At 28.4% G+C, this 144,179-nt stretch overlaps 12 protein-coding genes across 19 annotated transcripts in view; 7 read left to right on the forward strand and 5 right to left on the reverse strand.

The window, feature by feature from the left end:
* The first annotated feature begins 22,477 nt into the window (after window positions 1-22,477).
* LOC119662730 (protein NCBP2AS2 homolog) lies at window positions 22,478-24,273 on the forward strand. The gene is made up of 2 exons (XM_038072464.1): window positions 22,478-22,805; window positions 24,139-24,273. Exons 1-2 carry the CDS (start codon window positions 22,633-22,635, stop codon window positions 24,209-24,211), a joined length of 246 nt encoding a protein of 81 aa, XP_037928392.1. The 5' UTR covers window positions 22,478-22,632; the 3' UTR covers window positions 24,212-24,273.
* Window positions 24,274-31,493: 7,220 nt separating this feature from the next.
* LOC119689046 (cytoplasmic protein NCK1) lies at window positions 31,494-61,308 on the reverse strand. Of its 4 annotated transcripts, none has more exons than XM_038103787.1 (6): window positions 61,001-61,308; window positions 38,427-38,835; window positions 38,134-38,338; window positions 33,692-34,037; window positions 33,198-33,623; window positions 31,494-31,785 (listed from the first exon to the last, which is right to left on the reverse strand). In XM_038103787.1, the coding sequence occupies exons 2-6, from the start codon at window positions 38,821-38,823 to the stop codon at window positions 31,576-31,578; spliced, it is 1,584 nt and encodes a 527-aa protein (XP_037959715.1). In that variant the 5' UTR covers window positions 38,824-38,835; window positions 61,001-61,308; the 3' UTR covers window positions 31,494-31,575. The 4 variants fall into 4 exon arrangements, with proteins under 4 accessions (XP_037959715.1, XP_037959712.1, XP_037959714.1 ...); XM_038103784.1 differs by having other exon boundaries at window positions 38,427-39,046; XM_038103786.1 differs by having other exon boundaries at window positions 38,427-39,046; window positions 61,235-61,278.
* A 9,032-nt stretch (window positions 61,309-70,340) lies between these two features.
* Window positions 70,341-72,323, forward strand: LOC119689971 (RCC1-like G exchanging factor-like protein). Its single transcript, XM_038104935.1, has 2 exons — window positions 70,341-70,506; window positions 70,572-72,323. The coding sequence occupies exons 1-2, from the start codon at window positions 70,407-70,409 to the stop codon at window positions 71,837-71,839; spliced, it is 1,368 nt and encodes a 455-aa protein (XP_037960863.1). The 5' UTR covers window positions 70,341-70,406; the 3' UTR covers window positions 71,840-72,323.
* A 2,193-nt stretch (window positions 72,324-74,516) lies between these two features.
* Window positions 74,517-83,600, reverse strand: LOC119689054. The gene is made up of 3 exons (XM_038103795.1): window positions 83,135-83,600; window positions 76,505-77,210; window positions 74,517-74,813 (listed from the first exon to the last, which is right to left on the reverse strand). Exons 1-3 carry the CDS (start codon window positions 83,264-83,266, stop codon window positions 74,677-74,679), a joined length of 975 nt encoding a protein of 324 aa, XP_037959723.1. The 5' UTR covers window positions 83,267-83,600; the 3' UTR covers window positions 74,517-74,676.
* A 1,710-nt stretch (window positions 83,601-85,310) lies between these two features.
* Window positions 85,311-87,563, forward strand: LOC119689144 (post-GPI attachment to proteins factor 2-like). Of its 2 annotated transcripts, XM_038103903.1 has the most exons (3): window positions 85,311-86,078; window positions 86,172-86,190; window positions 87,357-87,466. In XM_038103903.1, the coding sequence occupies exons 1-3, from the start codon at window positions 85,451-85,453 to the stop codon at window positions 87,379-87,381; spliced, it is 672 nt and encodes a 223-aa protein (XP_037959831.1). In that variant the 5' UTR covers window positions 85,311-85,450; the 3' UTR covers window positions 87,382-87,466. The 2 variants fall into 2 exon arrangements, with proteins under 2 accessions (XP_037959831.1, XP_037959830.1); XM_038103902.1 differs by lacking the exon at window positions 86,172-86,190 and having other exon boundaries at window positions 87,357-87,563.
* A 1,063-nt stretch (window positions 87,564-88,626) lies between these two features.
* On the forward strand, window positions 88,627-92,606 carry LOC119689145. The gene is made up of 4 exons (XM_038103904.1): window positions 88,627-88,873; window positions 89,076-89,174; window positions 90,368-91,582; window positions 92,506-92,606. Exons 1-4 carry the CDS (start codon window positions 88,743-88,745, stop codon window positions 92,516-92,518), a joined length of 1,458 nt encoding a protein of 485 aa, XP_037959832.1. The 5' UTR covers window positions 88,627-88,742; the 3' UTR covers window positions 92,519-92,606.
* Window positions 92,607-95,831: 3,225 nt separating this feature from the next.
* On the forward strand, window positions 95,832-98,505 carry LOC119662779 (post-GPI attachment to proteins factor 2-like). The gene is made up of 2 exons (XM_038072531.1): window positions 95,832-96,705; window positions 98,323-98,505. The coding sequence occupies exons 1-2, from the start codon at window positions 96,078-96,080 to the stop codon at window positions 98,460-98,462; spliced, it is 768 nt and encodes a 255-aa protein (XP_037928459.1). The 5' UTR covers window positions 95,832-96,077; the 3' UTR covers window positions 98,463-98,505.
* Window positions 98,506-98,518: 13 nt separating this feature from the next.
* Window positions 98,519-100,069, reverse strand: LOC119662778 (peroxisome assembly protein 12). The gene has a single exon (XM_038072530.1). It carries the CDS (start codon window positions 99,887-99,889, stop codon window positions 99,005-99,007), a length of 885 nt encoding a protein of 294 aa, XP_037928458.1. The 5' UTR covers window positions 99,890-100,069; the 3' UTR covers window positions 98,519-99,004.
* Window positions 99,593-107,619, forward strand: LOC119662776. 2 transcript variants are annotated; one of them, XM_038072526.1, is made up of 8 exons: window positions 99,593-99,672; window positions 100,500-100,643; window positions 100,721-100,873; window positions 100,926-101,067; window positions 105,205-105,915; window positions 106,708-106,838; window positions 106,896-107,001; window positions 107,065-107,619. In XM_038072526.1, the coding sequence occupies exons 2-8, from the start codon at window positions 100,578-100,580 to the stop codon at window positions 107,568-107,570; spliced, it is 1,815 nt and encodes a 604-aa protein (XP_037928454.1). In that variant the 5' UTR covers window positions 99,593-99,672; window positions 100,500-100,577; the 3' UTR covers window positions 107,571-107,619. The 2 variants fall into 2 exon arrangements, with proteins under 2 accessions (XP_037928454.1, XP_037928453.1); XM_038072525.1 differs by lacking the exon at window positions 99,593-99,672 and adding an exon at window positions 100,118-100,445.
* On the reverse strand, window positions 107,607-109,515 carry LOC119662777 (probable ATP-dependent RNA helicase DDX28). The gene is made up of 2 exons (XM_038072527.1): window positions 108,435-109,515; window positions 107,607-108,369 (listed from the first exon to the last, which is right to left on the reverse strand). Exons 1-2 carry the CDS (start codon window positions 109,266-109,268, stop codon window positions 107,653-107,655), a joined length of 1,551 nt encoding a protein of 516 aa, XP_037928455.1. The 5' UTR covers window positions 109,269-109,515; the 3' UTR covers window positions 107,607-107,652.
* A 1,945-nt stretch (window positions 109,516-111,460) lies between these two features.
* LOC119689759 lies at window positions 111,461-114,025 on the forward strand. Its single transcript, XM_038104661.1, has 2 exons — window positions 111,461-112,000; window positions 113,048-114,025. Exons 1-2 carry the CDS (start codon window positions 111,626-111,628, stop codon window positions 113,570-113,572), a joined length of 900 nt encoding a protein of 299 aa, XP_037960589.1. The 5' UTR covers window positions 111,461-111,625; the 3' UTR covers window positions 113,573-114,025.
* A 7,242-nt stretch (window positions 114,026-121,267) lies between these two features.
* The window catches only part of LOC119688150 (uncharacterized protein DDB_G0283357), an 83,174-nt gene continuing 60,262 nt past the window's right edge, over window positions 121,268-144,179 (reverse strand). For all 3 annotated transcript variants that reach the window (XM_038102813.1, XM_038102812.1, XM_038102811.1), the window contains 5 exons: window positions 134,632-135,509; window positions 128,390-129,895; window positions 123,457-123,669; window positions 122,997-123,400; window positions 121,268-121,568 (listed from right to left, as the gene is read on the reverse strand). In XM_038102813.1, coding sequence (XP_037958741.1) covers window positions 121,530-121,568; window positions 122,997-123,400; window positions 123,457-123,669; window positions 128,390-129,895; window positions 134,632-135,509 — 3,040 coding nt within the window. In that variant the 3' untranslated portion in view covers window positions 121,268-121,529. The remainder of the gene's footprint in view (window positions 121,569-122,996; window positions 123,401-123,456; window positions 123,670-128,389; window positions 129,896-134,631; window positions 135,510-144,179) is intronic.

Consider the following 144,179-nt stretch of genomic DNA (forward strand, 5'->3'; position numbering starts at 1 on the left):
CACAGTATAACACTTGAACCCACTAAAGCAACCTCTTTGGAACAAGTTAAGAAGACTTTAGCCATTAGACTCTGAAAGACAGCTGGCTGAGGTCACATTCCAGTAATCAAGGTGTAAAGATGTTAGAAGCTTAGTATATAAGTTTTCAAATTTATCTAAGCTCGATGATGATGGGTATTTACAACGGGCTGGGACTTCCTTGCTCTGTGAAGCGAGTTATGGTATCCACGATAGTACAACAAAATTGTGTGGGGAAGCAATCAAATTCATTGAAGTCTAAAGCAAGGAAAAGGAAGCCTGGAAAGGGTGGCCTGTGTTTGGAGAAGATCAATGGGAAGTTCTTCGGTCTGCACTATATCGGAGGGGAGGACATGTTGACATTTTCTTTCCACTTTAACGTTGGAGTAAAGAACTCGACAGTGGTGATGATGACCATTACGTTTGCGTCTATAGGATCTTCCTGTCTAGAACGCACAAGCATTTCATTTGTGCCGAGTTTACACCAAAACGAATTGAAAACGCGTAAGTATCTGTATATCGTATAATTTCAGAAGCAACATATACATATCACGCATTCCACGTATGCGTTCTTAGCGAAGAGTTATTTCACTCAACACTGAACAAACCTTATACTGAACAAACCTATAATATAATAACCTATAATATATTGTTTGCATCCAAACAGATAGACATAAATAAGAAAATTTATTTCATTACCTTTTATTTGAATTTAACGACACGGCATATAAAAAGGATTGAAACCAAATTTTCATCCTTTTTATGTATTTTGATATGGCTCTTCTATTAAAGTAAATAATATCTGTTATTGAACAAAAAATATATATTTTTTTTTATTTACAGTTTCCCGTTTAAAAAATCACTTCATATTACCCTGACAAATCAAGGATTGCATTTCTAATCAATTCTATGAATCCAATTATTTTCTGTTTGTAATTAATTTGAAAAAGAAACATAAACCTTAAATATTTACTTATCATGGATTCCTTTTTCTTCAGCATAATATACAAATGTTCACCTTATATATGTAGTTATATATTATATAAATTTAAATACATCGTCCTTATTCACTTTTTGAAGTAGTTAAGTAACGCCGCAGCCCTTGCTTTCCTTTCTTAATGATGTTTAACGAACTGAAAAGCACATGTTAAATAGCAGTTGCCTCGAGGAATGTCTGATTCAATTGTCCAATTTCCGCAGTCTAAGAAGTAATCCCATGAATGTCTCAAAGCAGATTTTTTTCCGTAATTTTCATATTTTTATACATTGCATAAATTTATTTTACTTTGAATTAAAGAAAATCTTTCCTGAAAAAACTAAATTTATTCAATTCAACTAAGACTAAACTCACAATATTTATTGCGCTATTGATTAGCTTTTATCTGTCTAATATTACTATTTAACTTCAGCAGATTTTGGTGAAAATTAGTGAAAGCTATAATTTATATTATTTATATAATATTTTTATTTAAAAGTATTGATTTATTAGAAGTTAATTTATTTTGATGATAATTATTATTATTATATTTTCTCATGTCAAATATCTTTTTGGATCAGCCATAACTTCATCGTATTCATTTTCTTACTTGAATTGTAACCACTTACAAAAGGTTTTATTCAGAATTAAACAGATTTAAAAAAAATAGTCCAAGAAATATAAATAGTGCCAAATAATTCAATCCATAAGCGTTGGTGGTTGCTATAACTGACAACTCTCCATAAGTCCAATCAACATTTTCGCACTATTTTACTGCCAAACCCTAAATACCAACTGATTGTTCCGTCAAAAAAAAAAAGATTAGATCCAGTTTGTGCGATTCCAGAACCCAAGATTATTCAAGAATAGCTTAACTTAAGTTGTTGTTCTTTACCTTCAGAAAGCAGTGCATAAATAGAGGAAATGAAAAATATTATTTAACGATAGCTCCACAAAATTATAAAACTTACAAAAAGCAGCTATTTATTACATCTAAAAAATGGGCCATTAATAGAGAAAATTAAAAATATGGCTGACACGACAGTAAATATTGAGAAGGGTTACCATTCTGGCCGACTAAGTTTCTAGCCCATTCCAATGGCTAAATTCAATAATTACTACTGCTATCAGTCCATACCCATGCGGATAAGAAGTTAAAATATTCCCACATTAAGGCATAACTGTCATAAGTGGTGACTAAAATCCACGTACTATTCCGACAATATTAGCAGTATGAATAATAATAAGTGGAATTCACTTGCGATACCCTACCGAAGGTGTAAATCTGTTACTACTAGGGTCAGTGCCCGCAGCTTCGGCTGTGCTGACTAATAGATGTTAGCAGTTTCGTTGTAGCTGTGGTTAATACCCAAACTTACGCGGGAAGAATGATTATAATTTACTTTTATTCGACGTGAAGTTGTGTAGTCACACCGGGTGCTGTGACCCAAATATCACCAGAAATTGGATGGGCCTCACTCTTTATTGAAGGCGAAGTATGCAAAACACATAACTTCAATCGGTGACAGCGGAAACGCCTTGGAATTTGCAATGAGATGTTTATCGGCATATTATCTTAATACGTGTGTTTTTTAAAAAACCGTGGTCTTAAACCTTAAATAGCAGGTAACTACGCTAAAAAACATTAAATTCTGCAATCAGTCTAAAGAGATTACTTTTATTCCTGTAAATTAATGATAATGTGCATTTGAGATTTTAAACCGGCTATAGTGTTCTACTAGTCTTACATATTTTTTTCTATAGACATTCCGCTATATGGAGATATATATTTTGATAACACATTAAACCATATTAAATGTTCTTTATTGCATTGCAGTTCGTTTCTATCGCAAGTTCATAGACTATTTTGTTTCTATCAATGTTGCGATGAATCGGGATCCAGATCAAAAAAACATTATGCCCTTTGTTGAATGTGATTAAGCTTCCCTTGCTTTGATCCACTAAGTAAGTGGTTGTGAGTGCTGAAATACAGCTGGGCTATGCGATAATACACCAATTTCATTAATGTTGGGTTATTAGCAAAAAAGAAATTTTATTGTAAATTGTGTATATACAATTTTATTTGTTTATATAAAAGGTTATAAAACAATAATTAAGCATTGCTAAAAGACTAGACTTAGTGTTTAGTAATACTTATCTTCAGTTTTATTATCACGTCTGCACTTTTTTAGTAGCATCAGTCGACTTTAAGGGATCATGTCTGCTTATAACTTTTTATGCTGTGAAAAATACAAATATATATCTCTACACTCAGTTAAAAAATCGATTTTTTTTAAAGCTAATAGAATAAGCCATCCATTAAACTCATCCCAGTATGAATTCTAAATCTGAATGTGAACTATAAGATAACATCTTCATGATTTTATAATTTAAAGACCTAATAATTCACAACAGGAAATTCCATAAGGATCTAATAATTCACAACAGGAAATTCCATAAGATCAATATAAGTTCTTTGTAGAAATAAGATATTGTAGAAATAATTAATAATTAAATTACTTTAAAATGCCTTTATTATAAAAAAGTTATTTTTAAATTTTTTATTAATTCTGTTAAATAGAATAACGGACCTATTCTGTGCACTTGACAGATTTGTCAAATTCTTTAATAAAATTTTTGATTTTTATAAAACAGAAAGCTTTTTGGTATTCTGGACACATCTTGACAAATTTCAAAGCTCAAGTATCTAATGTTTTTCACCACACTATGGTGTAAAGTGTTTTGTATAGAAAACTGTTCGTAATTGTTCGTAACTGTTCGTAAAAAATGCTTGTAAAGAGCACATATTTTAAGTTGCCAAAAGCATTTTTCATGTATTCAATTAACAATAAAAAATATGCTTGTAAAGAGCGTATATTTTAGGTAAGAATATTTGTCATGCATGCAAAAAATAAAAAATGCTTAAAAAGAGCATATTTTTATAGTTGTCAACAGCATTTGTAATATTGACAACTAACAAGGAAAAGAGCTTTTTATTAATGTCACAGAATACCAAAACCTTTACAGCAGTCAATTTTGACAAGTGTCAATGTTTGACAAGTTTATAAAGTGCACAGAATAGGTCCATAAGTTTATATAGATAAAAATTAATTTTATTGTAAGTTAAAATAGCAGAACTATGGAGTACTTAAATAATTAAGGTTGTTCATCTTTTTTTTTTTTTTGGTTGAAAGAAATTGATTGCTAAAATTGATTACTAAATTACAAAAATTCTATAAAAAAGTTTGACTTATAAATAGTATCTGATCAAATAGCTTAACACTGTTCTGCCAACATTTTCTTTTACAAATAAGTTACAGAAGTAAAACAGTGTAAAAGTCACAATTTGTCAAGTAATTAGTTTGGATTTCACGTAAACCTATAAAAACAAGTAGTTTCAACTAAAAAGTCTAGAGAGAAAATAATGGAAAAGTTGAAAAGAAGATAGAAGGAAAAAGGACGGCGGACTGAGGACCACGGACGAAGGAAAGTAGTGCAACTTTATGAAGCACATTTTTTAGAACCCAGTATTGGTCTTAAGCTTTAATATATACATAAGTGTATGTTCACAGGGATGCATAGTTATCCATGTAACAGTTTCATAAAATATAGCATACTATTTGCCACGCCTGCAACTTAAACCACAATAATTTCTCTTCTCACAAGATACAAACACGATGATTTAATCCCACCCGAAACGAAGTGGAAAGGTGTAGCTAAAAGTATAAAACCACATAGTTGTATACCCTTGTGCCATTCTTTCACTATCATCCTTTCTCGGTGCTTTTTTAACCGCCACTGGTATACATTATTCAAAATTACTTTCGGTGGATTTGCAACGTCATTTTATTTTAGTATTTTTGATTTTTTTTTGTACTGCAAAATGGTGAAAAATGGTTTGGAAGCAATAAAAATAAAAAAATATTTGTATAATCTTTTAGAATGCGGCATTTAAACAGATTTATCGCGATGCAAACTTTTTTAACAATATTTCGTATGTTCGCTCAGACAGCAATTATAACGATGACAGCGTTGCAAAATTTGCAGATACTAAAGATAGAAGAATCCTCATGAACTTTATGTTAGTGTGTCATGTAGCTTCCATTTTGATAATGCCACTGCAAGAGAAAAATTAAATACCATATCAGGGAACGGAAGCTATGTCCAAATCATAAGCATCTCTTTAAAAGATAGATATGGATTTATATATTAATTTAAATATTTCAAGAAATTATCGAAAACCTGTGCACAGCATCAATACTAGAAATACAATGAGTGAATCATTATTTTATAAATACTTCCAACAGTTTTCGAAATGAAACTCCGAAAAATTTGGGTATTTTTACACTTCTCTTCGTTAGTACAAAAATAATTCCACAAATGATTACTGTTAATGGTTTCGCACCGACCATTGCTTTACCATTAGTTGTCCCACTAGTAAATACCAATTCCGATAAGTTATAATTTTAATTGTATTTATTAGAATTAGAATAGTAATAGCAAATGCATTCTATAATATACAAATAAAAATAATAATATTAGCCGTAAATTTTTCTTTCAGAGTAGCAAAAAAATACACGCAACTTACGAAAGAAAACATGTGAAGCAACAACAATGCTCTAAAAATCTTCAGAGTTAGGTTTTACTCGCAAAAATCTTTGCGTCTTAAGTTTTAGTGCAGCCAAATTCAAAAATCAGTCTATTAAAAATCAGTCATCCGTTAAAATCATATAAGCATTTCATTTACTAATAAATTTAAACACATAAATAAATAAATTAATTTTAATATGTGAGATAAAAATGCTTACCATAACCCTTCTAATATTAATTTTGCTTAATTTAATTAATTTTTTCTTTAAACTAATTAATTTTCAGTGTTCACAATTTTTATATTTCATATTATACACAACAAATTAAAAAAAATTATGTCTAAAAAGTATTTAACATATTTTAAAAGTGATGCCAAAAAAATTACGACTATTGAAAAGAATAACCCATTTTATGGCTCCGAAACTGAACATATGATGTTCCGGGTAACATTTCATCTGCAGTGCGACCAACTAAATGGATAACTATTGTATAACAAAAACGATACATTTATAATTGCCGAATATAAACTATTGGAAAAAGCTACAACCAATTTAAAACATCGATGGCAATCCAAAAAGCTAATTAAAATCAAAAACAAAAGTTCAGATATGTATCTTAGTTCAAATAGATTTGAACTCAAATTAAACACTGGTTTCTTAACTCGATACATTCCTAGTAACTGCCACCTCTCTAATTTGAGATCGAAGAACATCGATACCCACTTCATCTGCATATGCTTTGCTATTGCACGGAGACAAGTTCAGTACATCTATTATACTTTTATTTGATTGAATAAGGACTGGGATCTGGAACCAAGAACTATTGTTAAATTTGTTTATTAGCTCAACTTATATACTTATGACACTCTATCCAGGGATAACAGAATATATATTATAATTTGATATCGAAGAACATCAATACCCACTTCCTCTGCACATGTTTTACTATTGCATGGAGACAAGTTCAGTACATCTATTAGACTTTTATTTGATTGAATAAGGACTGGGATCTGGAACCAAGAACTATTGTTAAATTTGTTTATTAGCTCAACTTATATACTTATGAAACTCTATCCAGGGATAACAGATTATATAATATAATTTGAGATTGAAGAACATTGATACCCACTTCATCTGCACATGTTTTGCTATTGCATGGAGACAAGTTCTGTACATATATTAGAATTTTATTCGATTGAATAGGGACTGGGATCTGGAACCAAGAACTATTGTTAAATTTGTTTATTAGCTCAACTTATATACTTATGAAACTCTATCCAGGAATAACAGAATATATCTCATAGGCAACATTTTCCTATCAAATAAAAGTCATAAACATTTAATTTAATTCAAAATTTATTGGGCTAATTCCGTTACGGTCAATCTTAGGATAACATTGAATTCTGAATATCAAACTTTTATGTTTGAAAACAAAGATAAAATTAATATTTCGTGCTTAAGGGTTTTACGTATTTGCAGATATATTACCGGAATTGTCTAATAACAAAAATAGAATTGAATGGATCTGTAGAAAAGCAACATGCAATACAAAACAATTGCATTAAAATATGAATACAACATTCTTGGATAATCTACTTTACTTCTATTATCATAAGCACACGAATAACCTATAATAAGTGCTTTTACGAAGCACAAGAGAATTTTAACATTATAATAAAGATTTTTGATAAAAATATTCAACTAATTTAACTGCTGTCATATAAAGCAATGACTTTAATTATCAATTCACTAATCTGAAAATATAGAAATTACAATACTAAGGAATTTAAATATAAAAATGAACGAAAAATTAATGCCGTTCACCCAAAAGCATTTGACTGGTATAATATTTTAAACGCGATTCTGATCCATAAGTATAGAAAATGTTTCGAATAAGAGTTCCCAATAACAGATGGAAAGCACTTACATCATATGCAACTTCCAGGTTAACGTAGCCCAACTATAACAAAAATAGATCTTCAGAACTCGAGGATTGAGGTACATGGAAGTTATCTAATGGTCTGCCACTGCAAGCAACCCACCGAGACTTGAGATATGGGTCAAACTGTGTACACTCTTGTATTGGTTGAGATGTTGATTGTTTAATAGTAGAAATCAACTTTTAGTAACACATGTTGATTAAAGACATTGGAAAATTAGGTTAACTGGATTTTATCTGATAATTTTAGAAAATATTCATTCTTTCTTCTTTTTCAAATTTTATAACAAAGTTAAGTTATGGCCAATCGAATGATAACATATTGTCTTGAGTATATTTAAGCTTGCGGCTGATTCACGAATATTAATCATCACAACCGCACTATTGATAACAGTGATGATTAAAGAGAAAAGATAAATCCATATATATTTGTTAATCACAACTTTTATATGGTTGATTAAATATTACTGGAACTGTCTATAAATTTGAACGTCATAAAATCTTTAAAAAATCCACTGAATGTAGGAATTAACAATATTAATATAAATTTCACTCTCAATAAATAATTTAATTTGCTTTTATAGTTACAAACCAGTGAACACACATATACCGTCTATAAACAGTGCTTGTAAAAATCACAATAGAGAATTTTCAATTTCCATTTTTGATGGAGTGATTAAAATAATTTCAGTGCTATTCTGTAAGGGAATGACTTCAATAATCAATTAACTACTCCTGAAATAAGGAATATAGAGCTAAGATGTTATAACAGCTCAACAAAAACGAATCTACAGACAAAAACTTAAGGATCTACAGCAATGTGTCGGACCTAATAACTAACGACTAATATAAAACCGACAGTACATATCAACTATGAATTTCATCCAGCACTTTGTGAATGAAAATCCTTTCGATGCTAAATCGGTCATTCAATATACTTCGACTACAATACTAAAATGAATTCCCGACGATCACTATAAAAGAATGTTTTAAATTTTTGATTCGGAAGGAGACAATCTTAAATTAACAAGATTTTCATGCTTTTTATTGGTTTTGAGACTAGTCTCTTTGAAGCTAGAAGAGACTGGTGCTGTTCACGAATGATTATCACTTTTTAATCAGTTTTGGTATAAATAAAATATAAATTAATTACAATGAATGAACTCCAAAGGCAATTCAAACAATTTATTCGATGGAATAACAAAAATTAAAGGTTTTTCGTTTAAAAACATCTGAACTGAGATTAATCACTAGTTTGTTCATCAGACTGACTCTTCTACTCCTGCTATTTATTACTTCTTAAATAACTAAAGGACACCGACACCCTATCTCATCTACTTGTACCCTGCTATTACAAGAACTCAAGTGTAGCACTTCCATTTGACTTTTATTAAACCGCTTAGGATCTGGAAAGTTATTGTATGGTTTATCAAACTATTTACAGAGAGCCATTATTAAATGATAGAAATAGTAATATTGCAACCATAAAAAGCACTTTTTGTGGTCAGTACAACTATTGTAATATATACAACTATTAAGCTGTAATTTTCAAGATTTCACAAAAACGTGCTCACAAATCAATAAATATCATATTAAGAACTAGAATAGAGTCCAACATTTTATACTGTAGCAAAATCATAATCCAAATCAGATCTGTCCAAAAGACAGCCGCTATTGGTATGCCTGTTTTATAGAAAAGTATAAACCTATGTTAGGTTAGGTTATACCGGCGATACCTACAGGAAGCACTTAGGCCTATTGGCCTATCGTTATTGTTTTACTGTATATGAAGATAACTCAGGATTTAAATTTACCTAGAATCTTTGACGAAACTGTTTAGTGGGAGGTCTTGTAATTATTCAAGATCCTCAAGAAAGGGGGGCTCCTAAAGTGTTGAGTCGCCGCCGTGCTTGAACTGGGCAAAGACATAGATGATAGATGATGGGCGCTTTCATCGTCTTCGAAACAGCTGCGACAGGTATGATTAAAAGAGGTTTTCAATATTCCAACATGTTTCAAGTATAAAATTAAATAATTCTAGATTAATTTTGCACAGATATAAATATTATCTGTATATATATGTATGAAGGGTATATCTGTACCGCATATTTTGTATATATGAACCCACTGGCTTTATCTGTATATAATTTGCAAAAATAAATGCATATTTGCCTAATCACTATTTTTTATAAGCTGAAATTTAATTTTAATCACTTCAATAAGTATTGGAAAAATTTGATGAAATTATTAAGAAATAGAAGTAGAGAAATGAGAAAGTTTTGTAGAGATTAAGAAGGAAGTTTAAGGTGCGGTAAAATCGAGGCAAAGTTCTTCTCGTTTTTGCTGTTAAACTGGTACAGCGGTTGACAGTTTCGTTATTGTTAAAGTTGCAATGCAGCAGTTGTGTTTGATGCACATATTTAAGTTGGCTTCCATCCAACGCAAAAATTATGTTTGTGCAAATGTCGAGAGATTAATTCGACTTAGTAAAGAAAAATGGCGAAATAAATCATACAAAAGTTGGAAACAAACATCACTTTTTCCACTAGCCGCCCAATAACGAATCAAAAAAAGCAGACAGTCAAGGAGCTGCAAAGCCGATTCTGTTTCAACTTTTTGTGTTCAAATATTAAAAGCATTTCAATTTAACTGGAAATTTAATTTAAGTTTAATTTGTTTGTCGATGGTTCAACCCACAATACCCACTTAAGCAGTATACAATAAATGTCTAGTTAACTTTCAGGTCATCAGTTATTCAGATATCTTGATGACGAGATTAATAATCATACAAAACTAGCTTTTGTGAAATATATTTTATCTATAGGAAAAGAGATTTGCATCAAATAACGAAGTGTAATGAGAAACTAATGTATATTTTGGAGGACTTGAGAAATCGTGTTATTTAAAAAGTTTCCAAATGTTGAAAGATCGTAGGACTCGGTGTGTCGAGCTAAAAGGGGACTATATTGAGGCATAAAATTTAATTTTCCAAAAAAAATGCGTTTTTATAACTTAGGCCGGGTTCTTATCAATCCACCTTGTATGTGTTCTAACTTAAAGAAAAGTAAATTTATACATTAGATACTAGCCTATCTTAAGTTATATTGTAATTAAAAAAACATAAATAAAATTATATACAAACATTCTCGATCCTAAATAAATGTATTAGCCTTTCAACCAGTATATACCATAGTTCAACTGAATAAGACACAGATATAAATCTATTTGCGCTACACAAATCCACACAATTACACAGGAAAATACCGGGAACGGATTGTTATAGTTGTTTAAGTAAGACACGAACCGAAGAATGGAAATATTCAATAGAAAACTAAATGATTTTCTTCCAGTAGTTTTAAATATTTTCATCTATTCAAAATAACAACAAAGTTGGATTAAATTAGTTCAATAAACTTATTTGAAGCGACAATTGAAGAAGGAAGGCGTTGTGGACTGGACCGAACTTTCCATACGAGACAGCAGAAGACGCACACGCAATAGAGGCGCCTGGAAAGACATGTTGTGTCAGGCCGAAACCCGGTAAAAAGGCTATTTATGGCTATTTAACTAAGACACGGAAAATATGATGAAAATATTCAATAAAAAACTCTATGATTTTATTTCAGAAATTTTAACAAACTGCATATATACAAAATAACAACAGAGTTGGATTATAATAGTTCGAAAAAAGTATTTGAAGCAGTAGTTGAAGAAAGAAACCTTTGAGAGAGATAACTGGATTTGATGTACTACATTGGGAAGGTGCAAACGCAGCAGAGATACCTGAAGAGAAATACTGCATCAGGCCAAAACCCAATAACGAGTTGTTTAGGTTATTTAAGTAAATAAGTAAGATTATATTATAATTTTAATGATAAAGAATAGACGATAAAATGTATTTATATATTAAAATTATTATATAGGTTTCGAAGTAGCTTTAGATTAAAAAGTAATATGATCTGCATAAAAAAGTAACATCAGAATTTCTATATTCAATAAAGAACACGAAAAATATTTAGACATTTACAAAAGAAGTTCACTCTTGCAGTGTATACCCTAATTGTAGGAAACACCCTATCGAAAGAAGAATTATATTTATAATCGGAATATTTATCGATTCAATAAATGGGCCGTTCAGTTCGACAAATCGATATATCTTTGTTTGTATCTGACATAATGAAGTGAGACTTTTTGATAAATGTCGTTTTACTTAAAATTAGTAAAATAGAGCGGGACATAAAAAATGTTGTATAGCACATTAAAACAGACAATACGTTATCGATCGATCTAAAATATTAAGTCATTCATCTCAAAGCTTTAAGCAGTGTCATAAAATCAGGAAGATATTTTTCTAAATTTCATCCGTTAAACATCATAAAAAAATCAAGTCACTTAAGTACTTGCTTTAAATTGGAAATGTTATGCAGATCTAAACTTCTACAATGAAATAGACCTATAACGGTTAGTCTAATATATATCAGAGAAAGGTCCTGCAAACAATATAGAACATATAAATGAAATTGATTATTATTAATTAACTCTAACTATGCTTGTCAATTAATTTTGTTTGCTTTAGTTTTGTAAGATTTGAAAACTTATTGTAAATCTTCTAAAAAAAAGAGATACAATAAATAAATTGAAATAATAAAAACCAACTAACTAACCCATCTTCCAATGTTAAGTATATACCATACGATTTATTGTTATATACCTTCTGATCAAAAAAGAACGAGAGGCCTAACTAACCCCATCTTCCAATGTTGAGTATATACCATACAATTTATTGTTATATACCTTCTGATCAAAAAAGAACGTCAGGACTATTTTTGAATTCCCGCGCTTATCCAATCGGTAAATTTTTCGATTTCATTGTATAGACGCCAAACAAAAACTACTCATACGATATGCGTTAAACTTTGACAGAATGTGTATAACAGTGTTGCCAGCGTGAAAATAAAAAAATTTACCGATTGGATAAGCGCGGGAGTTCAAAAATTAAAAATTAAAGTTCTTTTTTGATCACAAGGTATACCCATTTCCTACAAATGTCAATAAAGTGAGAAAATAGACATACTATATAATATTGAGACACTATGTCGCAAACATAGTGACAGCGCACATAAGGACAACTAAACTACCAGATAATCCCCCGAAATGAATTGCATAAATGGCAGACTAAGTTCAGCTCTACTAAGTTAATTTAAATTTTTTCAATATAATGGTTTTAATTTTGAATTAGTATTATATTATATTCTTACATACATATACGCTTTTTTAGTATAATAAACCTATAGTTTTGACTGGATAGTCCTATATAAAAACAAAAAATTTGGACTCGATATATAAAATTATGGTCAGACCCTAATCACTAATTAATTTAGAGATAATTATCTAAGAAGAAATATTTAATCCGATTGGGGTAAGCTGTTACCTCAATATGTTTAAAAATTTTATGTTAAATTTCACATATATGTACACATATATTTCACCGTGAATAAATTGATTGAAATACCAGATAATCACTTCACATGAACAACTGCATGTTTTGTGGCGGTTGTCAGGGATTTAAAATAAAGGAGTTTACAATTCAAAAAGTATTGTAAGATACATTGTTAATTTGTTAGTTCTTATTTGTTGTATCGATGTCAAAGTAACCTAAATCTGATCAATAATTCCCTTCGGAAAATGAACACAAAGTAATTGTTAATACAAGCGCTTTTCAATAAGTTATATTATTGTATAAAAGAACCTTTAAGTCCTTCATTAAATGTACTTTTACTGCAACGAATCTGCAGTCGAATATGGAAAAAAATTTGCTTTCATCAAAAAGTCACCCCTGTCTTCCGGATTTGTTGTCCTTTATTAAAATGAAATGTCATGGCATTTTATTTCACAAACTAAGTTTTAGGGCAGTAAAGCCAAGAGGAAAAATACATATAAGTGCCTTCAGCAATGTTCTTAAATGTCCGTACGGACATTATAAAACTTATTTATAAAATGGACAACCACAAACACTGGACGTCAGACGAGCAATTTATGCTTTATTTCTCTATTCATATTATTATGGATTATTGAGTAAACACGTTTATCTATTCCGAAATTTATTGTTAGTATGAAATCGATTTCAGAATAAATTGGAACTTGACTAGCATCCAATCCTCTTCATTTTATTTTTAGGTAGTATTACTTAAAAATGGTTAATTTAGATTTAATAGAAGTTATAATATATATGTTTTTTATGATTATTCAGAGCTGTCTTTTTTTTTATTCTAAAAGTAAATGTAAAATAATAATGAAACGCTATTATGGTTGAAATATCGATCAAATTATTTCTTTGGTGCGGACGTACGACGTACTTGGACTACTGAACCAACGATTTAAGGGCGCTCAGTACTATAAACTGGCGACAGCAAGCAACTGTTCAGGCTACTCGACGCGGCCAGGTCGACTCACGTCTATTATGGCCAACTAATAAATGAATGATTGAATGGCCATTAAATTACCAAGTAATATGAATTAATAGATCTGAAAGGAAGTCGGTTATTGGTTTTCCAATTTATGCAAGAGAGGTGTGACTTTAGTCCATATTGATGAACAATCTAACGAGAACTGTCAAAAAATCACTTCTCTAAAAACCAATTCCTCCTAAAGGTTACTTAGAAAATTCTTAATTATTTATTTAACCTGTAAGTATATAGAAGAATAAAAATAAAAAAACTGATGGCTAACTGCACTAAAAACACAAAAAAAAAATATTTAAGAGTGTTTAAAATATTTAATATATTTATTAAAAAATGAGTTCTTGGAACAGTGTTTGCTGTTAGTTCGTTCTAACTCATAACCATATAACATATATTAAAACTCTTACGTATTTATATCCCAGCAGCAGTCCACAATAATCTGCTTAAGGTACATGGCATTTAGTTAATCATTTGATTTTAATTTTATATATACAAAATCAGTTGAGAAGTATAGATATAGTAGCAGTTGTAGAGTGACAAAAATGAACAAATCAATCTTATATGTAAATATATTAACTGAAGGGATGCAATGAATGATAAATGAATGAATGAAATAAAAAAAAAATTTATGTTAGTTTGTTTTAAATACAAAAATATTAAAATGTCACAAGTTATTTTCCGAAACACAGGGAAATTGCTGTGAAAATATTTTAAACAAACCCTTCTCAAAGTATGACAATCTTGACATTTGGTTTTCTGCTTTGTTTTCACAATGATAACATTTATTCACATCTATCAAAAAGATATTACGATAAAGATACCCGCCATCGTTACTTTAAGATGTGATTTCAAAACTTAAACACACAAAGGTCTAAAAAAAGCATATACTTAGATATTTTTTAAATCTTTCTAAAATTTTTATTTCTATTGTATATTAGGGACAAAAATAATTTGATTTATTTTTTCAATGGGCAATCATTGAACTGATAAGTTTTACCCGTAACACCCAGCAGGCAGATGAGTTTTGGATTTGCTCCTTTATTTGCATTTCACAATTAATATTAAAATAAAAATAAAAAATCGCATATATAATTTTTATTATTTGGAACAAATATAATAAATAAATAGACAAATATCTACAGTAGCTAACTTATTATATAGATTTTTAACATGATTGTTAACAAAAGAAACTAAATTCTTAATGTTAACTATTGATTTCAATACAGAGATTTAAATCGAACAGTAGTGAATTGCAACAACAAAAATTTTTATTATTTTTTAATAATTGAATCTATCTTATCTATCTTATCTAATTGTATATTATTTTGTTAATATTTTCTTTAGAGGGTTTTAGTTAATTTATTGAAATTTGGCTGACCATACAACGCTGTTTCGAATATTGTCAAGTACTCATCATCAGTAATCTTTCGAATTTCTTAATTCTTTGCTATTCGAAAATCCTCTAAATTTTAAAAATAGCTTTGTTGTCACTATAAGAAAGTGCAGCTTATTCGGCAGCACTAAAAAAACTTTAATTATTGCTTTCTTATTAGTTTAGTGACCACTACTAATAACTGACCAAGTTGCAACGATATTTTCTGCTTACTCATGTTTGGATATTTGTTTTCTATAGCCATTATAGGGAATATAACAAAGTCCTAGAATATAGAGTTTTCATCCTAAACATTTAAGAGTATTTTGAAAAACGAAACTTGGAATTTTAATCGCATATTAAATGGTATACACACATGTTTATGGTTTTTCTTTTTTAATGGTTCGGTATCTTTGATATCCATTGTCATAAAAGTTTCTATATAACTCGAATTAAGTTAAAATCTGTTTTTAAACAGACCATCCTTCAGCATTATATATAAATTTGTTTCTATTGTTATCTATTTTCTGCCCACCAAATATTTTTCGACTAAATTAGTAATGAAAATTGCTTACTCTTCGCAATCGATTGCGAACTTCTATTATTTAATAGAGAACTATATAAAAGATATTGTATATTTGCTCACATAACTGAATAATTTTGAATTTATTTACCACTACAAGATGGCAATAAAACCCAATTTCATTAAACATAATTAATTATAATTTAAAACGCCTTGCACTAAAAAGTTTTTACTTTAAAAGTGCTGGAACTCACCAGTTCTGAATTATATGTAAACCTTATAGGAAAATAATCCCTATATAATCATAAATGGTTTCAGCGTCATCATTGATTATATGACAATGTTTGAGACTCTTTAATGATGCTTCTGAGAAAGCATACCCGTATAAGGTTCACATAGACTTCGAAACTAGTTAATGTAATTTTAATAGTCGAGAGTAAAAACGTTCAGTGTCAAGAACGTTAATATGTTGCGATCCTTAGTATTATCGATATATGCTAAGGATCGATATATATCGATATATATGATCGATGAAATTGGTTTTGTCAACAACATTTTTTTACTGAATATTTTATCCATTATTTCAAGAATATCGACTTACTCAAGAAATAAGGCAAGAGAGTGTTTTGCAAATATTTTCAAATGTTTATTGTGATATATTTTTAAATTATTTGAATGATTTTCAGTTATCAGTATAATACGCTTGAGAATATAATTAACTTATATTCAATTAAAGCCTGACAAATGGTTATAAACCCGGAGCTAATTCCTGCAAAGATGAAAACGGTAATCTGGTGATAGATGTCCAAAGCATGCTTAATATTTGGAGGGATCACTTCTCGAAACTACTAAATGGCGGTAGTAGCAATGTGACTGAAAGCGAAGATGATCCCGAATTTTCAATCGTTGACGATGAAATAGTCGTCTCGCCTCCCGATCATAATGAAGTTAAAACAGCTATAACGCGGCTCAAAAGCAACAAAGCTGCAGGCGCCGATGGTTTACCGGCTGAGCTGTTTAACGCTGGTGGCGAAGAGCTATCTAAATGCATGGTACAGCTAATTCGCAACATTTGGTCGGATGAATGCATGCCCAACGATTGGAATTTAAGTGTGCTTTGCCCAATCCACAAAAAAGGTGATCCTGCAAACTGCGCCAACTACCGCGGGATCAGTCTTTTAAATATCGCATATAAGGTTCTATCAAACGTACTATGTGAAAGATTGAAGCCAATCGTCAACCAACTGATTGGACCTTATCAGTGTGGCTTCAGACCTGGCAAATCCACTCTAGACCACTCACAGTGCGTCAAATCCTGGAGAAGACTCAAGAAAAACAAATCGACACACACCACCTATTTGTCGACTTCAAAGCTGCTTTTGACACTACTACTAGAAGCACACTCTATGCCGCTATGTCTGAATTTGGTATCCCAGCAAAACTTATACGGCTATGTAAAATGACGTTGAGCAACACCACCAGCTCCGTTAGAATTGGAAAGAACATCTCTGAGCCGTTTGATACCAAACGAGGTTTCAGACAGGGTGACTCCTTGTCGTGTGACTACTTTAACCTAATGTTGGAAACGATAATTCGAGCAGCAGATTTAAACCGTACTGGCACAATATTCTAAAAAAGTGTAATGCTGCTTGCGTATTCCGACGATATTGATATCATTGGTCTGAACACCCGCGTCGTCAGTGCGGCATTTTCCAACTTAGAAAAACAAGCAAAGCAAATGGGTCTTGTGGTAAATTAGGACAAAATAAAGTACTTTCTGTCAACAAACAAATCTCCTGAGCGTCTTGGGACCTACGTCACTGTTGACAATTATAAGTTCGAAGTTGTGAAAGACTTCGTTTATTTAGGAACCAGCTTAAACACCAAAAATGACGTCAGCCTAGAGATTCAACGAAGAATTACTCTTGCCAACAAATGTTACTTCGGGCTAAGTAAGCAATTGAGAAATAAAGCCCTCTCTCGACAAACAAAAATCACGCTCTACAAATCCCTTATCATGCCTGTCCTGCTGTATGGTGCAGAAGCTTGGACAATTACCAACAGTAATGAGAAGGCGTTAGGAGCATTCGAGAGAAAAATTCTTCGGAAGATCTATGGTCCCTTACGCGTTGGCGACGAGTATCGAATAAAATGGAACGATGAGCTGTATGAGCTATACCGCGACATTAACATAGTTAAGCGCATAAAAATTCAGCGGCTACGCTGGCTTGGTCATGTCGTGCGAATGGAAGAAAGTGCTCCGGCTAGAAAGGTATTTGATTCGGTACCCGCAGGTGGAAAACGCGGTAGAGGACGTCCGCATCTTCGGTGGAAGGACCAGGTGACCAACGATTTGGGGGCGCTCGGTACTACCAACTGGCGTCAGAAGGCAACTAATCGGGCTGACTGGCGGAGGCTACTCGACGCGGCCAAGGACGACACACGTCTGTAATGGCCAACTAAGTAAGTAAGTATATTCAATTTTAACACAATATATTTTAGTTTTATGAATATTGATACTAGTCTATATGAGTTATTAAGAAATATATTTAGTAACGTGAAACATTCTATTAATATAACAACTTCTAATTACGAATAGAGTATGATGATTTATATAGTCGATCTTAAAATTTTTTTAATAAATGTTATCATTGAAGGACATCATTAAAAAGAGCAACGCTGCTAACTTACACTAACTGAACATACAGTATTTAAGTCTTCGAATAAAGTGCAAATTGTCACATGAAAAAAAATATTCTAATGTCTACAGAAACTTGCGACCTAGCGGTCTTATCTGTCAACTTGCATAGCCAACATTCCTTAGCTCCTTAGCTAGCTATGTGGTTATACAGTCCATGGTTAGACGTCAAATAATCTGTCAACAATCTCAGCGCTGTTCTAATAAATTGGACTTTCTTCGAATTCCTAAAGACAAAAAAACTTATCCTTACGATTACCAGAGAAATGAAAACAGTAAATAGTATCTTTCTAAAGTCTTTATCGAATTTTGTATCAAAAACCTACTTTGAAAGCCACTAATTTCACGATAAGACGATAGTTCCTTGTTGAACTGTTAGTGATCTATTTGACATTTAGTGCGGTGTAAGCAGCCTTCCAGCAAATCACTAGAAATAATATATATAAATGATATAAATAATATAAATGATATAAATAATAATATAACATATGTATATTAAAAAAAAATATATTTCGAAATCATTTTGAACTGAATTATTTTGCATTATTCATAATTTCGAAATTTTTCAATAACTTAATGAATCTTTATATCGATGCTATGTGCGAAGTATATTTTTCTCATAAGTCATTATAGCATAAAATAGCGCTATAAGCTTCAAATCTACATTTTATATATATTTTCGTATAAAGCAAATTCCTTTAAGTATATATAATAAATTTATATTCATATATTTTTTATTTTTAAGAATGTGTTCATTCATTCAGCTGTCCGTACGTAACTAAGAAGAGAACATTTTTTAATCAAAACTTTAAATTTATTTCAGTGCATATCCGTAAATGTCCATGTATTTCAATGGCATTATTTAAGAAAATATTGAAAAGTAATGTTTGTAAAAGAATGAATAAGTCATTTTTAAAATGACCTCCCATGAGAATAATAGTTTCAGTAAAACTTCGAGAGCTGAAATAGGCACAAGCATTTAGAACTTTCCAAGGAAAAAATCAAAAAGGACTATTGACATCTGATTGTGTAAATCTACAGAAGTGTTTTCTCGTAGTCCCTTTGCAACAAAAACCAATAAAAAAAAGTGAATTTGTTTTAATGTGTTTTCAATTTGCATGAAATTCCCATTTCTCTTCATGGTGAAGTCAACAAAAATGGAGGAAAATAATTTCAATGCAAAATATCGTTAAGTTTCACACCAACTCAGGTGAAACTTAGAATTTAATAGATTAAAGTGACAAAAAAAAATATGTTTCCGATTTTTATCACTTTTTAATAGAAAGGCAATATTGTTTAGAAACTCGTCAATCTTTTTATTAAATTCGAAAATGGTTTACTGTACTTTGGTCTACAGTTTATCCCACTTTCAGATAATCAAAATAAAAATAAATTTTTAAGACCGTACCATATAACTTTTATCGGATAAGTCCTTATATTAAATCCCGCAAGAGTTTAAAAGTAACACAATTTTTTTAGCTCGAAGCGAAAAAAAAAACACCTTTTAAGTTCTACACTTCCCTTCTCTAAAATTAAAGAACAAATATATTTAAAAAAAAATGAGGGCAGCAATTGCAAATGTCAGAAAACATTATTATTTACTTTAATGCATTTTCAGGAATATTTATGCAAATTATTCAAAAAGATACGAACTAAGGAATAGCAACATTATTTGCACAAATATAATATTTGTCCGTACGCACTCGCATTCAGCAATCTTTTCCAAGTTCAGACCCATGTACGTGACACTAAGAAGTCCCACTGACCATTTTGCAGGCACACAAAATTTTTCCATGCACTGGCAGTGGGAGCATAGCGCACACTAACAAATGATATGCAATAAAGTAGGTTACATTACCAGAGCATCACAAAATCACAACATCTCTAAATACGCTTCCAAAACGTGACTTAAAATACTAATTCCGAATGTAATGCAAAACGAATCCGACTAAGTGCGGCTTTAGGTACTTTAAGGGATTTTCGTACATCGCACACAACGCAAACTGCCAGAATCTTCCTCCACGTCCTATTAGTAGCCACGATACATTCACTGACTAAGGAAGTAATTCGGCTAATATTTCGTTTGCCAAATTAAAATAAATTGTGAATATTGATATAGCAATGGAGCAATAGAGCCTATTAAATTAATGTACGGGTAGTTCAGAAACGAACGGTGAATTTGTAGTATGGTTTAATATACCGAAAAAACAGTGAGATATTAGTGAGTTAGCATTTACGGTAAATACTATCTATCAAAAAGTATTCCTTAACACCAACGACTGAAATCTTTTTTCCTATTTTATTAAAAATGTAAATATTAAGTAAAATAGGATAATATTTTTCATTGAAACTAACTTCTTCGGGAACTGAAATTTAAATTAAGTTTAAAATTTGTTACAATGTCAACCCATTTGCAACTAAATTAAATTATTTTAAAACTTTAGTTAAAATTGAAATCTCTCATAAATACTTTAATTAAACAGATTAATAGAAAATAAAAATATCTTCACTATATAAATGAACTTTCTTTCTGTACAGGGATAAGCGATTGAAGTGTTACCAACTACAGTCAAACTGATATTGCCAACTACGAAAATACCTACGAATAACAGCTGTTTATATTGTTTACAAGCTACCGTAAGCATTTGTGTTTAATTTTAATAGAACAAAAACTATTCGAAATAGAATTCAAACGTAATATGTAGTGGGATTGCGTTATATTTAACTAAAAAACCAGCTATTTTTTGTAGGCTGAAATATCTCAAATTGAATAAAATATTTGTGTATCGTATCATAAATATTTATAATAGTATAGACAGCTTGGCTAAACGCTATGTTCTCTGATGAGAAAAATTTCTCAATTGCACGGTTGATAAATTCTCAAAATGATCGTATTTACTTAATTAAATGCACTGCCGAAAATTTTGAGACTACGAATGGCCACCCGAAGTAATTTTCCATCTCAAATAATTGTATGGGCAGCTTTAACCGACGATGGACGCTCTTCAATCGCTTTTAATAGTGCACGACGGACTTAAATATAACTCGTCTTAAAAATAATCTGAGTTATCATCATCAGATTGGTTTTCCTTTACCTAATGGGGGAGTCGTTACTTTTTACAGCGTTACCTGTATACTGATTTAAATCTATGTACGTACCAATGCTACTCCTGTGGTACCACAATGGACCATTATTTATGCTCAACATGCCTACCTACCTATCATCATCTCCATCATCGCAGTACATTTTTTCTTACTTATATGATATGATATGATATGACAAAGATCGTAAGCTTTTCGTCGAATCCATCGCAATGGATCCATTACAACAAATAAGTGCAATTTAGAAAACAATTAAATTTCAATGGATTGTAAAGAGATGTAAATAATAGATACTATGAGTACTGACACTAGTTAAACCGGTTATTAAGTACTAAAAACAGATCTTTAAATTTTCGACTTTTGAAAATATTTTTGTATGTTCTTCCTTAGAAAATGTATCGCAAAAGAGGTGTTTTAAAGCTAAGTTACCCGGATATCTTCCGATCTCTCGTACGAAATAATTTTCCACTATGAAGCAGGCATAAGAAATCTGAACTAAATTAAAAGAACAGAGACAAGTAAATGGAATATCATTTAAGCTAAATAATTTGCTAAAAATCTGTGAAAGGTACTATGTGAATCAATATTCTTATAAGGTACACATATATTTATATTAAATTCAAAATATGTATATATACTTTATTTATTTCATATTTTAATTAATTACATATTTTTAATTATAGTTATAAATAATTATTGTTAAACGTTAGCACTGACTTTTTGAATTAAATGACATTCCTACATTTGTAAGTAAAAGAAGTAGTATTGAAATTGTTGTGTAGTATAATCCAAAAGTAATTTTTATAAAAAATATATATTATATAGAAATACGAGACTTAATTTACCTGTTTCATACAATAGACCACAATTAAAGAAATTCAATTAGTTGAGAAGGGACTTATATTTGAAAAAAAGTCAATTTCTATATTTTAACACTAAAAACGACTTGTCATTATGGTTTTACGCGCGATCTTACGCTATTTGATCAATAACGAAAAGCTGATAGAGCGAATGGCAGAGAGCTATCCCATACGTCGTACGGCTCAATTGGTTGTAGCACTCACCTACCGGTTAAAAAGGATTGCAAAAGATCAAGATCGACAGGATAAAGGCGTCAACCGTTTTAAGTACGTTAAGAACATTTATAAACTTAGTTATAATCACATTCAAATATTTCTAAATTGGTTTGTATTTAGTTATATTTTAGATATTATAAATTAATACAAAAGAGACATCTTTTAGCTATCAAATTGAGATCCCATTAATTTCATTCTGATTGAACTTTATCGCAAACAATCTTAAAATTTTTTTTTAAATAATATAAGATTTATGATATCTATATTACATATGCAAGTAATATAGACAATATTCTCAACACATCTGTATTAGCGTTTATAGCGCTCTCTATAATTCAGTAAACGTCGAGCTCATTACTGTCAATCTCGACTTAGGCACAGTACGGATAAAGAAACAGTGGATACAATCAATGTTAATTCCGAGGATTACAAAACCGAGAAGCCTGTCGTAAAGATAATTATCATATTATTGTGGAATGCAGTGGTATAATTCATATCAATTATCATCCGCCGATGCAATCGAACAATTTCGATTACTATGCAGTCTTAGTGAATTTCTAGGGAGATACGTATAGTTCATGAATTTTTTACAAATTGCTATCTAGTATACTTAGCCATCTTCCGTTTATATTATTTTTCCAAACCCCAGGAAATTATTTGTAGAAAAGAATTCAATTATTAGACATCGAATTATAACATAGGGATTTCTTTTAAAGAGTTGAACAATTCATATCATTCGGACGGTTTGGAAAAGTTAAAAAGTCCTTGCCTTAAATCTGTCGACACGAAAAGAGGAAGGTTGACAGGGTACTGGATGTTTAATTATCATATCAATAAAACTAAAAAATCACTGTAATGAAAAATGTAGATTAGAGCTTAAACATATGCAGTGAGCTTTTCCAGTAGTTATACATAAGTAGAAAAAATATCTAAGTAGACATATTGTATCAGATAAAGAAATAAGACTTGGAGAAGTGAGATCATTACTCTAATATATCGAAAAGGTTTATCTTGAAAAACTCTTTTAAGAAGAAGAATGAAGAACGCACAATAGATCTCTAGCATATAGTTCTAAATCTCTCAACATAGAAATAATCAAAAAAAAAAATTATGTAGCAAGAGATGGATATACTATACTATATTTTAGTAATTACTTATTGACTTTCCCTCATATTTTGAAACTCTAGCAATCTTAATTCACATATCACATATTCACATTTATCATAATTCTATTTCTTATATTTTTTACAATCACTAATCAAATATTCATATTCTCCACTTAATATCAACCAAAGATCATTACACAAATACCTTTATATATTTCTTCTATTTAACTACTTATTTAGTTCAGTTATGTTCTTAAACCATTTTATAATTTTTTTAGATCCATTATTAAGTACTTTAAAGGCAGATTTCAAAATAAAATTAAGAATGACAAACAAAAGAAGAAGCAATAAACTCCGAAAAGTTTTGAAGAAATCCAATTTTTCATATCAACAAAATATATTTATATACTAAAAACTAGTCAAATAATTTTTAAAACTTAATAAATAAAATTAATAACAATATCAATTCATTACCCTTTATGTACAATATTTGTGTATTTTTAATAAATATTTTATAGAAAACTATATTAGGAGATACACCTAATCCTCTTATATCTCCAAATTTTTGGAGATTCTATTTTCCTAGCCGCTGTGGTTTTCTAAAATGCTTGAAACTTGTCGATCGAATCAATTTACGTAGCATGATTCTAAATTCTCACTACGTTATATGTCTATATAGCTCAGTTCTCCACGACTTGCATTTAAAAAATACGAGATTGGTTATTTACTGCGACGACAAATGACTTATAGACTGACCTTATGGCTTTGGTACAGTACCAAAGTAATTTTAGGTTTCAGCAAATCTGTAATTTGAACGCTTATCACAATGTCCCGTTAAATTGTACTGTTTGAATTGAACTGTGACACTGTACCGATAGTTCAATACATTAATACGTATTGTGAAAAGCGATCTGTATAGAAGTTACCAGGATGAGAAAGAGGTAGAGTTCAACAATCACATTCTATGACTTTGGCTATGGGTGGTGCGAAGATCGTTACTTCACTGACATAACATGAATAGCAAACTTATCGAATCTTCTTAACTTTGCCTTGAAAACCATATAGTTTATCAAGAAGTATTATTTTTTATTTAAATACGTGTTTGCTTTACTACGATATTGTAAAAAAGATAATGTAATGTGTCAACTCTCCTTGTCAAAAAAGTGATAAGTTTTTATAATTTTTGTGTCAAAAATAATGTTATATTCTAATAATATTCTAGCGTGATGCTTTGTAGAATTAGGAAAAAGATACTTTTCTATAATACTTATATACATAAAAATGTGATTCAAAAGCATTGTCTTTAAAAAAGAGTACTTTGCCTAAGACATACATTATCTAGTTCTGTTGTACGTTAATTTCGTTTTGGAAATCATACAGCAAATCTAGAAAATGTCGGAATAATGGATAAAGAAAAATCTTACAATATTAGATTAACACTGAAGAACGTCCACAACAACAGAGCTTTAAATTAAAAAGAGGACATCAGCACCAGTTATTATTCCTGCCCTTGTAAAGTAATCAGTATGTAACAATATATTTGGAGTTATTAATTAATAAATAATATGATATAAAATAAAATAAACGATTTTTAAATAGGTTTATATAAATATATTCATGGACTAAATGATTCTGAAAAAATCATCATTTTGCATTTCGAATTGTTTTTAGAAATGCCATTAAACATTATTTTCTCATGGAACCTAATGGACATCACTGAATAAGCAGGACTTATAAATGCATATGTTATTAAAAAAAAATGTAGGATATAGTGCTAACTAATCTCACAGCAGTCACTAGCCGTACGGGGCGGTATGCAGATCCTAGATTAGATCTTAAATTAGGCAAAGAGAAGGGATGGACTCTGTAGAAACCCCCCAGTTAAGACAGAGTAAAATTGCCCAGTAGCACCTAACTCGGAAAAACCTCAACATAAGACCATTTATTAAGCACTTTAAACAATTACAGAACATTAAAATTGTAGTCAGTTTTTTTATATGAATTTACCAGAACATAAAAGATATCCCCATATTGTATTTAAGAGTACTGAAACACATACCACAATTTGTTTCTTACAGATGCAGAATTAATTATTTTTTTGTATATAAATTTTGTAATTCTTATATCAATTGTAAATTATTTTAAAAATATTTTGGACCTTATGTTAATTTAACTATTTTTGATGATTTTTTTTTATTTATATTGGTTAAGGCTTATTCGAGCAATTTAAAAATATATATAAAAACCTTAGTATACATTCATTTTTATATATTCTTGACATCACTATTATTAATTACAGCAAAAGTAGAAAATTAAGCCATATGTGTATGATAAAGTATTCTGTGCAATAATAGGTAAAAATTCGACATTATGTTCAAATTAATGTTGGTAATATAAAACAGCAGTGAACCACCCAACCACCGAATTAGCCAATCCATTAAAGAGACTCGTATGTTGGATACAGATTATAGTCCGTAACGTATACCCAAAATCGCCTGCAACCAAGTTAAGCAATCACATTCAGTACGAATTTCTTTCGACATCAGTAATTAACCTCACCTTTTCACAGTCATTTGTCAACTAAATTGTTATTCATTAAATTCCGTCCATTAATTTCATTACAATCGATTTACATACAGCACATACTCGTACTCTTAATTATTTGGAAATTAGATAATTTAATCCTATTATAGAGCAATAAATGCAGACAAGGAACAGAAAATGAAACCCTGATGGCTTAACTAGTTAAAATAATAAAAATACCCGAAATCCTTTTTTTTTAATCCGTATTATGAACACTGAATGAATTAAATACGTAAATTAAATTAATTATATTCCTCAAATTCTAAAAACAATAAAATTTCAGAACTCGTGAAGCAATTAACTTTGACTTAACTTTACAATGTTGACTTAAATTATGCTTAAGTATTGTTTAAGTAAGCTTAAGCATCGTATTTGTCACAATAAAGTGTGTCCGCTTTTCCAATTTCGTAAGTAAAATATGGACTTATATCATGTTTTCACTGCAACTAAAACTACTTATTTGATGAAATCAAGATTTGGCGTTCCCATTAGCATAAGCTAATTTATGCATGTGAAATTGTTTGCTCGCTCATATTTTACATATAAAACAAATGACAAATATTTCAAGTTTTGGTTATTTTCCTTGTGGGATATTTATTTTGCACTCAAATTTTTCGCCCTAAATCAATTGATTTCTTTATAATGAGTTCATTTATATGAAAGCTCCTTATATGGTAAATCCTCATTCTCATTAGTGACCGTAACATGCAAAACTGCTTAAATGCGACAGTAGAAACATGGTATAACACAATAGTATAACGTAGGTTAGGTTAGGTTACTGGGGCCGTCCGAAGATTCACTTAGACCATAAGATCTATTGTGACACCCTAAAGAATTTGACACCTGTGCCTATAAACGGTTGGTACTGGCCGAAAAGCCATTAACACGAGCTATGGAAATGGAATCTAGCTCTATTAGTAAATTGAAAAAGTGTGACCCTAAGTAGGAGAGTCTGTCTTGCGAAAGCAGGACACTGTAGAAGAAGGTGTATTGGTGATTCCTCTTCATCATCCTCCATGGAATGTCTACAATGTAAGGAGGTCCTGATGTTGAGCCTCAAGGCATGTCCTCCCAACAAGCAGTGCCCCGTAATAATTTCTACTATCTTCGATAAATTTGCTCGGAATAGGTTAATTAATTCCCCCGATCTTTTCTTACTAATTTTTGGTCAAGATTCCTTGGTTTTTATGCAGTTGGTTACTGTTGACCATCTTCTTTCAAACATTTGGTATGTTCATAATTTTATTCAGTGCCGACAAGAAGCAATTGGTATAACCACACTCTCTTTTCCCAGAAGAATTTGTGCTGTCGTACCATGTCTTGCTAATTCATCTGCTATACAGTTGCCTTGGATATCCCTATGTCCAGGGACCAAATAATTCGTATCCGAAAATACTCATAACAGTTCTCATGATAGCCAAAAAATTGTATAAATATTGCAACCAACGATTAATTGATCGTGAATACATTGTATAAACTAAATTGATACATTGATAGATAATTTGAAAATATTTAGGTACATTATGCATATGATATGTTGTCTAATAATAGAGTGCTGTTTTCCTTATGAGTTTTTGTAGACTTATTTATATTTCTTTGAAGTATTTGTTGGAATGTATAAATGTTTGCTATATAAATCTTATGTATGGTATAGTGCTGATAATACCAGTATTACTGCTTATTCTCCTTGGTGATGGAATTTGTCACTTATTCTGACCCTGAACATTCTGTTTTCTCAAAAGGTTCAAGTGATCTTAAATAGTATTGTTAGCAACCTCTAATACTTCATTTTACGAAATTATTAAACCAACTTAGCAAACATCATCTGAAATTTTAAAGATATAAAATAACACTAAGTCAATTGATTATCGTTATTTTAGTACGTTTCCAATACTTTGACTAGTTGAAATTCAGTTAAATGAGTCTTTTTTTTTCTTTCATTATATTCTGTATTTTTTTAAAGTACATATTCGTTTTCCGATTAATATCCTGATAACTGAAATTACATCTATTAGCCCCCATATTGTGAGTATTTGAGGTTTTTCGGAGTACCATTGCTAGTATACAAAACTTTGAAAATCTTCTAAATTTCACCACCGCGGTTCATGTAAAAATTTTCAACTTTGAGGCCCAATAACTCAAAAACTAAACTATAAAGTTGCATGGAGTAATGGAATTCTAGAGATTACGCTTGACCAATTTTGTAAACAATTCAATAGTTATTAAATTTTATCAATACTTGCTTTACATACAAAAAACTCAAAATCTTCATAAATGAGCTCAATTAATATCACATCAAAGCTGTAAGAGCGGCCTGGTCTACATTCCAAAGCCACTCGTCGCTCAGAGTCCCCAATAAGGTATATAAAATCTCCTTGAGCTACAATCCTTGGGCCACAACAACAACAACAACACATCAAAGATATTGACTCTAAGAACAGCCAAGAGTCTACGTCCCGGAGCGACTCGTCGACAACTCCCAAAAGGACTTCACAAATAGGTCCCAGCGTGTTACAATAACAACAACAAAAAGGAGATTGACATTTCCATCATCTGAAAAACTGTTATATAAAATTTTACACAAATCAATTTTTAATTAATAAAAAAAATATGAAAACAAATTTTAATTTATTTTTAAATTTTATTTATAATTTATTTCCATTTCGGTATAATTTCTAGTTTGTTCAATTTACTTTTTATTACTAATAGCATTTTTTTAATGTATTTTAAAAAATTCTCGTATGAAATAAGTAGAAAAAAGATATAACTACATTTTTTATTTATTTTAATATTATAATATAAGAGATTTTATTTTAATGTATCTTATTCTTTCGACAAAATTCTAAACAAACTAAAAATAAATAAATAAAAATTTCAAATTTGATCTGTCGACTGGTATAGCGTATACCATATAATATATTCTGCTTATAGATTAAACCAATATTTTTACATTATAAATATTTTGTTTTGTTTAAATAATTTAAATATAATATGAAAAAAAAAAAATCATTAATAAAACTAATATTAACTAAAAACTGTACAAATTTATATATATATATATATATATGTACATATATATATAAGTAAATTGTTTTTAATATATTTTCAAATTAATAATTATCCATTAAATTATTATGAAATTATCATTATATAACAAATGACTATGTATGATTGGTTGTGAACACAGTAAATTATGAGAAAAGTTTTTAATTTTAATAACAAATTTTAAAAATAAAATAAATCTATATTTGAGTATTTTTGTCTTTGTTTTTGTTTTTGTTTTTGTTTTTTTTAGTTGTTAATTGATTATAAATTTATAAAGTTTTCTTGTTTAATCAGTTTTTAAACAAATTGAAACGAAATTAAAATACATTAAGCAGATTAAGACATCACCTCGGCTGCTCACTGCTCATTGTTCACAAATTTAAAACCGAACTGAACTGTACCGTATCTTATATCTTTTATTTAAATCCATTGAAATTATACAGATTTTAATTTTTGCATATGGAAGATAAGCTTCGTGCCGAGTAGTTTAGTCATAGGTAATGCTGAAATGCATGTACATTCACACATGACCACATACTAACGTGAACAGATATTCATAAATCATATAAGTATTACATATATAAAAACATTTATGTACAAGTACAATATATGTTTCTATATAGATTTGAACAGGAAAAAATCAGTGTTGATGTATTTCAGATGATTTCTTTATACCATAAATATCATTTATCATTTGATCATATACCACATCATTTACTTTCTGAATGAGAGAATATGAACTGTCACTATTATTGCGTTTTTTGCTAAGCATTTTTCTTTTATTGTAAAATGATATTATGTCTTTATGTCTTTATGTAATTTTTGTAATAGATAATCTTGTTATTAATTTAAAGATTAAATATACTTATCTTATAAACACACATTTATAATTTTATATTTCATATCATTTTGCAAGTGGATTATTAGAGTTAATAAAAAAGCATGTAAATCTTTAAATTTGCGATTTCATTTATCAATTCTACGTTACGTTACGTTACATTTTATAAAAATTACAAAATATGAAATTTTATTGTTACATGAAATGTTTATTTTATGAAAAAAAATTTGTTTTTTAATAAAAAATTGCCTTTGAAAACCATTAAAGCAGATATTTCAAAATAAAGTTAATTATATACAGTTGCAAAGTTTTACAAAAAAATAAAAATAAAAATAATTTTTAAAAAAATTTTCAAAATAATTAAATTAATTCATTTAATTTAATTGAGAGAAAAGAAAAAAATAAATAAATTGCTTGAAAGCAACACATCTATGAATTTTTTTCTATGAATTTAATTTCGAGTGATTTAATTTAATTATTATTATAATTTTTTTTTTTTGTTTTGTTAATATCAAAAAAACATCATTGTCGTTTAATGTTTAATATTTTAAATTAAATATAAAAAATATACATTTATAATATTTATGTTTTTAAATTAAGTATATATATAAATTTGTTTTCACAAATATTAAACTTTTGAACGATTATATGATTTCGAGGATTTGTATTATATGTAGTTAAAGCATTTTTATTTACTTTCGGTATTTAATTTGTTATTTAAAAACATTATTCATTTACTCATATTTACGAAGGAGAATTAAAAAGCTGTGATTGAAAAGCTAAACTATAATAAATATATATATATATATATATATATATATATATATATTTTAACAAAATACAATTAATATGTATTCAAGTAATTTTTTATTTAATTTCATACTTATTCACTAATATATTACTCACATTAAATATATATTTATATATAAATTAATTTAAATGCTTTAATTTTTAATGTGGTCATGTTTTTAAGCCTTTTGGATTTTTCATTTCACATCTTTTCCTAAGAATATCAATATTTCGCACTAATTTGTAATTTGACAAGATCGAACATATGTTCCAGTCAGCGTCTGTCCATCAGTTCGTTTACTCAACTGCCCTTATTATTTTATAATTTAATATATATATATATATATATATTGTTTTTATATTAATATCGTAGTTATGATAATATTAGCGTTTTTTTTTTATTTAATAATTTAATTTAATTTTTTATTTTACTTTATTTTTTAGTTAAGCATTTTGGTGCTTACGTGCCATTTGCCTTTGGTAACGATCGGACAAGATACAATTTTTCGCCCTGTTTATTTGTGTAAATGGGTGCTCTTTGGTAGTGATCCACTAGCTGATCCAACGTATGAAATTTACGTTGCCCGATACAATACATATTATTTTCGACATGGACGCGAAAATGTTTGTTTCGACCAGGTGCTTTAAGAGAAACCGAATAATCACCCATCTGCAAAAAAAAAAAAATAATATAAAAATATTAATTTAATTATAAATAAGTCAATAATAATAATGAGTCAAATTTGGCAAGACACGATTTTAACCCTGAGTACTTGCAGACTCAAAAAAATTTATTTACAAATAATAAAATCTAAGAAATGATTCTAAGACCATTAATCATGGGTAAAATCAAAAAAATATAAAAAGAATTTTCGTTGTTACAGTTTACTACTATTCGTAACCTCTGTAATGATCGATCAAACAAATAATGTCTAATTAATGAAACTAATGTGATTATAAAATATTCCATTCAGTTCGAGCTACAGAATACACTAAACAAAAACACATATCATAACCAAATCCTCGATAAACATACTCATTGAAGAACTTCTAAGGGGACAACGTTTTCCTAGCAGATAAGCTATGCTTAGCCCATAAGCAGTATATCAATTGTGATACTACAGAAAAGCCTTAACGAAGTGAATATTTAAATTAACTACACTCTAACCATTTGCAAACAATCTGAAACCTAATTGTATTTCTTGGACTCTGCTAAATTTGAACTCTACGAAATTTAGTAAGCAGCCAATGAAGTAATGCTTTTTCTATCACTAATGAAAGTATTACTTTCTCTGGCTCAGTCTAGTGATTTTAGATTAACCCTTTTAGACAAAACACACGACTACCATGCTAGATAGCAGCATAAAAGAATTATTCTCACTACAGCCGTATAAATACGACAGGTTATACAAGGATAAAGACCCTATTTGCGTCGCACAAATTTACAGCTATAGAAAACATATAGCTGTACAAACATATAACTACTAAACCCTTTTTAAATCAAATTAAAATCTTGGATATGTCCCAGACATTTGTAACAGCTTAAGTTGGATATTGTCTAATTTTTAGAGTGTAAAGAACAACATTATGAATTTATTAGTGTTAAATTATTTAGTTTTGTTTTTGACTAATCTGTAGCCTATAGTCTATACTTCATTGTAAAAGATATTTAAATGAATATTTAAATATTTAAATTCAATCATTCTTCAATTCAATATATTAACGACTAAAGATAGTGATTTGTATATCAAAACAGGGCGGGACTACGTCTCAAAAACACTGCACGAATTCGACAACCAAGTGCCGCTCAGCACTCCCAAAAGGTACTACACGAACAGATCCTTGTGGGTTACAACAACAATAACAGTGATACATTATCAGAATAAACTGTTATGAAAATTTCAATGCCAAGAGTGTGCTATTAACAAAAATTATAAAACGTATTTAAGAAAGAATTAAATAAAATAGAATTAAATCATTAACAACTACTTCAACTACTACTTTTAATTCTAATACTACAACAACTAATCCTAATACTATTATTACTTATAACTATTTTATATATTTTATTTTTTTACTTACATTAGTCTCGCTGTCTCGAATAAGAAAATCGCCATCGTGACCATGTTGATTCAGCACAGTATCACATTGGCTACGTGTTATAGCACCATAATACCAAGATTTTCCAGCTAAATTTGGTCGTTCCATTGGCGGCATAGGTGGTGATGATTGTGGTGCCATACCATCGTTGCGTCTATCGATTGAATCACCCCCACTACTTCCACCCCCACCATTGCCATTGCCACCACCATTATTACGATATGGAGTAGCTAAATAATCGTTTAACTCTTGTAAATAATTGCGTGGAACTAAACCGACTTGTCCTTGATTATTGCGTGCTTTATACCAATCTGGATCTGAGGCTGGACGATCAACGATTTCGAGGCGATCACCTTTTTCAAATGAAAGTTCCTGATCGTTATTTGATGAAAAACTATATAAAGCAACCTAAAATTATAAAACGATTTATACATTACATACAATTGTTTATTAAATCAGAACTAATCAGAACTTACCACAATATCAAGTACATTTTCTGCCATAGCATACGTATGTATCTCACCATCGTTATCACAATCCTCTGTTGTGTAATTACTTGGAAACCAACCGACTGCATTTCCACTTTGTCCACGCCACCAACCATCGTTCGATTTTTCCAGTATTAAAATTCGTGTACCTTTGGTGAGCGAAAGTTCATCAGCTTGTTGCGCTTGATAATTGTATTTGACGATTGCTGTGCCAATGGCTTCAGATGGATCAGGAGGAAGACGCCGCGACATTGTTGGGCTTTCAATTTGTCGTGATGGTGAGCAATTAGGCAAAGTCTTAGAACCAGAACCCTTTTTCACCTTTTTCTTTATGCTAAATAAATAGATTTACGAAGATATAAAAAAATATTATACTTTATTATTTGGTTTTATTCAAAATATATATATATATTTAACTAATACATTTGCCTAACTGCAATTTAATTATTCTCACTCAATCTTTGTTTTATATTTTAAACATAATCTTAAGATTTATATAATATTAATGATTTGTTATTCACTAAATAATAAGTTTAAGGGAGATTATAGAAATATTACAAATAATTTATGGACAAAATTATGCAAAATTGTAAAAATATTATGCATGACTGGGTAATATTAAAAATATAAGACATTGCGATATTAGAACTTGCATTTCTGGTAGACGATAAGACTATCTAATGGAAAAAGTAATTGTGGGTAATAATATAAAACTAAAAACTATATTCATATTTTTTTCTAAAATAAAAACATTAAATTAAAAGAATTTAATATGTACAGTGAAAGCTGTATTTAACAGACGCTTTCATAAACAAGTATGTCTCTTAATCGTGCAATGTTGCTTGCTCCCAATTTTTTTAAGAGGATAGGATAAAAGATAAAAAACTGTATTTCTGGGATCAAACTGTATTTCAGAATGATAAAATTTTTGTAAAAACTAAAAATGCCATAGATCGACATTTTCTGTTATAACATAAGTAATTTCAACTACATACATAATCTTAAACCGAAGTCATGATAAGAAAAGAGTTAAATAATATTTTTCTGAGCTTAAACTAGATAACTAGTAAAACCAATTTTTTTTAGATATTGATATCGTATAGATTTGTTTCACATCAAGAATTTATTAACATCGTTAATGACTATCATCTATCTATAGTATTCTTAATATCTACTGACAAACTTCTAGATCATCTAATTTAACTATATACATCAGTGCAATTCAATTTGAAAAATTCACCAAATCTGTTAATACCATTTTTGATTTTAAAATCTAAAATTTGCACTCCAACTGTCACTTTTTTTTTTTATTTTTGTTTTAATTTTTGAGTCGTTACTTCGAAAATGTTTAAATGCGGTTATTTTTGTTTTTTAAAATATACTAACTTTTATTTCGAAAGTTTTTTTTTTTTTTTTTTTTTTTTTTTTTGTGTATCTCTACACGTGTTTCGGCAAATTCGCTTTTGCCTTCATCAGAAGAGTTCCTAGTTCCTAATCACTTTTTGCTCTAATTTTATGACTCGTTCGATATTGGACACCAAAATAATTCATAATATATTTATATTAATACAAAATGTTATACGCGTATGGATAATGGATGATCATATATTATCTACATTCTTAAAGTATATGACTATTATGCTAAATAAGCAACTATTTATTTACAATAATTGATCAAATTGTTATAAAACTTCTTGTATTCATATAACATAAATCAGTTATTAATTTTAGAGCAATTTTGTTACTCTGACAAAATATCTAGAGTGTTTGAGGATCACTAGTGTTATTCATTTCACTCGAGATTTAACAATCAAAAATAAAAATGGCACTAAAAAATACTCTAAATTTACCATTTATGATTTACCAACATAAATCAGTTATTAATTTTAGAGCAATTTTGTTACTCTGACAAAATATCTAGAGTGTTTTAGGATCACTAGTGTTATCAATTTCACTCGAGATTTAACAATCAAAAATAAAAATAGCACTAAAAAATACTCTAAATTTACCACTTATGATTTATCAACATAAATCAGTTATTAATTTTAAAGCAATTTTGTTACTCTGACAAAATATCTAGAGTGTTTTAGGATCACTAGTGTTATTCATTTCACTCGAGATTTAACAATCAAAAATAAAAATGGCGCTAAAAAATACTCTAAATTTAACATTTAAAAAAGATTAGGGTTTTGAAATTCGGTGGTCATAAAAAAATATATTAAAAACAGAAATCTTTAATTTCTTTTTTATAAAGTCACCATGCATTTCTTATAGTTCAAAAAAAAAATGTACAAGTAGCCCAAAGGAGAAGGATTATAGTATGTATATTAAAAACTTCATAAGTATAATGTAATTAAAAAAATATTTTATATTTTCAAAAGCAAGTGGAAAGTTGGATATTGACTGCATACACGTTGACTCTTCTTATTTAAGGGAACTACATAAATAAAAATATGTATATTATTTTTGTCAATAGTAATGACACAATGACATTTGAATATAATACAACGTGAACACAAGGTATTATAAAGGCACAGTGTGGTATTTGAAAGTTTATCTACAACTATCAATGTTTTTAAATAAATAGTTTTAACTAGCAATATTAGCTCGTAAACATAAATAATATTCCCTCATGAATCAAAGCAATTAAATCGAAATTTATATACCAAATTCTATTACAAAATTAAAAACTATCAAAAACTTATCAAATGTAATGAATATTTTAGAAAGTATCTTAATCGAAATGGTTTAATGATAACCAAAACAATGTAGTTTAAATTCGCAATTCAATAGAAATTGAATATAGTGAAAAACTCCCAATGTACAATATGAATTGTGGGTTAAGTTATAATAGTGATCCTCAGGACCCACCCAAATCTTCTGGTCCTTTGCCACCTTTTTTCCTACCATAAAAAACTCGGTACTGTTAATAAAACCTAAGATGTCATCAAGTCCTTGCTATTTTTAATCTATGTGGCACATAATGTGAATAGTAATAAAGTTGATATGAAAAAAAATCCTTAACTCAAAATTAGTATACATGTATAAATAATAAAAAACAAATAACTTAATAAAATTTTAAGATTTAATTCTTAATGGATGGAATACAGTTCATGTTTTGGTTAATCATACTAAATATACTTAGCATATATTCACGCTTTATTTATTATAATAAGTTATTCATTCCATGGTCCTGATTTAGCAACACTTATTCAATGATTAATATTAAACAGATTTCTCATTCAAGGTTTAACATATTTAGGACACTTGACGATATGGATTTTCTTACGACCACTAAATATGTTGAAATTATGAGAATTTACTACAAAAATTATGGCAATCTTTCTCTTTGGGGGATGCACCTATTCATATTCTAAACCATACATTCATCTTGTAAATTCTTTTGTTATCTGTTTTCTAGATTCTAGCGGATTACAACAGCAACAACGTGAGATAAAGTTTATTTTTGTTTGAAAGACAGTGACAATGACAATCCACAAGTAATTGTCAAAAGAGTATTACATCTACAGCAAAAACTTCATGTATAGTGTGATATTTGAGCTGGAAGTATTATACACCCGCACTTTTTGGTGTGATACGAACCCTCAATTCTGATTATTATGACCATTATAGACACATGGTAACCAATTTTATTTGCGTAAATCAAACATAAGTTTGTGGAAGATATGGGAAGTCAGAAACACAATACCATTATATACACTATTTTGACTTTTGTTAGGCCAGAAATTTCCCGGACACGTTTTGGTGAACTGAATTGATTACAAAGATTAATGAACTTTTATTATGTGAAGCGATACAACGTATCGCCTTTATATGGACTATTATCTGCTACATGCCGACAAGTTATCAAAAACTATCTAGTACTATAGGATATAATCTGAAGAATCTGGAAATGATGCTGTATTTCATGCCTAATGGCAAAGTCCAAACAATAGATTAAATGTTTTAAATTATATTTGCTTTCCTAATCTAATCTTCAAAGAGAGAAATTTGTGGGAAAAATCAATTGTTCATTTGGAGAGGACATTTTTTTCAAATAGTCTTTAACAATCCATACAACTTTCTTATTAAAGTTTTTTGTATGGATTTTCTCTATACATATATAATTTAAAATTTAGTTACACTACATCATATACACATCAATCTTGATTCAATGATAAAATAATATCTGTTTAATATTTTGTTAAATATTAAATTTGCAACATAAAATTTAAAAAATTTAGCGAAAAGACTAATGAGCAAATTATACATTTTCGAGTAATTAAACTAATATATTAAAATAAAAGTAGCGTTCAAAAGCAAAACTTATATTAGATATAAAATATATTTATAAAAAAATTTGGCTTCCGCATTATGATGATATATATATATATATATATATGGTATTAATTTAAAAAAGTCAAACTCACCTATCGAATAACGAAGGTTTCTCTTTTTTAACGTAGTTACTGGGAACATAACCAGATTGATTTCGATTATTCTGTACTCGCCACCAATGTTTTGAGTCATCGAGTAATAAATATCTTTCATTTTTTCGCAAATCTAATTCTTGTGCGCCCTGGGCAGCATAATCATATTTGGCTACAACGTAGCAAACATCTTCTTGTGATTTTCCTAAAAAAAATAGTATGAATATTTGAAATGATTTCACATATAGAATTAATTAATTAATAATTATTAATTAAAATTATAGATAACAAACCGTGCTTCATGTTGCCCGCCATTGATTGTTGACCACAACTGGAATTACCACTACTGCTACCGCTATAATCACCACCAAAGCAATTCCCACCGCCGTTTGATGTTGTTACTTGACTAAAGGTCACACTTTTATGTTGGGCACTGCAACTGGATGCTGTTGACAAATTGCGATGATGTTGTTGTTGCTGATGCCGATGCTGGTGAGCTGGCGAACCTGGTACAATAGGATATTGATGAGAATAGTGTGATCCTACTACACCGCCACTATTAATGTGAACGTTATGCTGTTGCTGATGATGATGATGGCGTGGATGATGATGTTGCTGTGAAACTGGAACGTTACTCGTTGAAGAGGAATCGGGGATATTACGCGCAAATCGTTGGGGATATTCCAACATTCCAGAGCTCCTCTAAAAGCAAAAGAGGAGGCTTAGCGAGGTAGAGCAATGTACAACGATTTACTTTCAGTCAATGCAATATGTTCAAATTTTCTAATGTGTAAGTTGGATTTTACTGAGTTTTTACTGAGTTTTTACTGAGAACTCTGCAGCTCCTTCTGGTTAGTAGATATGAGAATTGATTTTAAGTAGCTTAACAGTAATTGCCAACGGAAAATCATTTCTATAAATAGATGCGTAATGCGAATATATGGAAAAGAAAAAGAAAATGATAATAAATCAAAATGGAAGCCATTAAGAAGCGCATAAAAAGCATATAGATTTTAAATTGAAATTTATTCAAATATTTAAATAAACATAAATATAATAAAAGGTGTTCGTTATTTCATACCAAGCAAAATTTTAAATTAATAATGTTAACATGAGCACTTTTGTAATAAAATATACATAATTTTATGCGATGTTAAAAAACGGTAAAAATATATTTAAAAAATAAACTAGAAATGTATTTCAAAATAAAGTTTCATTTTATTTGATTTTTTGTTTCTTTTTGTTTTTCAATTTTAATCAAGTTGTCATTTATGTCATTATTTAACAAACGACAATAGAGAAGCATCCTGCTAAACAAACATTTGTATCCATTTGATAGATAAACACATCAATTGCTAACCATTCACTGTCAGCTCAACGACCGAGTTCAATTTAGATGACCTGCCATTAAAGTTACTTAACCATCTCAACCATCTCTACCGTTTCAACCATCTCAACTATCTCAACTATAAACCACTCAGATTCAGTGTCCTACTTTTGGATTCTATGCAAATGACTTTTTCATTAAACTCGTAAAAGCAACAACTTTGATACCAGTAAGTTCTATTTACAATCAAGAAACTGCAATGACGAAACCAACGATTAATTAAAAGTCAAATTTAATAAAGCTTTAAGGATGGTTTTTTTATGTTACAAAATATATATACCATTTTAAAAAATATCTAACATACAACAATTTATAAAAGAAAATACTCGTATAAAACTATTCTTAATTCCAAATCCAATACCTAAATATAATTTCCGGGGTTGAAAATCGAAAATCTACAAACATATATAGACGTTGAGCAAAATTAGGACAGGTTAAACAAAACTCAACTTGAAATGAATTTGCTAAGGGTTGAAATCTGAAGCGATATCGTTATTTGTTGATAAAGATGACTAGCTTCTTCCCATATACAAAAAAAAGGGCTGTTTAATAAGTCCTTAATAAGTAAATTGAATATGTTTCAAAATATTTTTGTTTTAAATCTGGCAGTTTTTAATAAATTTAGCCAATGTTGGAGATATAAATCCAATACAGAAGCTTCTTTTAGCAAGTACTTCAATAAGAACTTCAATTTTTGGTGAATTTGCAAAAATGGAAAAAAAAGAATCCTGTGAGAATGTACAAAATTGTAAAACAAAATTATTTTTTAAATAGTAAAAATAGAACTTTACCAAGTAATATAAGGAAACTACATTATCATATAGAATAATTCGAAATTGTTTTAACGAGTTTTATCATGTTCCTCTTCAAAAGAATTACGTCCAGATTTGTTTTTAGGAGCTACAAAATATTGCCAATTTAATCTATGGCATGTTATTAGTCCCAGTTCAGTTACATCAATTCCAAGTATCAATAAGTACTGCCGTTCTTCGGGGAATAACTTTAAATGACTTTCACCAAGTATGGCATCTTACGGATTTTAAGTAATTTTAAGTAATACTTCCAAGTAGTATTTGGAAATATTGAAAAATAATACTAAATAATTTTGTATTTGATTTCAAAAATAAAAACACAAAAACAGAAGATTTTTCATCAAGAATATACTCCACAAAAAACACCAAAGACAAGTGCATCAACGGACAAGGTTGTAGATTATAGTTTTTGGGTGGATATGACAGAATTATGAGTGACTTCGACTAAACCGAAACAAGTAAAATGATTTGAGCGTCACTATTCATCGGTTTTGACGGTTTTGTTTCGTCTTGACAACGGACCAATTCATTTACAACTGCAATAGCAAAATAAGTCGATTTATACTATATGATAATACCACATTTATTATAAACACTAAATTTAATACCATCTGATTTTCATTTATTTTTAAATTTAATAAAATGACTTGGTGGGAAGAATTGTAAATAAAATCGCAAAGTAATCTATCTCAGCAGGTTATGAATATTTTGAGGCATTCAAAGTATTCTATTTTTCATCTATCTATATATCTATAGTAATCTATCTCTGTAGAGTATGAATATTTTGAGGCACTCGAAGTATTCTATTTTTTATCTATCTATATATCTATAGTAATCTATCTCTGTAGAGTATGAAATGTTGAGGCACTCGAAGTATTCTATTTTTTATCTATCTAACTATAGTAATCTATATGAAAGCAGATGATGATAGTTTAAAGCACACTAAGTATTCTATTTTTCAGAACATATAAAAAAATTGGTATACCTTTGTGGAAAATATTTAGCACTAAAAGACTATTATATCGAAAAATAAATTGAAAATTCAACAAAAATTCAACTCTTTTTTGTGACTGATTTATCAAACAGCCAACGTATATTATAAATATTTCATAGGATCAAAAAATTCAGAGCCATAATAAGAAATTTAATGAAATTAAAATAATAATGTATAAAGAAAGTGATTTTTAGAATTTAAGCTGGAAAGGAGATTGTAATTAATAAAGCTTTTGCATGAAAAATGAAGAGACCAAACGATGAAACTACGGCATGTAAACCAGATATAAGTATATAATAATAACAATGTTATTGGAATTTTTCAATCTTTGTCTTGACTTGCAAAAATTAGTCTGAACTTTATAAAAACATCTGTCTGCAATGAAAATTCATGAGAAAATGTACATTATTACTTTGTTATCAAATATATTGTACAATGCAATATTTTGTTGGGTATGAAAACATTCTATAATAGAAATAACGAAATTTTATACTATAGAATGTATTTAATTTCAAAATTTCATGTGAAGATCTTTTAAATACATAAGGTTTTTCATTGTAAACGTGAATAAAACAGATTTATCTATATAAATATGATCCTTTGCGCTACCTCACAAAAAAAAAAAACTCGATAGTCATAGATCGGTGGCCACAGTCTGACATGTCTGGGTGACAGTTCTATTTGATATATGAAACTGAAACAGTGCTGCCAAAACAGAATTACGAAAAGGATAACTCTTTGTAAACATTCACTTATCAACAACTTTCATCTGTACATCCTTTTGTCTGACTATGCTTTTATATTTAATTATTATTTATTTTTTAACAAATTATTCTTATGACTAGTGTCTTCTAGTTAGTTGAAGTGGAGGGAGAAAAGTCGTTTTGTATCCACAATTCCTTATAATAGTGGGTAGTGGGTAAAAGAAGGTTGAACTACAACCATCCAGAGGCATTTATAAAGGCGAGAGTCTAGCTAATGCTAATACTGAAGATATTGCTGAATTTGTTAAAGAAGAATCCTAAGCCTAGTTCTGATCAGGCCTGGACATAGGCACAACAGGTGTTCTGGTGTCCTTTCTTCGAGAGTTGATAGACAAGCATTGCATAAGATACCACAGAAAGACAGAAGACAGAAATTAAAATAGATACCTCTGATTTGCTTCTATGTAAAAAGTCAGAGAGAGGTACTGCATTTGGAATAGATTAGCCATGTACCCCTTGACCTAACTGCTAAGATAGTATGGACCCAGTAGTGTCTTCTATTTGTACAGAATATTTTTATAATCTAAACCAGAAGATACCAACTAATGGTGTGTGAGATGGTTAAAAATGGTTCGCGAATCAAATTTAACAGGTATGGACACTTAGCTTGTAGTTTGTCTATTGAGTAATTATATACTTATTTTATAGTTTATACAATGTACGTATGGACTTATACAATTCATTATGCATTATGCATAAAGCATATTAAAATAATTATAAAATAGTTATAAATAATTATAAAATTATTATTTTACAATTACTATTTTTAGTCTTTCTGGTCTTTATTAAAAACAAGAATACCTTAGTGTTCCTTGGTCAAAAAAAGGTTGGGAACCACTGAAAAGTAAAATTTTAGAGTTCTGTTTTTTAAAAATTATCTTAAGTAAATTTTACAAATCACTAATTATTATTAATTGCAAATTTACTTATGAAACCTTTTCCTAATTTGCCAAAATTGCTTTTAAATAAGTTAACCTAATTTCATTTTTAAAAAATATTACATTTTCTTTCTATTTCAATAATTAAATTATATATTTCTTAAGCAACAATAAATTTAAAATATATTTTTTTAAAAGAAAATTAAATAAATCTTACTTTCGATCATATAACATTTTAACAGAGAATGCTTAAAGCATAATAATATACATTTACATACAATATTAGCAGATATACATAAGTATACATAATACATGAGTTATGAATCCATGAATATACAATTACTGCACTGTAAGAAGACAGCCATAGGTTCACTTCGACCTAACATATCTCATCCGAATATGCTTCGAAATAGAAAATACCAAATAAGCTAATAAAACATGATTCATGACTTTTATTTTCTTTCAGTAAAAGTACATATGAAGCAAAACAATTCACGTATCTGAAGTAATGATGGGAGCAATGTAACTATTTCATAGTTCGGCAGTAAACAGCATAAACCAACATAAAGCAAGTAACGTAATTTAGACAAACTCTTGGCAACATTGAAGATCGCTTTCAATGAGTGAAACCAGTGAAAGCTGGCACTCTTGTTTGAGATTTGCAATTACTAGTTGCGGCAGAAAGAAAATAATTTTTTAGCAAAACAAATCTAAAACTTAATTATAAACAAAATAATGTAGTAAGAATGATATACCATATCAAAACAACACTAATAATAAGGTTGCTCATCCATAAATATATTATTATAGATACATTAAATATATATATATATGGTCACCTAAATTCAGAACTGTATTCCTTGGTCCGAAAAACTGTTTTTACAGTTTTTCTATTTTCAATTTCACGAAAAATAAAGAATATCAAAGAAAAGTCTACCCAAAAACAGTTGACCCGAATAACTTAAAATCATGTGCAATGAATGCTCTCTTAAACAGACCTTAATGGTACCAGCAATTTTAATCAGTCAAGAGAGCTACCCGTTTAATATAAGATAGATTGTATGAAAAATAAAAATTAGGGACTAAAAACATTGTATGAATAAAAGAGATGTTAGTTTATAAGAACATCCGTTGAACAGAGCTTTCACTGTACCAAATTTAAGCGTAATAAACATCCTTTATTAGAAACGAAAATTATAATACTTTAAAAGTAGGTTTTTGCAATTATTTTCAAAAAGCCTTTACTATCTTAAAATTATTGTTAAGAAATAACAAGAAAAAACTTTTATTCATAAAGATTTTTTTAAAAAATACCCTGTATATCAACTGACAGACAGTATCTCTTATTGAAAGGGTCAGTGCACTTTGATATTTATTTTCAATAAATATTTGTATTTGCATATAGTATTGCTTTTAAATTGACAAAATGTTGAGTGAAGAAAATTAATCAATAGCTATGGAAAATACACACTTCGCATTTTTAAAATGTAGGTTAAAATATAACTTTCTACTATAAGATACAGTGAAAACCCTCTTGAAGAAACATTATCACTATTAGTCGATTTGTTCGGTTTGAGAGTAGTGATCGAACAAAAGAAGGTAAACTTCACCAAATGTTAAAAGGAATGTTGGGTGAAAGAAAAATTCTCCATTTAAGAGACGTGTTCGTTCAGTAGTGTCACTCAGAATCATTCTGACTGTAATTTATTATTAAAAACGAATATCCAAAACTCGGATTGAGACCTTATTAACTATTAATTAACCAATATATATTAAAAAATAGCACATTCGAGCTCATACATAAATAAATGAAGTTGTGATGTGCAATTCTAACGAAGACCTTACTTGGAAGATATTTCATGTCTAACATCATTCAAGTGTCCTTCAAGTGTCCTTGAAGGACACTTGAATGATGTTGTATTTCACACTTAAAAGCAAGGACAAAACAATATATTGAAATAAATATTTAATTAAAATCTAAACCACAAATAGATTTAATTTCGGAAACACAAAATAGATAACCTTGTACAGTGAGATCAGGAGCAATGAAATATATGAATCAAAATAAATTATAGAATTATTACATTTGGAACTATATACATAGTTTCATTTCCAAATCATTACTAATTACATTTTAAGGGTCTTTTATGAAATTAAAAAATTAAAGTTAAATAGTACCTTCTTGGTAAATAAAGAGGAGCAAAACTATTACTATCTAGAATCAAAATAAGAGCATAGAATTCAATACTATATTTCTTTGGTCTACCGTAGCATTTCTGAGATTCAATCAAATCTATTGGCTTGAAATTGTTTAGAAAGAAATTTTAAGCAAGGATTTGATTTTATTGACAATCAACATGTTATTTAATTGTTAATAAAATATATTATAATTCTTGGTTAATATTTGAAAATAAGGTTTATATAAATTTTATCGGTAGGCAATGTTACTTGTCTATCTCAAATAATTAAGTACATACTTTTCATTAAGTTGTACATATTTCTATACAAATCTCTAAATACATTTTTTTTTTCCTTGTGTAGACAGAATATCGATTTAATATAATATTCTCATTTTCGTATATAATAGTATCTGCGTTTGTTTATTAAATATTTTTCTATATTTAATGAGTATTTAAACAGAAAACATTGTATATGTTAAGTTGTCTGAAAATAAGCGGATTATTTTTAAGTGTTTCCCTTTGTTTTTAACCCTTAAAATGCATGGCATGGCATTGCTTCATATAGCATTGCCATTAATCAACCTGAAGGAAAAATATTAGCTATAACATAAACCCCCCTATATATACATATAAACATACATATACATATTAATTTACTGTTCTCTGCTGTATCTGAAAACGTAAGATTTTTTTTTAATTATTGCAAAAAGTCTTAAAGCCTTCAATAGATTAAGAATGACAACGAAAATCATACCACGTTTAGGCTCTGTTCAATCAGAGTCTGAAAACAAAAACCAGAAAAATAAGTAACCAGAAAAATAAAATAAAAAAAAAAATAAAAAAATGAAAAATAAAAAATAAAAAATAAAAAAATAAAAAAAAAATAAAAATAAAAAAATAAAAAAAAATAAAAAAAAAAAAAATAAAAAGTATAAAAAAAAAAAATAAAAAAAAATAAAAAATAAAAAAAAATAAAAAATAAAAAAAAATAAAAAATAAAAAAAAATAAAAAATAAAAAAAAATAAAAAATAAAAATAAAAAAAATAGAAAAAAAATACAAAAATAAAAAAAGTGAAATTCAAAAAAAGAAAATATCAATGCTATTTATATATTTTTTATTGCAATAAAGACAATAGAATGAAGACTATGACCCTTAGATATAGATTTCATTAATATTAATTTATGTTAGATCCTTATCCTGATGATGACTCTCAAGGAGAGTCGAAATATAGAATATATTTCAAAAAATTAACAAACATTGAATTTTAATTTTAACAAACAGTGACCTATAGCCGAAAAAAATGTATATAAAAACCATTATTAAAGGAAACAACAAAGGAAAAACAAAAATAAAAATGCAAAACATATAAAAATAAACTAAAAACAAATAAATAAATCAATAAAAATATATAAACTATAGAAAAATAAAAAAAAATAGTGAAATAAAAAAAAAATAGTAAAACAAAATAAAAATAGTAAAATAAAATAAAAATAAAAAAAAATAAAATAAAATAAAAAAAAATAAAATAAAAAAAAATAAAATAAAAAAAAATAAAATAAAAATAAAAAATAAAATAAAAATAAAAAATAAAATAAAAAAATAAAATAAAAATAAAAAATAAAATAAAATAAAAATAATAAAATAAAAATAAAAAAAAAATAAAAATAATAAAAAATAAATAGAAAAATAAAAATAAAAAATAAATAAAACAAAAATAAATAAAACAAAAATAAATAATAAATAAAAATAAAGAGTAAATAAAAATAAAATTTAAATATTAGAAAGAAAAGAAAAACAAACAATAATGATGAATACAACAACTACAAAATTTTCAATAAATTAATCAAATTTTTGTAGGTGTTGTTTCTACACAACTGTGCGAACCCTTCTAGTTTTCTTTTCGTATTAAGACGCGGCAGATTCGCCAATAAAAATCCACCTTAAAAAAAATAATAATACTCTAATAACTCTTGAAAATTAGAACATTCAGAAATTAGTCCGGATTTTGTCACATTAAATGCAGTTAAATTAGAACTAAAACTAATACTGGAACTAAAGTGTTATTTATTTTAGTTCTTCCACGTACGTTGGTGATCCGCAAAATAAAACATAAAAAATTACAGGAAATAATCAGTCTCTTTTGTCTGAAACTATTAAACTGTTGAACCTCATTTTATTAAGTTAAGTTATTAATTAATTTAAAATAACTTAAAATTAATTTATTTAAAAATTAAATAATATTTAAAATTAATAAAATGGTGTAAAATAAATGAGTTGTTTTCCCCAAAGGTCGACACTACTCTTTTGTCCGAACATAATCCCATCGTCATTATAAAATTATTAATCTACAATGAAAACGTCACTGATTACTATATGCAGAGCAAAGATTTATTGTAATTATATAAATAAACATATAACTAAAAATAATATTTTTGTTCTAATTTTGCACTTTTGCACTTTTTAATTTTTGTGAAAAACCAACAGAAATAAGAGAATATTTCCAAAATTAGCACAACCCAAAAAATAAAATGGTCCGCATCTAGTGTAATTAGGAAATAAAAACTTATATATTACGAGTATAGATAAGACTGGCATAACAAATAGTATAAAGATTTAATCATAATCAGATATTTAGACATGAAGATTTAGTTTAGAATCATTTGACTTAGACACTTGTATGTATACTGAATACTGAAATAAGTGCCTGCATTAAATATTTCATTAAAAAATTTCTTCAGCAAACTCTTAAGATATAAGAGCTAAATAACTCTAAGATGAAAGTAGAAGATTGAAACTTTTTAAACCAGCTTATGACGTTATCATGCCAAATGAGATATGAAGAAAAGAAAATTCGTTAAGAATTCAAAGAAGAATATTCTAAAGAAACAACATGATAACCAAAAAAAAGATATTTTTTTTTGTATCTGTGAGTTGCGGTTAACAAATTAAATAAAATATTATAAAAAAAAAAAAATAAATTGAGCACTGCCAAGTAAAAGTGAAGGTGATATATAAGAGAAACGACTTTGTCAAAACTAAATCTTCAAATACATATATGTACATTAAGTATTTATAATAAATCAAGGTTGAGCCTACTTACAAAAAGCAGTTAGAGTAAAAGTTAAAAATAACATTTAAATTAAGATTATTTTTTTTTTTGTATTTTAAATGATTCAACTATAGAGTGAATCAACAGTTTAGTTGAAAAAAAAAATTATCTTTTGACCAAGATTTGGTCAAATGATTAATGAAACTTGTTTTCTTGTTAAAAAAAATAATTATTTAAACAAATCACTTGATCAAGTCCTATTTAATCGTAAACGAAGATGTAAGATCTTATTTAGCCTTATTCAATATAGTTCACAATACAATATTCTTGATGAGACGAATCAAACCTTACCGGCAGATTATTAAGATAATTTTAATCTTAGCAACATACAATAAATCTTTTTTTTTTCCTCATATAAGAATAAAATAGCACAATTAAATTATCAACAAAAACTCACAACTAAAGATTAACAGTCCAATTAACAATTCTACTTATCAAGTTTTTTTGATAAAAAAAAAGAAAGTCAGCCAACAAGGCATTACTGAAATTTTGGATTGAATCATAACTTATTATTGCTAAATATAATTTTTTTTTTATTAAAAAAAAAAAAGAAAATGTTGATGTAGTCAGTGTTAAAGAAAAAAATAATAATGACAAAGAAACTGTTTCAACTAAATTTACAGACAATTTCGACTGAATTCAGGCCAATAAGAAGATATTGAGTACAGCCCCAAAAATAAATACTGTCCCAAAAATAAATAATGTCCCAAAAATAAATAATGTCCCAAAAATAAATACTGCCCCAAAAATAAATACTGTCCCAAAAATAACAGATATAATAGTAAAAGAACGTCAAATAAATATAAACTACCTTAAACAAAAAATAAGTTGAAATTAGCGAGCCCTTCAATTCAATTTCGTAGGTAGTACTGTCAGTGACCTAAATCTATATCCGCAAATCTATATAGTTACGCAAATGGTTAGTGAACCACAAAAAAATAAATTTGGCAATTTCTACAATGTCTAATTTTGTAGATCGGAAAATTTGCATAGTGAAATATCTGGTGTAGAAACATTGAAAGACCTCCCTCGCCCAGACTATGTCACAAAAAAAAATTTTTATAAATGATTAAAATTATTATTTCAAAAGCATACAAAGCGTTATAGACAGAAATCTTTATAAACAATTATCAATATTAACTGACAAAAAAAAAGCCAAGAAAATTAAAAAATTGATGCTCAAGAATTAACAAATTAACAGTTAGAGACCTAGCTGTGATACTGTTACAATACATTTGATAGTATAATATATATATAACTGACCATCACGATAAGCTAAAATACGCTAACTGCTTATTTTGGGGATAAAACTTAGATTTATACATACTATTCGAAAACAACCGACCAATTAATCGAATATCGCACAAAAGATGAGTCAAAACCTTGCAGACCACAACAAAGTTGTTCAGAAAAGAAGCTGATGTTAACAGTTTTCTTTGATTATCATTGTATGGTGTATTATGAATTCCTTCTACCAGTCTAAACTAAAGACTAATACCAGTCTAAAGAGAATACTATTTAAGCGTTATCCAATGTTTACGTGACACTATTTGCAAAACAAAACCAGAATTATTGAGTAGACAATTCTTGGTTTTGGCACCATGCCATGGTTTATGTGGACTTCGTCAAAAAACTCAATTTCAATTCACAATTTCAAGTTTTATTTGATCACAATGTTATATATATATATATATATATATACTCGACATGTCTTTGTGGAATGTTATGTATTAAGTATATGAAGATATAAGTAGGTTAATAATCCTAATGACAAATGAAAATACCTTCGAAATAAAGAGTATCAATGGACTCTGATATAAGAACATTTAGCTGTTTGTAAAAAAAGATAAAATGATAAAAAGAACTAATTTTTATCAATATATTAAGTATTATAAATTCACATACAAACTGTTCTCATCAACTGTGAAAATATGCATTTCAAAATTAGTGAGCGTAATTTTAGCAATTCAAGAATAAAAACTTAGTCAATGGGTTTCAACCTTTACCTTTCTTAGTAAATATCATGAAATCATAAATGGAATTTCTTGAATGAATAATATTGAAAACTATTTGTATGTTTAATCACTAATCAAATATTCAGCAAGAAAAAAGCCAACAAAAAATTCGTAAAATAAAGCACAGAAATATATTTAAATGGTAACTGTTAAGAAATTTCGCTCGCGAACTAACACAGTACTATGCTACCGTAATGGTTACTTTTTAACTCAATATGAACTACATAATGGGTATTAATGAACATGATATCTGTATAGACGTAGGTTTTAGTTTCCTTAAATCAGGACTAATAATATGCAAATAGTATATATGGTAATAAGTATCGTAAAATATATAGTCATTTCTGTCTCCAAAAAAATATCTGAAACATGTTAAGAAAGGTTTCGAAAAAGTTAAGTAAAAGGTTAATAATTGATCGTGATTATTATAGAAAATTGAAAAATATTTTGTCTCTGAGTACCTCAATATGGCAAATGCATAGTAATAAGAAAATAAATAATAATTCTATAATAATTAAAAGCCATGGACTTGTTATCAGTAAGTTTGCATTTATAACTAAATGTCACTAATAATAAAATTTAATTAATTTTGTAGAAACAGCAGTTTTTTCTATTTATGCCGTATTAAATTAATTCGATACATTTTTTTCATCTATAGAACGCCATAACATTTAGTATAGATTTATAAAAAATATTTCACTGCCAATATCAAAATTCTATTAAGTAAAATAATTAAACATTTTTAAACAATAAAAAACCTTATCTCTCCACATACCCACATATTTTAGTATTATTTTCTCGATTTATATTGATTTTGAGGGAATTAGCCGATGAGTGAGTAAATATTTACTGTGTGACTAGATGTCTCCCATAAGTTTATCAATGCAATTGTTGTTTCTTCTAAGTACATAAATTAAAAAAGTTTATTATTTTATCAAAAGTTATAATTGTGGTGTAGAAAAGAGATAAAATAAATTTTTAAACCACATAACATTTTGAAATATTTTAAAACACTGACTAAATTAATTAAAAGCTCTGTCGAAATTTTAGTCAGCCAAAGAGAATACTGCAGTGGGTAAAACAATTTACCCACTTCCACTGCACTGCAGGATGAGGTGCAAAATTCATAGGAACTAAGAATGAAGACTGTCCTCAATTGGTAGTAAAGAACACATATACTAACTACTGGTTTCTCGAAATCATATGACTTGTTAATCGTATGATATGAACTGATTAAACAACGTTTTACACAATAAGAAAGGGAATGACTCAATGAAATTAGTCAGTAATGTGAGTGAGTATCCAGAAATTAAGAGGCAAACACAAGAACACTTAAATTTCACAGAGACAGAGGAAATAACATAGGTTTCATAAGAAAAATTAAAATATAATATAGCTAAAAGATATGAATTGTTTTAATAGGCATTATAAACGATATATTGTACAAAATAACATACACTTAAATTTTTTTTTGCCAAACATAATGGATAAATATTAGCGAAACGTATATGTAAAATATAATATTTATCGTTATATTTTAAAAACTATTTTTATTCTATGACGCAAAATCTATTGCGAATAGAAAAGCGAAATATATATATCATTATTTATTTTCTTAGTACCCTGGTATAGTCATGGCTTAAGTTCCAAAACTGAAATATGTTAAGTATAAATTAAGCTAATGAAGTAGATCATGCAAACATGACTTAGATCAGTATTGAGTAAAGTCGGTTCTAATTCACCTGAATAGTGAGATCCCAGGAAATGTTTAAACGAATACATTTAAAATTTCTTTCTTCGTTCCCAGATGAAAACGGATACGTCCCCAGATATTATCAAATACGTCTACAAATGATAAACACAACTGAAGATCGATCGATGCAAGTACACAGCGATCATTCAAAATGTTTTCAAACAAATAAATAAAATGTCATCCAAAAGATATGCCTAATAAACACATCTTTTTTAAAAAATCACAACCAAGCACAATTTGCGTAAATGAATTATCGATCTACGAAATTCAAATAATATGACCTTAAATAAGAATTCAAACACCAATATTATATTCAATAAACAACCCATTGCGTCAAGAACTTATATTATATTCGTTTAACTATACTGACTTCATCAGTATTGCCAGACGTCTCGTCAGATTTAATATTTTCTCTTAAGAAACAGTCACAAAATAAAAATATATACATAATATATATGATCAACTGATTAGTAAGAAATCGGCAATAGACTGTGACTGATTTTTAAATATTAGATTGACGTCACGTACAATCTAATGATCAAATTTAATATTTTCTCCTTAGAAACAGTCACCAAAAAATAAATATATACATAATATATACGACTAACTGATTAGTGAGATTCGTCAATAGACTGTGACTGAGTTTCAAATAGCGCAAGACTTCAGCAGAATAGATCGCAAGGGCCACAGTGTACCACTCTCACTTCTAATAATAATAATTATAGCCATAACAATAATATATAGGTGTAAGGTCATCCACTAAATAATTCCAATTAAATGACACTATTTCTCTAACATATGCCAAACAAAACCGTTATCCAAGGCATTCTATGTTTAGCTTTAGGTTTTACACTCAACAATATGGATCATTTAATAACTACTGAATGTAAAAATGAAGACGATTTTACCAATCAAATTTTCTTCAATAATGAGGCACATTTTGCGCTTGGTGGATTTGTTAACAAACAAAACTGTCGCATCTGGGGCAGTGAAAGGGTTATGGGTATAAGTAGTTGTCAAAAGACCATTATGTTCACAAAAAATCGCGATATGGTGCGACATTTGTCGTGAAAATGTGGTATTGAAATAACGAAGTTTTTTTCTTTTTTTCAAAATTAAAGTTATGGATGTGGTAGATGTGTGGTTTCTACAGGATATACAATACGAGTTGAGTTGAGTGAGAAATTTTATGAACATGTATTTTTACGTCTGATAATAGGACGTGTGACAATCTCTAAGCTATTGACGTTGTGAACATCGAACATCCATTAAATTATAGTCACGCTATTGTCAGTTATATGCCAACAAATCGTTGCAAATTGTATATATTGAACTATTGAAATTGTACTACATGAAAAGGATATAGTCTTGTAATATAATCTATATTTAAAAAATGTTGTATTTCACACTTAATGGCCAGATTGAACAACTAACTGATAAAATTTGATCAAAATCTCATTCCAAGTATGCTATATTCTGGTATACTTTTAGAACCATAAGATGTGTAACCCTATATATTGTAATGTATAGGCTGTATACTGTGCTTTTTTTAAGACATTTTAATTTATTTATCTTAAAAATTCTTAAGACATAATAAAACTAAATTTTGCCAAATAAACGAAAGTAAAAAAATTTGTAACCATACAGATGTCTGGTATATATACACATATATTACTGGAGAAGCACAATTTACCTTATCAAGATTAGGAAGTCTTTAAATAGCTAAATGAATTAAATGCCTCTTATTATATTTAAACATTTGTTTACTCGCTTTATATTTACAATCTAATAGCAGTTTACATTTAACATTTAGAGCCATTTAACATTTAAATATTAACAAATTAACATTTTGTGAGTTTATCAACTATATATGGTACATATGCATTTTAATCATATTAAATATATAAGTTTATGTAGGAAAGAACGAAAATATTTACAATATTCTTTTTATAAAATACTTTTCAAGAGTATTGGGTGTATTAGTAAGAAGTAATTTATTTTCATGATTCCCCAATAAGACTGTCTTCAATTTTTTTGAAAACTGACTTTACTATTAACTGAATAATAAACATTTTTAACTTTAGTGAGTTCAATAACTTCGCTCTAAACCAACTGACACTATAGTTAAATATTCACACCTTTTTTTTTATATATTTTATACTTGATACAATCAACATAGGGAACAGAACGAATCTCATTCTACTAGTAATTGTAAAATATAAATTAATTTGAGTTATATTTTCAAATTTTTTGGAACATTACTTGATATACAATAATATGTAAATAGCATTTTAATTTCGGATCATAATCCTGACGTGACCTATTAGTTAATTTGGACGGAGCTTTTGCAATCAAGTCAGTCTACACTGATTTAATAAAAGTAAAGGTTTAAAATTTACTTTGCTTATAAAAATCTTATATATTATTAAGTATTTGAAAAGTTTATAAGAGCAAAACTAAAATTCTAGCTTCAGTTAACTTTATATTTAATACTAATAAATTAAATGAAAATAAAATTAATTTATAAATTTTTTAGAACCTCAAAAAATAATAAAATATCAGAAATAATTCCAAGACCACTGATGATGGATATTTGGCAATACTCAAAACAGCTGTATGGTAAGGAAAAAATTCAATTAATTAGATCATTTAAAAAAGAATTTATTAATGTTAATTTTTTTTATTAAAAATGACGCATTTTATGATTAAAAAAAAAACTATTTAATAGTTGGAAGGATTCGAATAGAAATGAACAGACAACAACAGAAATTTAGGTTAATTTATTGAAATTAAGCTGACCATACAACGCTGTTTCGAGTATTGCTAAGTACTCATCATCAGTGGTCTTACGAAATATACGAATTTTTTAATTACTACATTATTTGTTTGAATTGCAATTACTAGGCTTAGAACTCAGGCTTGTCAAATTGGAAACGATGATTAATGCTCAACTTTTAATGCTCAAGTTCCAAGAGTAAATAAACAACTTTTCGAAAACTCTGTAATAATAATATATGTCATATAAGTAACTATTACATTATTGTTATTATTTATTATATAAATAAACAAATTAATAATAAAAATAACACTTATAAGAGTTTCAAAACTATTTATATGTTGATAAGCTCACTTTTTGACCAGTGTACTTTCCCTAATCTACTATCTGTATTTATAAATTAATTGAAAATAAATTGAATAACTATTTTTATCTTCAAAATAAATATTTTCTAACATTTTTAAAAAATGTACAACAATAAAAAAATATATAAACAAATAAGGGGCCGTCGACTTTGATAAAATAAATGTTACGAGACATGTGCCATACATATGTAATATGTAAAAATATGTAAAACAGAATTAATCTAATTCCATACTAAAATAGTTTCAGCTTCAACTGCACTTACATACGAAATACCCATATAGAAAGCAATAACAGATAAGCATTTTAATTTATTAGTGTTTGAAACGTTAACCCTAGATGTACCATGAAATCATAAAATTTAAAAACATTTAAAAATGTTGAGTACATTTATTAATTTAATCTTTACATCGATAAGGAAAGTTGGAAGACATCTGCATCTAATTACAAAAAACGAAAATTTCACCTTATGCACCAAAATGCATTTTTTCTGTCTACTAAGTGAGTCTACTAAGCAATACTAAGCAAACGAGTTGGCTCAGGTTTATTATAAACGGTTAGATTCCAAAACTCATATTTCACTCAAACTGAAAATTACGGCCATTCAGTACTGAGAGTATTATTTCAAATTAAATTAAAACATTTGATATTACGACAAAAATGTTATTTTATCTTTTTATCTGCTTCACACACATTATGTGACATGAGCACATTAAGTTGCTGAGATGTTTGGAAAGCAGTAAAGAAGACATCGGAGCTCCTATAAAACATGGGTATCTGTACACATTTTCCCCTCAACTGGGTAAAACGAATCGACTTAACGTTATTTATATGTATGTTACATGTCTGAAAACTAATCTCCCAGTTTTTAAGATAAACGACATTCTGCAGATAAACGTATGTACTTTAAACATTTGTTGGAGTGCTCAAAATCGTATGAGTATATAACATAGCAGCAATAAAAAGTGTACAATTGGAAAATATTGCGCAAAGATTTAGACATCACAACACGCTCCATGAATCGAGTGCCGCGTTTACTGACCTTGACCAAAACGCAAAAGCTTAAAGACCTAAACAATGCCATACGAACAAATAAAACAAACATAACATTAGAGTGCAAAAGCTGAAAAAGATCAGAAGACAAATACTACAATGACACCAGAGAGATAGGTAACACGTCATGGCTACTGTTTTTTAGGATGACAATTGTATGTTGATGATTGATTACATTGAAATATGCTAGACACTAACTAGAGAATACTAGATAACATTACAACATGACCCATCTGTCTTCTTACGCCAACGCACACACAAATTCGAGCCCCATTGATTTAAGTCTCTACTCTTTTACATGGACCCTGGTTCGAATTAACATTGCTAGCTTATATCTTTCAACTTATCCTTTTCCAGCTCCATTCTGCAATTTCCTGTCAAAATTTTCTGTGCTTGCTTTAAGATCCACGTTACTGAATAAATTCAACATCGCAATTTCCGAACTTTGCTGATCCACTCTACATCAATATAGCTTAATTTCTTCATATCGGATTCTGAATTTAAAAATGTTTACATGGATACTACCAACAACTAGAACATCTGGCGTGTCTAGTGAAAATGGAACACATATATATATATGAGTAAAAATTATCCAAAAATTATAGGAGTTATGTGATTGAAGAAGTATGTTATCATAATCACATGACTTTTTTTTGTCTCCAAAGTTTAAATCACCAATTGAAAAAAGACGTTTCGACCCTATAGTGATCATAAAAGAAAATTTAAGAGGAAATGATAGTTATCTCTAAATTTGACTATAAAAAATTGATTGAACGATCTGAATATTTTCGGTTACTTTGAACCCCGAATGTATTACGTTTGATATAATTTCTATGTGTATATTAGACCATTTAAAGTTTAATTTAATAACATTATAACTACTAAATCATCATAAACGAAATTTTTCTTTTTTTTTTTGGGTTAACTGTCATATAAATAATGGCAATATTTATAGTCTATTTTATTTTACTATGTCAAATTAACTTATCACATACTTTAGCTGAAATTGGTCTCCGTAATTTGTATGAGGAAAGCCACACAAATTGTTAATATTCATAATAGCGACAGGTTTTCCATTTTCAATTAAAAGTGTAATTTGACTCAAAAAACGACCGTCAAAACAGAAGATATATTCGCTCGACAAGAAGAAAAAGAAACTAACTAAAATAATAAATTAAATGAAAAATTTATGAGGCAGAAAAATTACAAAATATACAACAAAATATGAAAAAAAGAGTTATTTAACACACATTTAAAATAAGAAGAAAAACCAAAACATAATTTTTCTTTTCATTAAAAATGGCTTTGAAATAATAACTTTTATTTTAAAGTATATCACGTCTATGGACAACAAAAAAAAATATAATTCTTCTAGTTCAACTATCAGTGACTATCAGTTATAAAACGAAATTGGAAAAATATATGTATATATGTATGTACTTCATTGATAAGTACTACCTACACAGACTAAATCGAACTGCTACGATGAGATGCAAAACTTTTCGAGATATAGTAAATATGGTAAAGTAAATAGTATTTTTTCAAATATAAATAAATGCTGAGCCGGCGATTATCTTTAAACGTGATTAATGTCAATGGCACGTAACAAGCAGCACAGAAATATCAGAAACGCCAGAAATGCCGTCCAAAACTATTTCGTCTGAGTGGTTCACTTTTCTTTCTAGCCACATATCTAAAAACATTTCTGATAATGGTGCACGTCATACGCACAGTTTCTATTTACGTATCTAATAATGATAAAATCCTATAGCAGTTATTAATGTTGTGTTATCAATAAATGAATAACATGAATAAATGAATTTTTTTCAAATTCAGATAGTTGGTGACATAAGTAAGTAAATAAGAACTGATAAACAATAATCCCACCAAGACGTAGAGAGGGGTTATGTAGAAACCTTGCAGTTAATAGAGAGTAAAAGTGCTCAAGTGCACTGCCTCAACTAGTCTCAACATAATAATAATAGCTAAGAAATTAAAGTATCTGCACATTGAAACTTGACAAAAGTGTACCTTTATCATTAACAATTAATGATATTAAAATCATAAAAATAATTTTATATGCATAGATCTCGAAGTACCCTGAAGAGAATTGAAAATATGTACTACACTATTTTATCATATCAACAATAAAACGTTCCATCTTTGATAATCAATTTTTGATATTTTTTTAAATAAACATTAATATCAAAAGTATTAAAATAAATTTGTATATAGTCATACTGATAAGAATCATTTAAAAATTTACAACTCCACGTTCTAAAGAAGGTTATACTTGGTTTTAATTACATCCGTAAAAAGCTTCAAGAATTCATAACCACGTTTCGCCGAATAAAGTCATATTTTCCCGCTATATTAATACGGAAACTATTTGATTTAACTAAGGTCCTCTTAATTGAATATTCAATTTAACGAATGTCCAATTTAATTATTGCTCAACTTAACGAATGTTCGATTTAGCGAATATATAATATAATGAATATCCAATTTAACGATTACCCTGTGTGAACAATGAAAAACTATTCAGTTTAACAGCTGTCCAATTTAACGAATGTCCAATTTAACTGATGTCCAAAATAACTAATATCCAAAATAACTATTGTCCAAAATAACTAATGTTCAAAATAACGAATGTCCCAAATAATGAATGTCCAAAATAATAAATGTCCAAAATAATAAATGTCCAAAATAATGAATGTCCAAATTAACGAATATCCAAATAACAAATGACAAAATTCTATCCTAAACGATTCTAGATAAATCATAATTAGTTATATTAAAAATTTATTGACTTAACGAATACCGCTGATAATATCAATAATATCAAGAAACAAAAGATTTCAATTTTATTATTACATATTATATTTTTATATAGTATTTTTTTGTTTAATATAGTTATACGATATAATTAATTCAAATCATGTGGTCAATTGGATGTATACTCTTTTGTAAAAACATTTGAAAATATATAACTATAAACGTTATGCTATATAGTCAACCGAGACAGCAATTTCAATATAAACTACAATTTTTTATAATTAGAATATAATCAACAGATTTCAAGAATTTCAACATATGTTTCAAAAATATTGTTTAAAAGTCTATGTGTCAAATTGAAGTTGGTTAGCTCGAATATAAAATGAATGATTTCCATTTTGAAACAAGCAGACAACAGGCAAATCGAAAAAGAAAGAGAGTGACGGAGATCGGGTAAGATGACTTGGTCAATTCGTCATACTGATCTGTCCATTATTATGTTTACTACTTATGATCTTTGAAGTGGAGTTTTTTGCTCTATAAACATAACATATACACTTTTTTATATGCATTTTGAAGTCTGTAGTAGTCTATAGGCCATAAAACAAAGTAAATTGAAAAGGAACTTTAAGGATATTGATTAACTCAATAGAATAATGAAAATATATGTCATAGACCCAATCAAAAATCTAGTTTTTATATTTTTCAACTCCTATTGATTAATATTAAAATGAGCACATTATTTTAACTTTTAGCTAGTGCACAGTAGATCTATTTAAGTCGCACTACTTTCTGGTAGTTAATAATAGTAGCCTATTAAAAAAAATAATCTGCTACAAACAAAATGTTACAGCTTATCAAAGTTAATGTATTTACGAACGCCCTCAGCAGATCGTGGAATATATCTCAACACAGCTTATTTGAAATTTGATGGAGAAAGTTTCGGAAAAGTAGCCTAGTACCTTTAACATACATGTATGTATGTTATACATTATAGATTGTAAAGACTAGTAAATAGAACGACCCTTCCCCTCTTATAATTAGATCTTGCAATAAGAAATTTATTATTTATATATATAATCCGGTATATATTGCAAACGATTTAATGAGTAAACTAGATAAGTTTAGATAGGTTTTGATTTATATTAAGAGATAGATAATCACAATGTAAATTTAAAATTATTTTATTAAAAATTACAAATACCACTTAACGAACGTCTTCAAGAGTAAATATAAATTTTCTTTTTCAACTTTAGGCTCTGCTCTTCAATGAAATCCCGAAAACGTATCAATTTCAAAGCTTGTTAAAGCGTGGGCAGGTTAATATAAAAACTCAATGGTAATATTTTTTTGCGGATTTTAACAGAATACAAATGTATATTGTGAATATTATTTTATTTGTTAAATGTAACTTCCGAACTAAAGTTTTTAAATAACTATGACGACCAAAATATGGAACACAGTTTTACACGGATTTTTTTTACTTGCCTCTGCTAATTTATTTCCAGATTTAAATTTAAAAAGAAACTTGATTTGGATTATCGAAATAAACGATTTTAAATATAAATTTGTGCAATATTTAATATTCAATATGCTAAAATACGACTTATAGTGGTGTCGTTTTTAAAGAGTTAAAACCGCAGGACTAACACAAATTTTTTAAACGAAACGCAGGGATACATTAATGGTGAAAATGTTCTTTTTTGTTCTATAAAGTTCCTGCTTGAATAGGAAGAAGTTAGTAATATTTGTTGTTGTTTGCTATATGTAAATGCATGTATAGAAGTGTCTATATGCGGTGGTGGCAGTGTCCTTTCCTACAGGAATCGAACAGGAAGAGAATTTTATTGCATTGAGCAAGTGGTGAGAATAAATTTGTTATGGTGAAGAGAACTAAATTGCGAAATGCAACAAAATCCAAATGGAATAAATGACATGAAATGAAAAGAGGTGAAATACGTAAAAAAACAATGAGTACAGGAGTAGAATATTTTGTATGTACCTACCGGAGACAATATTGTACAAAACGCTTCAAACGGCCCCAGCCCTTAATGATGCATTAGGACGAAAAATTTGACAAGTTATATATTTAATTGAAATCCATTATATTTTGTTAATTTATTTATTTAAAATTATTGCCACAATTAATGCAATTATTATATACACAAATATATATTTTGTATGTTTAGCAGTTGCACTTTTTTAGTATTTTAGCAATTTCACTGCAATCGATTTCTTACCAGACGAAACTATAGGCAAGGATATATTTCTTAAATATTTAATAAATCGCTGGTTTTGTTTTTTCTTTTACACTTTTTCATAATTAAACAAACTATTAAGATTTAACATAATTCATTATTTATTGTTGAAATTTTTACATTAGTTATTGTTTCACTTTTATTTTATCGTTTTGTTTTAATGCATCCTCGATTTCATGGCTTCAATTTCTTAGTTTAATATACTTTTTATTAAAAATTATCAATTACTCAAAAGAAATACTATCAAAAAAAACACTAGTTATTTTATTTTAATAAAAATTTCACCCAATATCATCGTCTTTTCCAAATATTCGAAGGAGCAAAAAAAATTATGACGACTGACTGACTCTTTACTTAATTTCTTCGCCGACTTCGCCCGAAAACGAGCAAAAATTTACTTTTCGCCTTCAACAGACTTCGCTACGAATTAAACCGCAATTAGGGTTGCAACTGCAAAAAATAGTTTTTATTGTAAACGAATAGTACGTAATAAAAAATTTATGCACTTAATTTTACTAATGACTTATATTTTATGCAATTCAGCAATTTTTGAAAAAATTAAAATACATTAAGTTACAATAATAAATAATATATCAAATAATGTATTTTAATGCCGTGTGCGTGTTCTAGTAAATTGAGGTAAAGTAAATTGAAATTTCCTATAAATTTTTTGCACTGCACTTATGTAAATATTTATTTATTGCACTTATTTATTTTTTTTTTGATTAAAAGTTTTCAAATTAATTAATTTATTTATTAAACAACTTATTAAATTTTTACAATGGTAACACCTAATTTACTTAATTTTTGTCTAATTTACCCTACTCGAAATTCTGATATATACTAACATTCCGATATAATTTACTATTTTCATCAATTTACCTTCAATTTGCTCAAATTCGCACATGGCCTAAAATAACTTAACTTAACATTAAATGTTTTATATGTGTAGTTATTATCAGAAAAAATTTAATTTAATTTGCAATTACGAATTTAATTTGGCTTCTACTAGGACCAAAATAATAATACTATTTAAAAACCTCTCTTGTTTTTGAATAGTATTCTCACAGGCTAATTGGTCAATTTTTTATTATTGTTAAAATATTATTTTTAAAAATAATTGACCAATTACCTGTAAGAACATTATTTTAAAAAAAATTGTTTAATCATAAAATAATAAATACTTGAAAATATGATTTCTAATAAAATATTAGTTCCTTTCGTTAATTTAAATTAACCATCATATCAAAAAAAAATATTTTTGATCCACCGCTAAAATAAATAAATGTATTCTAAAATAATTTTTAATATAAATATGCTGTATAAAATAATAAAAATAATAAAATTTTATTGTTTTAGTTTATTACTGTTCGAAACACCTTTCTCTTGAAAATAATACTTTATATTAAGAATTTAGTTTCTTTCGTCAAAACGGACGTCAGAAATCAATTTAATAAATATAGCCGTAATTTTTTCTTTCAGAGTTGTAAAAAAACATTAAGTCTTGTTGAAACAAATTGGCATCACATATAAAATATGTTAAATTTATTTTTTACATATGTTTTTTATTGTGTTGTATACAATGTAAAATATAAAAATTATGAAAAAATTAATTAATTTAAATAAAAAAAAACAAAATGAATATTAGAAAGCAATTGTAAGCATTTTTGTCGTATGTATTTAAGTTAGTTTATTTATTTACGTATTTGAAATGAAATGCTTATATTTAGTAAATGAAATGCTCATATGATATTAACGGATGACTGGATTTTTGCAAAATATTTCCATTGAACATTCACAATAGCCTGATTTTTAATAGATTTAGGTCGTGTGCGAGTTAGGCTAAGTTGGGTTCTAAATGAGGGAAATTCTAAGTTGTGCCGATAATGTAGTGATGTGTCGATACGTGTTGATAAATGGCTAAATGTGTGCAGTGCAAAAAATCCTAAAAAATCTCCCATTTGGTTTAGCATCAACTTAGCCTAACTCGCACACGTCTTTAATTTAAGTTAAAATTTAAAGATTTTTCCGAGTGAAACCTAACTCTGAAAATTTTAGAAGCTTTATTGTTGCTTCACATGTTTTCTTTCGTAAATTGCGAATATTTTTTGCTACTCTGAAAGAAAAAATTACAGCTTATGTTAAAATATAATTTGCCGTAGGTTATGCCGATGTTGTTTTGGCTACTCTTCAGTAATCGTTATTCATACTTAATTTGCATATAAAATTTATAATTATAATTTGAATTAATATATAACAAAAATTATGAATTCTTAATCTAATCTAAATCTAAATCTTAATTTTGAATTACGTTTGTTTATCTTTTATATATGGTAATTATAGATGTAAATAAAAATACCGAAAGCGACATCGTTTTTTTTTTTTTTGTTTTATATTATGTGAACAAAATTATTTACAATAACGACATACCACTTTAATATTGTGTAAACAATTTTACAAATTATAATTCAATCATTACATTATTTGTTAGATATTTATATGACACCGTATAGCTGGAATTTGTAATAAAGTGAACGAACCGAACTAGCAAAATAATTAAATAAAACATTACATGTACTGTGTAAATAAGCTACTATATATAAACTTAGATAATAAAACAATGTATATTATTTTTTATTAAACTATATTAAGTTCGTGAGAAAAGAAATTACTGTATTACAAATGAAAAATTAATAAATAATTAAAATATATGAAACATATTACTTAAATGAATTTAATTTAAATTTACTTAAATTACAATAAGTAACTGTGTAGATGACTCGCTTGTATTATTAGAACATAAATTAGCTGTTTTGTAAACTCACAATTTTTTGTTTATTAACTACTAAACACATTTGAAATAAATAAACAAGCAAAATATGAATGTAACTTAACTTATTATTTTTATAATGATTTAAAAAAAAAATTGTGATTACAAACAGAACTACACATTAATTAACTATGTAAATAATTAATTTCTATATAAGAAAGTATATAAAAAAATGTATTATATCATAAGCACCATACATTTATTTGGAGCATCCATTCCTCATATCCATTGTCAATACGTTTTATTCTTTGACTGATAAAATTTTTTATACGAAATTATCGGTAATACATAGTCGCATTTAAAAATCAATACTTTTTAATAAATAATGTGATATGTATATATACATTATTTTTAAAATAACGTTGTATCATTTAATTATTTACAACTTATATTGTAAGGTAAAACTTTTATGCTTAGTTTGATTTAGATATATTAAAAAATTTATCAGTTATTTACTTTTTGACACTGTTTTGTTAAATAAAAATTTAATACATTAAAATTCTTATATATATTAATATAAATATTATTTATTAAAATTATATTTAGTCCATTGTATTTTGATTTTAGTTTTAATGCATGAACTGAATAATGTAAATATAACTGAAGCCAAAGCTGTCAAATCAAACAGCTGTAGCGCGACAAGTTTGACATTTCGTGTATGACGTAGACATAGTAGGAGATTTTGAAATATGTGTGGTTAATTTTATAAAAACATAAGTTAGTACTTAAACTTATAAAAATATATTTATATTTATATATTTTATATATAGACAATACAATAATTTAATAATAATAGTCAAAAAAAAATCTAACAAAATATGGAAATTAAAAGTAAGTTTTTTATGAAAGAAATTGTAAAAAATTGTCAAAACGAAAATATATTGCATCTGATGCAGTTTGTAATCAATAAACTCTCAATCAATTTGACATTAATGCTATAATTCTAAAATTAGCTTAAATAATCTAATAGCAAATTGTATTTCTGCTTCGATATTCATCAATGGGACAGCTTATAAAAGAAAAAAATTTAATTTTTCTTGGTACTATGGACGTACCTACCATCTTCGTTTTGAATAATCATATGAGCAAATAGTTTTACATTGTACGTATAAGTATATGACAAAGTATATGTCGGATACTGGTAGAAATATGCATCACTCGGAAGGAGCTTTCTCAAGGATTTTGTCTACTTTGTCACCGCCTTAACAAATAATACCGATGTCAGCCTGGAGTTCAGAAGAAGAATCACCATTGCCAATAGATGCTATTATAGACTCAGTAGGCAATTGGGTTGTAGATCTCTCTTTTGACAGACAAAAAATTTACTCTATAGGTCGTTCATCTTATCACACAATGATGAACCAGCTCTGAAAACTTTCAAGAAAAAAGTTTCTTGTAAGATCTTTAGTACTCTACGACTGCCGCATCCGAATGCACAACGAGTTCTATCATGACATTAACATAATCCAACAAATTGACATCCAACGGCTTCATGTCGTGAGATTTGGCTTATATATATTTGTTACTTAAATTCTAAGTCTTCTGTATTTTAACGTTTGCCTTTCCCTTTATAACTGGAGTGGGTTTTCAACTTTTGGCCCTAATGGTCCAATAGCTGAAATTAGTCCATCTTGCATTCTTAAGAGATGATTATAGTCGGTTATAGTCTCACACTGGCTTTCGATGCATTCCACCTACCTACTGCAGAAACCGTTTCTAACATATGTAGTATACCAGTTTTCATCAATTATGAAAGTGTACACTGACTTAGTTTGGTGCTCCAAGTCATGATGCTCGTTCAACGGCTGATCACCAGCAAATACAGTCCGCCTTGCTATGAAACTTTGTTGAATTTTTTCTGAAACTATATGCTTCAAGCTATAATATAGTAGCAAATACTGACAATTTAGTAATGTCTATCTTTGGTCGATATCTAAAGACGACTACAAAAAGAATCAATTTGTTCTTAACAATTCTTTCTAGGTGGAAGAAAATGAATTCTTAAACTATCTTAACAAGATTTATATCTTAGATTCTCAACTAAAAACCTGAATGTTACCATCGTTCTCTACAATTGTTATGAGTGTAAAATCATTGAGATATTCCTTTCTTAGAGAAGTCTAGATCGGAAGTCGCGATATTCTCTACATCAAAATGATAAAACTCACAAAAAGTGCACGTGGGTAAAACTGGAGGACCTCTATCATGTAAACTACAACACACTTTTAAGGTAGTCTTCTAAACAACTCTTTTGCATACGATGATGGCAATAGAACTGTAATTAAGACGAAAGTGCTAATACTAATTGTAGAGGATATTTAAGTTTAATCACGAATCTGAGACAGCGCATACACACATCTATGATTAAGACTAGTTGAAATATTTGCAGTTATAAATCTGTGCTGCTAAATATCCCAGCACTCTCACCAGACTGTACCAGAGGAATATCGATAATAGATTCGACATTCTTCAATCGCTCACGGTGATGTAGATCGGTGTCGTAGAGAATAGAGCAGGGTACAAATAAAAATGGAAGAGAACGATTTTCCATTTGAATATTTTTACTTTAGCATGTGATACTTTTGCGTCAAAATACATAAACGATCAATAATATGGTATGGACCTCTATCCGTACATGCCACTTGAGTAATCTGAAAAGATCACATAAATATAATAGGCTAAAAGGTGCCAGGCTCGAATAAAGGTCCTATCGTTGCATTCAAGGTTAGAATCTTCAAACAATTTAAAAGCGTGCAATAAAACACCTGCTCTTATAAGACAAGTTAGCTTCTCTAATATGAAAAGTAAAAATGGAGGTTTTAGATCGAAATCTTCGCTATTATACTTAAAAATATATTTGAAACTTTCTCATCTCGAGTTAGTATATGATTTCTAGACCAAATGATATTAAACGATAGATACTATAAACTTTTTGTTGACAAATATACAATATGTCTGATTGTTATCCGTAGAATAGATGCTAAATTCAACGTTATTACTAAGAAGAAAATGTGTACCGACCATAAACATGAGCTCACTAGACTTACTGAGTTACACACTTAATGGTAGTTAGTTTCCTCTTCTCAAACTCAATTTTTCATCAGAGGTGAGCAACTAGAAGCTCTGTATTTATTATGCTGACGCAACAGCAGTAAAATGGTTTAAAGCCAACTTCAGAAAGCTGCTCTAAAACTTGTACATGAGGAGTATTTTTTTTGATTAAAATTGTGAATGAGGGATTTTTCAAAGCAATGCTTTCAAAGTTTCCAGAGCTATTGATAGTCTTCTTGCATCTAAAAGAGTTACTAAAAACAACTTGGTGAAACAAAATATTAAATTCTGGAATAAATCAAGAACTACAATAGCTTCTTCAAATTCTTAATAAAAAACAGACCAGATGAACTTCCATCATACAGAGGCACAGCCTATACAGGAGATTTAGAGAAGAATCCTTTAACATTGCGTTCATTCAAAAAGTTTGTATTCACCTTGGGTCTACTGAAGGTATCAAAATCAAATATAAGTTATTATGATTAATAAATTATTACAAATAACCTATAATAAGTGAGGAATTAATGCGAACCAAAAACTGCAGGTATTGCAAAACAACTAAATCTTAGATATCTTTTTTTTTGGTAGTTCCGATTACAGGACCTGCAATAGCGATAAGGTCACACGCAAAAACTCTCATCTTTTAAATAAATTGGTTAAAGATATGCATATGTTTTGATAACATTATATTCATAAGACATGAGTCCAACAGCGACCCCTATAAAATCCAGGTATGACCACAATTCAAAAGTCAACAATCTATATCTTGGATTAGCCAAACGACCTTTACGCCCTTCATAGACCAATGAAATATAATAATAGTACATCTATTTTGAGGTTTTTTGTTTTATTTTAATATTGATTTTCCAGTTTTGCAGTTTTATGTTTTTATTAATAATTTTAAGTTTGCAATTTTATATTTTGTGTCTACTTCTGATTTATCACACATCGATAAAAGTTCCACATATGTATGTTATCCTTACAAACATAATGACAAGTATACCAGCCATGTGGGACACAGACGGAAATAAGGTGTCAAACGTTGTATAATTCTTAAAGGCTGAATGAGTTGACATAGACGTTTCATCTTTACGAGAAATACCAAAATTGGCACCAATAATCGAATGCACAGCTTCCCAAAAGTTAATTATATCCCCTGTAGACATGCCAGACTTCATTTTATAGAGAATTTTGTAAACAATGTTTGATATCGCATGCTTACGTATTTTCTATATTTTGAAAAAAAAAATAAAAACATTATTTATTAAATAATATAATTTTTTTTCTTTTGGATTTTTCATATACATATATACCAAGAGACAAATAATTTTGCTTAAACAAAGCATGTCATCAACATTGACTTCGACTAAGTCTGGACGCCATTTAATCACAAGAATGATAGAGTATTAAATTGTGCGGTCCGAACAAGTCTGCATGTAAAGATTAGGGACTCCAGGTACATTTATTTAGTGGTAGAATTGATATCATCGTAAAATAGATTCTTAAAAAATATTTGTGGTACTCTTTATGTATCCGTTATAACATTAAAATTTTTGTCTTTATAAATGGATGCTCTAGGCTTAAAGCCTTGTTTAACTTTTTAGTGAATCTTATGAGTATCAACTCTGTTTGTACACACTACAATTTTGTCCAGTTCGCGTCTTACATGATCTTGTTGCTTTCATATCAAGAGGCATCTCGAGACATTCCTCGAGGAAAACGTTGGATACCTGAACATCTTTTTTAGTTGCACACAGGGAGTGAGGGTTTTGTCATTATTATCTATCGTCTTTATCGGAAAGAAGAGTAGTTATTTAATCGATTAGAGAGTTGAATGTTGACGATGCTTAGCGTCTCCGTACCGTAGCTCCGAGAAGGTAATGATCCGAGTAGATGTTTGAAGCATAAAATGAACTTGCGTCTACAACACTTTAAATGTGACGGAAAATCACGAAGTAATCAGACTGATTTTATGTCAATCACAGAAACTTGGTACCACATTTTATCATGTATTTCACTACAGCAAAATCAATCGACTTCAAACCATCGCTGGAGGTGAATTAATAAGGTCTGAATGTTCCAACGGGTGAACTAAAAATTTCTTTCCTTCCGACCCTTGCTTTATAATTCTAGTAAATAACTTCTTCGTGCGCAAAACTACAGTCATACATTTCTTCGAGACTCAGATAGAAGGCATCGTGCCAAAACAAAGTTTCTTTTTTAACACGAAAATAACATTCAAATAATGCCTATATGTCTAGTAGCCGAAATACTTTGGTGTATTTAAAAACACTGTCCTGTCCATTGCACTTCCTATAAAGCTTTTGTCAATTCGATAAAGATGCCTTCTCTGTAAACATTTGGCACATCTTTTGCCCGCTTTACTGATCTAACCCCTTCTTGTCTGAGATTTTATATAAGCAGCATATAAACAGCAGACTTTTTTTGACGAAGAGTTCTGTTTCCTAACCTTTACCTTACATATTTTTAACAACCAGTAGAGAACAAACCTACCCTAAATCCGTTGACTCCCAAAGTATACCTATCTCTCATTCTTTATACTTAGAAACAGTCTATTTCCTCTCGGCGGCGGTGTACGCACTGCCCTGAACAAAGCCTCGGTACCAAAACCTCAATCTTAAAGTCATTGAAATAGGGCCAGCTTTATGCATTTCTAGTTTATGAACCAGTAAGTGGTAAATGAGTGATTGCGATCCAGGAGCGCAGTAGAAAACTATAATAAAATGGTTTTAAAACCGTTTTGTTCTTATGTGCAGTTGGGCATTACTGCAGTTACCGTCGATGTCAGTGTTTCATATAAATTGGCTGCAGTGATAGTCGTCAAGTACTATAAGACAAGTCTGTAGTTTAATCGTACATTTGGCATTAATACCCACGCGCAATTGTCTTCATTTCAGCGCAGAGTTGTGTCAGATTTTTGAGTGTGTCGGAACTCTGAAAGAAGATATACTGATCAACTAAAAAAAAACTATTTTTTGTTTTGGTTGATCCTAATTTTCAAAAGAAATTGAAATATATAAGAAATAAACGTATTCAGCTTAAATGCACTGAAACGCAATATTCTGTCAGATTTTTGGGCATTTGGGAGCTAGCACTAGCCTGACACAAATACAAATATCGATAACAACAAAAACTACTTATCGTTCAAAACTCCCATCTCTAAACAGCTGTTTACGCTGTGCACATTTAAAAAAAAAAGTCGTTTAGCTGTAATGTTATTAATTTAATTTGAATATTTCTATATATAAGAACATGTTAAGTAATATAAGTAGAGTACAATGTACTCTTACTAGAGGTTATACTGCAAAAGCAAAGCGAATTATTCTTTCGCAAGATAAAAGTAAAATAAAAGGTATTTTCTATTTTCAATGCATTTAATTTAATAAGTTAACTTAAATATATTTAAACAATTTACAGTGCATGAACCCAAAATAGAGAATCCAAACGCAAATCGTATTTATGCATGGGGATTTCAAGAAACCGGCGCCTTGGGCCTTCTAACAAATGTTAAAAAAGCTCAGGAACGATACACAGAAATTGTAAATCACCCAACGAGGATGCAGTTCTCTGTAAACTCTGAAGTGGTTGACGTTACAGCTGGGTACGGGTTCTCTACATTTGCCGTAAAACGTTCTGATGGCGAAACACTATTTGGTTGTGGTCTGAATACAGACTCCCAACTGGGATTTCAAATCAAAGGATCTACCAGTGACCCGAAACATTTAGACGTAATAATATATCCAACGGCTATAAATTTACCTCGGTTAGAAGGTGAAACTAATGATGATATGGAAATAAAGTGCATGGCTGCTGGACGAGCACATCTCGTAGTCGTAACAAAAAATGGCACAATTTTTACAATGGGTAACAACTCGTATGGTCAGTGTGGTCGTGAAATTATCGCAAAAGAAGACTATCGTGGAAGTGCACTAATACATAGAATACCACAAACGTATTTCTGCGAAACAAATGATGAAGTAGTCAATGTAATTTGTGGTCAAGATCACACAATGTTTTTAACAAAACTTGGACGTGTTTATACTTGTGGTTGGGGTGCTGATGGACAATTAGGACAAGGACATTTTGAGACTACTGGTCAAATTTCTATAGCTAAAGGCGATATTGAAAAAGAAAATATTGTAAAAATAAGTTGTGCATCGGATTGTGTTCTTGCGCTAAATGCGAATGGTGAAGTTTTTGGTTGGGGAAATTCCGAATATGGACAGCTGGATAATTTAGATAATGCCGAACCGCAAATTAACAAGCCACGCTTGTTAAATATTACTAAAGGTTTAGGTAAAATAAAGGATATTGCTGCTGGTGGTTCTTTCTGTATGTTATTGAATGAAGAGGGACTAGTCTATACCTGGGGATATGGTATACTTGGCTTTGGTCCGTATGTTGAACAAACTTCAAAGCCACAACATTTGCTTCCGCCACTCTTTGGACGAAATGATTTCAGTAATGAAACTCACGTTGTTTCAATAGGTTGTGGAGTATTTCATATGGGTGCAATTAACTCTGATGGTGATTTGTTTATGTGGGGTAAAAATCGTTTTGGTCATTTGGGTCTTGGTCATAAAAAAGATCAATTCTTTCCATTTAAAACGGCCATCAACGGTAAAGTGCAGAAAGTTGCATTTGGCGTTGACCATACAATAGCAATATGTAAACCATTTACTTAGTCTAAGGCATTGTATATAAAAAACAACCTCTGTAGTCTATAATTATGCATGTAGAATTATATCCTAAAGTAAGTAACTAATTGATTAGGATTTATAAATAAGAAAATTGTTTTATTTTTAATTTATTTATTATAACTTTACTTTGTTAACATACATATTTTCGATTAACTAAATGAGTTACTTAAATGTCAGTTATTGAAAACCAAAAACGATTTTTGTTTAATTTGTACTTTTGGTTTATGTATAATAAAGCAATTATCCTACAATATAAACATTTCTGTATTAGTCAATTGTGACGTAGGAAACTATTTTTAATTGAAAGATTTTTTTTGTCAGTAAGAAATAAGTGATGATAATGTCAGCTTGTATTACGAACACGTTCGACGACATCAATGGATTCATCAAAAACCTCTGGATTATTTAACTAACTTTAAAATTATTGTGTTTATAGTAATTTAAAGAAAATTGTAGTAGCATAACATATATAAATATATTGTTATCAATTAATATAGTAATAAAGCGATTATGTTTTATTATAATATATATATATAATGATAAAATGATATTTTTATTTATAACTTCGAATTTTTTCATTCATTCGATTATTTTTTTATTTCCTTAACATAATCGCAGATTCGTTAACCTTTAATTCTTCTGTAAAGCTCTCCCAGTTTTTAAATACACAAGAGACTTTTAAATATCAGAACTATACATTACTTTTGGTCGTTTTCCAAAAAGTTGATATTTCATTCCCAACTTTAAACTCTTTTAAAGCTATTTCTCACAAATGGCCGTTATTTCTACTCAAGTGATCTTTGACCCCAACTCCATTTTTAAACTTCCATTTCTATGATGAACGGTTCCTCTTATTACAACATTGTTTAGTATGGAATAGTTAATTGTTGTAGCCTGCAAGGATCTACTTACATAGTTCCTTTTGGATGTGGCGGACGACACTTAATTGTCGAACTCAACGACTGGCTTCTAAATGCGTCTCCGTCCGAAATAAACTTATTGTTATTGTAAAAATTTTGTTACACCAACGAGATTAATATCGATGATTATAAGTCACTCTTAATAGCAACTGCTTCGGGTACCTTGAACTACTGGTACGCGACTAATAGTGTTTTACAGGACCACAATAGCGACAATTGTCTGTAGTTTTTTAAATAGAAAGATTAGTTTGCTGCGATAGATAATTAATTGTTGGTCATAATCTGCTCAATGGAAAGTGAGGTCTCAGGTCTCAGTACTCTTCTTTTCAGTTTGAACAATGATTTATTCTCAATTATCAATTATTATTATGAAAAATGTATAGAAATAGTTATAATTACGAAAGATTTATTTAAAACTGATATATTTGTTATCGAGTTTATCTTCGAGGTTGTTGAGCTCTTTCGTTGAATGATAAGTAGGCATTCTCTGTCGTTTAATTTAAGCGCATAACTAGTTTCGTCTTCTTAACAAGTTCTCTTCCTTACATACATATTGAATAAACTCGTCTTCAAAACTTTTTCCTATATTTCATTTTATTTCGATCTTGTGATATAAGACTGGTAAGGACCTCTCAAGGCTCATACATTCCCTTTTATGGGCTACTACTTCAACAACAAATGTTAAACATATTTTAGAATTGAAAATTGTAATTTTATTTATTAACCATTAAATAGTTTTATTCTTATGATAAACCCCTCATATTGGATAGTCAACTTCTTAATATATATTTGTGGCTTTGACTCCAAAGTTTTTAGCTTATAAATATTTTTTCATATTAAGAGAAATAAATGTTACATTTGCGTACCTTTGCAAAGATTTAATTAATTTAGTTCCACAAATCACAAATTCTACAAACTTCCATTTCTCTTTTCAGGTTTAGTTGTAATATGGGATTGAATTTGCGCTGATACAAGCAAAATTGAACTCGAATACTTAAATTATTTAATGAATATAATTATTTTGTAAATGTTTAATACGATTATAACAAAATATATATATAAAAATATTTTAACAAACATAATACAGTATTTGTAGTACACAAAGAGAAACATAAATTTTCTTAAACTGATCACATACAAAATATATATACTTTTATATATATATATATATATATATATATACTGAGTAATTAACTTAATACACGATATATTGGAAGAAAAATTATACAAATAAATTTAAAAGAATTTTTTTATATGTTTGTAGCAAATAATATTTTAATAGATACGGAAGTTGAATTCTTTTTGTAAATAAATATGTATTTGTATATATAATCTTTTTCTTATATACTTTATGATTCTCAATTACAGCTATTTTATTAACATTATTATTCAAATATTTAGGTACCATCGATTGATTATGCATATATATTAAGTTTAATTCACAGACACTAAAATCTTTTATTGAAAATTCAATTCAATTTTTGTTTTTTACAAACATATTTTGTTTTTGTTTTTGTTTTTGTTTAAAAATATTTTTATGCTTTTTCAAATAAAAAACGCAATTATTTCAATAACATAAAGTTTTTAAATATATTTGTTATAAATAATATTTAATTTTATTGGAAACATTCTTTAAACATTTCAATCGGAAAAAAATTTCAATTTTAATACGAGACAATTTACATGTAAAATAAATAATAAATAATACATATATTGTTACCACAACATTGCATACAAAACTTATTGAAAATTTTACTACATAACACAATAATTTCCAATTTAAATTTAAATTACGATTGGTTAAAAAAAGTTACTTTCAATTAACCATAGATGTCTACAAACTACAAAGAAATGCTGTGAAGCACACATGTTTTTAATAACAGACAAAAGCTTTAGTAAAATTTACTTCAATTTTTGATGATCATTTTCGTACTCCTCAATGTCCTTTATGTTTAGAAGATCAAATTCGACAATACCCTTTCCAAAGAACTGGGCAAACTTTCCAGCATCAGTTATGGGTTTGATTTCCCGTTTGAAGACTGCAAATATAACAAAAAAAGCAATATTAATGGATTTCAAAGAAATTTAGTAATACAATAATTAATGAAAAAAAATTTAATCGGGATACTGAAGATGCTCGGACTTCGATTTTATAGACTTAAAGCGTCTTCTGGTGATAAGATATCTTAAATATATTTTCACACTGCATTTTTACTCTCAACGCTTCTACAATCACTAATTTCAGCGAAATAAACGAATAAGCATAATAAGGTTCCAAGAACGGCCGGGTCAACGTCCCAGTTCCCATACGTCAATCTCGATACATAAGTATCGATACACCATCCCCAAAGAGATTTTACAAGCAGATCCCTACGGGCTTCCAGAACAACAATTAAGAATAATTGTCTAATAACCAGAGTTCGTATTTGCTCACTCATGTGCAGCTCAGGCTCATGAGCAAGAGCCAATTCTTATGTGAGCCCAAAATTGGCTCATGAGCGTGAGCCCAAAATTGGCTCATATTGAAGAGCTGCTCACCAGCGTGAGCCTTCAAGTTGCTCATATTGAAGAGCTGCTCATGAGGTCTCACGAGCCGAGAGCTCACGAGCTCTGTAGTTGGGCTCGCTCATGAGCGTGAGCCATCGTATGAAAAGAGTTTTTTGCCGGATCATGAACCGTGAGCAGATTGAGCCAAAATGAGCCGCTAATGGGTACGCAAATACGAACTCTGCTAATAACTGAGACAATTACAGCAATAGTGCTGAAATAGTGCTGCTATAATGCAAGTAAGCATAAAATAGAGAAACAAAAAACTTTGAGTGAAAACATAATAGAGTGTCTTAAGACCTCTCGAAAACAAATGTTAAGACAATAGGCACACGCACAACAGCAATAATATAAAGAGTTGAACAGTTCATAAACAATAATTAGAACCATGTGATGTTTCTATTATATACTCTTCACATCACAAACTTAAGGATTCTAACAAAAAAGTCTAACGTGTGTATTTATATCCCATATTTATTCTCAGAGGACACACAATCAAATATAAGTAAAAAATAGAAAAAGCACAGTAATATAGAGAATTTGTTCTTGCCTTCTTACGCTAGAAAATTGTAAGAGGGTGTGAAACAAACATGGACTAACAACCCTCTACATAGATGCAATTTTCTCTTAGAGATCTAGGTTGCATAGCAACAAACTTCTCTATAGGTATCCGCCTAATATCTTCGGGAATGTGTGATGCCTTTCCTGTGGCTAAGCCATATGCTAAACAATTACTTGGCACGCATAAATACGTCAAATCTTAATGTGTGCCCCAACTACAACTCGATGCCCTACGAAATCGCCCAACTATTTTCAATTCCTAATCAGACAACAATTTCAGTCTAATGATCTTGGGATCCCTCCTATTAATTTGGCTAGATTTCTTCAGTTTAACCCGGATTATCTTCAATTAAAATCCCACTCATCTATAATCTTCTTTTGTTCCCAAACAATACTCTCCTCTTTCATACTTCATATACCCAGTCATATCATTGTATATATTATCTGCCATATAGATCTCTACGGGCTACCACAACAAATGAGTTTGAAAACAACAGATGTAAAAGGGTTGAACATTAACTCGTGCTGTGTGAAAAGCATATTATATAGGTTATAACATGAATTGAACATTAATTGAAATCCAAGATGTAGTACCTATGTATATATATTTTTTATGACTTACCTCCGGACACATAATTCTCCAACATATAAATTTTCATGTCGAAACATTCATTTGCAATGCGTTCTGATATCAGTGATAAATCTGTAATTGGTGGGGTAACCACGCGCATAGTTCGGCGTACGCGTTCAGTGTCGACATTGTAGTACCCAGTGCCCATCTTTTGCATCAAATCCAGGAAGCTTTTTGGAGGTAAAGTTGTGTTATGATCCAATGGCATTATAAAGCAACGATTAGCCGTAGTATCTATAATTGCTGATTGATTCTCTTTAAAATCATGCATAAAACGTCCACGGCGACCATCCTTGAAATCTGGCACATCGACTTTTGCAATGCTCTCGTCATCTGACATATCAAATTCTATGTTTTCACGGAAGAAGTGATTATCAGATATATCGCCCAATAGTTCTTCTGCAGTAATACGTGGGAACAAGCTACGCCAGTTCAGATCAAAATCATCGGACTGTGTATAGAAACGTGGGAATGTATTGTTATCATCTACAAAGTAAGGAACCTCACAGGATGCAAGTAAATGTTTGCTGGAGTGAGATGGAGCATATGCACGATACAAAGTGTAGCCACCCAAAATACCCATCATCATAACAATCATCGAAATAAGGAATAATAAAATTGTTTTCACGCAGGATAATTGCGGAGAACGATTGAAGACCATTGACTCATTATCAACATCGGAGCTGTAATTTTGTTGCTGTAAATAAACAAAGAAAGTTTAAATTAAAACGAAATAAAGCAGAAATAAAACAAAACAGATATGAACTTTGCAATTGCAAAATTGAGGCGTATACATATTTATATGCCTTGATACCCATGACTATGTATATACATTCTTTGTTGAGTAGTGTCATATAGCTACTAAATAATTATTCATACACGATAAACAATTCAATTATCTTATCGAAAAATACACTTTAATGTGGTTATAAATGGTTTACTCACATAGACTTGAATGAACGAAATGCAGATTGGAGCAAGAAATTACATACGAAAATTACTTTGAAGGTTTAAATTCTATAATTTTATCGAAACCTTTTTGAACTTTGCAGATGATTAATACAAAACGATTAGATTCTTCATATATTTTTAAGTTTTTTGGTACACTAATCGGATAAAAATTGCTAAGAATGCAGATGCATATTTTCTATAGGGTGCGCTATCTCTTACAACAAGTAATGTACATTATAATTCAGAAAGATTTGTTTAAATTATCCACAAATGGTATTTTTACTTTATTCGAGGTATATTTACTGAATTTTTGAATATACTCTGTCTGTCCTATTAGGACGAAGAAGAAACGCCGGCTCATCTGTTATCTCACTTTAAGGCTGAAGCTTATGGGCGTTTCTGTCTTTCAATTACTCAGTAACATGTCCAATACATAATTGTACAAGTATTTACATTCAAAGTGTTTTGGTGGTTCGGAAACGCCCACATTTTTTTCAAAATTACACGGATTTTGGAATCAAAATACTTTTTTAGCTAATAGAGAAGGAATATCAACTTCTTTCACATTATCTTCCATAAAAATGGGTTATGGGTTATGACAATACCAACATTCTCTTTCCACTTTGCTTAATTATTTAAAATGCTCACATCAATCTTTGTATCTTCGATTTTACCGCTAAACAAAAAAAATCACATTCCGCAAATCACATTCAAGTGAAACTTAGTGTTTTATTTACCAAAGCTATACTTTATATGAACGTTAATTCAACAAAAGACTAAACACACCTAAGATAGCAACAATCCAACAAGTATGGTTCCAGACAGTTCCTGTGCAGTCACAGTCTCCGTTCTGGAACCACTTGTCTACATAGAGCATAAATCACAACATGGCCATTCAAGTTGGGCTACTGCAACGTTAACATCCATTAAAAATGGATATGGAAATCTTTAACAGTGGAATCAGTTTGAATAAAGACCACTGATGAAGAGTACTTGGCAATACTCGAAACAGGTTGTATGGTCAGCCAAATTTCAATAAATAAAAAATAAAAAATTTTTGTTTTTGTCTTTCTTTGCTATTCGATCCGTCTAAAAAAATTTAAATATGTGTTGTAAGCATTAGTAAATTCCACATAATTTTTTTTCAAAATAGATGTAAATACTTCTTTCTTCTTTGGTCGATGAAAAGCGAGTTAGTGTCTAAAGCACTTTTACTCAATAGTGTCAGAGACCACTTGGGTGATCCACAAGATTTTAGTTGAATCATAATAATGAGTTATTCAGATGAATAACTACACAGTAGTATAGTTTCGAGCCCAGCATATCTTTCTAATAGAATTAATATTACATTTGTTTTAAAAAAAAGAGCACACTTTCGTCTCTTAAGGCTTTATGTATATCTTCATTTTTGATACACCAAGGAACTTTTAACATTTGAACACAATATTTTGATACATTTGATGACTTCTAATGGTGATGATGAAAATACTGTGTTCAGAAATTTAGTTTTTGTTTGGAAGATGGGAAGAATCTTATACTGCAGACAAGCACTTAACAGCTGAGTGGGAAATGGTGGGCTACTGTGTGGCAAAATAACTCTAATCTAAAGGCGTTTTATATACGTTAATATGTAAGGGATTGAGCGACAATACTGAATGGTTAAACGATTTCGCTTCATATCAGTTGTTGTTGTTGTTGTTGCAACCCGCTGGGACCTATAAACAGATAACATGAAAGGATATAGGATACGATTACAATGGTGATGAAGTGGATGTGTAATGGTTGGGAATGATGGTGGGGAAATTAGGATAAGAGGTGAATGAAATCAATTATTAAAATATTTAGCATCTTGACCGTCTAATACTTTTACGTTTTGTTCTCACCGTTTTTTTTTTCTTTTAATGATATTATTTTGAAGTACTAACTGTTGAGACACATAGTGACTGTTGAGTCTCATAGTGACTGTCGAGTCACTATGGAATTAAAACTTTGCTTTTAATAATAAAAATTTTATTTAAATAAAATTAAGATTGACATATATACTCGTATAATACCTAAAGTACTCAACACTTATCTCATGAAACTTAATGTCTTCAAGTAATCGTCCAAAATCATTGATCGAAATATTTGAAATGAAAAAAAATTAAAAACCAATTAAATTTCTATATAATTAATTTCATAAAAAAGTTACGAAATTATGTATAAGAATTTAAATTGCATGGTGGTGAGGAATAAATCAATAGTTGATTCATATACTCAATTTTTATGCACTATACAAATAGTTCTTAGATTTCAAGTGGTAGTTTTTTATGTTGTTTTTTTTCTGAAAACTTAATACATATCCAATCATTCTAACACGTAAAAGATATACTGATACGTTATCATGACTAAGAAAATTTTCCAAAACAAATACAGCTAATATATAATATACAATAAAGCATATTACAACAAAGCAAGAGCGCACGCAATTAGGGCACGACGCTATCATCTCTGCACTTAAATATATTATACTTTTAAATAAAGAGTATTAAAAAGTAAAAATTATAATAAAAAATTTAAAAAAAAAATACTATTAGATACTTATTTCATAATTCGATGTTCAGGCCGAAACTCCGTCATCGTCATGAGTCTATATCCATCTCAGTGGGTATATGCCCATGCCCTCAATACATTGCCTGCATTCTTTTTTCTTTTTGCTGAAATATACAGCTTCTGGAGCCTTGTCAATGTCATGGCCTCATACCCATATCATAGTTACAAGGCCATGACCTCAGTATACTCAGTATTGTTCAATGACAATACCTGGGCAATAGTTGTGGGTAACTACTGGAATTGAGCACTGTGAAAGTATAAAATACTTAACCCTCCCAATTTCTATATTGATAGTTTATCCTACGCACATATAATAAACTATTCCACTCAATGTTAATAAATAAATCCATTAAATATAATATAATACAAATAAAGTTAAATAAATAAATCAGTAAGTTCCTAGGAATAAGCATTTAAATAAATAAATAAATTTTTATTAACTTGCTTTAGCATTTATATAGTTATATGACGGTAAACACATCAATATTCTTCTCCTAATTTTTTCTTTTATAGTAGATATACTTTTAGACACTGAAGAGCTTTTTTTGTGGTAATACAAAAATTATGACAGTATATACGAAAAGTAAACTTATATGTCACACCAGTGCATTAATGTCCTTCTCTTATTTCACATCTAGATCAGCGCCCCCCTAATTTTTTTCTTTTATGCTACACCTTTATCTTTGAGACAATATAATAATTCCGAAACCCAGAATAAGTCTTTAGTAGTGCAATCTACAGTTAAATTTTTCTAACACTATAAATGTATCATTGGTATTGTATATTATCATTGGCTTTTCTGATACAATACTTGTTAAATAGACGTTTTTATACTAGAAATACAATTATAATAGTATCAATATATAGTATAATATATAGTATAATAGTATTAATGAACGATAACTCAATTTCTGTGATAAATTAACATTGAGAGTTAATTCTTCTGCTTTAAAGTAATTAATATTAACTAGAAAGAATTAGCTACGCCAAAATTCTTCATTACCTCCAATCGCTATTTAGAAATGAAAACCTCAATGCTAAGAACAGGAAACTGATATACCATATAACCAAATAATTTGTCCGTCACTTCTATATGGTTGTGTAGCGTTTAGCAAAGCTTCAAACACTACTATTCACCAGTTAGAAATTGCACAAAGCCAGGCTCTGAGAAGACTTTTCAAAGTTCCTTGGTACATTAGGACGAATGACATCCTCAGGGACCTCAAGATTGATCCCATTAAAAAATACATAAAGGATAGAGCCCTGAAATTATTTGCGAAATCTGACAGACTTACTAACATCGCGTTATCAAATCTCAGAATGGTTACAGGCTCCTAGGGGAGATATGCAGATCTGAGGTCAATTATTGCTTAGTCTAATGAAGTCATAAACAATAATCCAGTCAAGGCGCAAAGAGGGGTTTTGTAGAAACCTCGCAGTTAATAGAGAGTAAAAGTGCTCAGGTGCACTGACTCAACTCAACTATCCTCAACATATATAGAAAGAGTTTTTGTCTTATCATTATATTGAAATGGAGATTTTCATGATTTTGATAGATTTTTATATTGAAATGCAGATTTTGATAGATTTTGATTTTAAATAGTTACAGACAAAAATATATTTCTATGTTGTCTACCTAAGTATATTTCTGTTGTTGTTGTAGCCCGCTGGAACCTAAAAGCAGATAACATGAAAGGTTTTACAAGACTAATACATCGGTTAGGAAGTGGATGGGTGAGAGTTGAAGATGGGTGAGTGAAATAAGAGATAAGAGGTAGATTGTGGATAAGTGAAATTTAAATTGAAATCAACCCGAGTACAGGCGAAGGAAGTATACTTCTTAATCAAAATGGGAGAAAATTACTCCCATTTCAATCTAATTAAACACTGATTTGTACAGCCAATGTCATTTTACATTTATTTCTTGTGCCCAAACCTCCAGCGCCTCAGACCAAACTGGAGATTTGTCATCGTCATGCCCTCATGCACTAGTTATGTAGAATGAAACGAAATTAAACTATTTATATATTTTTTCTATACTTTATTTCACAAGATTTTAAAAACTGATTTAAATACTTTTCGCGTTATTCTAAGTGAGGGGTGGGGCTTTAAGCAAAGATTAAAGTAATTAACACTAATTATTTTTGGTTTGTGTAAACAGTCAGCAACAATTTGTTTCCCTCCCGTGAAATGAATACGTGTCAACGAAAAACTAGAGAAAACGTAAATGCAATTCAAGTGTTGGGGGGAGAGGGGTTAGAACTTTAAGTCTTAATTATGTTAACTTATATGGCATATGTTTTAGAGAAAAAAAAAAAAAAGGAAAAAGAGAAAAGACGCAAAATCTGCGTATTGGTTTTAGAATTTCTTACTTATTCTTTGACTCAGCAAAAATATATTTTGTATATATTTTATTTTTAAATAAATATGCATTTGCATTTATATATGGAAGTGCTTATGAAAAGTAAACTATATATTGTGCGATATCTACAATGATTGGCTGAGGCGTGCAAAATTCATTTATTTTGCTTATGCACAGCACAACCAGACACTTGCGATAAGAAAATTGAAAAGAATTTTCTTTTTTATCTGAAATAGAAATAAACTATTTATAAACTATAATAAAATTATTTAAAATTGGGTTTTGCCAATGACATATTATGACGCGAAGTCAATAATGAAAAATAAAATGCTAACTGAAAAATATTTAACTGCGTTTGCAACAGCTCATTGAGTTACGTTCCACAGAGAGAAAATGTAAATAAAATACATGCAGAACCCAACATGAGAAAAATCAATATACACATTTGCTTGCTGCACTTGCAAGGATAATCAACATTCGATAAACACAAGGACAGTTCGTAATTCAATGACATTGGCAACGAGTATTAGAAAAATTGCAAAACCAACTAAAAACGTACTTAGATTAACGTAGATTTTAATTTATTTTATATGCATATATTCAATTTATATTCAATAGATACTTGACATTGATTATGTGTTTGTAAAGAGAAATACAATATATTTGTATAAATTCATAATTTATATACTTATAAATACATAATTCGTTGTACTTACTTGTAGTAACGATCCACGTCCTAGTTTACTGCTCTGCAGCATAGCCACTTCATCCTGTCCACCGCCTAATCCAAAAGGTAGCGGAACCTTTTCAGATTTTTCATTCACTGATGGTTTAGTTAAAATTGTCATGTTGAAATTGTCTTTTAATCTTGTCTTTTATTGTGCAATAATTTATATTTAAGAGTACTACTCAATTTCACAACAATATCAGCAAAATATACACGACAATCTTGTATACAAAATTGATTTTTCTTTTATTATCAAAATTTACTTCCCCGAGATTTTCCTCGAAGAAACTCCGTCGTTCGCTCTTTCACACGAAATAAAATTAAATAATGTACACAAATAAAGAAACACAATTGCTATATCAGTTCTGGATTTTAGGCAAACCATCCACGTAACCTCTTTCAAACATTCAATGGTGTGATTGAAAACATTTCTTTTTTTTTTTTTTTAATTCCTAATTTTTATACAACAATATCTTTGAATAATTTATTTATTAAGAAAAATTAAATTTCTATCTGCTGTCAATTAAATTCTTAAATGAATACTAAACAAGTTTTTAATGCATCAGATTTTTACTATGTTCAAACAGACAAATTTCTTTATACTATGTTCAGACACACCTTAATTTCGCGAAAATCTTAATTTTATCTTCGTTTTAGAGAAATTTATTTGTTTTTTTCACGCAAAATTCAGTTTTGAGGTTAGAACGAAATTAAAGAAAATAGCCTTAATTTTGTTGAAACGAAGGCTGAAATTAAGGGACATTTTAAATGCAACTATGCGTAAAATAAATTTTAACCAAAAGATAAACCCGAGATAACGAAAAAGTAACATTTTTTTTAAATAAATGTCAATCACATTTGACTTTAATAAAACCGCTCGCCCCTCCTGCCCCCTCTAGATTTCAAAATGTTATTATTGTTTTGAAAAAAAATTTAAAACTGTTTACAAGAAAAATTTAAAATTTGTCTTTTTAATCTTTTAGCAATTTACATACATATATACAACATACATATATTTTTTAAATAATAATTTTTCCACTTTATGCGTGCATATTTTTAAACTTCACAACCTACTTCGAATTTTTTTATTTATCTTAACATGTTGACTTGTACATCAATCACTATTATTGCTATTCCTATAATTTTTGTTTAAGTGTTCATGTACAAAGTGCAAATAAAATTGTACATATAAAAACGACTTTTTTGTGAACAAAATCCAATCTTCAAGTTTTCAGTGAACTAAGGGTAAAATATACTAGCTAATATAGCCAAAAAGAAAAAAGTACTAAAGAGGGGTACCTTAGCACACTTTGAAATATATAATAATATTATATCAGTATATCAGCGTCTCCCCTAATTTCGGCCCTGGGTACGCCCATGTATGTATAGCTAGTTATATAAACTAGCTATTAATTTCAGGGTAATAGCACATTCATCTAGGCACTTGCCCATTTACATTAATGAATTCAAAAACTGAACGTTTATCACATTATAATGATCTAATTTATGTAGCTGATACCGCTTTTATATGCAAAAAGGCATTAAAGAATTTTCGCTTGTAAAGAAAAATTTCTGTATTCTGTGAAATGTTTCATTTAAAGTGAAAAACTCGGAAAATTTAAAAAAAAATTTTTAAATGTTTGTAAAATTGTTCACAACATGAATAAAGAAATAGATGTATACAGAAAACAACATGCAATGCATCGGTTAAAATTAATAATTATAAATAAACTACAAATAGCGTTACTTCTCTTTATATGTCTATTACATATTTCATTTATTAAAACAAAAAACTTCATTAAATACTTAAGAAACTTTAAAAGCCCAACAGCTCTTGGTAGAGTAATATAATTTATTAAGTAAATTACACTTACTAAGTAAGCAGTGGAAACATACTATAATTATAATAACACTATGTGTTATAAGACTTTATATTAAAAAAATTTTTACAAAAATTTGAAATAAAAAAACTTTTTTAAATGAAAATTTACGTAAATTTTGCGTACGAATTGGATATAACTTCAGCATTTTAGAAATGAAAAAAAATGGAACTCAAAAGCTGTGCTGTAGTATAACATTGATAAGAACGCGTCAAACCAATGTCGTCTGTAGGTCAACCAACAAGAATGACAATCTTCTGTATGTAGAAAACAATAATAAAAATTTCGTACGTCAAATTAAGTACTTAACTTATACATGTTGGAATAGTTTTTGCTACAACTTGCAATATAATATTATTATTAATTTGAATAATGTATCTGAAAGAATATCAAAGAATTAAGGCTAAAAGAAAGTAATCATACACATGCTACCTCTCTATGAACGTCTTAATGCGCCGAAGCCTGTGTTGCGTATACCGTTTGGTAAAGTTGCAGCTGCTGTTGTAAGTCTGCCGTTGGGAAGTTTTACTTTTTGCGTAATTTGGTCACTACTATTTGAATTCCGTCGTTCCACATATACCCACTGTGATGTGCCTAACTTTTTACCTTCGATATCAGCAGCCATTGGCAACTATAATCCTCAAAGGACGGTTTGGCGTGTGGCGATTTGCTTACATCTACCGGCCCGTTTAGCAGTAGCTAAAATATATTGGAAATATTATCAAACTGCTATACGTAAAAATAGACGCATATTGGGTACAGTAGCATGTTTACTAAATGTGATTGAAAACTTTGCACTCTTAAGTTTATCATTGTGGACATCATCCGATAATTACAAAATTCATCGCAATTCATTCGTCGCATTTATTCTATGCAGTGAATTGTATATGTTAATTTCATACTTTCTTAATAAGAATGGTCGACGTGGTCCTCTTATTCCGATAGAAGAAAAAGCTCTTAAATATAAAAGAAATTTGTTTATCACTAATCTTACAGCGTTTTTATTAGCCGGCTATTGTTTTATGCGACACAATTCACGTTGTGAGCCTGGAGGTGAGTAAGCCACTAATCATGTAGAAGCTAGTAGATTTATAACAATATACTTGTCTGCAAACTCATTCTAACTTATAATATGTTTTCTTTTAGTACAACAGAAACTGAAAAAGTAAGCTCTGCGTAAAATAGTTTTGCTTATGTTAAAATGGATAATACATTAACAAATTAAGAATATGAAAATCATAACTAAATATTCTACCATCAACAGTTCAATGGATACATTTTTAATTACAACAATAACACTAATGCTTGCCTTACTTACCTTTAAACCAAATTAAAAGCAATATTCATATAAATTTTTATTCATATTTATATGTTATATTTATATATCATATTTATATATTATATTTATATATCATATTTATATATTATATTTATATATTATACTTTTTTATATATGTTACATTGTTAAAAATCAATCTAATACATAATTACATATATATATTTATGTTAAATAATATATATTCAGCGTTTATATAAGTTATTATAATGACAAATTATTGCAGTATAATTTTTCAGTTAAGTGAAGGTATTTTGAAGTATATTATGAACACGTCAACTCCGAATAGAATCAATAGTATAGATAGGAATATAACAAAAACAATCGAAAATTATGTCTAATTAATAATTATTTGTATTAAAACGATAAGCTCAATAATTTTTATTGGAAAAATATTAGTCAGTTTGGCCTAACTACAATGTAAGATCAGGATTATTTGCATTCTATCACAAAACTTTAATTTAACCCAAATGCGAGGAATAATGCTAGCAATGTAGTTGAATCATATTATATTGTAAAATTAATCAGGAAAATGATATAGATATAGACGACGTGACTACCTTTATTTTTATTACGCTAAGTGAATGCACATACGAATATATTTATTATACTTTTCCTACTAATTTATATTTTTTTAATAAAATAATTTACTGTTAATTTATAAAATTTATATTATATAATATGATATATAAAATATATATTTAAATATATTTATATTTACATATATCAATGATGAACTTATTTAAAAAAATTTTTAATTAAAATAACTATTGTAAAAGAAATAAAGTCTTTAAGAGGGCGTCTGATCCGATGTCAATAGTTCTTTCCGGTTAAAATCGTACCATGTTTCTTTAAAAAAATTGTCCATAATTCAAATAAAATCCGATTTCTTAGGATAGAGCTCAATTTATGTTTAGTTTTGATTATTAAATTATTACTAATAATCATTTCATTACCATTACTATTATACATACTATAATTATTTTTATTTATAGTTTATACACTTTTCGCCCTGTTTGAATATGTCGTAGTGTGGACTAACATGGGATTTCATATGACTGCTGTTATGGACTTTTATGCCTCGACTGTGATATTTGACTGGCAAAAGGGACTCTACCTATCACAGTTTTAGTCAATGAATTAAATAAGTTGGTTTTAATGTATGTTGTAAACTTACTTAATAAAATCTAGTTAAAAATGTATCGCGAATTATAAGAGTAAATTTACTTAAATTTTCGTAATAAAAATTTAGTTTAGGTAACATATTTTAAATATAACTTTAATAAATAATTAATTTATTTATTTTAAATCTTAATGTATAAATTTCATATATATATTATGATACTTAACGTTTAGATTTGATACTAGTATAAAATTCAAAGAAGATTACGTACTGTTGTGTCGTTATTAGGTTGTATCGGCGATTCATAGGGATCCATTTAGACCTATTGGCCCATTGTGTTACCATATAACGGAAAAACTCAAAGGTTTAAAACCACCTTAAATCTTTAGCAAAACTTGAAATATTATTTAAGGAATTTATTAATCATACAGTTGACCAAAATCCTCAAAAAACGACTCTCCTAGAGTAGGAGGCGGCGCTGCGCATGTGCTGAGCAAGAACAAACCAGATGAGAGGCACTTTTATCGTCCTCTCCACAACTGCAACAGATATTATTCAAAGGAAGATTCAATCTTTTAGTATGGTTTTTTAATCTGCAATAATCTGTGGGTAAGCCTACCACAAGACTGATATCTCTACGGTGCATCTTAATGAAAATATTGGATTTTTTCTATTTAATAGTATGTATACATTTCTATTAAATATATCATGCATTTTCAGAAAAGCTAATGGCGAACACTTCCTTCTGAAAAACACCACAATATTCTGGAAGCCTATAGTAAGAAGATATATTCAATCCTGAGAAAATCCTAAATCACAACTTGTTTCCGTACTTTAAAATAGTCAAACCCTTCCCGAAATAGAAATTTCCTGACAGTCACGGGAGATCGACATTGATTTTTTTGTCGGAATTCAGAGTGGGAGGGTAAAACTGACTGCACTAATGTTAAGATAAAAAAATATTGCTACTTATGATTTTTATATCATAATTTTTTAATTTATATGACCCTCTGATTAAAGCAATCAAATCTAGCTCCCCGTTGACTGTAATGTCAATTTTATTCGTTTTTGTTTATTTTTATTTTTTAAAAAATCAAAATATAAAATTAAATTTTATATGTATTTTTTTTTCGAAAACACATCAGTAAAATTGAACTATTTATTATCAATAGATTAAATTTCAAATATGTGCTACTCAAAAGTATCTTAAATCTGTTCACAAATTATCCGCTATTTGCAAAGCAAAAAAATCGTAAACATGCCGAGATTAGATCGCACAGCGGCTATGGCCATAATCTGCCCATATTGCTATACTTTAGTTATAACGCGTACACGTGCTATAATTACGAGAAAAACCCATACTGTAGCCTTGGTCCTGTGTGTCCTAGGGTAAGCATTCCACTTGTACTTCACTTGCAACATTTGATGAACTCTAGTTAACCAAGGGTTATATATATTTTGTTCAGCTTATTTTTTATGTATCTGTAGTCTAGTACATGTAACGTTATTGTACTAACATATATATATATTAATATTATATTAACTATCATTAAAGTACCAGTGGCTAATAAATGTTGTTGTTGTTTTGCAGTTTGGGGCCCCTAGCAGCAGGTGTATATTGCTTAAAGTCCATGAGAGATATTGTACATTATTGTCCAGAATGCGATAATATGATTGGAATACATGAACGGTAAGAATGATGAGTTTTATAACTGTAATGATATTTTATACAAGGTTAAGTATATACTACTGTTTCTGATCAAAGTGCTACAAGTAAGACAGCATGTATTACCAGAGAACTGATATGTCTACTTAGCACTCGAGTCATTAGCTATGTTTCACTTATATTCACTCTAACTCTTTTTTTTGTACATTGAACTCCGAGACCTGAATTGATTCCGCTTTAGTTGAAGCGGCTAACGCGTTAGCCATCTAATTTAAACCAAATGATTTCAGAAGAATATTTTTATCTACTCAGGCTTTTACTACCAACTATAGGTATTTACTCCTTCTAGATGGCTTTTTTAGAATATCTTTTCAGGACACACCTCCCTGAATAAACGAACATCATTGCAACCTCAACACTGTTGTGCTGAAACAGGATACCTTATCGTAACTGTAAAGACGAACCAGCTCTTTAGCCTGACGGTTACCTGGAATGTCACGCCAGTAGCAACTTCACTCGGTTGAAAACCATTTTTCAATCAGAAATCTAGTTGTAGAGCAACTTAATCCACAATATGGCTCCGGTTTACAGAGTTGAATGGGCAGATCCTGACCTCGCAAGACTGTCCGCGGACTAATTACCATTGATTCCTGTATGACCAGGCACCCAACAAAGCATCATAACAGTCTAACGGAAGTTTAGAGGAAAACTTGCAGGAGGATAATGCTTTGATTGCTGCTTGACCATTTGAGTAAATACAGATACGGGCGCCTTTCATCCCATTACTAATGTTGACACGAGCGCACAGCTCGATGACGTGAATCACCGGTTAGAAGACGAGATTTTAGTGTTGGGACCAAATATCCCTGCACCAACTCCTTCTTTGGTTTTTGAACCGTCGGTGTACCACGAAATCACAAGCCACTGCAACAATATGGAAAATCTAAATCTTCTAATATAGATTAGTTTGTATATCACTGGCTTAAGATTGTTGGTTTAAAACACATTTGCTGCCAACTATTTTTGGTAGAAGATAACAAGGTTATAGATTGTCAGTGAAGTGCAGCCAATCAACTCTAATAGATTTTTTGCGCTAAGACTATGTGTATAGGTATATATTCGTAGAGAATTTTACCGAATAAAAATTATAATAATTTTCATATTTTATTTAAAAAAATTTTTTTTAATGTACCATATTAAATTTTTATTATTTTTAGTTTTAATAGTCAACGCGATACGTCTATTCACGGATATCGAAGTAGTACTTATAAAGCTGCCGTGCCTCTGACTACAAAAAATAATGAAAGAAAAGCTTCGAAGGAATCAAACAAATTAAAAATAGAGGAAATTTCATATAATTACGTACACCCCTTAACTTATTTTTATTCCAAATACGGTAATACAAAAACACCAAAGAAATTTGCAGAATTGCCAAATAAAGTGCCACTTAAAATAGGTCAAGAAGATCAAAACTTTGCAAATAGTCGCGATAATTTAGATATTAAAACTAAAGTAAAAACAAAGTCTGAAAATAGAAAGGCTCCTGCTGTAGCGGGTCAGAATTTACACACAAAGTTCACTGATCCAACTAGTAACTTACATTCCAAACGGCGAACAAAAGAGAAACACTTGGGAAACACAACTAAAGAAGTTCCTAAACAGAAACAGGACATTAAAAAGAGAACAGTTTATCCGGAAATAGCCAAAACAATTTATAAACGTAAACTTTCTGCATCAGAGAGTGATTCATATATGGATAGTAACAAATCTATAGAATTGAGTAGTTCCGAAGAGATTCCTCCAAAGGTCAGAGAATTGCTAACAAATGACAAAGAACAACCACATGGTTATACCGAAAGACCGAAGAAAGTATCTATATTGACAGAACACACACCTGTGCAAAAACATTCTATAGAACTTTTGAATGGTTTTAAAATGAAACCAACGCAATCTTTAGACGAAATGAAACAAAACCAAATGGAATTATATTATAATGAATCAAAACAAAGGAAATCTGTGCCTAAAGATATAGTCAAAACTAAAGGTTACAATTTGGATGAAACAATATTACCGGTAACAAATCCAGATGCAATCGGCAATAATACGAAAATGTTAAGTAAAAACCCAAACGTTGTATTGTTCAAAGAAGCGTTTACCCAGACCACAAATGATTTAGTAGATGAGCCAGAATTAAATACTGAAGTAGGGCAAAGCGGGACGGAAATTTCAGTTCGTAGTACGAATAGTTTACTACAGGTCAAACTCGTTAAAAAGAGCCTGCACTCGGACGAAGATTACGAATTTTTATTTGAAAATTTGGAAACACCTGTTGATTCTGAAGTGTCCATTGTCACACATGACGGCTCATTTTTTTCTACCATATCATTCTCAGATTCTTTATTAGATGTGCTTTCAGACTCTTCCATCACAAGGTTTGTATACAAAACAAATCGTATTATTAAGCTCAAAAATCACATTCTTTATATTACAACTTTAAACTTCATTGTATACAGTTTCATATTTCTTTACACACGTAAAGAGAAGTATGATATACTATCTATCTATTTTGTAGTTCTAAAAGTAAACTCACATAAAACAAATTTGTAATTGAGATTTCAATTTTAGTCATAAAAAATCGCATGATTTTGTTAGTTAGATCCCAAGATCTAAGTTCAGGAACTTTGTCGCGTTCAAAGCCAATCCAGAAAGTGTTTCATAGTTTGAGGCACCGTTTTAAAAAAACGATATAACGAATTTTTCATCAAAAAAAGATTTAGATTTTCATAATTTTCAACGAAGTTCCAAAGTATCCCACTTTTAGACCAAACAGCACACCAAAAAGTGATGCAATGGTCTTTCCATAGTCACTTGTGGATTTTCATTACCCCAGATGGTAAAGTTTTCTTTGTTGACATATCCACTACAAGAAAAACCGTCATCTAAACGCTATTGTTCGGGAAGGCAATCAACGTATGTTGTGCGCACGATTAAACTACATTCTCTCAACATTATAGTTGACTATTCAATCTAGTACAATTGTATGAAATACCAGATACTGTGCATTAGGTATATGTTCTATGCATTGCATAATCCATACTCTAAAATGACAAAGCTTAAACTAAACATATGAGTTCTGTTTGACATATGTCACTAGAAGAGTGTGATCAATACAGGACCACAAAATGGCTAACCCTATAATATATTACCGTATATTATAAACTCAATGAAGTTTAAAGCATAATGTTTCACAAAATTTAAATTAGTTTAAATCACTTATTGTCATCCTATAAAACTTTTTCTAATAACAAAGACTCTTTTTGTATAATTTCACATTTTTTTATAATTTTATTTTTAGCGATGAAGAATAAATGACATCATGGACAAAAGAACCAGATAGCGTTAATGTCTTTTCGGCAACAAAATTTGAAGAAACAGTTTTCCGTTTTAAAATTTATTCCAAACTGATCATATATAAAAGAATAAATATAGTTCTCTATTTCAACATTTTTTTTTATTATTTATTAATTAACTTATCACAACGCTTTAAATACCGACATTAAATATTTTAAATTCTTTAATGTCTAAAGCATAATATAGACCAGGACTGTCCAGACTATATGTGATGTCCAGACTATATGTGATGTCCAGACTATATGACAATACAAATTACTGTACAGATTGGAGGGCCGCAGAAACAAAAACATTCGTTCATAGTTGTTATTATAAATACGGTTATAGTGTTAAATTCAGTTTTATTAATTTATCAATTTAAATTCATTTATTTGGTATATTATAGAAATAAAATAATGTAGTAGATTAAAAATATGTCGTAGGTCGCATAAACATTAGCCGCATGTGCCACGCGGGCAGTACTTTGAACAGCCCTGATAAATATAGATGCAAACCAAGTATGCCGTGCTACCAAATCGACCTGTATATATTCAAGTATACGTACCATTTGATCTGCAGACATGTATACGGTCAAATTACACCTTGTTTCAAAGAGTATAGCAAAGAGCATACTTGGTCTGAATACTTGGTGTCCATACATGTAGTATCGTCTATATCATGGTTAAGTCACCTATTCGTTGTCTCCACTCTAATTCCAAAAGATATTGCAAAAGAAATTAAAACAACTCAAATACATTAAAAACTATGTGGTGAGCAACGAATGAGATGAGCTCAGTTTGGTGAGATTGGTTGAGTAAGACGTCTACTTAATGTTTAAAATAAATATAAGAAAATTGTATGTAAATACTGTGAAAACTTATTTTGCCATAATTTTTATAAATCGTTCAAGTAATTCAACAAAAATTAATTGTAGTGATGATGAAGACCTCAATGGTCGTTATTTTCAGATATGAGGACTTTCATAGCATTGTAATTGTTTAGGCAATATTTTTAAAATGAAAATATAATGCTAATACGTAACCTTTTGCAAATTAAATTTATATAATGAAATAAAAGAACAATTTAAATTTTGTTTTACCTTACAGAAAAAATATATTATATCTTTTATTTTTGGCTTAACTATTAATACTAAATTTATTATTTTTCTATTTAATTTAAAAAGCAATTCCTAAACATCTAAACATCTTTATTTTCTTAAAATTGCGTTAGCATCGAAATTTTAAATTTAACTCAGGTTTATTAAAAACCAGCCAATTGCATGGATAGACAGGTCCATAAAAATATGGATTTGCTTGCAACTTATTAGAAACAACGTGGTTTATATTAGCGCAAAATATCTCTTTTTTGAGTTTCCGGTCATAGAGATTTTCAGCAATTGCAAGACAGATGAGTTGACCAGGCAGGGAGCTACAGATAATCACTCGGACCACCTAAAAAATCTGGGCACATCGTTGACATCAAAGAATACTTGAAGAAAATGCGAGTTGGTCATGAAATAATAAGAACCCAGTTCTCTCATTGAGATATCCCGTAAAGATATCGGTTTCACTCAGAAGATCTCTGAGTTTTCTTCATATGGTAATCAATTAGCTTAACTGAAACTATCTATTCTGAATCTATTCTTATTGGGTATGAACCTAACATTTTGTAAACATTTGTAGGGATTTATAGCTTAAGTTTGTATATTAAGGACATGTGCGAGTTAGGCTAAGTTGATGCTAAACCAAATGGGAGATTTTTTGCACTGCACACATTTAGCCATTTATCAACACGTATCGACACATGACTACATTATTGGCACAACTTAGAATTTCCCTTATTTAGAACCCAACTTAGCCTAACTCGCACACGACCTAAGCATTCATATCATATTTTGTTGAGAGCTTGTGCTACATCAAGATAAATTCCAAATCAGTATTTTAAATACTCAAAAGCTTTCGTTTGTAAGACGATTCACTTGCTCTATAATTCAATGATTTGTGGAAAATTTGACTTTAATATTTTAGCCATTTATCAACACGTATCGACACATCACTATATTATCGGCACAACTTAGAATTTCCCTCATTTAGAACGCAACTTAGCCTAATTCGAACACATCCTTAATTTACTTTCATGTCATTAACAGATATTACCCTGTTTACGGGAGTAATTGGAGAGCACTCTTTATAAAAACTATATCGATATTATAACCAATGCCTATTTTCATTAATATCGAACGATTATTAAGTTTCACTATCATTTATATTTTATTCAATGATTAATTTAATTTACTTTCATATCATTAACAGAAATTATCCTGTTTACGAGAGTAGTTGAACAGAATTTCTTATAATCATGCTTATTTTTATTAATGTCAAACAATAATTAAATTTCAGCTGATATCACATATTCTTCGATAAAGTATGTTTGGTTAAGTACACAAGTTAAGTCATAATTTCATAATAACAATTAATTGTGATTATTAACCCCCATAAATTCATAATCATACATAGGACGTGTGCGAGTTAGGCTAAGGACATGTGCGAGTTAAGTTGCGTTCTAAATGAGGGAAATTCTAAGTTATGCCAATAATGTAGTGATGTGTCGATACGTGTTGATAGATGGCTAAATGTGTGCAGTGCAAAAAATCCCAAAAAATCTTCCATTTGGTTTAGCATCAACGTAGCCTAACTCGCACACGTCCTTAAAATACAATTTTAGATTTCTTTGTTTTTCTTTGAATAATGCTTTTAAAAATTTTAACTCTAAAGTTTAGTTTTTAAATGATTCTAAAACTGAACAGACGTGGACATTCAGAAAATAGACGTTAAAAACTTAAATTTGTTTTATTTATTTTTTTTTGGTGATAATACCAATTAAAAATATAATTTACATACATCGGTCGTGTGGGAGTTTGAGTAAATTTAGGTAAAGTGAATTGAAATTTCAAAGAGATTTTTTGCACTATACTTATGTAAATATTTATTTATTTACTTATTGCAATTATTTATTATTTTTGGTTAAAAGTTTTCAAATTTATTTATTTATTTACTAAACATCTTATAAAATTTTTACAATGGTAATATCTAATTTACTTAATTTTTATCTAATTTACGCTACTTGAAATACCAACAACACTGCCATACCGACAATATCAACTATTTCCCTCAATTTACTATCAACTTACTCGAATTCACACACGGGCATCATATGATATTTTTATAAAAGCTTAATTTGATTTATAGAATCACAGAATATAATTTCTGAGTGTTTTTGGCAAAAAGCTTCCAACCCCAACAATTGTTTGACAGCTGAACAACACCAACACAAGAATGATGAAGTTTTGAAAAACAATTATTTACATGCTACATAAACAGTAACTGTTTTTTGGCATAATGAAACACGGCACAGAATAACAAACTTGTTAGTTTGTTAACATTTTATAGCTGATAGTGAAATTCACGGCAGATATCAAACGTTCAGGTTGTGTAACGTATTGTAAAATACTACAAAATTGGGAAACCACGTTCATATATGCTTCCAACTTACAAACGCCTTGATGGACAGAAACGTGTGGCACAGGTTTCGTTTAAAAAATTTATATCCATAGTACTCAGTCTGCCGCTGGGAGGTTTTACTTTCTGCGTATTGTGGTCTTTAATATTTGAGTTTGAACGCTCAACTCGAACACATTGTGATGTGAGTAATTTATTGCCGTCCTTATCAGCTGCAATTGGAACGTATGAGCCACAGAAGACTATTTGGCGTCTTGCCATATGCTTACACATGCCGGCCCGTTTGATTATAGCTCATTTGTATTACAAATATTACAGAGACGTCCTATACCCTAGTAGGCACACTTTGGCTAAAGTGGCTTATGCGTTGAATGTTATTGAGAATTTAGCATTGGTCAGCTTATCGTTGTGGACATCAACCAACGACTACGAAATTCACCGGAACGCATTTGTAACATTTATTGCGTGCAGTGAATTATATATGCTTATAACATATATTCTTAATAGAAATGGAAGAAGGGACGCACTCCTACCTCATGAGAATAAGTCAAACAAATGGAAAGGTTATTTATTTATTATAAACTTGACAACCTTTTTGTTGGCTGGGTATTGTTTCATACGCCATAATTCATATTGTGAGCCTGGAGGTAAGTAAACGTTACGAAAGTGCTTCAAAGCAACTTTTTTTCTAAAGGTTTTTTTAATATTCATTACTAATCAGAAATCTCATAAATATACTTTTTATTCGACTAAGGGCACTTACAGCTGATAAACTGTAATTAGGTCAAATTAACTAAAATTGAATGTCGGTCGTATTAGCTGCTACACTCACCATTTAAGTTCATATGTTTAAGGTAAAAAACAAGAAAAACAATCTGGAATTAAAATGGATAACATTTTGGCTATTCCTTATTTTCATTTTTTTTTTTTTTTGGATACCATTTCAATAAATACTAAAATCCTACAAATTGTTAATTTAATAGTGAGTTCCAATATTTCTCTAACATTGCTTTGAATTCATATCGCTTCACAGTGAAGCGTGCTTTCTTGGAAAAAAAAGCGATTTTCAGTCGAAAAAAAACCATAACTTTAGCAATTCTCGAATTGAATTATTTGTATTATAAAAAATAAAGATTACTTTTGAAAATATATAGGCATTAAAAATTATTAACTGTTATAAGAGTTTTATGAGTTCCAAGAACATTCCGCAGCCACTAGTCGTTATCAACGACCAAGTACCCTTCAACAGCTTCCAAAGCAGGTCCCAACTGGTTACAACAACAACAACATTAAAATTTATACAATGCTTTGCACTTATACTATTTTAATTCATTCATATTTGAAAAAAACTTCTAAACAATTTATTATTTATCAGAATTCTTGTATATTCATAAAATAAATATAAAAAAATATATAAATAAAAATATTTTAAATATTTTTTAAAGTACGCGTATATTTGATATAAAGCTACGAATTAATGTAAAATATACATATTTGAAATATAATTATAAAAATTATATTATATACTAGAATTCAAAAACTTCTAAGACTTTCTATATAATATAATAATTTTCGATGTATATGTATTAAATATAGGTATACATTGAAAAATATTATATTATATTTTATTATATAGAAGATCTTAGAAGTTTTTGAATTCTGGTGAATAACAATATATATATATATATACAATAACATAATATATATATATATATATAGTATATATATATAGTCTGAACTATATGTTCATTAAGAAATTAAGCACATTAACTATAATTTACATCAGTCTATAAATTATAAACTAAACTGCTTCTCCTTAGTAATTCCAGTATTGCTAAATTAGTATTCTTAAATTATAGAAGTTTTTGAATTCTAGTAAATAAAATTTTTTTAATTATATTTCAAATATGTATATGGTTCAATAATAGGTTCATATCAAATATATGCGTATTTTAAAAAATATTTTCTGGTATTAAATAATAAATTCGTTAGGAAATTAAACACATTAAAAATAATTAACATCAGTCTATAAATAAAAAACTAAAATGCTTCTCTTTAGTTATTCCAGTATTGTTAAATGAGTATGAGTTTCTTAAATTAAATGCATCTTAAAATTAACAACCCAAGTAATTAAAGTACACATTAAGAAATACCGATTGTATTTCAGTAATATGTATATACAGCAAGTGTTTCATTCATTAATATGTTATTATTTTATTAAACCTTATCCCCTAAAGATTGTTTTTATTTTAATTTCCGCATAGTTTACACTTTCTTTGCAATATTTGAGTATATTGTGGTTTGGACTAATATGGGCTTTCATATGACTGCCGTTATGGATTTTTATGCGTTGAAAGTGATTTTCGATTGGAAGCATGGAATATATTTATCAAATAAAAGCTAGCAGTTACTTTAACAATACACAAATATATTTATTTTTTACAAATCTATAGTTTTTATAAATGTAATTAAATTGCACAATTCTTGTTATAAAAATAAGTTTTAATAAGTTTTTATTTTTTTATAAACAAACATAAAGTTTAAATGTAGAAAATTCTATTCATTGATATCCAAGTATTTTATAAGCAAATTTATTTTAACATATCAAAGTATTGTAAATGTTTAATACTATTGTAAAGTTATATCTTTAAGATCACATATCCGTGTATATAAATTTGAAGTCCTACTTATAAAACCTACTTAGTAAATATAAATATAATTAATTTTAATAAAAAATGTTATGTTCAACCACATTAATTTTATTAAATTTTGTTCTGTACTAAAATATTTGCTGATATTGCGTTGTATTGCCAAATTAGAACAGCATGTGATGTATAAATCTAATATTTATAGCATTGGACCAAATTATACTAGTTTTGAAGCTTTGTATTAACTATATAACAGAAAGTTCATTTTAAGCGCTTTACATCCATTTTTCACGTTGTGCTATATTTCATAAATTCTGACTAAATCGTCCAATGCAATAGCATATCCAGATACTGGGCATGTTGAATTCGTTTTTAAGTGCAAAACAATACATTTCCAACAGTATACAAATCCAGATACTCCACACGCTGTTGGTGTTTCCAATTTCATTAAACAAATAGGACAAGTACCTGTTGGTATCGTATCGGTTCCTTTCTGATACGACTGATTGTTTAGTGCAGGCGGATTTTTTAAAGAACCACCAATTTTTCGTCTTTGATCATTTGAATACCACCATTGTACAAACTGTAAGAAAAATGCCAATACTTCAAGCAGTTTTAGGAATAGATCTGTAGCTTTATCCTCCTTAGGTAAATCTAATGGATATCTTAATGTCAACTTTAAAAACCGGAATATTGGTGAGTGACTGGATGAATATTTAATTAAATAGAGGAATGTGTTTACTGCTTTTGCTGCTGTATAAAAATGTAAGCAATTTAATAGGTATTTTTCAAATTTAGATATATCTTCATGTTGTGCACGAGTTTTTAATTTTCGCTCAAAAAATGGCAAGAGTGTCAGTATGGTTGCTGACGCAACTTGTTGTGGTCTAGTGAGCGGATCTCCAGTTGCGGTTGCAGTGCGTTGCAATCCATAGAAACTTTCGCCGAAAGAGGAGCCACGATTGCGTAAGTACATATATTGCAGCATCCAAGAAATTATTGGTGATATTTCCTCGCGTATTTGAAACTTGCCCCAAAGCTTAAAGTCCAAACGTAGACCAAAGTAATCAAACACTTTAGTTAGAGCAGGATAGATTAGATTATCTAAAGTTTCAGCAGCTGTGATTTCAAAAATCGATGGCACATTTTGTAAATTCTGTCGAATATTTGCACTTTCAGCCATTATTACACTATTTACTAATTTCAATTTTGTTTACTTTCAACTTCGGCAGTATCTATGTATAATTCCATTGCCAATTTAAATATCGATCGTACAAACAACTCTGTGTTTGATGTGTCAAAATCAGCCGGTTTCGTTGTTGTCTATTTTATATCGATAATTTTTATGATATTTTATTAATTTCTTAAATAAAGAAGCGTGATTGTTGTTATTTTATTTGTATATCAACAAAACATAATTTTAAATAAAAAATTAATATATTTTAAAGAAATTGCAAAATTTCAAAATGAAAAACTCCGCAACCTCAACAGATGAAAACGCTAAATCGAGCCAAAATAAATCGAACAAAAAACAAACAAAATCGCGCTCAAAATCAGGCAAAAGTGAACAAAATATCAATTGTAATTCCAAATCAACATCGGGAACTAACCATTTAAGTAACAATAGTACAAACTCACTACATACGAATAATACAACACAAACGCATAAAACTAATGCATGTGAAGCATCAAGTACCCTTACCCCTGTAAACGGAAATGCTCTAGAATCTTGCAATAAAGTATGAAAAAATTAATATAAATATAAAGTATGAATGCAGTATCTATTTAATTAGGCACATAAAAATTATACGGGTATAGACGCAAATTCTGTGAAATTATTTTGGGATCAGTATGAATACACTACCTCAGAGATGTCACCTGAAGTTTTCACAAGTGTGGCTGAAAGGGCATCGTATATGCTTTGGACAGTTGTGAATGTAAGTATAATCAATCGTATGGATTATATACATCTTTATTGAAATATATGTTAAAACAAGACTTTTCTTAATTTTAGAACATTAAAATTTATTCACGTAAATTGGGATGCAAAGCTTCTTATAATATAGTTAACGATGTTTTAAATGACATGGACCTTCCTCCTGCATTAGGTGCCTTAGATGGTGACTGGGAACTTTTCAATCACAAGGATAATGATTTATTTTTTATGGTAAGTTTTTAGGTGTGTAATAATACAATAATTATAATACTGATATCAAAAGGATAAGATGATTGAACTTCGTGATGAGTACCAAAAACCTATAGATATTCCATTGGTCAGTGATCCAGATTTTATTTCATCTTGGCGTACAGATGAAGACTATAGGGTATATTTTAACAAATACATAAGGAGTCTTATTTTTGGTAAATAACTTAAATTGTAATACTTAATTTGCATTAAAGTACTTGTCTTTAATACAAATGTGAAATAGTTTATAGTATTTTTTTCTTATATTATTTATCATTGCGCATGCAATAGTTAAAATAGTTAGAAAAATTAAATTTCTTAATCTTTAATTTGTATAATTTAGAGTTTTATTAATAAAATTTTTATTTTTTTTACTAGTTATATATGATTTTATATTTAAAGCAATAACGTTTCAAATAAGTAGCATCGTTCAAATAGCCTTACTAATATACATATATGTAATATGTAATATATAGAACATACTAATAAAAGTACAGCTTTTTATTTTTGATAGTTGCGTTCGCATCTTTTGTAGTCTCAATTTAAGATATGTTTGTAGCGATATTTGCTAAATTGATCATTATAGTAAATGATATAAAGCTGTGTTAACCAGCGTTTGTCAATTGTCGTTCCATAAAATAATTTATTTTTAACTTTTATGATATTATTAGGTACTCATCTAAACTAATAAATGCCCTATAAATCTTATAAACGTATAAATTTATCTGCTTGGTAAATAAAGTGTCAAATTTTGTATGAAAAATAGTTTATACAAACTTGATAAATTTACACCAAAATTTTACTTTTTAGTTTGAACTTTTCGCTAAATTCCGGTATTTTGTTTTATAATTTATTGATAGGGACAAAGCTGATCAATAAAGTTTCCACAAACATTAAAAATCACAACGATATTGGGTAAAAAAATGGCACTGCTGAGCATTGCATTTTGTGCTGTCATAATTATTACTGATATAAATAGTGCTATTATATAGCAGATTGATAAATTTACACAAATAATTCACTAAGTACGTTCATATAACCGTGTACGAAAACGCATAAAATTACACATTTAATAAATTTATATACTTAGATGAGTACCGCTATTGGTACTGATCTTAACCAAATACATTAAGTACTTTTCTGATCCGCCGTACGTTATGGGTTAAGAAGTTCTGATATTGACGATCGTGCACAAAAAAGTGTTATTTTTTATTTTTGCTTGCCTTTTGTATTTTTATTTTTTTTTATTAATACTCGTATATATCAACTTTTATCATTTATCTGAGTTAATCGTTTTTATTGCATTTGCTATTTTGTTGCTGTTAGCTTTTGTAGTAACATACATATATTAATATTCAGTACGTTTAATTATGTTCTAATTAAATTTTTATTTTATTATAATATTTAGAACTTTGCCAAATAAGTAGTTGTATCATTAATAACACTTTAGACTTTTCTTCTTTTGTAAATCAAAGAAACTTTTGCTTTATAAACTTTAATTTATAAAGTTGACTACAGGGGACCACTATTAATTGGGTTTATACATAAAAACTTGACATATACAAAAGCTTAATAAAACCGATTATATTATTATTTTATAAATCATATTCTTGACTATTTCAAAATTGCTTTTTAACTCAATTAACAATTACACTATGTTAAAACTAATAAGATCTAATAAGAATTGTTGATAATATCGGGTTTAGTCACAATCACAACACACATATTTCTAAACATACATATGTTTAAATCTAATTATTTGAAATTCTGTACGCAAATACAAAATACATAATCAGTGTTATTGATATTGAAATCTTTTAATATATGTATTGTATCATATCTATACTTTAAAAAGCTATTAGAAACACATAGTCCTAATATTCTGACAAAGTTTGGCTACAGTTCAGACTACTCTATCTGGAACAAAATTTACACCTTGATATATTAATTTTTATTACTATGCTTAATATGTATAATCTTACAACCTATACTAATCATAAACACAAACAGTGTCTGTTGGCCATTATTTTAAATTTATTTTTGTTTGCGACAGATTTGTTCCTTTAAACCTCCCGAAGCACAATTTAATCGCAACTCTAATGCTTAGTGTTTGCTCTTTTGTTCCATGTCCATTAGGAATTGAAAACGTTCAAATTCAACAACAAAAGGTAAATAAGCATCACTAAAAACTATGTTTTTAAAAAATAAACCAAGTTGTTTTGGTATATTTATACGACATAAGTATTTCCGCTAGGTAAAACTTTATGATATGCATAAATTTTGTATTAATTTGAACTCATTTGATAAAATGACAGATTTTAATATTTTAAAACGGTTTAATTAGACAGGGAATATTTTGATCGAGAGCTTTCAAATTTTACATTTTCTTAAGATGACTTTTACCAGGTGTACGCACACGTTGTTTTTTGGTAAAGAAAATATGTAATTTTCAAAGGGAAATAATTTTATGTTCATTCAAAATATTGAACATCGATTACTACACATTTCATCCATCTTTTAGGTATTTAGGAATGCCATGCCAGAAAACCGGCTTGTCTTTTGCTGCAAACCATTAGTCTAGCCGTTTTCCAACTTCCTCGAAGTTGATAAAATGCTGCTCTGCGAACGCATGCCCGATTAATGCGAAGAGGTGACACTTAGATAGTATCAAAATGTAGGTACTGAATATGTCGGGAGCGGAAAGATCTTCCATCGAAACGATTTTAAGGTGTTGTTCACTGCTTTTGCTGTGTGAGACCGCAAATTGCTGTATAACAAAATCACTTTTTCTTCTGGGTCTTCTGGCTCATTCCGGTCGTCTTTCGATCAATGACTGATTTAAGTTAAACTTTTATTGGTTACAGCTTTCTTTCGACGGGCTTATAATGGTGAAGAGTTCATAATAGACAATACCGCTCTGTTTTTAACAGATATAAACCATGGTCTTGTTGCCGAAGCGTTACGGTCTTGTTGCTGAAGAACAAGCATTGCTAGGTGAAAGCAACGATTTTTTTTAATTTTGAATTTTCAAAATAAAGCTATTCTTGTCACCTGTCAAATTCCAATCTTACGCGGGTAGAATGATTATATTCATTTACAATCATTCTTTATGCAGTTTCATTTTACAACCGGGTATTGTGACCCAAAGATCAGAAAAAGTGTTAGATAGGACTCGTTCCTCACCAAGGAAGAAGCTAAGCTCAAACACATAACTTCAACTGGTGCCGGTGGAATTCCTCGGAGTTCCAATAGGGTGTTCATTGACGCCATATGCCGACGCGTGTGAGAAAAACATCGTGGTTTATCCACGAAAATTTCTGGAACTTCATGACTTTGTGATTTTCCATATGATGTCCATTCAAACCGTGTGGGACCTATTTACCCTGTTTTTTGATCTTCACCATTGCACGAAACTGTCTGCCGATTGCTTCTTGTGACACATTTAATGCTTTTGTTAAACGCTGTTGAGTTGGGTTATTATTCAATAACTTCTGCAATTGCTCGTTTTCGCACTTTTGTGTTCTAACAGTGCTCACTGTCTTTCACATAGAAATCACCATTTTTAATTGATAGAAACCATGTCTCACATGTTCTTATGATGATTTTTGTCCGCCTTTTTCTTTTGATTCGATACAAGACAAGACATAATTATTGAACGATTGAACAAAGATTCTAGGTTTTTGGTGGACCCGACGCTTCGCACTTTTCGCTGGGGCCTCCAGCCACTACCAGTTAAACTAGAAAGAACTTATGCATACACCTGGTATATATTATAAAAAAAATAAGTTTATTCAAAAAAAAAATTAGTATTAAGATATATATCTGGTAATAAGAGCTCGAAATGGTAAAGGGTGTATATAAATTGACTTATAAGTGCTAATAGCTAAAGTTTGTAATATTATATATAAGCTTGATTTTCGTTAGGATAGACAAACATTTTCCAAAACTTAAAACAAAAAAGAAACTTCTCATAATGGGTGGACGGGTTTTTAACTGCAACTTATCTTGCTTTTTTAAAAATTAAGAACTAATGAAATTATAACTTATAGCAATCGTATTATCACAAATCAAAATTCTCAGAGACAAAAAGGACGCAATTGCATGCATTTATGCATATTAAAAGATATACTATGTACATATGTATATTTTTTTTTGAAACGTTTTATTTTTTTAAAGTAAGAGTAAAATAACTGAAAATATTTTATCATTAAAAAATAAGTAAATTTTGAAATACAATATATTTTAAATAATTTAAAATTAATACTACATCTATTGTTCTATAAATCATTTCATGTTTTGTTAATATATCACAGTTATTTTATATGGTGACTCCGAGGCGTTTAAAGATGCACTCTCCGAAGCTGCATTTGCACCTCTCATTGGCCACTGTTATCGTGTTTTACTAGGAAAAGTTATACAAATACTTGCCTTTAAGCAGAACGACCAAATCAGTGAGCGCAATTGGCGTTTATTACGTGCTTGCGCTAGTAATCCCAATACGAGGGAATCTCAATGCCGTGAGGAACTATTTAATTTGGCGGAAATACTCGTTTGCCAATTATTGGGTCCATATGAGAGTATTAAAATACACGATAATCTAAATGTAAACACACCACCATTGATTGATTCGCCAGAAGTGGAATTTGCAAGCGACGACCAGGATATCTGTGAGCGAGATGGAGAGAGTGATAAAATTATAGTGGAAATTGATCTTACAAGTTCTGATAGTATGGAGCAAATGGAATTGGAATGTGAAATTAATCCACAAGAAGATTATATTTATAAGTTGCTAACAGAAGATGATGATGAAAGCAATGATTGGAATTCGGAACTATTTGATAATGAAAGTGAAGACATATCACAGTATTTCGCCACTCCTGCCACATTAAGTAGCGTAGACGAACTTTGCGAAACTATTGGATACTTATCAAATAGTAGTGGATACTTTTATTCAGAGTGTCTGTTCCATATCAAACGAAGAATGGAACGATTCTTTTATTTCCGCAACGTTAGCACAGAAAAAGGTTAATACTTTTGTTATACAGTTTTAGATTTATTAAATTTTAGTAGCATTAATTCCATCACTACTACAAAATATTCAATTTTATAAAGTTTCAATAAGTACATCTTTTCAATTCCAACCGGAATTTACAATATAATTGGTTACTCAAATTATTCCTAACAATTTAAATTTGTTAACTGATTTACATGTGAAAATATTAGGGACAGTAATTCTTAATTTAAACAAATATTTATCATATACATATGTACCCACATACGAATACACAATTATTTGTTTGTAGTAAATGTATATGAATATAATTTTGAGACCACGGTTGAACAGTTCCCAGGAAAACCTACGTTTTTGGTGTGCAGCAAGCAGTGCTTTAGCTCAATTGAGATCAGGATATAGCCATGTGCTAAACAATAACTTATGACGCATATACGCGTTAAATCCCAATGCTTGAGAAACTGCAGCTCTACCCTCATGTAGTATCCCATCTGTCTTCCTGACCCAACACGCACACAAATCTAAATCCAATCGACCTTAAGGCCCGCCTCATAGAACTGGCTAGCTTTGTCAGTCTTGATTCTGGTTGGCTTTAATTTAAATCTCATTCATCCTCTTATCCAATCTCACTTCCTAATTATCCCCTCCACTCTCACACAACATAACCTATTCACATGCTTTCCCATGTATACGCAATGTACTTCTTTTCCTTCTTTTCTTTTCCAAAAATGACCATCAAAATGATCATTTTCATTTGTGGTAGTAAAATATTATGCATAATTTTAATAATATTATTATATTTTAGAATACACATTTATAAGTCGATTGATACGTGGACTGATAGCTTTAGGCGAGTTTGCCTTCCGTGAATTCATCCCTTACACCTATAAATTTGATAGCGAAAACATTCCCGAGTACTTATGGAGCTATTTTCCTGTAATTATTTTAATAAGTTTTAGTTTATTGTACTAATTTTTCTCTTCTCCAACACAGCAAGCTGCAGTATTTCTTCGTGGAGCCAATGACATTTTTATTTACGAATGGTTGAAGTCTATATGCGGTATGGAGGAGTTACAACCCTTCATGGTTTATAAGACTCGTACGTAGCAAATTTTGGAAATTCATATAAGCATAAAAAAAATTAAATAAATTTGCGTTACAGGTTTCATTACGAGACTATTGGCACGTAACGTAGGCCAACGTAAAAAGACTTCATATCACATTGTACCGAAAATAGGTGTGCGTCGTTTAGAGACCGGTTCTAAATCTGACCTTGCAATAGTTACCGATGTAATGCTTGAACCGACTTTAGATGAGATATTCCCTAAGCCTACATTAACTGATTTCTTTCCTGAATTAGCTTCAAGAAATACAAGACGTAGGCGTAGTTCAATTCGCTTTAAGTTCATCAGGTTTCGTCCTATTCCCGTGAAACCTAAAACGACAAAACCAGAGCAGCTACCACAAATAAAAACAATATCAACAAATCACTTTAGTTTCAGTCATTTACTTAACATAAATAATAACACACACAATCATCATAATCATAATTACACAAACTGGCTTAAGCCACAAGATGTGCTACTTGGGAGGCGAAGGTTATTGAAGCCTATTTCTAATGGCCAGCGGCCATTGCCCTTGGGTATTTATTTAACAAATAATATATAGATTGTTAAGACTTATGTAAAATAAAATCTGTTTATTAAAATTAACGTAATAAAATAATGCACAAAATTATTTTACATTTCTACTAAAAGAAATCATCCGTAGTTTTAGCTTTAATCTGTTCCATATCTTTTAATATTTGCTTATTAATTATACCTTTGATATTTGCATTTACATTTGGCAGCAGTCCTCCAGTACGAGCAGCGTGTTCGATGCGTTGCACTACACCAATTTCTCGTCCCGATGATATAAAATTTGTGACTACAGATTTGGAAAAATTTCCTACTCTACCAATTCGTCCGCAACGATGTATATAATCAGACACATGTAATGGAAAATCGAAATTAATAACGTGTTGTGCCCTTTGTGTGTCCAATCCTCTACTACCAATATCTGTAGTAGATAGCACATCACACATGCCTTGCTGGAACTGTTCGAAACGACCAAGCCTTATTTTCATTAGCATATCACCATTAAGGTTAAGACAATTTACGCCACTATTATTCAAAAAAAGTGATATATAATCACTCGTGGCTGATTTATTACTAAATATTAATAGCGGATGATTTTTCGATAGCTCCCTTTTAACCAAGTTCAGTAAATTGCTGGGACGATCGCCTTTATTCATTCGTAAAAACCTTTGTTCAACGTTAGGCTGTAATTTGTGCAAATTGGGACTGACAACTTCTTGAATTGTGGTCACATCTATTACTTTATGCAGTAATTCAGTTATATTAGTGGGCATGGTTGCTGATGCCAACAGCATTTGGGTTCCCACTGAGCGTTCATTTTGCAAATGAAACTGTCGAAATATAAATTATTTAAAAATAAAACATAGTTTGTTGTAAAAAATTATATAATACTTACTGGAAACTTTTTAAGAAAATGACAAAGTTTATCGGAAAAGCTATCGTCCAGCAGTGTATCTGCTTCATCTAACACAACACATTGTACCTCCTCTGTACGATAAATGCCTGTAGTGACTAACTTACTAAGCGCACCAAATGTAGCGATTACTATATCAACGTCCTTAAACTCTGGATTCATCATCAATTTTTTTGTGTTGCCTCCAAGTATAGTTTCTATTTTAATATCAGTCCCTTTACACAGTTTTTCAGCAACCATACCAATTTGCGTTGCCAATTCACGTCCAGGCGTTAAAATAATTGACAATGGCGTATTAAATTTACGATTGTTCATATTTGTGGACTTTTTATGTTCAATTATTTTTTGCACCACTGGTAATAGATAAGTTAAGGTCTTTCCGCATCCCGTCTCGGCAGCTATGATGGTGTGATCACCAGTGAATATTTTAGGTATGCCAGTCGACTGTATGTACGTTAATTGCTTTATATCAAATTCTGTCTTTAGGTTTTTTATTAATTCCGAATTAAATTCAATTGTATTGTCTTGAAGAAATGTGTCCAAAGACAGCATTTCTGTTTGACGTTGCTCTTCATCTTGTGTGGAGTTAATTATAAAAAAATCACCCTTAGATTTTCGGTGTTGCCATCTGTTGGATGCAAGAGGCACACTTCCAAATTTACTATCGTCTACATGTCTATCAATATTGAATTCCGGTCTCTTACAGCTAATAAGCAATTGCTGTCCAAATTTATTATTTGGACTTAGTTTCGTTTTAGCAACTGCTGTGACATAACAACGCAACGCTTTGATTTGAAAAATTTTCGTATTTAACATTTTCAATATTTGCTATAAGTACTTAATATTAGTTTATTTTTTAAAGGATTAGAGCAACAACGTGGACACGCCAAACATGCCAAACAATCACTAAGTTAACAGTAGCTCGAACATAACTCTAAGACAAGCAGTTAATATTTGAGATACTACTGACAAATTCTTAAAATCAAATTAAATTGTATAATTTATGAAATATAAAATTAAAATAACCGCACGCTTATACTTCCAACAACAGCTGTAAACAATGTAAGCAATGCTGCTTAACAGCTGATAGTTTTTTTCTGATCGCCAGAGAATAAATAAGCAGAATGGAAATAACTTATTTTTACACCTTTCATGTCATTGTGTGTGTGAAACGCTTTCGCATTAGCATTTCCATATGCATCAATTATCATTTTAATTTTAATGAAATAACTCCACAATATGATTAATAGTATTTCGGTTGTGTGTAAATTTCGATTTAAAACCACAAACAATTGGTTGAAATCTGAATGTAATGTAATATCGTTTAAGTTTTAGTTATTATAAATTTAATATTAGCCGTGATTTTTTTATTCATACTAGCAAAAAAATACTTATAACTCACAAAAGAACGCATGTGAAGCAACAACAATACTCTTAAAATCTTTAGAAGGTGTATGCTTTTAACATGAATGCTCTAATAGAACACGTGTCACTTCAAAATTAACGTGCAAAGCAAAAACAAAATTCGCAATAATAAGTCCATTTCCGTGAAACTGCCTAACGAATAATCAAGCCAACTCACATTACAATGGTACCAAATCTTAAAACTGCTCTATTGTGAATAATTTATGGAAAAATATGGAAAAAAATTCCAATCAGATGACAAAGGAGTTTCTTTGTTATTTAGATAATTTTATAAAAAAGTTTTTTATGTAAATATATATAAAATGAATCATACAAAAAAGTTATTGGTGAGCATTTCATATTGTATTTGAATTTATATAAAAGTACATGATTGGACTTTATCCATGATAACGAAGAAAAATAATGAAATAAGGAGAGAACGGCGCATTGACCAAATATTTAATATTTTTGATGGCTCAAGATCTTAAGAAGGCAATACAAGATCGTTAATAAATTCGTTAATATAATTTTTAAACTTCTAATATCAGGTCTTTTCTATTCACAAAAGGACAACCGCTTATTTTAAGAATAAAATATAAAACAACAACACTTAACGCTTAACTAATGAGTAGCTCAAATCGCATGATTGCCAACACTAAAAATTCATCTATTGTGAACGACTTTTGCAAGTACCTACAAAATCTCTAACAAATACGTTACTTTTTCCATTTATTATTTTACTGTTAAAAGGCATGAAATTCACATTTTATTCATTATCATGTAAAAAAAAAATATTTCACCAAACAATTATTATTGATTTTCAAAATTTTAACTTAAAATTTTATTGTGTATTTTGCATATATAAGTCTAAAAAAACTTTCATTTTGTCCAGAGTTGCCATCGTAGTAGTGCTTATTTTATTTGTTCTTTTGTGACATGTTTACAAAGAATAGTTGACTAATGCTAAATGAGCAGTATTTAAGATTGTTTTAATTTTATGCAATTGTCTTATCACTTTTTGCTTTTTTTATTACAATCGTGTTTTGTATTTATTTATGTATTGCATTTTTTAATTTTTTAATGAATTAATATATAATTAATGAATGATTTCTTTACAATTACTAATCTCTTCAATAAAATTACTTATTTAAATTATTTAAATTTATTCATTAAAATTTGCAACAGTTATAAATAATAAACAAACTAAACTGTTAATTGACTGGAGTTTTTCCTTTTCTTTCAGAAATCATTCACAATAGAACAGTTTTAAGATTTGGCATCATTGTAATGTGAGTGGCTTAGCTTATTCGTTAAGCAGTAGTTAAGTAGGAAAGTGGACTTACTACTAATTTTGTTTTTGCTATGCATGTAAATTTTAAGGCGACACCTATTCTTAAACTATATGGTCTCTACTAAAAACAAAAATATCATAGTGGCCATTGGTTGGCCACCACTGATATAGATGATGCTACATGTGTGCAAACCATGTATGCATGCTACTTGGTATGCGTGTATATTCAGGTATGTATTGGAAATTTCGGTCTGCAGACAGATGTTAGGTAAAAATAAAACTTTTTAATTATTTTTCGTTGAGTCTGCACACATGTTTGCTTCTGTATATTGAAGTCAGCAAATCTTTAATTATTTGAAAAATTTGGTGAGCGTCGGGTGAGCGAAGATCGCGGGAAAAGTTATTAAATAATAAAAAAAGTGAAATTTGGAAAAAAGTGGTAAAAGCAATTATTTTGTTTGTGAATAAAAATATTAAAATGAATTTTCCGCATAATAATATTTATAAGGAATTGATTGAAGACTTCAAAAGCGAACGCTGTTTGTGGGAAGTTAAAAGTGATGCATACAAAAATAAATATTTAAAAACGCAGGCTTGGAATAAGTTATTGCAAAGGTACAAAAAAACTTTTCCAGATGCCACATTAGAAGATTTAAAAAAAAAGATTAATGGTATGAGGAACTGCTACAGGCGAGAATTAAATAAAGTAAAAAAAAGTGCAAAGTCTAGTGTTGGTGCGGAAAATTTGTATGTGCCATCTTTATGGTATTATAAAGATCTACAATTTTTACAAGAGCATAAGTGCCAATTCGCAGATCTAAGTACTTCTGATGTTGAGGATGTGGAAGATAAGGTAAATTATATTAGAAAATGATCTTTCATATCAAAGTGTTTCTTTTTTATATTACTATATAAAACAAGATTGAAGTTTACATTAAAATATGTTATTAAATTTCAGAATTCCCAGATTTATATATAGAGCGTCTCAAACTTTTAACGCCCACCTATTGCCACGGCATTGCTGCTTCTCCATTGAAGTAGTTTTGGTACATATTACGAATATCCTTTGTCGTGTTTAATAAGTTTCCTCCTTTTAATGCTTGTAACTTTGGTAATTGAGTACAGCTTCGTCATGATGCCGGTTGCAATTCTGCAATCAGGGTATTTTCTTTATCGATACTGTTCCTAAGATAATATCTTAAATTTTTGCGCATTAAGAAGTTATGCAGGTAATAGAGGGTCGTAGCAATGGCTACAGTTTTATGTGGGTCTAAATCACTTTTATTGGCGAGTACCCAAAACTGTGTGTTAAAATCCCAAAGACGTTCTTCACTACTTGTCTTGCTCTGATCAATCTGTAATTAAATATATTGTCTTCATCGCTTATATATATGCGACTCTAAGGTTTAATTCAATTCTGCAATAAAAACGATTCTGTTTTTTGCGTTAAACAGAATAGCGTCTGGAATGAGAATGGCTAATTAGTTTTCATAAATTTCATTTTAGAGAATATTCCAGCATCAGATGCCGTTCCATTTGCCCCCACATCGACAGCAATTATTTCACAATTTGAGTTAACAAAAGCCATTAAAACGATGCTAAAACACTTCTTATAATTATAGTAATAAGACACTGTTCCTTGTGGTATTTTTTTATTTCTACGCTTTTTTCGTCAATAGCACCTATGCAATTCGAGTAGTTTCACAGTGTTTCAAACCCTTTGGTGCTAAATTTCCACTGCTGTTATATGTCATATATGCTATATGCTATTTTTAGGAATCTGAAATTTAATAATAGTATAATATGTATGTATATAAATATATAAATTTCTTTTAATGCAGTAATTAAACACATAATTGATTTTCTTTATTTTTATATTAAACTATTAATTATATTCCAGGCTACTTATGAACCACCACGTAAAAAGAAAATGCATCACACAAATTTTTTAGCAAAAGCACAAGATAAAAATACTATAAAAGACGATGCTGACATTTATGGACAATCTTGGGCAGTAACATACCGCAAATTATCATCTGAACAACAAGTACTCGCCAAGCTAGGAATAGAGAAGCTGCTCGCGGAAGGACAAATGAACAAACTGACTTACGAGTCAGTAGCATATATTGGAATTCCTCCAGAAACAACAGCACCACCATTGCATTATAGCAATGCTGCAACACCATACAAAGACCCACTTGTGCAGAAACAAGTTCGAATTACACCTTCGCCATACTCAAGCTACACTTCCAGTCCGGCAATGAGTCCAATAGGGGTGTATATTAATTCAAGTAGCCCTTCAATGAGTCCCTCAAAATTAAATGCTCAACAGCAACAAAATGAATATGAAGAAACTGTGACAACATCGTACCCAATTAGTATACGCCAGAATTCGGTGGAAAGGAGTTACAAGTCCTCTGATTAACTATTTACTAACACAGATTTTGCTAAACGCAGCAAATATTCCAATTATATTTTAAAATTTGATTACTTTTATATTTTATTAAAATTTGATTAATTAAGACAATAAAAAACTGATTTACCTGAATATATTCTTCTAATGTTGTGCTTATGGCATCGCAGGTTTCAATAACTATATTACTTAAATTATATCGCAGTCAACAACGTCAAGTCCTGAAAAGTTCCCCCAAAGCCAAAAATCGCAAGGTTACGAATAGTCTCTCATGGGGCGAAATAGCTTATCTGATGAATTAATGATGAATGATTTAGGTAGTGATGCCAAGTTATTCTTAAGCAACCAGAAGTTGTTCTATTGGAGCATTCATGTCAAAAGTATACACCTTATGTTAAACCCTCTGTTGAAATTACATACTTTTCAAAACAAATCATAACTTATATCGATCACAAATGATAATGAGGAAAAGAACAAACATTTAAGATAGTTCATTTGAAATATAATATATTTATATATGATAAAAGTACATTAGTATTTTACATATTTATTTCTCTTTTGAGTACATAAGAAATACTTTGTTAAGTTTCTAATAAATATAGATGAATTTGAAGTTATCATACTATAAATACTCTATTTATATTAGTATTTCATCGATTTCTTTGTTACCCATCAACAAAAAAGTATACATGGAAGAGTAATGGCAACGCTGTGAAAGTGAATTTTCGTATATATTAAATCTTATGCTGAATTGAAATTTATAAAGCCCAAAAAAATTAGATAGGAACTTTTAAAATGCTATTTGATGCATTATCGATATTAATCTATTTTATTGAAATAAAAATATTTTAAATAAATTAAAATTTTTAGATATAAATCGCTTGTTAATCATATAGAAAAAAAATATCAATTACATTAATTAATTAATCAATTAATTAATTACAAGTTTCTTTTTTATGTTTCTGTTGATATACGTTGCCAAGCAGTACCAAAATATTTTTTAAAATAAAATACGTGTTTCAATTTAAACTCAAATAAAACGCATCTAATATGTATGTATATACTGTATAAGTTAAATATATATATGTATCTATTAATTTTTATGATGTTATCTGCGCTATATTGAAAGTGCACTGAAATTGTGAATATTGTCTTATAAATATATGAAATGAAATGTATAAGGGTAATTGGTAAATCACCTTCAACTGTTGTTATGAATAAAAAATAATACAATAAAATTAATTTACTTTTAATCGTCTTTGATCATAAATAATCTAATAATCTAAGTCCCAATCGATTCATTTTAGTTCTTTTAAAAGTCTAATCAGACAAATAATAGATTGATAAAAATATCATATAACAAATAAAAAAAAATTGTAATTTTGAATATCACCTTCCTCGATCGGTTCACTTCCCTAAAAGCCTGTTCACACAGCATATCATAATTTCATCAACATTTTATTTTTATTTTATGCTCTCGTTATAAAAATGCTAAACATTACATATTGCAGCAACATTTTGTTTTATTTTGCTATAATTCATAGAAAGTATTTACAACATTCCCATACAATTGTATAATTACAAATTACGATTTCAATTTAAATTTGTTTAAATTACAATTCAATTGCACAAAAGAAAACATATTGGATGAATAAAATTACAAGTACTTGTGCTGTGTGAATAGGCCATAAGTCTTATATTAATGAGTTTCAGTGAAAACGAACTGCGCTTAAAGCAAACGATTCAAAATGTAAGAAAATCGATTACATTTATCATAACAATTAAATCGATAATTCATTACAATTAAAGTATATTTTTTTATTTATTATTTTAAATTGTTTTTTATGATTTCATAATTAATAATTTGAATTAGTAACGCATTCATTGCATTGCTATGAATATATATTGAAATTAACTACTTAAGATAAAACTATCAAAAAACATTGAGATGATTTTTAGTCAAATTAATCATTTTAAGTCTTAATCTAATCCGATTAAAACATAATTTTAATTTTTAGTTCACTTCAGTTGCAAAAAATTTCCATGTATTCTTTTTTCAGACTTTTTCAGATTTCATTTAACATCTGTCATACTTCGTTCCCAGTACAGCATAGAACATTTAAATTTTTCATATCAAAGCATTTTTTTAATTATTAATCTTATATATATATATGTATGTATAAATATTTTTTTTTACAGTAATTAGATTTTGAGCAAATATTTATAACTTTAATATGAAGCTTATTGAATTAAAATATATTAAATACATATATATTGTTTTTAAAAATATTGTTATTTTTACAAATGACATTTTCTTTAATATATTTTGTAAACATATATCTTTATACATTTATATTAAAGTATGTATATACATACGTGTTATATTATATAACATTTTTTTATATAAGTTAAAAATAAGGCCACAATAAAAACTTTTACAGAGACACAAAAAAAAATATTTTAATAATAAATAAAAATTTTAACACGTTTACTAAAGCGTTTTAATTAAAGATTAATATAAATTATAATAATTATTAATTTAAAAAATGTAATTTTTTAATTTAACGTTAACGTATTCATTTTCTTATGATCAAACAAAAAAAATTAATTTTTGGGTTAATCATTGGACATTTAAAATTTTATTTTGTATACAATTTAAGTCATTAAAGTAAACATTTTTCTTAATATAAATTTGATAATATTTAATAGAAATAATAGCTTGATGTTGAGCATATGTCCATTAGTTCATTAATAAAGTTTATTAATAAATAATTTTAATTAAAATAATTATTGAAATAATTATGAACACAAAATAACTTATAATAGTTTATAAAGCTTAAAGAAGATTTGTGATTTAAAATAAAATTAATTAAATTAAATTTTATTTTAAATAAATAATTTTATTTTAAATAAATAGTTTTATTTTAAATGAATTTATTAAATTAAATTTTATTTTAAAAATATGCAAAACAATAAATGTGATTATAAGTATTAATTAATGTAACATATTTTATTTTGATTGCTAGCACTAGAAGAATTGTTATTAAATTATTCTAAAAATACTTATTACTATATATTATCAGTTATAATGAACAATTTTTTCTGTAAATAATTAAATAAAAATTTAAATACTAAAAATAAAATATATTTTACTTACATTTTTTTTTTGTAAATACATGAGAATTTAAAAAAAATAAAATGAAACAAATTTAAATATTTTAAATATATATATTTTTAATAAAATAAAAATAATTTTTAAAAAATTGATAATAATGAAAGTGTGATGGGAGCAAATAATAATAGAGACACAACATTTCAAAATAATAATAAATTTTAAAATAATAAAATAAAAATTAAAAAGCAAGCTGTAAAAATATCATGTAAAAGTATTTCCTTCATTTGTTGTTTTTATTTATTTATTTATTTTTTTTTATTTGGACGGATTTATTTCAAACTTATTAAAAATACTTTTATAATTTATTTTATAAACATAACATATTGAAGAAATTAATATTTTAATATCATCCCATTAAATGTTGTATTAGGTATCAGTGTAATGAGCAAAAGTATTGGATAAGAAATATAAAAAAAAATTTTTTAATACAACTAATCTATTTTTTTTTTTTTTTTGATATTTGGATTTTAATCCTTTCTAACCTTTGCCAATTATTCGTGAAGGAAGATAAATATTCAAATGCTAAATTCTATGATTCAAATTGAGTGATTTGGAAATATATATTTTCTTGGTAAGTTATTGAATTATGTAGTATGTTTTATAAAACATTTTACAAATAAAAGCTGTTACAAGTACTTATTATATTAGAGAAAAATAATAGCAATATATAAAATTTCGAAAGCTTTTTTTTTTTAAGAATAAACACTGACAAATATTACTGGACAGATATTACTTTGTTCATATCACTTAATTTCGACATTTATGCAACGAATGGCTTTAAGCGATCGGTTTAAATTTGGATAAAACTATAAACCAATCCTTTACGCATATAATATTGTACAAAAACTTTGTCTAATTTTAATATATAACTAAAAAATTTGTTGCAACAAAGCTTAGATAGTCAACATATTCCTGCAAAAAGATGATCAGATCGCTTCAGTTTTAAATATAACTGCAATATAAGCTGATACTTTAAACACCTAATTAGTTAGGTTGGGTTAGGTTATACCTGCAATCCTAAGGGGATCCACTTAGGCTTATAGGCCCATTGTGGTACCGTATTATTAAATACCTAATTAGTTAACAAATATTATTTTTATTATATTTTCAAATCAAATACTAGGTAATTGTATCAAATTTTGTTTGTATTGCGTTTTAAGAGCGTACATTTCAAATATTCACAAAAAAAAATTTTATTTAAAAATATTTACTCAATTTATACATTGTATATTGTACATCATGAAAAACTAACGATATTTACATGTGAAATGGATATTTATCCGGTATTTTCACACATCACTAATACCAAAGAATCAAAGTAAAATCTAGTGCTGTTTATGTCATTCGAATTATTTGATATTCGAACTATGCAACGAATACGAAAATTCGAATTTGCATCATATGCGGACTATTTAAAAAATTTGAAATGTTCGTTTACAGCACTTGTAAGATATAAAAGCAATAATTTATACTTATAGAATACGACAAAAAGTGTTTGGGTATAAAAACTTAAAGGACAATATGCCATAGTTTCAATATTTCAATATTATGATATATTGATGGAATACAATTGAGCAAGTATGAAATGGCAGTTAGAGTTAAACCTAGTCATATAGGCTTCTATAGATAATAAGATGGGTTTTAAATTTTATTAGATTAAATTTGCATACTCGTAAGATTTATTATTTTTTGTGTGGTTATTTTAAGAATAACGATAATAAAAACTATTACATTTTTTTTTTCAAGTAAGTATCTTAATTTGTTTTTGAAAATATGCAGAGACCAAACATCTTTAGCGCACTAGAGTTGAAAATAAAATAAAACAAAGTCTATTTAAAATAAAATAATTCAATTTTTGTTGATTATAACTGAAAACTTTAAATTATAGTTAAAAAAAAACTTATTTAGCGGAGTATTATTATAAATATATTTTTTTAATATTATCAACGAACAATAATGCTATTTTTAAATAACTTGTTTGATTTGTTCAGAGCGGAATAAAGGCCCAAGACTAAGGTGACCAAAAAATATAACGACTATTAGAATTTAATGCTTAACTATTTGTATAACGTACATATATATTGAAAAATACTGGACAATTTAAAACAGATATTTTTTAATATTTACAATCAAATATTAAATTGCTGGCACAATTTAATAGACTATGAGTCTCTCTGTAAGATATACTATTACATATATATATATATATATATATATATATATATATATATCAATATTTATATATTATAAAATAGTTTTAGTATTTTATTTTGTAGTGTTTTTATCTTAAATATGCAATACATCACAAATATTTTTTAAATAACATATTTGGTTATTTACTTTTAGGCCATAGTATCATATTTTAAACCATTGGAAAAAATTTTATAATAAAATGTTTTATTTTATTATAAAATAGTTTATTTTATTTTAAATTATTTGATTTTATTGCATTATAAAGTATTTTATTTTATAATAAAATGTATTGTGTATGTATGATAAAATGTTTTATATTATCATAAAATTATTAATTTTATTTTAAGATATTTTATTTTATGAAACTATAAAATATTCCATTGTATTTTCAAGTTATATATTTTATAATACATAATTTATATTTATAATTTATATATTTTATTTCATTATAAAATAATTTGTTGTAATATATTTTATTTTATGGTTTAAAAAATATTTTATTATATTTCAAAATAATGTGTGTTATAATAAATAATTTATTTTACATTTAATTTTATAATAAAAATTTATTTTTTTTTTTTATAAATTATTTTATATATTTATAGAATAATTTATTTTATTATAAAATATTTTATATCATTATAGAATAATTAGCTTATCATAAAACATTTTGAATTATTATAGAATTATTTTTTAGTATTTTTAAATAGAATTTATTTTATTATAAAATATTTTATATCATTATAGAATAATTTATCTTATTATAAGATATTTTATATCATTAATAAACTAATTTACTAATTTATTTTAGTATAAGATATTTTGTTTTATGATAAAAAATATATTATTGTATTTTAAAATATGTTATTTTATTTTAAATGTTTTTTAGCAGTTTTTTTGTTAAATTAAAATAAAACGTTTAGTCGATTTTAATTTTTTTCTTTATTAAAAAAATATATATGTTTAGTTATAATTTGCTTTAAATAATTTTTATATAAAATGTTAATAAAATTATATCTAATACGTATCAATTTTAAATAATAATATACGAGTATAAAGTAAAATTAATTTTAAACAAATTATATATATATATAAATGTATGTATTTTAAAACAGTAATTTTGAAAAATATCGCACTGCAAAGAACACAAACAAAATATGTATATAAAAGTAATAATTAAAACGTAAAATTATTTAATTTACTTAAAATTATTTAAACAAATATAATAAAATCACTACTTTTCTTCACAGCGCTCGCTGTTCGAAGAAGGAAATCTAAGATAAAACCAAAACTTAAACTGAAATAAAAATAAAAACAAAATAATTTAAATTAAAGAAAAAATACATTGATTATTTAATGCTTTCTATATGAAACCTCGAATGCGTATGAACAATTTCTGAATATCAATTTCAATATTTTATATTTAATATTAATTTTTTTAGTTTTAAAAAGCGTTTCGTTAATTTTTTTATATATTTCATATATCATTATTAAGAAATACAGATCTTAGGTACTACAATTATTTATTTGAATTAAAATCATGATCTAATCTTTAAGCGTTTTATTTAATTATTGTATATCGTATTACATATTTACTGTTATTATTTGAACTGTTATTAATGTAAGTCTTAATAGTATTTTTAAACGAGTATTTTATAAGTAAGCTTATATAGATTAAAACGCTTAATGTATTTATTCTCTCCCTTCAACTCTAATCGAATTAAAATAATTTTATAATAATTATTGAAAAACAATTAACTAAAAACATATATAAAAAATGTGTAATAGTAATGCCACTTTAAGCTCATAAAAGTATCTGAGAAAGAGCGAGAGAAGGAGGAATTACTATGTAATTTTTAATAATAGTTAACGATTTTTATTATATGTTTTAATAAATAACTCATGCTGCCTCTTGTTCAGATATGTTAACTTTGGTACTTAACAAATAACATTTATGTTTTTTTAATTATATATGCTTAAAAATGTTTAAATCAGATCATAATATAATTTTTAAAATGTATCTAAATATTCAGCTCATTTCTATTATAAACAAATTACATTTTAGTTTGTGAAAACGCTTAATTGATTATAAGCCAAAAAAACCTTTACAACATAGTATTATTAAAACAAGTTGATTTTCCTAAGATCTGTATACATCGAAATACAAATTAAAATATATAATTTTAAATATTTTAGTTAATTACATTGATTTCATGAAGTATTCCACAAACTGTTATTATAATTATTATTTTATTTATTAATGTAAAAAAAATTTATCTAGTTTCTTTTTATTTACTGTTTTATTTGCTGTTATGTTTTGAATAGTTTTGAATTCGATTAAATAAAATTTATAAAAATCGACTATATTTTCTTCCTTTGTATTTTATAAAATTTTGCATTTGTTGTTCGATTCGAAGTAAAAACGAAGTCTGTTGTTATATAAATGACATAAGCGATATAAATTTAATTATCTAAAATTAGTTATGGTTTCCTGATCCTTATTACGACTAAGTGTGTGTCTTTAGAATTATGTATGAAGTCTTAAAAAAACCTAAGATCATCATAATTCGTGTGGTTTTTGCCGATTTTGTTGGTTGAATTTCATAAGAATGGATTATTTGAGTTAAAGGAGCCATTTGCCTGAAAAGAAAATTCATTATTAGTTATAAATAATAATTTTTAAATGAATATTTTATACTACTTTTTATTTTTCCAATTCTGTTTTATATATATATCCATATTATTAGAAATAATTTAGTATACCTTAAAATTAGTAATTAAAAATTAACCTACAAGTTATAAACAAATGTTCTTAGTTTGTTTTCAATAAGCCTCATTGATTAGCTAATAGTGTAGAGACTAGATTTTTTTCAAAGCTTCCAAAATTACTTTGTAAAAAATTTGCTTCTGTTTAAAGTAAAGGTAATCCCATTTCACTTCCTAATAATCCCCTTCCCTCCGACATAACTAGCACCCATTTACATTGTAACCCATGCAGTCGCTATCTAATTCCTTTTGTGTTATCTGCATTTACAGATCTCGGCTGATAACAATAATAACAACAACAACAACAAAATCATAATCCTAAAATAAAAAACCAGAAGAGAGTTTTAGTTTTAGAAACTAAATATCACGTCAATGTAACATTAGCTCAATTTTAGGAAGGTTGATGGCAACTTTTAATATAGATAGCAATTGGATGCATCTCGACACTGATTAAAGATATATGAGAAAAGTATATATATACTTGGTTGCCTAATACAGGCTTGGTTCGCGCACTTTTTTTCTCTTTATCTTTAGCAAATGTTAACAGATCTTTATTCATTTATATGAGTGAAACAAAAAAAGGAACGAAGAATTACTTTTGCTTATAGATGTTATTTCGGACTAAGTAGACAATTGAGAAATAAAGCTGTCTCTTGACAAAAAAAAAATACGCCAATCTCTAATCTCTTATCATGCCTGTCATGCTGTATGGTATAGAAGCTTGGACAATTACCAACAGTAATGAGAAGGCATTAGAGAGAGAAATTCTTCTGAAGATCTATGGTTGCTTACATATTGGGGCTTCGTTGACATTGTAATGTCGTGCAAATGAAAAAAAAATGTTTCAGATGAAAAGGTGTTTGATTCGGTACCCGCAGTTGAACAACGCGGTAGAGGACATGGGGAGCGTTTGGTGCTACCAATTGGGGCCAGCAAGCCACTGATCGGTCTGGTTACTGAGCGCAGCTAAAGACGACTCACGTCTGTTACTTAGCCAAGTAAGTAAGAAAGTAAAATCTTCATAAAATCCTTTTATGGACTACGTCAACACATAAAACTAACTGTCAAATTTAAAGAATAAACTGAGTTTTCAATAAATAAATCCTACACTAAAAACTGGGATGACAATCTCTATTATAATTTATTTAAAATCGTTAGATTCTGTTCCGATAGACGAAGGTTTCATAAGCATTAGAAACTATTAGGCTGACTAGGGTTCGATTTCTTTAATACAAATTTATTTTATTGATAACATAAAAATATTGAGATTATTAGTAATTCAAAAAAAAAATATAAACTTACAGCGAAAGGATTATTAAATCCGCTACCAACCATTCCTCCTAGACCGCCATTAGTAGCAATTTGTTGTTGCATTGCTCCAAAACCAAAGCCGCAACCATTTGGTCCACTTACTGCAGCAGATGGAGTTGTATTAAACATGTTTGGTGTCATTGTTTCATTACCCATGGAACCATTAAGTCCATTGGAGTAATTGAAGAAAGCTGCTGTAGAATTCGCCGTAGCTGTCCCATTTACTTGCTGTTGTGTGTTCAATGTTTGGTGTGAAGCGTAACCATTGCCTGCCAAGCTGCCATTGGGCAACAATGCCATATGCCCATAGAGATTCTGATTCTGTGTATTTGGTGTTGATTGAAAAGGATTGATCGAGGAATTGTTAGTATTGTTGCTGTTGTTGCCATTAGTATCTGTAAAAATTTCTATTAAAAAATAATAATGCATTTAAATCTTTATTTTAGTTTACTGTTTGCAAAATTATCAACCAATGCAGATGCAGCCGCCGCCGCTTCCGCAACGGCTTTACTCTCGCGTATTTGTTCATCTAAGTGCTTCAAAGCTGCGTACCGATCCTCGGGTGGAGTAGCACTTAATTTGTTGTTGTTTCTAAAATTATCATTGCTACCAAAAAGATTCCCATTTGAAGTTTTCGAAATATTACCATTTGTCAAGTGAAAACCTATTTTTTTGAAAACAAAAAAATTTGTTAGTTGTTATTTAATTACGAATAAATTTTTATTGAAAAAATTAGGTTCAATAAACAGAGAACTGCAAAAATTGAAAAATTCAAGCAATTACTAGATACAAATATTAGACGGCAATACAGCAAATTATTAACAATTTTTTAACATTTTTTTAAAAACATGCCAAAATCACTGTGTGTGCTTAAGAATTTTAAAAATTAGTGAAAATATTTTCTTTCTAAAGCTATTGTGAAAAATAAATGATAAAAAAGCTTATTTTAGAATTTACATTTAAAAAATATCAGTCAGGTTCAAAAAACCAAATAAAGTTCTGCTTAACGCACAATTAAGCTACAGTCGCTGGCTACAATAGATGGCTACAGTCGCTATCTATAGTCGCTGACTACATTCGCTGACCATAGTCGTTGACTACAGTCGTTGACCATAGTCGTTGACTACAGTCGTTGACCATAGTCGCTGACTACAGTCGCTGACCATAGTCGTTGACTACAGTCGCTGACCATAGTCGTTGACTACAGTCGCCGACCATAGTCGCTGACTACAGTCGCTGACTACAGCCGCTGTTTACAGTCGCTGACTACAGTCGTTGGCTATTAAATATTAAAAATATAGTTGAGCAAATATCTATCAGTAGCATTACGCATCACTGAGCAACATTCGCTGGTTACTGTACGTATATAATTGGACAACAATGAGAGTCACCAGCGACTGTAGCCAGCAACTGTTGCTTCATCTAATCGTGCGTTGAACATTTGTATGAGATATTAGGATTGGATCGATGAGTTATTTTAGTATTGAATAAATATGGAAATAAAATCGTTCTTTTGAACTTATAAAAATTACTCATTTAAAAAATTTACCCATTCAAAAACATTTTCAAACAATTAAAAATTCAATTAAGATGTAAATATTACAATTATAAAATTAAGTATAAAATTACTAATTTTAGTCTATATATGTTTTTTTTTTAATTATAATTTTCTTTTAAAATAATTTATTACTAGAGCGGAGCAATGCCGATAAGGCTTAAGTTAACCTAATTTAAATAGAACTCTTATTAGACCAATTTAATATATATTTATTTTTGTAATTAATAGGAAGCAGATTAGGCTTCCTTTTCAAATTTAACTTATAATCATTATGTTCTATATTCTACAGCATTTATGGGACGTAGATTCTTCAAAATTTATTCAAGTTTAATTGATTTGCAAAATTCTAAACAAGATGATAATTATTTTTTATATAATAATAATTATTTATTATTATATATATAGTAATAACAACGAAAGGGAAAAATAATTTAATATTTGTGAATTATATTTAGAATTTAAAAAAAAATTAAAAACATTTTATAAGTACAAAAAAAACGCATCTTCTATAATTGCAGACTATAATTTTCTATACCTTCATTTCTTAATACTGTTGTGCGTATTATTATGATAAGTGCCTGTAAAACTATATTAAAAATGAAAATTTAACGGGTTATTCATTTGTTGGTCCCGAATTGGCAGAACTGTTTTTCTGATATATTAAAAACAGAAGTGTTTTGTCCAACATATCATAAGGTATAATGATAAGGTTGGCTTACTATTCATTTGAAAAATATGTCAATAAAGACTATTTTCACATACGGAGCAATGAAAACCCACGTGAATTTGAAGAGATGAATGTTAGAGATATGTGCTTTGAACAGTATGATATTAGAATCTTTGCAACAAGTACTTTACTTTAAGATATTCCGCGAAGGATGATTAAATTATATATATGCCACACTTAGTGACAACTCCTAACAAATATGTTGAAAATAAAATTGGAGCGAAATCTTCAACATAAAATTATATTTTTTAAGTCCACTTTCGGAACGACAAAAGGGAAAGCTCTTTTAATTTAATCAAGTCTAATAATTTTTCATTAAATTCGACCTATTTCGATAGTCTCTCATCTTCTATGTGATCACTATTTAATAGCTGGTTACATATCCTTACAAGTTCTTTAAGAAATAAATCCGTGGCTTTGACAAAGAAGTCATAATAGATTATATGAAAGCCGTATAGAGCTTTAGAATATGAATTACATTTGTTTTAATACAAGATTAAATCATCAACTCAGTACAAAAACATATAAAATCATGATATATATTTGATATATAAAAAAGTATGGACCTGATGTTAAGGCAAGTGAAGAATCTTTGGAGCAGCATTTTAAAATGACCATCATTCCAAAAATGACGCTAAAATTAAATTAAATTTGCCAAATGATCAATACCGGATATGTGTTGAGCAGATTTTAACGTAATTGAAATATAGTGTGTTATTTTTTTTTTAACATATCAAGGTGCAAATTATTTACATAGTGCAAAATTTATTAAAACTTAATTTTATGATAAGATTTAAAATCATATTCATGATATGAAATAATTAAAAAATTTCAAATATGAGAAATTAATTATCGCAATATAAAAAATTATTAAATATTTTTGAAAAAAAAAGTAATTAATATTGAAAATATATTTTATGAAATTAACTAAAAATTTTTTTTCCTGATCGAATCATCAGTTTATATGGCAAAAACAAAAAAATCTTGTGTATAAACTTTTCAATATATAAATAAGTTAATATAATTAAACAATACATTATTACTAAAATGTTAATCGATCACATCAGATTTATATAAAGCTAACGAATTTTCTTATTATGTGTTCATATATTATTACATTTCCATCTGCGAAACATTTGAATAGTTGGTTGAGGTACAACTGTCATGTAAGCCTAATGTGGTGTTCACACTAGCGCTAGAAATTAACTAAGTATTGAAGTTGTCGTTTTTAATTAAAAAGCGTTTACACTATGAATATAATAATTTTTTTGATTATGAGTTTTTAGTATTCGAATCGGAACCGTAGCAAAAAATATATTGCTTCATTTTGGTTCAACAACGTAAAGTTCGATATTGTTTCTTTATGCTCAATCCTCTTCAGTTAAAAGTTTAAAAATAGTTTTTATTTAATTTAAGGAGAGTATCTTATTTGTTTTTATTAAATTAATTCATTAAATACGGGTTTTTAAAAGTATGAAAATAATTTAATCATGATAAAAAAAAACTTATTTGTAATAAAAATACAAAAATCAATTATTCGGAACTAAAATCAATTATGAACTAAAAACTCTTTTTTTTTCGTGGGAACAAAAATTGGAACCGATTTTTTTTTTAATTTGATCAAAACGAAAACTGTGACCAAACCGGGACCAAAATTTTAGATTCAGAGCCCTGGTGAATTATGAGTAACGGAAAACGTAACGAAACCCGAAACGAGATTCACGATTCAGACCCTTGATAAATTCTAAATAATTATATTTTCTTTTATTGTTTCAACAAAGAATATTTTAAAATCAATTGATTAACAATTCAAAAAATTAAAAATCTTTATTAAAATTATTAATTAAAGTTGCAATAGGGACAAGTGCTATCGTGATTCTTCAATAAACAATAATTAAAATTTTTCTTTTTTCATAAAAATATTTAATTAAATTTGCAATAGTGATTAGTGGTGTTGTGACTTATCGATTAATTACGATTCAATTACTATTAATATTAATATTAAATTAACCTAAAAAATGGTAATAACAAAAACCCTAAACTTCTTGTGAAAATTATATGAAAATATATTAACATTAAAAAAAAATACTAAATAAATATTATAACTTTGTTTTAATTTTTAAATATGTTATTTTGTTCACTAAAGAATAAAATGTAATAAAATTTTTTGATAACTGGGTCTGTATTTCTAAATATATTGCATTGAATAAATGCCTATCGATTATCGCTTCCAACTTGAGATGTATATGACTGTAGAATTCGTTTTCTTACATGGATTCGGATTGTAGTAGTTTAACTTAAAGTGATTGTGCTTTAATATATATATTATAATTATATATATATATATTATAATTATATATATTATAATTATATATATATATATTATAATTATATATATATTATATAGATATGTTATAATAAATTTATTCGTGTTTTTAATTAAATGTGGCAATACTGGCCAGTGCTATTGGATTTTGATTTTACAGTATTTTGAATTTTACAGAGAATAGCGGAATTCACTCTGTTTTGCAAAGTCAAATCGTTGCAAGAAGCACACAATGTAAGAATGCTATGCAAAAATTGCTAGAGTGCAAGAACACCTCTGTTGCAGAATTGCAACATCAAATTGAAACAGCTGTTTTTGCAGCATACCACATACACATGAGAAGCAACAAATGTCAGAACAGCTGTTTTTTTTCTTTTTTTTTGTTTCGTTACAAACCTATATTAATAGGTTTAGGTATAGCAAGATTGCATGCAATTGCAAGACACTTTGTGTGTATTTTGTTCTTGTCCATTGCAAGCTCGCGCAATCTATGCATTTTGTGCACTTTCCAATTTATTTACTAGACAGTGTGAATACCCCTAATTTAATTGCAAGGTTTTTTATTTCTGTCCGATAAAAAAAAGTCACATCTGCGTTATTGCTTTTTAGTTGTCTATGCATAAGTGATTGAATGCCAACATTTGCTACTGGGTGGTGGTAATGCTGTGTTAGAAGCTCTTCTACAATAAGGAAAGTATAAAACAAAACGAACATATAACAAAGCAAAACGAAAACAAAATTAAAAACAAAATGACAAATTTTTAAGAACTTACTCCAAGAACAAACATTATCACATACTGTTTTGGAATTAAGAATTGAGTTTGACTTGAAATTAAAATTTGCATTTGAATTAAAATTTTCTTCACTACAATTACTTTCAGAACGTGCAAAAATTCCCGCAGGCATACAATCAACACTTGAGTTCAGCCTATTCGAATTATCTATAAAATGTGCACGAAATGGATTTAAAGGTGAAAAACTCTCAACAAATACAGGTTCAGTTTTGTGTATGGAAAAAGTTTCGGACACTGAAAGAGGCTCACAGTATTTTGAGATTGGCGGATAACAGCTTGCGAAGGTTGTTGTGGTATTTGCTGTCGATCTTTGGTGTTCATTTAATTGTGTCACCATTGTTGCCTGTATATCTCTGGAAGGGTCATCGTTCGCAGGTGATCGCTCTATAACCTTTTCAAACGGATTCGTCACACAGTGTGGATATGGAGAATATATTGGTTTTTCAGCTATTGCAGCTATTCTTTGCTCTGTCGTTGTCGGAAACTTATTATGCGAAGATAAAAAATTTGTCGTTGGCGTTAATAGATCTGTTGTTTTAACAGTTTCTGGAGAATAATTCGACGAGTAAAATGCTTGTAATTGCTCCTCATTATTCACACTGGTACTATAATTATTTTTTTCGTTTTCACAACTACTGCTATGACTATAACTTGCATTATTGCTGTTGCGATTGGTAGTATCACTGCCATTGAAATGATAATTGCTACCAAGCACAGCCATTGCTGTTGCGTGTGCTGCCATTGCAAGTGGCGTGAATTTTGCTGTTTGTGTCAACGGATGTTGCTGTTCCTGCTGTTGGCGATAATGTTGTTGTTGTTGTTGTTGTTGTTGAACATATTGTTGTTGTTGTTGTTCCTGCTGTTGGCGAAACTGTTGCTGTTGCTGAACATACTGTTGTTGTTGTTGGATATAATGTTTTTGTTGTTGTTGTTGTTGTTGTTGTTGAATATACTGTTGTTTCTGCAATAATTCCTGCTGCTGCTTCTGCTGCTGCAATTGTGGATTATTAATTACACTAAGATCGTTGTGATCTATTTGAATTGGCGTGGAATAATTACTCGTTGCTGTATTTCTACTATCACTGATAACATAATTGCTGCTATTATTATTAGTGGTTTGATTATTAATTTGATATATACTTTTAGTATTTTTATGTAGGTTAGCATAATCGAAAACGATACCATCAAATGGATTGCTAAAATTACTTGTACTTTCACTAAATATCACATCGGTTGATTGAGTTTGATCATGTCTATTATTAATATTATTATCGTTAGGATTTCTATGGTTGTAGTGATTATTGATATAATATTTTTCATAACTCATATTTTCCATTTCCCTGTTATTAACTAGATAAGTATTATTCGATAAAGTGTTCTGATGTTGATGTTGCATCGGAGTATTTATGTGAGTGTTTATTGTTGTCGATACCCTTGATGTTGGCGTTTTCATTAAGTAAGCCTTGCTGATTAATTGATTATTGGCTACAGAAACAGACGTGAAAAATATTAAAAACAAAAAACTTACATATAAGCACCAATAATTGCACTCAAATATTTCAATATCGATCATTTTTAAAGAAGGTTTATAAAACATATAAATATAATAATCACTAGTTTCTTTCTATATGTTTGAAAGTAACAAATGTATTCAAATAAAATAAAATTCAATCATAAACAAAAATTTTTATGAAATGTTTTCATTTTATAATTTTCGGATGCGAAGTAATAATTTTTAAATTTAATTCAATGAAATTCAAGACGTAGATGTCATGTTATACAGACAGTCAATGTTACGTCAAAGATGAAATTGCCATTGTTTTCAATATAAATGAAAAAAATTGAGAGAAAGAAAGAAATTTCGATTAAAACACTGTTGCTCAGTGAAAATATCAGAATTTGTGCCAATTGGTCCATGCCACACTTGAGTAAAATTAAGGATTAAGTCGATTAAATTTTGCCCATGCTTTACATAATATTTTTCTTCATTTAATTATTTGATATTTTCTATTTTATATTCACACGGGTATTTTATTCTCAATGCCAGAACGGAACAGTTAACAGCGAAAGTAAAAAATATATGTGCAATGTAAGAATGCTTCTTCTGCTTTTTTTTACAAATACACACACAACTAAGCGACATTCAGATACACGTGATCTTAAAGCTGCAGAATTCATCAAGTGTAGCGAGCATCAAAAATTAATGTACGAAATTTAATTCTCAAAAATTACTCAAGTGTGACATGAGCTATTAGGAGTAAATATTGTATGTAATTTTGTGTGAATATGTAAGCATATTAACCTTTCCGATTTAAGCAGAAAAAAAATAATCAAAATTATAGTAAAAGTATGAAACAGTGAGTAATATTGTCATGATCATTCTTCAGATGACTATCTGTATAAAATAGCCCTCTGTTTTTTTTATTGGGAGTTACAAAAAAAAGTACATTTAGTCTAAATAGTCTCAATGGCAACACTGGAAATTAAAAATTAATTTTCTATTATGTTATGTTGTTCGCACATTATGATCAATACTTTATAATTAATTCAATTCTTATATATGGTAAAACAACTCAAAAATCACTTTCAATATTATTATCAGTTATGATATATCCAGAAAGGAGCACACCAAACTAATAAGTTTAGAAGATAAATATTATATTATATTACAATATATTACAAGGAACGACCCTTTTGCGATCAAAAATATTAAAACTTGATCATCCAGGGATAAAGCATAGTATACATTTTAAAACATGGCGACCACTAATAGTTTGGAATGTTGAGAAATATTGACTGGGTTTTTTATTAGTTTCTAGAATTGTGCAGTCCGACCGATATGTTTTACGAAAAGGACTAGATGTGTATGTAGCAGCAGATTTATTGAGACTGTTATCAAACCACGATTACATTTCTGTGATCAATGAATACAGGTCAATTTTTTACATAAATTATGTCTTATGCGATGTTTTATTACAATATTTTAATAATAACATCAACATATGGAATAACTGAATATAAAAGCATTAAAATGAAAAGTAGCAAGGTATTAATTTCAACAGATTGAAAAAAACTAAGGAGAAATATAAATCATTTTAATAAAATTCACTCAACGTCAGACACCGACTCCTCTGATTTATATATATCAATCATGCTACGCAGTTTTCTAATAAGGTTTACATACTTTACTTTATTAAAAGTCTATGCCTATCTATAAGACACAAGAGTAGACTCTCTTTTCCGCAAAACCTTTTTCCATGTTATAACTGATTCTATTGACTTGTTCAATGTATGATTCTTGTGTTTCAAAACTGAATTAATGGATTGGACTAACTAATTTGGACTTTATTCTGTCAACAATTAGTTTAAGGCATTTCAGTAAAATCCTTTAAACATTTTCGAAATGATTGATAACAGCACCATTGGATTATAGAAAACAAAAACTTTATGAACAGGCTTACCAAATTTTAAAACCCTAATTATTTCCAAAATTTTTAAATACGTAGGGCACGTATTTTATAATAAAGGAAACATTTATTAAATAATAAAACCTTCCACATTATATTTATAAGAATATAAATATCAACTGTTATCAAATAGAAGCCTGACCATTTTTTACATTTTAAATTGGGTTGGGTTGATAGAGTATTCTATTTTCTCAATACTGACGCGGATTAGCTAGGATGTGTTCTCTAAACTTCAATGATTTTCTACTTCATGTGTATAGCTACTATACAGTCAATAGAATCATTAAGCTTTGTTTGAAAACTTTTTCAAAATATATTTTTGTTCAATAAAAAAAATTTTCTTTCTTTAAAGATGATTCTTCAAAGTAAGATATTTAAAGAAATGGTTGGACTTCATATCAACTCGATAGATTAAGTCAACTGATATTTTATGCACTATTTAGAAATCTATAAGATCAATATAAAATATAAGATCTTGTTTGATAAGACCCAATATTTTTCAGTGATCAGTCGAGTACTGCAGAGAATGCGTTTAACATTGAAGCCCCCATCGAGAATGTAATTGTATCTCTAATTAATTGTAATCATTATTTAATTTTAAATGCTTTGATATGCTATATATTCGTATAGCACCAATCGTTAGATTATAGTATTTGACATATTTAATTCGAAGGTGTTTAGATCCAAAGGGTTTCCTACTGCATGAAACTGGATGCTACAGTTATATAGTGTTATATATAAGAAAAAAATTTTTAAATGGACATGAGCTTATTTGGTTTCTGTTATAAAGTATACATTATTTTTTTGACTTTTAAAATTAATTCAAGTTCATTTTAATGTTTCACTTAGGTTTTTTACTATTTTATAGGGCACCATTCTATTAGATGGTAAAACAGTTTTTGTTTATGCATTATACATTTTCTTGATGATATTATATCTGTGTGACTGTAATAATTTGCAGTTATCAGCGTTTTTTTTTTTTTTTTTGAGTCTAACAAGACGAAATGATTACGCTAATTAAAATATAATTTGGTTTCTTCATTACAATGGTCTCGAATTTTTGGTGCTAATCCTTAACTGCACTTCGTTAGTTTGCAGGATAATCTACCTCGCAGGTACAACATTTCACTTGTACGGATTTTTAAGCAAAAAATTTCTTGAGATCAGTCGTTATTAGTGAGCCCACACTAGGTTGTTCTTGCATTGTAGATTAAATTTACTATTTCGTACTGCTTCTATATATGTAAATAGTCAAATTAAGTATGCTTCAAATGCCATGGATATCGTTTGAAAGCTCAAATGTAAGAGGCTTTTTCATTCTTCATATATGCACAGTAAATATTTTTAACTATTAGTTCAATGGAGCTAGATTCTCTATATTATGTTAGTATATGTATCATAAGGTTGGGCACAACGTAAAAGATATAGTAATATATATGTACTGAGTGTATATTTTGTAAACGTCGCAGTTAAGAAGTTTTATTGAGTATTCATTGTTATATCTTTGACGTTTAGTCCACAAATTTGATTTTCTTAAACGGGTATGATTATATTTGGTTTACTCAGTCAGCAAATATTGGGCATTTAGGCTTTATTCTTTTTAGTCTCTGATCAGGTACTGCTTTTCGTTTTTTATTTCGATGCTTTTTGCACGTTTCTCTGCGATCCAGTTTGATTCGAGATCAATTTTCCTCATCTGTGTGGTTTTAACGTATCAGTTTACAGTCGATTGGAATACAAGTTTTGACTTTAATTCATATTCATGAAATTATAACGAAATTTGACACAGATGCCCTCTAGTACTGACAATTCCATCATTAAAACGTTGTGGACTCGCGTCACTGTAGTGAATTAGTTTTAATGCTAAGTTCATTTATTTAATGCCACATTTTAATAAAGATTTGTATAAAGGAAGAGCACGTAAGATCCATATTTTTTACGTTTAAAGTGATCATTTCACAACAAAATATTTAAAAAAAATAAAATTTACTACTTTTCGCTCGGTAAACAAAATGTCAATTTTTCTGAAGAAAACATCCAATCTTCACCGTTCCTCGTCGAAATAAAATAGCAATTGCAGTGTTTTTTTAAAGTTTTTTTTATATATAGTTTAAAATTCAAATCAAATTTGAACACTTTTGTTTTAGCTACTTAACTTCCTTAAAGTGGTCAAGGTTAGTAGAATTATTGCACATTATAAAATTCAGATGAGATTGCTGTATTTTAATACCATAAGACCCAATAGTACCATAAAACATTAGTTATTAATATTTTCTAATCATGTATGTTGAGATAAAAGCATCACACCTGCTACGATAAAATAGATGTAAAATGCAAAGCCAGAAAAAAATTTAAATTAATTACCTATATTATATTTCAAATTAATATACAAATATATCCTTGATTTAAAAAAAACCTGGATCCAATTATTAAAGAATAACATTTATGTACTATATATGCTGTTAAGTACATATATCTAAATAAAAAACTACAATACATACAAATCAAATAGAATTACCAAATACTGTTTTATAATCTAAAAAATTGATATAAATTTAATTAAAACTTTTTCCGAAGTACATTTATATATTAATTAAATAGAGAGTTAGATCTTTATAATTCATATAGTACTGGTATATAAATATATTAAGTAAACACAACATAAAAGGCATATGAAATTGAAAACAAATTGTAACTCGCAAAGAAGACAAAAAAAAAATAATGATTGGTATTATCAGATATCTAGTTTCTTACCAGCAGAGTTATATATAGGTGCATGATCGAAGTCAGCAAAATTTTCTGTATTGCCATTAGCAGTGGAATTTATTCGATTTTGCTGTGTGTTAGAATTGATATGACCTCCATTTATCATCTGTTTTGCAGCTTTGATAGGTTGAATTTTAGCATAACCATTTGATGACACTGCTGTGGCCGCTAGCGTAGCAGCCAAAGTTGCTGCCGAGTTTGTGGAGGTAGCATCGAAAATATTAGCAGAACCAAAATCGGCTACGAAATCGGAGTCCGTGCCGAAACCATTGCTTGATGTGCTGTTTGTATCCGAGAGTGCGCCAGTCGATGCTGAACCGGTACTCCCATTTAGACCTTTACTCAGCCCAAACGCATCCTGGTTTTGGTTGGACTGATGGAAACCGTTCTGATGTGGTCTACCTATTGCTGTAGATGGTGATGTTTTATGCTGTCTATTGTGTGTGTTTCGTTGAGAGGTTGGCGGTGTAAGTTGTATATTTTGAAAATTGTTATCGAACGTTGTTGTTACATTATGTTTATGATTATTATTAGAGGAACCACCAAAACCGTTTGTTAAATTCGATGTTCCTTGCATATTATTATTATTGTTGCTGCTACCATTTTGTACAATTGATTTCAATGCATTAGTTGCATTTGTTATCGATTTGAGCGGACTAGCCGGTTCCAAATAATATCTTTTGCGTTCATATTTATCAACCATCAATTCTCGATGATCTTGATGAATAACTCTTTTTGGATCCCATAAGCCAAGCCATGTTTTTGCACAGACTTCATTTCCATGCGCTTTAATGAAATCAAGTTCATCTTGTGTGAATGTAGCCATTGATATAGATTTGACTCGATGTGGTGGAGTTAAGCCACGACTGTAAAATAAAAAACAAACAAAAATTAATATCAAATGCATAAATAAATTTCATACTTAAATTATTATATTATTATTATTAATAATATTTTCATTTGTATAGAAATTTAACAAATTATGGTTTATGATTACATTCTAATATATAAAACAGCAAGTGTATTTGTTAATTAACTTTCACAACAAATTAATGAAATTCCAGGAAAAAGTGCGAACATACAAGTCAACTCTGAGTTTCAAATTTGACAGGGCACAAGTTCAATCTCTGGTGCTTGCAGTCTCTTGTATTTAGGAGATTTCCAAATAGATTCTCTTCTAATAGGTCACTGCATCCTACCAAGCGAATAAAATTGGTAAAAATATCTATCGCTGTGTGAAACGGATATTGATAGAAATTATTACATTCAGTGTAAATGCTGAAGATTCAGCAACTTGAGGATAGATTCATCCATCTTAGGAATAAACTATATGCTCTAATATATGGAACAAAATCAAGGTTCATTAAAATCTTAACAATCGATTAAAACAACTAAGTCGCGGAGGAGCATCGTAATAATACCTAATAATAATTATAAGAAAATATATTATTATTATAATAATGACAATAATAATAATAAGAACAATAGTTAATAACAAAGTAAATATAAAACATAATGGTAGTGTGAAATAAAAATTGTTTATCACTTGTTAGTGACTTTGTCAAAATATGTACTGGCTTCTATGTAAAAAAATGTTTCTACCCGGAAGTATTTGCTTAAAAGAAATTAAATTAAATTTAAAGCAATTTTTTAGCATTCTTCTAATGGCTATCTCAACACAGTTTCTTTGGTATTTTATTAAAATTACTTATAACTGCATTAATCAAAACAATGGTCACACCATTCAAACTTCAATATTATCATTATTTTTAAAACTATTTTCAATCAACCTCACAAAAGTGTAATATTCATCGTTTCTTTTTAACGTAAACAAATGTTGTTTATTGCATATAAGATCGCATTTTTAAATAAAATTAATAAATAATTAATAGTTAATAGAACTGTTCTTAAAAAAAACAATTAATTGGAAATTCCCAGTATTTGATTTTAACTAAAAATTTTATTTCATAGAATTTATTTTTTTTATTATTATTACTTACCGAAGAGTAGAAATGAAACGTGCATTGATAATTTTCTAATTAATTATAAAAAACAAATAGCAATATAAATAGTTTTTAATTAAGAAAATTGATAACAAAAATTTCAAATTGTTATTTAAATGTTAAATTCAACGCATATGCAAACGCAGATATGAATGGTCTCAATATCATTAGGATTCCTTTTCTAACTGATCTGATAGAACTGCCATTCTTCAAATTTAAGGACGAAAATGTGGCGTCTCTTAAAAAAGACGCTATTGCTGTGCTATGTGCTTCGGACTTGTAACTTAAAAGTTGTGATATCCAGATTTCCAGATCTGTTGTGATATAACAATGAGTCCGATTTTAGCATAATCACTATTTTGATATCTATAACCTTTTATTTTAGTGCAAAAAAAAAAATTATTTGTAATTGATTCAATATATAACATTTCATTCTGCATTTTAATTCAATTTATAAAAATGATTGGTTATTAATATATTTTAGAATAAAAGCATATCATTTTTATAAATTGAATTAAAATGCAGAATGAAATGATATATATTGAATCAATTACAAATAATTATATATAACATATTATATATAGATATCTACATTTATATGTAGTTTAAATTTATAGTTAGTACATAATTGAAACTAAAAAAATTGTTAAAACTCAATTTATGTCTGTGACTAAACAGTTCTTAGTATTATTGGTTCTGATTTCAGGGTATCGAGATATACAAGAAAATTAAATTGCTAAGGAAACACCGTTGGCAGAGGAATAAATAATGACCTTCCATAATAAGATGCTTAAAAATATACCCATAATCATATTCTAAGGGTAACTGAACCTTAGAATATTATAGTATTAGTGGACCAAGCTATAATTATTCAAAAACAAAAATCCTAATGTGCAGAGCTAAGATCGAAGTCGCAAAACTAATAGCAATGCTGACAGACCACAGACAAATAGACATTCATGACAAAAAAACTTGGTGTCCCTTTCAAGCAGAGACGCACGGGTTGCGGAGAAGAAAAGAAAAGAAAAATAACTAAACATATTTTAACTAACGCTCAGATCTGGCAAAAAAATTAAAACTTTTGTTTACAACTTTAACTAATGAGCTTGATGGATATTCCAAGCATAGATCTTCAAAAAAATAATCTCCTTTATTAGCTGTGCAGGTTGGTTATAACAGCTTGATCTTTATGACTAGGGATGTGATATTAAATAGGCGCCTAGGCATTACTTGGATAGAAGAGGAAGATCTGTCGGGAAACAAATCTAAAAAACCAAAGATGATTTGTATATATAAATTACAATTTAAAAATGATACTTGAAGATGACTTACAAATAAATTAATTTTAAACAAATTATTCTTTCAATATTTAAAGAGAATAATGAATTAGTATTTAAAATTGCTTAAATAGTTATTAATTTTTAAATAGTTCTCATTTAGAAATTATTTATCATAAAAAATCAATTATTTTGTCGGTTTTTCCAATAGAACATTGATCAAATCATTGTTGCTTGCATTAAATGATAAACTGGAGATTTTATATTTTAAAAATTCTGTTGAAACGGCTGTAATTAGTAGTAATTTGTTGATAAGAACAATAATGTACCTATTAGTTTACATTTATTTCAGCGTATTTCCTATATACATATCTATAGATCGCAGTTTCGGCAATTACTTCTTTATTAAAGCATGAATAATATCGTAGAATAATATGTGATGATAGTCACTGTAAGCTGTAAGCTATCGTTGTGATCGATTTATGGTATGGTTCATTATCTTGATAGAAGAAAACATGCTTTTTTCACAAAAGTTAGAAAAGTTCGAATAGAAATAAAAAGATAACAACAAAAATTTTAGTTAATTTATATAAACTTCGCTGACCATCAACGCTGTTTCGTGTATTGCTAATTACTCATCATCACTAGTCATTTTCGTTTTTTCACGATTTAGTTTAAACATACCATCCTTTCCTTTCTAAAAGTAATCGAAGAATGAAATGGTGTATGCATTACAGTCTATAGTAAAAAACTATACTGTGCATTAAAATAAATATTGCATTCTTTTAACTTAGCGACATCATTTAAAATTTAGATGGACATAACAATTATTTTTACATATCTAAGCAAAGAAAATTTTAATTGTCTCATGTTACATATATAAACTGTTCACGGCCCTTGAATACAAATAAATGATCTGTTACAAATTAGAACTTTACCACAAAGCAACAAACTAAATTAAAGATATATATATATATTATATAGTTTATATATATAAATATATGTTGAAGTAAACCATGAACATATACATATGTTATATACATATGTTATATATTAACTTATGATCGTATAAGTGGAATTCATTGCTGAGAAACTAAATGACTGGAAACAACAAATACCGTAGCGTCGCGGTCTGATAATTAAGCAGAAGACAACAGACAGCAGGCCATCACATGTCATCGTCTTAAGTACGTTACAGAAGAGACTCGAAAGCCATCTGAATGTATTGCAGACTGTCTCAAAGAGAAGCAAAAGAACAATAATATAAATAATTAAGTATACTAACTAAAACTGTGAAATGAAGTGCTACATCAAAGTGGTCGTATCAAGCAAAGGACCCGATTCCTAAAAACGAGTATTCAACGAACGAAATGGAATAAGAAAAAGGAATCATCAGACAAATAAATAAAAAATATTCCATCAGTAACATGTGTACAATACTCATATACAGGCTTCTCGTAATACAGACTATGTAAAAACTGCTGGCGATACTACTTACAGTCTTTAGTATTAATCATTAATATTTTATATACATACATATATATATATTTGCATATATCTTATGGGATGTGCTATAAACTGTTTAGACAGCAGAACAAACACTTTTTGTAATTAATTTTGCGTTTTCATTCTGTATGGAATTTAATAACTTTGCAGTCTCAATACAAAACGACTACTAAACCGGAAGTAAGATACTGCATATAAGTAATTTTATGTTGTAATGTTCTTCTCCTAACTGAAATTGTAATAAAAGTTTAAAATAAAATGGCTTAAAAATATTAAACTAACTTAGTTAATATTAGGGGTATTCGAATGTGCTCGATAAACTCGGTAAAATTTGATGTATATTTATTTTGGAGAAAATACCGCAGTATCGAGTCATCAGGTCTAATAATTTGTCGGTATTCTGTAAAATAATAGCTGATTCTTATTTCTGTAAAAGATTTGCAGTGTTCCAATTAATTATTCGTGTTCATGCAAAATAGGTTTTATACACAAACAAAGTGGATTGAAAAATACCAGGTTTAAGTATTAAAAACGCATTTTATTATAAAAATCATATTTTATGCTTCAATATAGGTCATTTTTAACTCTACACCGCGAGTCCAGGGAACTTTCAACATTTGGATACCTTTTAGGTAAAACGATTTATCAAGTCCTCCAAAATACACCTCAGTCTCCCATTCCACTTCATCATTTGATGCAAATTAAGTTTCCAGGGGCCATCTCTTCAAGTTTGGAAACAGATAATAGTCCCTCGGAGCCAAATCTGGAAAATTCGGTGTGTGAGGAAGTAATTTTAACTAAAATTAATTTATTTTACAGTGGTGTACTATTTCATTTATTTGCAAAAAACCAACCAAACATCTGATAAAGTCAAAACTTTTATATATGTCGTTCAAGACTTTTGTTCTGGCGTTCCCACTTTTTGTGAAGTCAGGTAATTATCAACCCATTTCATATATTAAAAATATATGAAATTTTTCTAAAAGCAAGGTTTTGTAGACATATTCACGACAAATTTATTATGGAGTCACATATACATAACCAGATTTTAATTATCAAGAATTTTAACAATTGAATAAGATTTAGCAGCTATTAAGTATTAATATTGCTAGTAATTCGGATAATTTCGTTAGTAAATTCCCAATAAGTCAATGTGAAGGGTATTTCAGCTTGAGCTTACTTTTTGTTTCTTTTCTAAGACGTAGGTCATTTTAGTTTAGTTAAATTACAATTATGATTAATTTTTATTCTATTTTGTAGTTGAATGTCTTGCAAACTTTTTACGCTTATTTCATTCTTTAAATAATTTGTTGAATAAATTTCATTCAGTGAATTGATCTTGACATAGTTCTATTTTTATTCATTTGTTAAACTACAAAACAACTCATTCATTCATTTGCATATTTAAGATTCTAGCATATGTTAAATGACACTTTGCTGGACGTTGAAGTACTTTAAGAACTAAAGGCCAAGACAAACGCACTTTAAGCGTTATACGAAAAGCATTCTTTAAAAAATTACGTTATATATATACCTTAGTGTTATATGAAGAACGATTAGAATCTTTATTTAATCTTTGAAATGTGCGCCGTATGTGCATGAATATTATTACTTTATGCACACATTTTTTTTTTTTTTTTGGAGTGGTATGTTCTCTTTTGTTTATTGTATTATTTTACATTTATATTAATCTTTAGTCAAGAACTAAAATTCTGATTTCAATATCATGTATTATTTTATGATTTGATATACACATAATCTCTAAATGTATTAAACCATCGAGCTACACATGAATAAAGGTAGAATAGTTAAAATAGGTCAGTTTACAAAAAAAAAAAACAGTAATAATTATCTAACGATCATAATAAATGAAAGGAATAGAGCAGAAGCGTAAGTACTGGAAGACTTCTCACTTCCCTTAACGCCAGGATATAGTTTTGCTTCACTACGTTCTTCTAAAAATGGAAGTCAGTTGTATAAGAATTTTTCAACAGTGCATTCAATTTGGTGTCTAGACCTCCAGTCACTATTTGAACTCAACAGACTGGAGCTCCGTCACCATTATGTGATCAATCTTAATTTGGTGCCCAGACCTCCAGTTACTACTTGAATTTAACAGATTTCAACTCCGTCACCATTATGTGAACAATCTTAATTTGGTGTCCAGACCTGAAGTCACTACTTGAACTCAACAGACTGGAACTCTGTCACCATCACGGATTCATAACCTCTTTTGTGGATGCAAACTCATGCTTTTAGTGCATTTCTGGCATTTTGCTCAGTGCTAAAATTTATACTCAAAATCGCAATCAAGCGCAGAGAACTCACACATCCACCTGGGTATATCACCTTCATTCTCACAGATATGCCATCTCTAGGCACTCATGCAAAAGGATCGGCAAAATATACGGATCTTGTTTCAATTAATCCAAAACTTTAAATAAGAATGAAAGATTAGAATACTCTAACTGTAATTTTGATGGAATTTAGAAAATAAATCTATAATTCAATATGTTACACTAAAATACTATTCTCATTATAAAAAAATATATGTTTAAAAAACTGAAAACCCTACAAAAAAAACTATAATTTATTCACAGTCTATACTTTCACAAATAGTGCCTTTCAAGGAAATTATATTAGTCGATAAAAATTTGACGAGTTATATATTGTATAACTTAGTGAAAGCAATTATGAATAATTTAACACTAAAATATAAATTTATGTATAACTATTCAAGCATCCTAAACAAAAGTTAATCAAAAAACTTAAATGATCAAACTGCTGATGAATGTCAAATTTGTTAAGACTTAATTGATTTTTATTGTGTGAAGTAATAGCTAAACAATAGTTTCAGCTTTGAAAAAATATAAACTATTATCAAGTGAATGCTTTATTTTTGCCAACACTCGAATAAAACAAAAGCGTTAACCAGTCCCACTATTTCTCTTGTTAGAATCTCAAAACTATGCACAAAATCGTCGAGAAAATCTATGAACACAAAAAAAAAAATTGAAACAAGGCAACTAAGAATGCGGCAGTGGTGCAATATGGGTATGCATCTAAGATTTTTTGGCATTTTGCCACTATATCAACAATCACTACAAACATTCAAACGCTTTAAAGTTAAATCTTTGAGTAAACTTAACACTTGGCAATTGATGAAGGATGTTGATCTTCTTCTCAAGTTGCAATAGGACTTGAGATATAAAAGCATAAAACTATTATTTTTTCAATGTTTGCATATTTAGATAATTTTAGTTTATGGTAAATAAAAAATTTTTTTTTAATTTTATATGTATTTATTACTTTTCTCAAAATCCATTTGGATATTATAAATCTATTTGCGATACTAAAAAATATAAATAAAAATTTTTATTTTTGACATACATTAATGTATTTTAAGAAACTATAATGTTTGTTTAAAATTTCTAGTTATAAGTACTAATTTTTTTAAAAATTTAATACTTAAAACTACCAGCCAAACTTGTACAGTTACAAATTGGCTTGAATTGTGCACAAAATTTTAAAGATATAAAATTTAAAATAAAATAAAAAAAAAAATAAAAAAAAAGTTAAAAATAGAAGTTATATATAATAAAATAATATAAAATTAAAATATAAAAAAAATAAAATTAGAAATATAATTAAAATAAATAAGAAATATAATTAAAATAAAAATAAGAAAAATAAAGTAGAAATAAAATAAAAATAAAATAAAAAGAGAATAAAAAAAATAATATATAAAATAAAATAAAAATAAAATAAGATAACAATAAAAAAAACAAAAAAATTACTATATAAAATATAATAAAAATAAAATAAAATAAAATTAAAATAAAATTAAAATAAAATTAAAATAAAATTAAAATAAAAATAAAATAAAATAAAATAAAAATTAAATAAAAATAAAATAAAAATAAAATAAAAATAAAAAGAAAATAAAAATGCAATAAAAATAAAATAAAAATAAAATAAAAATAAAATAAATAAAATAAAAATAAAATAAAAATAAAATAAAAATGAAATAAAATAAAAATAAAATAAAAATAAAAATACAATAAGAATAAAATAAAAATAAAATAAAAATAAAATAAAATAAAATAAGAATAAAATAAAAATAAAATAAAATAAAATAAAATAAGAATAAAATAAGAATAAAAATAAAATAAAATGAAATAAAATAAAAATAAAATAAACATAAAATAAAAATGAAATAAAATAAAACAAAAACTAAAATAAAATATAATAAAACAAAAACACCAATAAAAAAATAAAAAATAAAAGAAAACAAAACAAAAAAAAAATAATTTAATAAATTAAAATTAAAATAAAATAAAATTAAAAATACATTAAAAAAAATAAATAAAAATAATAAAAAATAATATAAAAAAAATAATAATAAAAAAAAAAATATAAAAAAAATAATATGAAAAAAATAATATATGAAAATAAATAAAATGACAAAAAAAAAATAACAGAAACAAAAATATAAAAAACAAATAAGTAAATAATTTAAAAAATTATATATCAATAATAATTAGCAATTATTAATTACTTTAAAACAAAATATCTATTGAACAAATAATACATGTACAGATTGTGATATGTAACATTGTAATAAAATAAAATAAAATAAAAAATAAATAGTATAAAATAAAATAAAAAGTAAATAATATAAAATAAAATAAAAAAAAAATAAGGAAGAAATAAAATAAAAAAAAATATGAGAAAGAAATAAAATAAAATA

This window comes from Teleopsis dalmanni, chromosome X (assembly GCF_002237135.1).
Source record: "Teleopsis dalmanni isolate 2A chromosome X, ASM223713v2, whole genome shotgun sequence".
NCBI classification, from domain to species: domain Eukaryota; kingdom Metazoa; phylum Arthropoda; class Insecta; order Diptera; family Diopsidae; genus Teleopsis; species Teleopsis dalmanni.

Bases quoted from the DNA above. Each gene is read 5' to 3' on its own strand.
- LOC119662730 (XM_038072464.1), top strand. From the start codon at position 22,633: ATGGTTTTACGCGCGATCTTACGCTATTTGATCAATAACGAAAAGCTG. The intron at 22,806-24,138 runs GTACGTTAAGAA...TAATTTTTTTAG, and splicing joins AAAGGCGTCAACCGTTTTAA to ATCCATTATTAAGTACTTTA.
- LOC119689046 (XM_038103787.1), bottom strand. From the start codon at position 38,823: ATGTTGGAATATCCCCAACGATTTGCGCGTAATATCCCCGATTCCTCT. The intron at 38,339-38,426 runs GTTTGTTATCTA...TATTTTTTTTAG, and splicing joins GGCGGGCAACATGAAGCACG to GAAAATCACAAGAAGATGTT. The intron at 31,786-33,197 runs GTAAGTAAAAAA...TTTTTTTTGCAG, and splicing joins TTCGAGACAGCGAGACTAAT to ATGGGTGATTATTCGGTTTC.
- LOC119689971 (XM_038104935.1), top strand. From the start codon at position 70,407: ATGTTAAGTAATATAAGTAGAGTACAATGTACTCTTACTAGAGGTTAT. The intron at 70,507-70,571 runs GTATTTTCTATT...AACAATTTACAG, and splicing joins AGATAAAAGTAAAATAAAAG to TGCATGAACCCAAAATAGAG.
- LOC119689054 (XM_038103795.1), bottom strand. From the start codon at position 83,266: ATGACAATTTTAACTAAACCATCAGTGAATGAAAAATCTGAAAAGGTT. The intron at 77,211-83,134 runs GTAAGTACAACG...GTTTATTTACAG, and splicing joins GACGTGGATCGTTACTACAA to CAACAAAATTACAGCTCCGA. The intron at 74,814-76,504 runs GTAAGTCATAAA...TTATATTTGCAG, and splicing joins GGAGAATTATGTGTCCGGAG to TCTTCAAACGGGAAATCAAA.
- LOC119689144 (XM_038103902.1), top strand. From the start codon at position 85,451: ATGCTACCTCTCTATGAACGTCTTAATGCGCCGAAGCCTGTGTTGCGT. The intron at 86,079-87,356 runs GTGAGTAAGCCA...TTTTATTTATAG, and splicing joins TTCACGTTGTGAGCCTGGAG to TTTATACACTTTTCGCCCTG.
- LOC119689145 (XM_038103904.1), top strand. From the start codon at position 88,743: ATGCCGAGATTAGATCGCACAGCGGCTATGGCCATAATCTGCCCATAT. The intron at 88,874-89,075 runs GTAAGCATTCCA...GTTGTTTTGCAG, and splicing joins TTGGTCCTGTGTGTCCTAGG to TTTGGGGCCCCTAGCAGCAG. The intron at 89,175-90,367 runs GTAAGAATGATG...TATTATTTTTAG, and splicing joins ATGATTGGAATACATGAACG to TTTTAATAGTCAACGCGATA.
- LOC119662779 (XM_038072531.1), top strand. From the start codon at position 96,078: ATGCTTCCAACTTACAAACGCCTTGATGGACAGAAACGTGTGGCACAG. The intron at 96,706-98,322 runs GTAAGTAAACGT...ATTTCCGCATAG, and splicing joins TTCATATTGTGAGCCTGGAG to TTTACACTTTCTTTGCAATA.
- LOC119662778 (XM_038072530.1), bottom strand. From the start codon at position 99,889: ATGGCTGAAAGTGCAAATATTCGACAGAATTTACAAAATGTGCCATCG.
- LOC119662776 (XM_038072525.1), top strand. From the start codon at position 100,173: ATGAAAAACTCCGCAACCTCAACAGATGAAAACGCTAAATCGAGCCAA. The intron at 100,874-100,925 runs GTAAGTTTTTAG...TGATATCAAAAG, and splicing joins ATAATGATTTATTTTTTATG to GATAAGATGATTGAACTTCG. The intron at 106,839-106,895 runs GTAATTATTTTA...TCTCCAACACAG, and splicing joins ACTTATGGAGCTATTTTCCT to CAAGCTGCAGTATTTCTTCG.
- LOC119662777 (XM_038072527.1), bottom strand. From the start codon at position 109,268: ATGTTAAATACGAAAATTTTTCAAATCAAAGCGTTGCGTTGTTATGTC. The intron at 108,370-108,434 runs GTAAGTATTATA...ATATTTCGACAG, and splicing joins ATTTTCTTAAAAAGTTTCCA to TTTCATTTGCAAAATGAACG.
- LOC119689759 (XM_038104661.1), top strand. From the start codon at position 111,626: ATGAATTTTCCGCATAATAATATTTATAAGGAATTGATTGAAGACTTC. The intron at 112,001-113,047 runs GTAAATTATATT...ATTATATTCCAG, and splicing joins TTGAGGATGTGGAAGATAAG to GCTACTTATGAACCACCACG.